This window comes from Artemia sp. Qi Xiang Cuo, chromosome 15 (assembly GCF_049724085.1).
Source record: "Artemia sp. Qi Xiang Cuo chromosome 15, ASM4972408v1, whole genome shotgun sequence".
NCBI lineage: Eukaryota > Metazoa > Arthropoda > Branchiopoda > Anostraca > Artemiidae > Artemia > Artemia sp. Qi Xiang Cuo.
The window spans coordinates 52,302,264-52,446,442 of NC_142808.1; the positions used below are offsets into that span (position 1 = coordinate 52,302,264).

The 144,179-nt window shown below is 35.2% G+C and overlaps 1 protein-coding gene across 4 annotated transcripts; it reads left to right on the top strand.

Annotated features, from left to right (window-relative positions):
• Positions 1–31,948: 31,948 nt before the first annotated feature.
• LOC148943842 (TBC1 domain family member 15-like) lies at positions 31,949–116,401 on the top strand. Of its 4 annotated transcripts, none has more exons than XM_089101388.1 (13): positions 31,949–32,061; positions 44,487–44,556; positions 53,144–53,239; positions 60,629–60,779; positions 64,603–64,858; positions 76,337–76,578; positions 81,060–81,201; positions 82,850–83,003; positions 92,300–92,498; positions 96,214–96,431; positions 102,862–103,194; positions 110,419–110,555; positions 114,367–116,401. In XM_089101388.1, exons 2-13 carry the CDS (start codon positions 44,530–44,532, stop codon positions 114,473–114,475), a joined length of 2,064 nt encoding a protein of 687 aa, XP_088957514.1. In that variant the 5' UTR covers positions 31,949–32,061; positions 44,487–44,529; the 3' UTR covers positions 114,476–116,401. The 4 variants fall into 4 exon arrangements, with proteins under 4 accessions (XP_088957514.1, XP_088957516.1, XP_088957517.1 ...); XM_089101390.1 differs by having other exon boundaries at positions 114,376–116,401; XM_089101391.1 differs by having other exon boundaries at positions 60,629–60,740.
• The last annotated feature ends 27,778 nt before the right edge of the window (positions 116,402–144,179 follow it).

Genomic DNA, 144,179 nt, shown 5'->3' on the forward strand with positions numbered 1-144,179 from the left:
CAGAAAAGGTAGGAGTTTTCATTTTGGGGTCCAAAGTCGCATTATCACCGTTTAGAATAGCAAAACTCAGTTTTTCGGCCACTTGTTTGTCTTTCAGGTTTATACGCCATTCAGTTTGGGTTTGCTTCAGCTCACCAACATGATCTGTTATGCTTGAATCGTTGTTACATAGTTTGTCAATAAAAGCTTTTCTCCCAGCAGCGGAAGGTGGCGGGTTGGCTGGCTTCTTAAGAATGACAGCATAGGTGGAACTTGTCGGTGCCTGTGTTGGCAGGCTATGCGTTGTTGAGTCCTTATTTCGGGCAATCAGTGAATCTAACTTCGTATTCATCTTTTTAATATTTCTGGTAACAAATGCGCTGATTTGGCTACCGCAAGAGGGGACTTCTTGGGGCACGGCAATAACAAAAGTCGGTAGCTCCACACTTTTCAGATCACATTCTTTTAAGATTTTCATTATGTCGAGAACGTTTTCACTTTCAATATGTTTTATGGAGGGGCGTACGTTTGGATGAACAATAGAGTAGATGAGGATTTTAGCCTCCTTGATCGATTCTTTCCCAAAGAAGTCAGTGTACGTCTTAGCTATCTCATCTTTCGGTACACCACTGAGCATTAATCTTACCACATAGTTCAGTATAGTATTCCAGCCTTTTTTTTTTGGTGTGGTCATCTTGGCCAAGGACTAAGTCACTCGTAAAATACTCACTGGCAACATCACTCGGCCAAAATTACAAAATTGTCACCGGCAACCCTGCGCACGGGAGAAATTCTTTGGAGCTTTTACGTCAAGGAAAACGAGGGAAGCGTCGAGCCCCGCTACCTATTCCCCGCACTTTAAGAGTCAAAGGACCCGGCAGGTACCTGTACGGCCATATGCAAATACATTTCCTAAATTTTGGAAATAAACTATTTATATGTTTTAAAATTCTGCTCAAATAACTAAAATTGCATTTTCAGAGCTAAAGCCAGAGAAAAAGAAACTGATGACTGAAAATTAAGGTAAAATGTTGTTTTGTCAATATACCCTGAATTGGTATATATAGGGGAGGGGGGGGGGTAAAATTCATTTCCATCTAAAACAATTATTAGCCCATATTTGGAAAGAGCATAAAAAAGGCATCAAGTGGTATGTTTACTTTATTTGTAAGTCAATAATATGAATAATGAAAAATTTACCACATCCTGAATTCCAATATAGCATTCATTTACACTAGAAATTTTATTCACCCCCTCTTCTCATCTCTTTATGGTCAAATATTGGTAAATTTTTGCAGTTCATATTATTAACTTATGAATAAAGTAAACATAGGCTACCACTTAATGCCTTTTTATGCTCTTTCCATATGTAAAAATTATTATGTTGCAAATGAATTTTACCCCCCACCTCTATAGGCTATAGCTTATAGCCAATTCAGGGTATATATTTGCAAATTAGGGGTGTGGGGTAAAGTTTAAACATACCTCTCATTTGCATTGAAATAAACTTTACCATCACCCCCCCCTAATTTTAAAATATATACTCTGAATTGGTATTTATATTGGGGAGGTAACATTCATTTGCCACAAAAATAGGTCCATATCTATCAAATCATATTATTGAGTTAGGACTAAAGTGAATACACCATTTGATGCCTTTTTCTATGCTGATTACGAATATAATAAGCATTTCTATTAGAAATAAATTTCAGCCCCCCCCCCATATATCTGCCAATTCAGGGTTAGGTTAGGTAAGGTATAGCCTATATAGGGGGGGGGACTGAAATTCATTTCCGATAGAAATGCTTATTATATTCGTAATCAGCATAAAAAAAGGCATCAAATGGTGTATTCACTTTATTCCTAACTCAATAATATGATTTGGTAGATATTGACCTTCAAAAATGATTATTGTATCTGGAAAGAGCATAAAAAAGGCATCAAGTGGTATGCTTACTTTATTTCTAAGTCAATATTATGAACTGCCAAAAATTTACACAAATATATACACTACCCTGAGTTACATATAGCCTATAGCTACAATGAATTTTCAAAGCAAAAAAAATATTTACCATTTAAGCAGTTAAAAGAAAAGAGGATATCTTTAGGGCAAATTGTTTTATCATTCTACAAATAAGGTGAATATACCACTTGAAGCCTTTTTTTTATGCTCTTTCTGAATATAGACTTCCCTAAATTGCAGATTGGAGCAATCTAAGGATTTCTCCTTGTAGATCTCCAGAGTTGACAATTTGAGTTGTATTCAGGATTCTTTAATGGATTCACTATACTGATCCATAGCTTCCCAGTTTGGTTGATTGTTTCAGGATTCACTATTCTGATCCATAGCTTCCCAGTTGAGTTTACACTCCCTAGAGGACCACTCAGCATCCAGTCTTTGTTTGAAGATGTCTACAGATTCAGCAGTAACAGTTTTTTCAGAGTCTATTCCAACTGTTGACGATTCTTTAGGAAAATAATTGAGTTTACACTCTGGATAGGGTAGGCTACTTAACAGGTTTCAACTGATGACCTCTAGTTGTAGAGGTAGGACCAACAGTGGGAAATAATGCTGGGAGCATATTGGCCCTCAGTAACTTATAGGATTAAAAGTGGCGTCACCCCTTTTTCTCATGTATATAAGTGTTCGGAACTTCAGTTTTGCTATACTTTCAAGGTAAGAAAGTTCCTGAATGCTTGACTTTACTTTGTTGGTATGTCTGTGCACAACTTCCAACACTTTATGTCTTTTTTATAATCAGTGGAGGCTAGAGACATTCCAACTTCAGGCTTAGGGCACACAAGTCCCTTATACAGAAGACTTATGACTTTAGGGAACAAGTACAAAGAGTATGCTTCATGGTTGAACTAACACAAGCAGCTGACTTCTTAGCATGATTGCTGAATTTTAATTCATTATCAATAGTAATTCCAAGATCTTGCTCAGTATTTACAGAGAAAAGTGAGAAGAAATAAGAGCAACAAGGGTTCATTTTGCCAAAGTGAATGACATGGCACTTGACAACATTAAATTTAAGAATTCAAGCCTTAGCCTATTGATCAAGCAGTCCAAGATTATTTTGTAGATGGGCTCAATCTTCACAGGAAAAGGCTGGTTCAATGAGCTTCAGGTAGTTCGCATAGAGCATTAGTTTACTGCTGATAGTGAAAGAAGCATCATTGATGAAGATATTAAAAAGTTTAGGACCCAAAGCGCTTCACTGAGAAACTCCACTCAAAGCATGCTTAGACAAAGAAAGAATACAGCTGCCAGAGTCATCAAATAACTGAACTCATTGAGAATGCATATAAGGTAAATCAAGGATTCAGAGCAGGGACTTCTTTTTAAGCCTGACAACATGTAATTTGATTGCCAGTCACTTGTGACAAACTTTGTCAAAAGTTTTAGAAAAATAAAACAGAATCATGTCAACAGACACCCATGTATCAAGTAACTTAGTGATATGGTCATATGATTCACTGGTGGGAGGGAGAACTTTAGACTCAACATACGAAGCAGATGCTATAACTTTCTCGATGAATTTGAGATGACGCAACTGATTGAGGGTTGAAATTGAGCCTGGCCACTTAAACAAAAGCATCATTGCTTTCTCCCCAGCTGCCAAAATGTCGTGCTTGGTGGATAGTGGGTCCATAAAAACTTTAGCGGATTCGTAAAACTTGTTGTTTTTTTATCAGAAGTTGTAGTCCCGCTGACTTCCCAATGCCATGGACACGAGAAGTTGAATCGTACCCAAGGAAGGCGTGGACATACAGGATTGTGCTGCGTATACGAGATCATAGTTTGAGTTTCGTTGCATTTATATCCCAAATTCTATTCTTTGAGATTTCAGCTCGAGGTTCGGAGTAAAAGTAGATCGCTTGGCTATCTGTCTGTGCGTGATAACAGAGGAGTATAAGCAGATCTGTGTCGTCTCCAACCAGGACAGTAGGCATAAGAGAAGCAGATCGAACTGCGGTTAGAACAATGAGAAGATCAGCGTCCCCTTCTGCTTGGTATACCTGACACCCAGGTTTGGTCAGGTACTCACTGGTCATGGTTATGATTGCTTGCTTATTCTTGAAGTTGCCTAGGAACACTTCTTTCTTTGTAGAACAGACCATATTCCTGCTAAAATTGATCTGCGGGCATGATCGTTTCCCTTTCCGTCTCAAATGGGTGATGTCTTTGATTGAAGGTGCTTGGTCGTATCCGTCGAAAACCACTGACGTCCTTTGCGCCCCGTATTTCCGTGAAACGTAGTCAACGTACTTCTGGCAGATACTGTCATAAGTTGAGTTTTTTTTTCCCAAGGAATTCGCTGAAGCAGTGCTCCACCATCAAGAACTATATGCTTGTCACTGAAATCTTTGACGAAGTCGTCAGTTTTCAGCTGCTCCTCTGCAACTAGATACCACCTCACATTGGCGAGGACAGGCTTATCAGCTGTCCGTATAAGTCCGTTTGCTTCAAAAAGTGAAAGAGGTGATGAACACAATTCAGGTTCAAAGTGTAACTCCAAATCATGTTTGCTATTTCTAGCAACTGTCACCAGCCGCTGAAACATGAATGCTGGATCAACGGTAACTGACTGTCCGTCAATAACTGGTGCAGCTTTATTAGCAAGCGTTACGGCCACAGACTTTTTCTTGAATGTGTACATGTTGATGTTTTCCCCTGTCATGCTATCCAGGATTTCTTGTCCGACGGATCTAGCTGTGTCGACGCTGACTTTTTCATCAGCCGTAACTCCAGAGGTAATGTTTCGCAATCTCGGGTCTTCTGCGAAAGGGATATTCTCAGCAAGAAGGCAAAGGAGCTTGCTAGTTTCATGGTTGTCGCGTTCAATCCTCGACTCTCTAACTTCTTTGTGCTGTTCGCTCGTCTCGTATTGGACCTTAGCAAAAGTTTGCATCAGCAAATTAACTGCACTACAAGTTGGTGCTGAGAGTAACCAAGTCAGCCTCTCCCACTCACTCATGCCCCTTCCTCTTGTAAGACCACCGTTAGTTTTCAACGAGCGCATGAGGACCTGCTCAATGACCAGATCTGACGACAGGCCCGCCCAAAATTTTTCGGATCTGCTAATAACTTGGCTCCTGTTCTGAAAATTGTCAAACACGTCGGGATTGGTAGTTTCCAGCTGTTTCATATTTTGCAGGTACACCCTGGCAGACTTCGCATATAGGAAGTGGTTGGACGCTGCGAAATACGGCAACATAGCTTCAACTGCCTAAAGGTGAAGATCCCAGTCCCCCGTACGTTCTTCTTGGATTAACTTCTTCAGTATGTCTCTCATTTCAATATATTGTCTCCACAGTTTCGCCGTACGTGACTTTTCCAAAAGTGACTTTAAGAGAAGAAAAGTTCCTGGTGGATTCTACCAAGGACAGGTTTTCTTCTATACTTCGTATGTCTTTGTGACCTTCCAATGCACCAAGAAAAACAGTGAAGAACTCCATAAGCTCGTCGGAGGCACTGAATATTTTTTCCGTGTCTGCTGAATCAGCGCCATCTTCAGTGCCGTTAAGTTCAGTGAAGAGAAGTGTGTTCAGTGCCCAGTCAGTGAGTATGTGTCCTCGTATAGCTCTCGAATAAGCTTTCCCAGAAATGATTTGTCAAACAGTATTTGGCGCATATATTATTTCCAACGTGTCTTGAAGTCCAGAGCCTTCCATAATCTGTCCAACAGCCCCAATGTAATTCATGAGTGTGTGGAAGCCACCAGCCGCAGGACGATTTTTTTTTATAGGACTTGCATCCGTCTCGGCAGCAATTTTGGTAAGAGCTTTCCAGTAAAGTGGCTGATCGAAGGCCAGTACGGGAATCGCACCGATCTGGAACACTGTTCGCAAACGAAGCTGAGTGTGGAGTAGATGCAAATGGGATCACTTGGGCTCATATCTATCATGGATATGAAGAGAATGGAGGCTTTCCCTGTGTAAGAGCCTGACTGCGTATTGACATACAGCTCGCTCATAGCTCTCTGCCAGCTAGGCAAGGGTGCAGGAAAAAGTCTTGACATCTTCCATAGCAAGTCGCAATATTTTGAGGGATCCAGAATAGAAGCTCGTGGTAGCGAATCGTACAGAAGGTTAGGTTGTCCTAGAGTCTGTCTGAGATACATAATGGGAATTCGGTTCGGTTCAGTTATCTGCCTTGACGTAACAAACGTTCTCCTCTCAAGTACTGTTGAAGACCTCAACAGTAGCGTCACAGAAACAATTATGCCCTTGCCGTGAAAAGTGCCGTTTTCATCAAGGGCTCGGACGTTGTGGTCGACGTTATCAGCTATGTGCTGCATGCAAAAAGTTCCTTCCAGTCCTTCTATGTTTATGCTGTTAGAAACTGCAGCGTTACGCTCAAAGAGCTTCGTTTCGTAATATGATGAGCTGAAACCCATAGCACTGAGCTTACCAATTAGAAAGCGGCTGCCAAACTGATGATGCAGTTGGACAGCTAATCCAATCTGAAGAGTTGGTTTGATTGCCTTTGGCCGACAGGCTTGTAACATGCACTGACCTATTGACGCAACCTTCCTGTCTGTTTTGTCTCCTACGAACAGAATGTTGAGAAAAGGCCGCAAAGATGAGGGTAGGTATTCGAGGTTGTCTGTTATCTCCTCGAGGTTTTCAGAATAGGGATACACATTCATTTGTTGTTTAAAACCTTTGGCATCACTTTTGATTATAGAAGCTGCAGCTCAGAAGATAGCTTTCTTCTCCAGTTCCACGTCGACATTTCTTGGCTTTAAGTAATACTCGTGGAGAATGGATTCAAAAGAGACAATCGGATTTGAAGTTGAAGTTTCCAGATAAACGGGAAGATTCTCACCTCTGACTTCATTTCACCTGTGACAATGATGACAAGAAGTGTTCAATAGATTTCTCGTTTGTCAAGCTAGACATGCATGACTTATTGACAAGATCCCCAATAAATGCTGTGACAGCTTCACGCTTCCTTGATCGACTAGCTTCATTTGCCGAGACTGCCCTTTTCCTTCCCAAAACGACCTATCCTGAATCTTACTCTTTCACTATTTCTTCTTTGCTGCAATTCATATCAACAATTCAAAGTTTAAAAGTAGTTATCCATACATTCATCGTTCAACCTAAAAAGATATAGCTAAATTTAAACTGGTTTAATATTTCTAAGGTTGAGAGAGAGAGAGCGAGAGAGAGAGAGAGAGAGAGAGAGAGAGAGAGAGAGAGAGAGAGAGAGAGAGAGAGAGAGAGAAAGAAAGAGAGAGAGAGAGAGAGCGAGAGAGAGAGAGAGACAGAGAGAGAGAAAGAGAGAGAGAGAGACATAGAGAGAGAGAGAGAGAGGGTGGAAGAGAGGGAGAGAGAGCGTGTTTGATCAGCGGGGTCAGCCAAACTAAAACGCCATAAACCATAGGAAACGAAAATAAACCAGAACAACAATTCCAAGATTATTGCAGCTTTAGAAACTTATTATCATCAAGCATTTTCAAAAACGCCGTTTTACCAACTTCGACGAACGGGAATTAAAAGGCAACGCCGGGCATGGGTCTTGCCCACTGGGACTGCAAGGTCTCTAAAATAGAATCCATCACAGCGGGCATCTCAAAGGGCTTTATCATATTTTTTTCTATGCCAAAATGTTTTATTACAAATCAGCAAAAACTCTTGCAGTTTTTACTCTGACCTTATTATTCTGTAATCTGCTATCATAAATAAAAAACCCGATTTCTTACCTTTTTTGAAACAAAAATGAAACAGCAGAACTTCACCATCAGCTAAACAACTCTCACTGACTGAACGCAACTTTGACCTGTTATCCATTAATCGACTGGCCAGATAAGGAAAAACACGATGGAAAAAGTTTTATCACTGTAATGATAGATTTAGAATTACCCGAAGGATTTTTACATTCTGGGATTGTTAGGTCCCGTCAGTCGTAAAAGGGTTATGAAACTGATGGAATATTTAGATGAAAGTTCTAATTTTACATTCAAATAAAGGTGATATTCATAATCACGATGATCTAGTACCCTGTTTTAGACATTGATTTCGTTGTTGTACGCCTTTATATGAAAACATGAATTTTACATCCTCAAAATCAACATCAACCTCAAAAACATAATTTTTAGTAGTTTGCTATATATTCATCGTTCAACCTAAAAAGATAAATGAAAGTTTTAATTTTACGTTCAAATAAAGATGATTTTCATACTCACCGTGATCTAGTACCCAATTCTGGACATCACTTCTGTTGTTGTATACCTTTATATGAAAACACGAATTTCACCTCCTCAAAATCAACCTCAATCTAAAAAAAACATATTTGTGAAACAGCTAGATGAGCAAACTTTGCATATTTGGAATCAGCGCATTTTTCTGAGTCGGGTAGTGAAAGAATCATTTCTATTACAATTTGTTCCCGGTCAAACTGTTCCCTTCCTGGACTATTGATAAAAAGTATCCCTTTTTTTTTTTTTACTTTAGCGAAAGTTTTAATGCTAAAGTTTATCATTTCTGAAGATGCTTAAATCTGAAGTATATTTTTAATGTAGACAAAAAATTCCTGATTACTTTAACTGACAAATAAATCATGGATGCAATAAATTTTTGTCTGTTTTTTTTTTAATGTAAAAATAAACAAGCTAATAAATTTATTAGTACAGTATACCTTAGACCTTACATCTTCCTGTGCCTCCAGAGGCACTTAGGGCATCCAAGAAGAGTTGCCAGTCAACTCTCATCGCTGCAGCCACCCAGACATCTTCTCATTCAGGTGGGATTGAGATATTGAGGTTTACTACCGGTCAGCCCGGTAGTTGTAGGGTATTTTAGGGGTGTACTCTTCTTCTGGTACCACGTGGCTGTCACTGAAGGACGACATTCGGTAGTCAAGTTTCGGACATGCGGATCACATGGCCGAGGTATCTCCACTTTCTATATTTGATAACTTTGGTTACCAGTGGCTGAGATGTCTTCTGTTGTATAGTAGCGTCTGTTATTTTTTGGGACCAGTGGATATTTAGAATGAACCTTAAGCACATGTTTGGAACGCGAGGAGTTTCTTTTCAAGTATTGGATCTATGCGCCAAGTTTCAGAACCATAGCAAACGGTCGAGAGGACGTTGCTGATGGAGAGCCTCAGCTTGATTCGGAGAGAGTACCTCTGGCTGTGCCAAATTTGAGACAGTTTTCTGAAAGATGCATTAGCCTGGCCGATTCTTAACTTGACTTCTCACTGACACGATCCTGAATTGTGGATGGTACTTCCTAAGTGCTTGAATTCTATGACTTGCTCTGTTGTCTGGTTATTGCATTGTAAGTTGAGTGGAGGTCCAGTGTTTGCCATACATTTTGTTTTGTTGGTATTTATCTTAAGGCCAAAAGGTTCGGCAGCATCCCTGACTTGGTTAAGTTAATGCTGGAGCTTTTGTTTGCAGAACTCGATGAGGCTGATATCGTCAGCAAAATCAACATCTCCGAGTCTCTTATTATCAAACTGGATCCCATGTTCATCGCAGGTCCGGAGAATATAATCAATGATAAGAATAAATAACTGTGGTGATAACACACAGCCTTGTTTCACCCCTGTAATGATACGAAAATAACGGATACTCCCGTCACTTGTCTTCATGCAGCATTCTGTGTCTTTGAAGAAGGCTTCAATGATTCGAATGAGCTTATCAGGAATACCATAGTATTGGAGAACCTTCCAAAGCGTTTGGCGATCTATCGAGTCGAAAGCTTTCTCGAAGACTGTGAAGACCAAGTAAAGCTTACTACGCCATTTATTCGCTTCTTCTAGCAGCATTCTATGAGTAAATACAAGCTCAGCCCATGATTGGTTTGACCGGAATCCATTCTGCTCCTCTCGGAGATGTTTGTTCAACGCTGGTTGGATTCTGTTAAGGATTATAGTCGTCAATATTTTGCTAGGTATAGATACAAGGCTGATACCTCTCCAATTTTCGCACTTTGCAGCATAGCATGTTTTGAATATTTTGACGGGAGTACTGTTATGCAATTCTCTGGAATTTTTTCTGTTCTCCAAACTATAGAGAAAAACGTGGTCCACACAGCTATGCCTGCAGCTACTGATCATTTAATCATTTCAGCCGCAGTTTGGTCTTCCCCAGGGGACTTTCTAGACTTCCGCTTCTTAGCCGCCTTTAGTATCTCCCCACCAGAGGGGGGCCATAGATATTCTAATATCAATTATCAAAAATAAGAGTGAATTGAATGGTTTAGACAAGCAATTTAGAATAGTTACTAGATTTGTAAATACTAAATTTTACCTTCAATTATGCTAAAATATTTTCTAAGATTGTTCTATACCCAAAATCATTGAAATTTTTTTTACAAAGATACACTAATTCGATTTTTGAATATATTTTCCAGTATTCATTTCGAAAAGATATGTTATGAGCCAAATTTTCCATTAGTATTTTTTTTTTTACCATATGGTGATGAGTTATGACCGCTAAGATAACAGGCTTCAAAAAATACTAACTACCAGCTACCATAATCACAATGCAAGCTGAAGAATTCAAACTACTTTTTCATGATTGCAGCAATGCAACAACTTACAAAAGAACGCAAAAAAAAATTATCATTTAAGGCTGATTTAGGAAAGCTAACAAGTATTTTCGGTAGTTATAACAGTAATAGTTGACTACAAAAACAAATTTAGGGCAATTTGAAAAAAGAGCCTGAACTCCATCAAAATGGCGTCCGATTGAAATGAAAAGTGGACCATTAGAGTCACCCTGGTCAAAACCCTATACATATAATTACAGTCTTCCGCCTTGAACAACAAGGGAAAGCACCTACTTCTTTTTTTATTCTAGTGGAGACCTGGATCATCATAGAAAGTTGTTTAAGGGCTCCTTTTAAAGCTACTTTTTAGATGTTTTGGAGAGGTAGGAAGTAAAGTCTGTATTTAATGCCCTATTTAATAAAAACTTAGGTTTACTCTCTTAGTCTCATCACCTAAGTTGGACAAATACCTTGTTGTAAGATTTATTGTCTATATCTTAAAAAAAATGAAAAAAAAATTAATTAAATCAAAAACAAAAGTTTTTCTCATGGAAGTAAAGAGCGAACTTGAAGCTTACGGTTAACAAAAACTATTGCTTCGTAGATTATGCAATATACATTTTAAAACTAGCTCGAATAAACTGACTGTTTCCTATGATTATAGTATTTCAGAACTAGCACTTTACTGAAAACCAACACAAAAATAGTGTGTTGCCTTAGGAGCAGAAAAGTCCATAAGCAGCCTGCAGAAAATAAAAAACTAATTTATAAAGCTCTGAATATTCTTTCACATCACGGGCCCCCGTATGGGGGGGGGGGCAGAGGAGGGATTCAGGCCATCCTAGCTGAAGGATGTTGCCTTATATTTTATATTTTTGCTTTGAGATTTCTATTATACAGCATTGGAAGTGGCGATTAGATCAGGTAAGCCCCCCCCCCCTAAAATTCAGTTCATGAGCACCCATGTTTCGCATGTCATGATGCTGACAACTTTTAATATACAATTATAATTCTCTATAAAACTAAAGCAAGCTCAGTCTTCAGCAAAGTGCTAGTTTCTACAATTCTGAAAATATAGGGAAATATCACCAGTAAGTTAATTGAGCTAGTTTTGAAATATATCTTGCATAATCTGATAACAAATAATTTTTTCTGTTTTAAGTTTAAACTTCACTCTTTTACTTTTTTTTAAATAATCAAGGATGTAATTAGAGGAATTGTACCTGGAACTCCTGTGACGGTTTAATAACAGCAGTTTGTCTAAACCATGTAATCTGCTGTCGAGGACTGCCTCAGCGTTTCCACTTCATATTTTTTTAAATCCCTAAAAGGCCGGTGGAAAATCCCTAGAAATCCCTCATTTTCAATACCTAAATCCATACAGGCTCCCCCATTTTCTGACTTCTTTCCAAATCACTAGTAAAGCCTCGTTATGACGACTGCTAATAGTATTTCTTCAAGACGACTTTTTTTGCAACTTAGAACCATTTGCTTGTACCAAAATATGTTCCTTTGACATTTGAAACAATGCTTCTTAATTATCGACTAGTTATGTTTGGTTTTATTTGATAGATTCCGGTGCCAGATTCCGGACCATATGAAGACATGTTATTTATTTATTTTTCTTTGCCATTATTTTTTTCTTCTTTATTACTACTTTTGCAACCCCACCCCCACCCCATTGGATGGATTCGCATGAATTATTTCCAAATGGTAGCTTTTTCAAACATAAATTTTGATTTGACTTGTTTTCATATTGACTTGTGTTTATGTTAATAAACATTTTTCAAAAAAAAGAAAAAGATACCAGTCAACAGATCTGTCAAAATATGACGAAAATATGAACTTTAAGGATAGAAAGTCGCTTGATATGTACTTTGATTAATACAGAAAAGGTAAAAAATAAAACAATACTTAGGAATTGTTTACATTCGTGTAGTAAGGTGCAATAAGGCGCCGTAAGGCGTATAGGGTGTAGTAAGACGAGTAAGAGAAATAGATTTGAATTCTATTTTCTGTTACAGATGACCAATCAGTGCTTATTTGGTTGAGTCAGCACGTGGATATGGTGGTCAAAACAAAACGATATTTATTTTATAGGGTTATTTTTGGTAATTTGGGCTGTAAGGTCACACTGGTTATTACACCAATATGAACAATCCATTAGTTCTCAGAATCCAGTTATATTGATTAAAAAAAAAAATAAAAAAATCTATTTCTAGTCAGAATCAGATTCAACACCTTCATCCTTTTTTCCGATGGTAGCTGAAGCCTTGACTCTTTCAAGTCCAGCAGTAGCTGCTCGTCTCCACGAATACATGTGGCACTTTCTTGGGCCCGCTTCATACCGTATTTTGTTTTCAGAATTCCACGTAACGGTCCCGTTTTAAGCAAGTTCCGTCTGTCTGTCTTTATGATTTTTACTGCACTAAAAAAACCTTTCGACGACAACGTTGGAGAAAAGAAGAGTAAACACAAATATCACTGCTAATTTCGGATTTGCGTATACCTCGATCCCGGGGGAGTTTTTCTTCGAAAAAACAAAACGCCAGTAGGTAACCGCATCCATATTTTTGATATTTTCAACATTGGTGAGACTTTGCTTCCTCCACTCTTGTTTGATTTTGTTTCCGCCCCATGATACTTTCCCATACCTATGAACAAAGGGTTGGAGAGAACCAGGCCGTAGTGACTGAACTGATGCAGGGTCAACCATTTCTGCATATTTGTAAATGTCACCATTGAAACGAAATCGAGTTTAGATCTGCTGTACAGCTTCTGTGTAAAAAGATTGTGCAGCTCTGAGGATCTTTTCAACTGCATCATGGGGCACACCAGGATCTGACTTTAGTGTCAAGAGAGAGTCCTGCCCATTTGGACCCAAATAAATATTTTCGAGGGGAAGGTAAACACTGGGTCATTCACATTAATTTGGAATGCATTTGTTGACTTCACATAGTCCTTCTTCATGAAGCTCAAAAACAATTCCTTGATAAGAGATTCAGTCTCTAGTTTCAGGCAATAAAATACTGGTTTGTCAGCTTGAAAAGCTACATTGAATTCAGTAAGCAATCCCAATGCAAAGACAACAAATTCAAACATACACTTCATGAGTGGGTTCAGATTTGTGTATCCGAGCTCATTAAGCTTTGTTGGATCCTCAACTAGTAGAAGTCCGTAGTAGGCACTAAGAGCATCCTAATGTTCTAAATTTCTGTCCACAGCAGCTTTGACTGAAAGCCATCGAGTCTGCCCTGCCTGCAGAATCTTATGCATGTCGACTTGGTAGAACTTTTGAAATTCAAGGAAAGCATGTTGCCTCTTGTGACTATGTGTGAAGTGACTATATGGAGCGACAGATGTCTTCCGTGGATTTTGGCAGTTTCTTGCATGTATATCGAGAAACAGCGATTCCGTAAGATTTCAATCAAACGATCTTCATAAAAACCACTTTGTCCTGTTGGTATAATATTGGTAGCTTTCTGTTTCTGAGTTTCACATTCTCCACTACTTGCTTTGACAGCAATTATTTTTTAAAAGGCTATAAAAGGCTGGACCATAGAAATAGCCAAGTCATTTTCAACTAGAAAAGTGCGGATTCTGGCCTCAAGAAGCTTTGTCTGGTCAGTGAATCCCCCTTGCAAAAAGTTATCAAGAGTATTTGAAGTGGACCCTTCTGCTTCAATGTTTGACTTATGATTCTTTGTGTTGGAGTGCTTTATAAGCTCTAATTTTCAGCTTTTTCCCAGCTTGAGATAAGTATTGCATACTCCACAATATCCAAGATATGAGTTCTTTTTTTTTAACCATCCCTTCAATTGCGGATCACTCATCCATGAGTTAACAAACTTTTGGGAGTAGTGAATCTGAGTGGTAAAATTTTGTGCAGGTTCACGTTTCTTCTGTTTTTTCTTTGGAGGAGTTATATAATTTGAGGAGGGTAAAACAATAGAGTTGAATTCTTCACTAATGCTATCTCACATACTAATCTGAAAAATATCAGGCGTCAGGGATACAATCTGGGAAACTAAATAAAACATACCTTTCATCCACTGTTAACGTTGGTATAATTAGCAGTGTGACCCTACTATAACTGAATACGCTAATACAGCCATATAAATTTTATATTTTGTTTATTTTGACCACCATATCCTAGAAGAGCAACCCCCCTTGCTCCATAGCAAATCATACTCCTTTTACTATCCTTTCAGTAAAAGTTGAGTAGGAATGAAAAAAGTCACCATAAATAGAACACATGCTTATGTTTTTGCAGCAGATCATTGGTTTGCTCATTTATGTTCATCAAGAATGGGAGAAACATATTGAAATGTGTTTCCAACATAATGGTAATAGTGCATATCATGTTATGAATTATTTCCGATACAAACATAACAGTTTTTTCTATTTATGGTGACTTATGATTATTGGCCACCCTGTTAAATTAAGCTAAGTTTATTTCCAATGACAAATAAACTATGCTATGTCAACATTGCATAGTATCTCAGCCTTTTACTTGGGAGGCAGGCAGGCTAAACAAGCAAGGCTGTCTCCTTATAAAAATAGCTATATACAACAAAACAGGCCTTTATTCCCTTGGTGCTGTAGGAACATCTATAAAAAAAAAAGAACCTCTAAGGAACAAAAGAGACTGACATTTTCGGTAGATTTTTACATATAGTAGCTGTTCCCTTCTGTCTTTTCTGACGTTAATTTTTTTAAGCAAAGTAATTTAACCTAGTTTCATATGACAACTTTACAGTTATATAGTACAACAGGCAGGGGGCAATCAGTAAGCATAAATTGGCTTTCAATCACCTTAAAATAATCATCTTGTAAATGAAAATATCCTTTATTGACAAGAAAGTCATGATCCTATGAAAAGAACAAAATGTTTGAAATTAATAGTAAACCAGGTGATCTGTCACCTGGTATCCCAAACTTTTTTACAATTTTTGGTGTCATTAGTGGACGCTATTGATGGCAGTTCAATGATCAAGAAGCAGAGGTAGGGAGGCTAACCAAGTTTTCAGTAAAGGTGCATAAAAGGGACTCCTGATAAAAATATCTTATTGCTTACTATATATTATTCGGTCTATTGGGCTCTAACAGGGCTCTAAAGGTGCAGAAGGCTGACAAGTAGAAGCAGGATATAAACAATTAATTTCTTACTGCAATTCCTGGTTAAATTGAACAGTACCTCTGCACCTTTGACTGCAGGGGTCTCTAGTCTGCACCATTACCAGGTTTTTTTCAAATGATTAGTAGTGTTAAAAGAATTTCGGAAGTCTCCAGAAAAGAAGTCTCCATTGAAATAAAATTTGCAGATTGGCAGTACAGATTTTCATAATCTGCCAAATGGAGGCTGGCTTTTACCAAAATTCAAATATAAAGATATTCAATACATTATTATCAAAATGTCAGCTGGTTCATTTTGTCAAGGTTACAAAATCAAGTTGTTTGAGGCTGCAGTTAAATTTTTGCACAAGGCTGATGAAAGTACTGATTTTTTCAGGTGCATTTTTTTTATTTCTTTGTTAATTGCTAAGTTAGAATGATTCAATTAATTATGATAATTATAAAAAATAATTATGCTAATTATATATATATATATATTATTATAAAAGAGTGAATATACCACTCCATGCCTTTTTTGAAGAATTTCAATCCCTCTTCTCTTGACTTCTAGGTCAACTAAGTTGTTGTCGTCGTCGGATTAAGATCTCTTAGAAGGCTCTATCCAGAATAGGCAAGCATTTAAACATAACACCATAACGCGCTTCCGATTCGACTGTGCAAAAGATCCTTAAATCCCTTTATAGCGCGTCCAGAATTTCTGGAAAAATGGGACGGAAAACTACTTCCTCCCCATTTTTCCTTTTTTGGGTCGGAAGAGGATTTTCTAGGGCTGAAACCCTAGAAATTCCCTAAAAAATCCTGAAGACTTGTAAAAATCCCTAAAAATCCCCAAATCCCTAAATGAAAAAGACCTCAAAAATCCCCATTTTAGGGGGGAAATCCCTAGGATGGAAACACTGACTGCCTTCAACTTTGGCTTCAGAGGTCACACATTTTCCGTCCGATTCTTTAATATATTGAATCCGTTGAACAAATGTAGGAGCGATTGGCTTACCGACTGGTTCTGTAAGTAAAAGAGACTTACTACTATTTAAATTCAGCCTTTTTACTTCTGCATTTGTTTGCTTCATTTTTGACTTCGTAAGGTTTATATTCCCTGTGTAATTTTGTGCATTATTTCTGCTCTCCTACAGTTTTAATGAAGCTTACCAGAGGCAAAGAGTGGACAAAACAGTCTTCCAGAATCGATAGTTTTCTATCGAGCCTAGAACCTCCCTGGAAAATTTCTAAGTTTCGGAGACAAATTTAGGGTAGGCTATGTCGTCAAGACACTTTTTAGTTTTGTTTCCTACAATTTTTTGTGAGCCGTGATCTTATTATTATTAGCTGTTTTATGAAGGTCTTCGTCAAATTGAACTGCAAACTAGAATTTGTAGAAAACTGTATTGCCATTGGCTGAAAATTTAAATTTATATTTTTCAACACATATGGCGTCTATGTCACTTGACCATCAAACAGCACAATTCTTGCGGTTGTGAGACCGTTCTATCCCTGTACTATCTCTAAGAAAATTTAGTGTACTTGTTTTAAACTTGAAAATTTGCCAGCACGCGGTTACGTCTTTCATAGTAACTACTAATGTCTACCCAAAATTTGTAAAAAAAAAACTTACAAGCTTCTAACCTTTCAATTTGTAGCTAGAAAAATTTACACAGCTTTTCGATTCTAGCCTGGAAAGGTGAACCAAAATTTGTCAAGTTTAAATGTAAAGCTACCATAAACATTACATTCAAGTTGTAGTTTGTTACGTCAATTACGGTCTTTTACGTCGCAATAAAAATTCTCGATCGGAAAAGTTGGAACAGCCCCTGTTTTAACGAATTATGGTTCAAACTATGTTAATTTACGAAATTTCAGAGGTTATGGACCTTTGTGGCCAAGAATTTCGATTTAGTTAGATGACTTCCCCCCCCCTTGCCAAGAATGTTAATTTATAAGATTATAATCGACTTACTATCAAAAAAAGGCAGTTTGGCAATCTTTTCTTCTAACTTTTGTTTGACATAATGAGTGTAGGACACCTCATCTTTGAGATACTGGGATGGCACCCAGCCAGTTTCTTCTGTCAAATGCTTACGAACGAACCACCAGTCGCTATTGTGCCATTCTATAAGAGATAGAAAGAGATTAATTGGATTTTAGTACTAATTCAGTGTGCAGAGTTCCCCCTGAACATTTAACAAAAATCATAAAATAGACCACGAATGTAAACAGGTAAGTAGGAGCTGAAATTATTACGTACTCAAATCCATAAAAATATAGAATTTCTACTCATTTAACCATCTTTTCTATTAAAGTTTCTACATTGAACATACTGTATATGTTTTCTAGAAGTTTTTTAAACTTAATCTTTACAATTTGAAGTGTAAACGATGAATATTGCACTCTTAAGCTTAATTATTGCCGATAATACTGACGATCTACGGTTGTTTAATTTTGTATCAGTCAATTTTGCATTGTTGTCACTTTATTTTAAATGGTCCAAACTTAAAGATTACCACAACAATTGCGTAAAAAGAAGACATTATAGAAGTTGTTTACAGTTAAGTAACCGTTTTTTTTTAAATCATTTGTATATCATTTCCCTCGAATCGAGGAGACATCCCAGCTACTATATATAAGAATATAAAAGCCATTCTTTTATCTAAAAAAATAATATAAATTCTTCTTTTATTCAAAGATGTATACCCCAACGTGGAAAAAAAGATTCCCTACACAAAGCTAGGATTTCTACCCTAATGTGAAAAATACTTCATTTTCTTAGGTTAAAATATTTATAACCTAACTTACTAAGTACATATACCCGTTCTCCTTCAATAAGATGCATTGCATTTCCACTCTCAGCCACGTAAATTTGGATGGCGTGATATACATCTCCTTCGTTTATGTTTAATAGTGCAGCCTCCTCAACTAAAAAGACACAAACAATTAGATAAGACAAAATTATGAAGATCATAGAACACTATTGAGTTATGATTCAGGTTGTTAATCTGACCTAACGGTTTAAGTTTACTTGTTTCAACATAGATGGCGGTCATATCACTTGACCATCAAACAGCACAATTCTAGCGGTTTATAGGCCACTCCACCCCTGTATTATTCCTACAAATATTTACTTCTGTTAATATAAGGTGTTTATTGCATAAGGTGTGTCAGCAAAATGAATGAATTTTAAGAGGTTTTGTGAGTTCAGGGTGCTAGAATAGGTTTGAAAATTAATGTTAAGAAGACTAATTCACTAAGGCTAGGAATAAGTGAAGATGAAAAGATGACGTTGAGTAATGAAAACATTGATCAGGTGGGCAGCTTCGCTTACCTTGGTGGTATTATTAGTAAAGATGGTTAGAGCAGTGAAGATGTTAAAAGTAGAATAGCCAAGGCTCAGGGTGTTTTTTCACAGTTAAAAAAAGTTTGGAAGAATAGAAAAGTAAGTCTGCAAACCAAGAATAGAGTATTAGAAGCTACAGTGATGACAGTGGTCAAATATGGCTCTAAAGCATGGGTGCTCCAAAAAGTGGATGAAGATTTGCGAGATGTTTTCCAGAGAAATTGCTGAAGGATTGTTCTGGGTACCCGGCTGACTGACCGTATTTAAAAAAAAAAGGCTGTACGAAAAATGTGGTTCAATACCGCTCTCTAGGGCTATAATGAAGGAAAGGTTGAAATGGCTAGGGCACGTTGTGCGGATGAAGGATGACAGATTGCCAAAGATTGTTCTTTTCGGAAAACCGTCTAGGGCTAAACGGAAAGCAGGTCATCCTCGTCTGGGGTGGGAGGGCGTCATAAAGAAAGATTCAAAGGAAATTGGAACTTCGTTAAAGGGTTTAAGAAGAGAGGCTTTGAAAAGATTGGGATGGAAGAGGAGCGTTCGTGGCTCTGTTGGCCTCAGGCGGCTTGGTGCTGCGGTGAGTTGTTGTAGTAGTAGTAGTAGTTTAGTGACATTGAAGAGTACAAAAATTCCAAAGAAGGTTTTTAAATATTTTGATGATCTTTTCTACTTTGAATTGGAAATATACAGAATTTCTGAGATTTTCCTGTTTCTCGGAATAATTGTATATGCTTTTAAGGGGTCTCTTAGAAAAATTTCCAAGAGGTAGGTATAACTTAAATTTTCAGAAGTATATCTGCTAAAAAAAAAAAAAAAAAAAAAAAAAATATTTCCAGCACGCAAAAACAGCAAAAAATTATTTTGACACAGAACAGCAAAACCAAACTTTTCCTAAAACCTAAGAAAAAAAAATATTTCCAGCACGCAAAAACAGCAAAAAATTATTTTGACACAGAACAGCAAAAACAAATTTTAGATGCATATTTAACCAAGTCAGTTATGACATTTACATTAAACAAACTCGACTTTCAGGGACATAAGAAACTATAATACATTCTAGGCATCATTTCTGCCAGAACGCTGGTAAATTAAAATAGAAAACAGCAATCCATTTGCAACAGCTATATGCATAAGGCTAAAAATTTTAAGTCGAGGGGATTTTATTTGAATTATAGGGACTTAGAATTGTAGTAAGATATAACTAATCAGGATGGACCTTCTATTTCAGTTTTGAAAAACAAAGGGTAGGTTTTAGGAAAAGATTTTTTTTTTAATGAAACAATTTCAGGTCATGACCTTTCATTTGGTTCTCTTTAGAAAGTTTTTTATCCCACTTGGTATTTCATAGATAACAAGGAAGTAATAATTGAGCTTTGTGGGACACTAAAAATTGCTTACCTCGAGTTTGTGATTCCGAGACAATGGCAAAATCTTGTTCTCTTATAACACTCAGCGAAGCTTCCTCTGAAAAACAGAAAAAAATATATTATATGTGATGGGGAGAGTGGTGAGTCATTCTTAAAGCCCTTCTTTTTAAAATAGCATCTTTGTTTGGAAGTTATAATAAGTGCAGCTGTTAATGGTTAGCAGAAGTAGATACTACCTTAAAACTGATCACTAATACACTCAGTCAAGTCAATTCACGAAAATTAGGGGGAGGGGAGGCTGTCAAAAATATATTTTTTTTAAATATAGGGGAGGGGGAATTTAGTTGTTTCCTTTTTTTTAATAAAATACCAAAAAAGCTATTTTTCAATGGAAATATAAATATTTTTCGGATTATACAGACGAGTAAAGAGGGAGGAGGGAATTCTTAGGCGTCAATGAACAAGCTCCTCCCCTCCGCCCCTCAACTGACGCCACTGTATTTACTTATCCTTAAACAAACATTTTTGAACTGCGAAAAACACCCTGCGCCTTAGCTATTCTACTTTTTACGTCTTTACTGTACTCCCATCTTACGATCAGGGGTGTTCGTAGAGAATTCGTGGTAGTAGAATATCGCAAAGGGTTTAATTTGTGGAAACCAAAAATGCTACTAATCCTTTTAAGTAACAAAATAGATCGTACCATAGCAAAGTGCTGACTTCTACCATTTCCTGTACAAATCAGGAATTGTGTCCCAAATTACGCCAAAAATCTATTGAGCAAAAATTCTGAGATTAAAATCTTAAAATTTTGTCTGTTAGTTTTTTGGTCATTAGGAATAACGACTAATAGTTACTAATGGTTGCAGGACCGTCAACGATCTATTTATATACCCCCAGTTCCAGAGGCCTTAGTGCTGGGCAGTTGCACATTCATCCCTAAACATATATACAATCTCTGCCGCGTGAACAGTTATCGCAGACTGTTTATTTGATAATACTAACAGTCAAAGAGTAATGCATAGTTCCGCGGCAACAATTATGCGGGAGATCATCAAATATGTGCTTTGGTGGTGATGATGGAAGAGAGGAGAACTGAAGCCAAAAAGTATATATTTTTGGGCAAGAATTTTCCAACTTCCAATTGGAAGTCACTTCATTGATATGACGGAGGAATTCGCACATAGCCACCTTCCATTTTGAGAGATACATTTGAACCGAGTGAGTCATATTGGTACTGAGGATTAACATCAATTACATTTTGGAAAAGGTAATTCTAAGGAAAAGTGATAATTTAAAAAAGCTGGAGCGTAAAGAATGGAGGGGGGAGGTGACTTGACTTACTTACTTACTTTGACTTATGTCTCCTGCCGGGCGCTGCTCGGCGTAGAGAGTGACGTCTGCCTCCTCCATCCACTTCGGTCCATGGCAAGCGTTTGCACATCGCTCAACCTGATATTTGCCATCGCCAGGAACTCGGACAGGCTGTCAGACCATCGTTTCTTCGGTCGGCCGCGAGGTCGCTTCCAAATGGCTTTGACAGGGTCTAAGTCATGGATCGTTTTCGCAGGTATGTGTGGAGGCATTCGAAGTAGGTGTCTGAACCATCGTAGTGTTCGCTCGGCTGCTTGGGTCGAAAACCGAGACTGCTTGGTGAGCTGCAGCAGCTTCTCATTGCTGACAAAGTCAAACCATCGTAGACCTTTGATCCTCCTCAGGCTCTTCGACTGAAAGACATCAATTGCCTTGAGGGTTGCGGCTGAAGCTTGCCACGTCTCAGCTCCATAGAGCATCACAGAGCCGACGAGGGTGTTGAAAATCCGCAGCTTCGTTGTGCGACTGATGTTCGGTTTTCGCCAGAGGTGACGGTTCAGTCTGCCCATGGCAGAATGCCCATGGCATTCCGAAATTTTTCTTAATTTTTTTTTCAAGGCTTTCCCCTACGGACATCAGTAGAAGAGAGAAACGATCCCCTCTCCCCCGAAACAAGAACATATAAAAAAATTTATATAATCAGAGAAAGAGAAGTATTTCTATTCAGATATCAGACAAAAAAGCTCATTACAGCACTTGCTCCCCACCTCTGTAAAATTTCTTGGCCGCATTCATGCTGCCCCCAACCTCTTCATCGTTGTTCCAGTAAGCATGTGGATGTAACTTTCTATGATACACTTTGTTTCTGCAATAGAAGATATGATCCCCCCAGCCCCCTACAGGGTCAGTTCAAAAATACGTGAAATTATACACCCCGGTATATAATTTTATCAAACTTCAAAACAAACAAATTAGCCAAATGAAGCTTAAAATAAGTCGCAATATTGACCTTTTTTTATGGAACGAATTTAGAATGAAGTCTATAAGAACCAATGCGTTACTGCACGGATAAACTGTCTCTAAAACTGGAAAGCTCAACAAAACAGTATTACGATAATTTTGAATCGATTGGAATTCTCACAATTTTTGCTTGGTAGCCTTTTCGCCCCATTGGGTGACAATTGTCGTTTTGCTCCCACAAAACGGCAGAAAATAACCCTTTTGATGTGCCACAATCTTTTTCACTACTTAAAACGGGCACAAGAACTGTCAATTTCTGGTCAAATGAGCCTTCTCCCATTATTCTTGAACCATAAGCTCAATACGGTCAACCATGACGAAAGGAAGTTAAAAACACACATTCGTGATCATCTTCCTCGAAAAACCTGCAAAATTTCACATTTTCATAGATACCTGAAAACGAATAAATTACACTGTCAATCATCACCGTAACTAGTTTTATGAACGTATATATTGTTATCAGAACAGCTTGTTTTAGAGTTTCGATAACTATTCGCATTAGTTACTCTTTAGTAACACTTCATAATCATAAAATGTTTGACAGATTAATCATATTCAGTTAAACAGACCAGATAGTTCATATAAAAATAGATGATCATTGTTATGAGTTCCAGTAGCAAAAGGATTTTGTATACTTCAATCTTTAATTAAAACATTTTGATTTTTATCAAAAGTAAATATTGTTAATTTTACATATATCACTGTCTGCCAAACTATAAATAAAGTGAAGGAAAACAGACTAGAATGTAAACTAGTAACCGGATAAGTATTTCAGCACCCAATTCGCTTAAGGTTCAATATTTAATTTAAGATAATTTGCTATTTTATTTAATGTCAGATAGTCGTTAACCCCTAAAACTCCTGTATAGGCTTATATGGTCCAATGCGGGTCCATTCCTTCAATGGTCCTTAATGAAATGGTAGCACAAAAAGTAAAACAATCTCTTTATGTTTAATGAATTCAAAAGAATTATCTAAACCATATTTTTTTTGAAATATAGCAAAAATCAGCAGTTTGTTTTTACAAAATTGTATATTGTTTTTCGATTGATAGTATTTCAAAATTTTACTGTTCATCAATAGTTTGATAGAGGGAAATTAAATTTTACGGAATATTACCTCTTTTCCACAGAACATGTTTGAGCTAAATAAAAGAATATCGTATCATAGGCATATACAACAAAATTAAGGGGGATTTGGGCGCAGTGCCAGCAAATTCTGTAGAGTTTTGCAATTTTACATTAGATATTCAATGTTCACCGTCCTTGAGATTTAGATATTTACCGCAATAGCCCTTCCTCTTCCATTACAACCATAATCAACTTAAATGTACCTACCTCATACATTTGAACTAAAACTTCAATAATTGATTTAAAGCATTATAACAGATATGGCCAAGATTGAAACATTGGAGTAAAAATAAGCATAAAATAAAAAGACAAAAAATGACTTAGACGTAAATTTATTTAGATTGTAGTCTAATTCATCTTGTAAAACAAAGCTTTGGATGCAATCTCCCAGTTTAAATTATCTTAACGTGAGCAAGCTCCCAGTTTAAATTATCTTAACATATGCCATCCCATTTAAAATTGAAGCTCAAACGAAAAACCAAAGGTATAAATTTTTTTCCATTGCAGGAAACAAAAACTCTACATAAAGATCATCTCAAATTATTATCATCATATATTCTCCTCCTCAATTTCAACCTATTCGGGATTCAAATTTTAGCCTAAGTAATGATAACCTACTCCAGAAGTCGTTATTAGCCGGGATTTAGATAGAAAGGCAAAAACTTTATTAATTAAGATAAAATGTTCTATTGATAATTATTAATTTTTTGCTATTATACTTCTAATGGGATTATTTCTTTTTATCGCCATTTCTTTTCCTGTAGAAAATTTGTTAAATATCAAACTTATTTTTGACACGATTTTTCTCTTTTTAATAAAATAATTTGTTCATTGATTACCTCTTCTTGAAGATTACTGTCAAATTCTATTCCTAACTCGAATTTGGAGAAGGGTGTGTGTTGACGTAAGGAGAAACTTTTTAATAAAAAGTTCGCGACAAAAAAGTTCGACACAATTTATTTATCGTTACTGCAGATTTAATTAAATGATAAGCATAAAGGTACAAAAAAACATAAGTATTTCATCCTCTATATAAAAAACAAACCAGTTTACAAGACTATCCACTCGCCAAAAGGAAATGTAATTTCCATCCGAGCGTCAGAACTGATCTCCTTCGGAGTAATCAGCAAACTGTCAAAACTTAAAGTATAAAATAGTTAATAATAGTCATTAATTATTAAAGTAATAAGCATTAAAATGTTTTGTTAGACATACACTGCACGCAGTTTAGTGATGAAACAAGTGGTAGTTCTACTACAAAAAATTGCAAAAAAGAAAAGAGAAGAGTAAAGGTGTTTAATAGATGGAGTTGTTAACTAAGATTGCAGATTTTAGTAGAGTTATTTTTCCTTTTTTTTCTAACTTTGCAATAAGTTGAAGAATCATCATAAACCTACAAAAAAGATAGTATCATTCCCAAATATTCCTATTAATCAAACCAATTTATGTAAAAATCTGACTTAATAAAAATAGCATCTGAAATGCTCATTTTTAGACCGCAAAAGCTAGGTAACAACAAAAACAACTTTGAATCCATTTTTCTCTATTTGTGGATTTTAATCAGACGAACATTTTCAGTTCGAAAGAAACAACATGATAGTATCTTAGTAGTGGTAATTTAAAAAGCGTTACGTTACATTTTTAGCCAACAATTTAATACTGAATTTGGCTTCACCTTTTTTTTAGTAGTGTATAGCAACATCCTTTGTTCAAATGAAAGGTAATTGATAACAGTAAAATAAAAGAAGATATTATTTGAGATATTATACAGCATAGCAGTTTCTGAAATTATTATGCCAATTTGAAACGCATATTTAATATTTCTATATTTCATGATGGTCGATGAAACAGTATTTTTAAAGGTAAGAAAAGAAGAAAGAGAAAACGTCATACATAAATACTGATAAGTGAAAGAGAAGAAAATGGTAGTGAAAATGTGAGAACAATGCAAAGTGGTGAAATCACGGCACTCATATGTACCTTCATGTCGTTTTGGTGCTGGAATCTTTGGTTTTGCGGGTATCATAAACATCAGGGACTCTTTTGCCTCTTCGGATATATCAAGCAAATCCTTTTTGTGCAATTGTAGGCTAAACATTACCCCAACACTTTCCGGGTTCTCGGCTCCCTCCCGAATAGTACCCTCCAATCACTTTCGACTATTAAAAAGGGCACTAGCCCTTTGAACTTCCAATCAAATGAGCCTGTTTTGAAGTTTCTACGACAACGCCTTCTAAAAAAACCTTATATTCCCCCAGGGCATAACTTAAAACCCTTGCCCTGAGGGTTGTGGGGAAGAGTCCTCCTCAAAAACATATTTTCTATCTGGAAATCAACTACGCTGAACAAAATGGCTATCTCAAAATTTTGATTGGATGTGTTTGAGGGAATGATGGGCGGGGGGGGGGGGCGGCTAGTTGCTCTCCAATCACTTTCAACTATTAAAAAGGGCACTAGCCCTTTGAATTTCCAATCGAATGCGCCTGTTTTGAAGTTTCTACGGCAATGCCTTCTATAGAAACCTTATATGGCCCCAGAGCATAACTTAAAACCCTTGCCCCAAGGGTTGTGGGGAGTGTCCTCCTCAAAAAGATATTTTCTATCTGGAAATCAGCTACGTTGAAAAAATGCCTATCTCAAAATTTGATTGGATGTGTTTTGGGAATGATAGGCGTGAAGGGGGGGGGGGGCTAGTTGCCCTCCAATCACTTTCGACTATTAAAAGGGGCACTATCCATTTGAATTTCTCAACAAATGAGCCTCTTTTGAAGTTTCTACGACAACGCCTTCTATAAAAACCTTACATGCCCCCAGGGCATAATATAAAACCCGTGACCCGAGGGTTGTGGGGGAGTGTCCTCCTCAAAAAGATATTTTCTATCTGGAAATCAGCTACGCTGAAGAAATGCTTATCTTAAAATTTTGATTGGATGTGTTTGGGGGAAAGATGGGCGTGAAGGGGGGGGGGCTAGTTTCCCTCTAATCACTTTCGACTATTAAAAAGGGCACTAGCCCCTTGAATTTCCAATCAAATGAGCCTGTTTTGAAGTTTCTACAAAGCCTTCTATAAAAGCCTTATATGTCCCCAGGGCATAACTTAAAACCCTTGCCCTGAGGGTTGTGGGGGAGTGTCGTCGTCAAAAACCTATTTTCTATCTGGAAATCAACTACGTTGAACAAAATGGCTATCTCACAATTTTGATTGCATGTGTTTGGGGGAAAGATGGGCGTGGGGGGGCTAGTTGCCCTCCAATCATTTTCGACTGTTAAAATGGGCGCTAGCCCTTTGAATTTCCAATCAAATGAGCCTGTTGTGAAGTTTCTACGACAACGCCTTCTATAAAATCCTGATATGCCCCCAGGGCATAACTTAAAACCCTTGCCCTGAGGGTTGTGGGGGAGTGTCCTCCTCAAAAACCTATTTTCTATCTGGAAATCAACTACGTTGAACAAAATGGCTATCTCACAATTTTGATTGCATGTGTTTGGGAGAAATATGGTCGTGGGGGGGCTAGTTGCCCTCCAATCCTTTTTGACTATTAAAAAGGGCGCTAGCCCTTTGAATTTCCAATCGAATGAGCCTGTTTTGAAGTTTCCACGACAACGCCTTCTATAAAAACCTTATATGCCCCAAGGGCATAGCTTAAAACCCTTGCCCTGAGGGTTGTGGGGGAGTTTCCTCCTCAAAAACACATTTTCTATCTGGAAATCAACTACGCTGAACAAAATGGTTGTGTCAAAATTTCGATTGTTTGTGCTTGGGGGAATGATTGGCGTGAGGGGGGGGGGCTAGTTGTCCTCCAAACCCATTCGATTATTAAAAAGGGCACTAGAAATCGCGATTAGCAATTGAATGAGCCCCTTTTGAAGTCTCTACGACGACCTCTTCTATATGAAGTGCCCTGCTTTAAAGAAAAAAAAAATAATAAACTGTACATTGGGTCAAAATTGATCTTGTATGCCCTCAGAGCATAACTTAAAACCCTTGCTCCGAGGGTTGTGGGGGAGTGTCCTCCTCAAAAAGATATTTTCTATCTAGAAATCAACTACGTTGAACAAAATGGCTATCTCAAAACTTTGATTGGATGTGTTTGGGGGAATGATGGGCGTGGGGGGGCTAGTTGCCCACCAATCACTTTAGACTATTAAAAAAGGCACTAGCCAAACCAATTTCCAATTGAATGAGCCCTTTTTGAAGTTTCTACGACAACTCCTTCGGAGAAAAAAAACAAACAAAAACACTTTGTGCCCACATTTTTTAATTAATCACAGGTTAAAAGCGATTGGCTACAGGTTTTAAAAACGCAGCTACAGGTTATTTGGCTTTTTTTTATGTAATCAATTGCATTTGACTTTAGATTTCATGTGGCTTTTCCTCTTACACGGAACATTCTTTCTTGATAAGGCACGTCAATGTCTGTGGAACATAGTGAAGAAAGCGTAGCTGTAGTCACAACTGCAACCACGCCAAAGCCCTGTCTGACCACGCCAAAGCCCTGAGAAAAACACTAGATCAGTGAAAGATCTACTGGAAAAACTGCTTTTAGAACGAAACAAAGACATTCTTAATCCTGGTCATGCATTTGACATGTATGTCTACAATAACGTGAAGGAATTTGACAAAAAAAGCCAGGGCAAAACTAAAAATTCAACAGATTTTATATGACTTTATTTTCTTTTTTTTCTCGATTAAATGGTTGATATGCTAAAATAAAGAGACAAGTTTTTACTTTTTTTTTTTTTTTGACAAAGCAATAGTCAGTACGAGATTCACTGAAAAAAAATGTCTTAGACCAAACCAAAGACACTGAAAATATGTTTGTTTCTTAGCAAACACATAAAAATCTTCCTATTAGTAAATTTTAATAATATAATAATAAAATAAAAGAATCTTCGACTTCTATGCTGGGATGGAGGAGAAGCGTGCGAAGCTGTGTTGGCCTCAGGTGGATTGGTGCTGTGATGAGTTGTTAGGGGTAGTAGTAGTAGTACATAGAAAATTTACTCTTTCCGTGCCTTTTTATTAATCCCTCGTCCAATTACTAAGGTCTATGTCATCCACAAAAGAAATTTCAAAGAGCCAGGGGAAGATCCCAGGGACTTGAAATTTAAAGGGCCTATAGGCTTTTGAATATAGATAACTCTTGGGTGAAAACCAATATATATATATATATATATATATATATATATATATATATATATATATATATATATATATATATATATATATATATATATATATATATATATATATATATATATATATATATATATATATATATATATATATATATATATATATATATATATATATATATATATATATATATATATATATATATATATATATATATATATATATATATATATATATATATATATAGGTCTATGTCACCCACAAAAGAAATTTCAAAGAGCCAGGGAAGGTCCCAGGGACCTGAAATTTAAAGGGCTTATAGGCTTTTGAACATAGATAACTCTTGGGTGAAAACCAATATATATATATATATATATATATATATATATATATATATATATATATATATATATATATATATATATATATATATATATATATATATATATATATATATATATATATATATATATATATATATATATATATATATATATATATATATATATATATATATATATATATATATATATATATATATATATATATATATATATAAATGTTTTTTATAAAACATATATATATATATGTTTTTTTAGACGTAAAATTCAAATTCGGCGATGATGCTATGATAGTAAATTTTAAAATAAAATTCTATTCTATCGAACACATCCAATCAAAATTTTGAGATAGTCATTTTGTTCGACGTAGCTGAAAGTTATTAAAATGATGTCTTTGAGGATGACAAACCCCCAACAGGGCTAAGGTTGTAAGTTGTGCCCTGGGGGCATTTAAGGTTTTTATAGATAGCGGTGTCGTAGAAACTTCAAGAAGGGCTCATTCAATTGGAAATTGAAAGGGCTTGTGGCCCTTTTGATAGTTGAAAGAGATGGGACGTAACTAACCCCTCTCTCACGACCACCATTTCCCCAAATACATCCAATAAAAATTGGGAGATAACCATTTTTTTTAACATAGTTGAAGGGCCTGGAAATTATGTCTTTGAGTATGATACCCCACAGCCCTCAGGGCTAATGCTGTAAGTTTTGCCCTGGGGGTATATAAGTTTTTTTTTGTATAAATCGATGTCGTAAAAACTTCAAAAATGACCCATTCGGTTTGAAATTGAGAGGGCTATTGTCCTTTTTAACAGTCAAAAATAATCAGACGAGAAACACCCCCCCCCCCGCCCCTCATCTCTCCAAATGCTTCCGATTAACATTTTAAAATGGCTCCTTTGTTCAATGTAGTTGAAACGTCTGGAAATTATATCTTTGAGGATGACAAACCTCCCCCTATAGCCCTTAGGACAAGAGTTGTAAGTCGTACCCTTTGGACAATTTAGGTTTTTATAGAATTTTTTTTGTAGAAGCTTCAAAAGGGGCTCATTCGATTGAAAATTGAGAGGAGTAATGCCTCTTGCAATAGTCGAAAGTGATCAGAGGGCAAATGCCCCTCCCCCCACGCCCATGATTTTCCCAAATCAAAATTTTGAGATAGCCATTTTTTCAACGTATTTGAAATGTCTGGAAATTAGGATTTACAAAATCACCCCATTTTTTCAACGTATTTGAAATGTCTGGAAAAAGGTCTTGGAGGATAATAAATCACCCCAGCCCTTAGGGCAAGGTTTGGAAATTATTTCCTAGGATGTATAAGATTTTTATAGAAAGTATGATCATATTAACTTTGGAGAGGGGCTCTTTGGATCGGTAATCAGACGCTCTAGTGCTATTTTTAAAAGTCAAAGTGATCGGAGGGCAGCCAGCCCTCCCCCACACACACATACGTCGTATTGTCCCCAAATGTATCTAATAAAAATTTTGAGATAGCAACTCTATTCAAGATAGTCTAAATATCATATAAACAGGCTTTTGGGGTTAAAACAAACCCCGGAGATTAGGGGAAAGGGTTGTAAGTTATGCCCAGGGCGTATTTAAGGTTTTTTGGGATGGATTTGTTGTTTAACTTTAAAAGAGGCTCAGTCTTTTTCCCTGAAAAAGACTATGTCAATATAAAACGAACAGAAATTAATTAAAATTTTTTTTACACAAAATATTGTTTTTCAAGAAAAATTAAAGGAGTCCATTAAACCAAAAATAGAATCAAATAATCTACCAAGCATATAACTACCACAAATCAGTATGAATGAATAAATGACCCCCCCCCCAAAAAAAAAAATTAAAATGAATAACAGAGTCAAACTCAAAACGAGCAAAAATTAATATAAGTAGGGTTCTAAACCCTTATGCTTTTTAAAAACCAGAATACAATTTGTACTTTACTGAAAAAAATTCTTTTAAATGTTTTCATTTTTATAATTTTAAGAAATCAAAATTAACTAAGATTTTAAGGGATGAATATAAGCATATGTATATTAAACTGACAATGCAAATTTTATTTCAGTAAATTCATTTGAATTTATTCAATAAAGTACAAATTATGTTCTGACTTTTAGAAAGCATAAGGGTTTAGAACCCAACACATATTAATTTCTGCTCGTTTTGAATTTAGCTCTGTTATTTGTTTTAATTTCCGTCTGTTCCGAGTTTCATTTATTTAATGATACTGATTTGTTGAAGTTGTATGCTTGGTAGATTATTTGATTCTGATTTTGTTCAATTTTGGTTTAATGGGGTTCTTCACTTTTTTTTGGAAAACTTATTTTGTGGAAATTTTTTTTTAATTAACTTCAGAAAAAGTCTAGTACAGAAATAAAAAAGCTGTCTTTGCTGAAATTGTGCTCAGCCAACTTTGTCTGAAAAGCCACAATGAGGGCAGGGCTAAAATAAAGGAAATATTCGAAGTAAAAAGACCAACTGAGTGCACCACCACCTTCATCTAACTTGTGCGCTATATCAATGGCCAATTTGACCTATAATGTCGTTTATATAAGATCTAAGAGAATACAGTTTTTTCTTATTGGTGAATTATTTTAAGATGACATTTTATTTTAAGATGACACAAGTCTTATGTCGAAGAATGGTAATGTTTTATTTTTTCATTACAACTTTTCTTGAAGAAGTAACCGAAAATGTTGAAAGCTGATTCATTACCTATATTTTAGAAATTTATTGCGTAGGTATCTCCTCTGGAACAAAAATATTGCAGTTTTAACACATATAAGTGAATTCTGTAAGTTGCTTTTTCTTAAAAGTAATATTCTAGATGAAAGGCTTTTTGCTATCCTGTACACTAGTAATATCTTAAGTAATAGGGCCTAGGCCTAACCTAGTATATCCTGTATGAGGAATAAATTCAGGGTCTAATTTATGGTATCAGCTTAGTACTCCTGCTCTCCTGAAAGACAAACTACAAAATTATGAGGTAACTGTAGGTAAGGGCTCTCCTGAAAAAAAATCATTGTAGGCCTAATAAAAGATAAGTTGGCTAACACCAATAGATTTCTTGTTTAATTTTTTGTTTCCAATTATCATGGTTGCCTCTAGTAAATTTGTAGTTTGCAACATAATTTAGTTTGGATGAAAGTGAATATAGGCATATTGGTAAATTTCTTGTGGATCATATAATTTAGCTAAGATGAAAGTGAAAACATCATTTGCTGCCTTTTTTAGGTCAATATATACCAAATCATATTATTGAGTTAGGACAAAAGTGAATACACCATTTGATGCCTTTTTTGGTAAAATTCTACTTTAGCTACTTTTGACTATCTTGGAAAGGGGTTAGGTTAGGAAAATGAAACTTTCAGGTATGGGTCTACAGGCTAAAGTATGTCCCGGGAAGGTATTTTGAAGTACCTACCTCCACTCCTTCTCCCTCTAGAGGGTCATGAAATTTGCCTACATGACAGGTCTATACCCATTGAAATTTTGACAAAACAACATTTTACCTTAATTTTTAGTTATCAGTTTCTTTTTCTCTGGCTTTAGCTCTGAAAATGCAATTTCAAATATTTGATCAGAATTTTAAGAGATATAAATAGTTTATTTCCAAAATTTAGGAAATTTATTTGCATATCTTTAAAGCCTTATAAATTGGGATTGAGCAAAGTTGTGAAGCTGAAAACAATTTTGTTGTACTTCATTTAAGCAGAAGATCTATTTTGCTAGGTTTCACTTCTATAACTCACATATTTTTAAAGGTCATCAAAGGTCAGGACCGTCTAGAGGGAGAAGGAGTGGAGGTGGGTACTTCAAAATATCTTCCCATGACATACTTTAGCCTGTAGACCCATCCCTGAAAGTTTCATTTTCTTAACCTAACCCCTTTCCAAGATAGTCAAAAGTAGTTAAAGTAGAATTTTACCCCTTTTTTTTATACTGATTGCAAATATAATAAGCATTTCTATCAGAAATGAACTTCAACCCCCCTCCTATATAGGCTATACCTAACCTATCCCAACCTAACCTATCCTAACCCTGAATTGGCATACATAGGGGGGAGGGCTGAAATTCATTTCTGATAGAAATGCTTATTAGGCTATATTTGTAATCAGCATAAAAAAAAGGCATCAAATGGTGTATTCACTTTAGTCCTAACTCAATAATATGATTTTGTATATATTGACCCTTTTTTATGCTCTTTCATAATTCAATAAGTGTTTCTGGGGCTAATTACATCTTCAGCCCTTAAAGGATTCCCAAAGGTATTTTATTTGAATTATGGAAGAGCATAAAAAAACCTTCAGGTAAAATTCTACTTTAGCTACTTTTGGCTATCATGGAAAGAGGTTAGGTTAGAAAAATGAAACTTTCAGGGGTTGGTCTACAGGCTAAATTATGGGTCAGTATCTACCAAATCATATTATTGAGTTAGGAATAAAGTGAATACATCATTAGATGCCTTTTTTATGCTGATTACAAATATAATAAGCATTTCTATCAGAAATGAATTTCAGCCCCCCCCCTATATAGGCTAAACCTACCCTAACCCTGAATGGGCAGATATAAGGGGGGGGGGGCTGAAATTAATTTCCAGTAGAAATCCTTACTATATTCGTAATGAGCATAAAAAAAGGCATTGAATGGTGTATTAAATTTATTCCTAACTCAATAATATGATTTTGTATATATTTACCAAATTATGTCCCAGGAAAGTATTTTGAAGTACCTACCTCCACTCCTCCCTGTAGAGGGCCATGATCTTTAAAAATCTTTGTGTTGTAAAACTGAAACCTTGCAAAATAGATCTTCTGCTTAAATGAAGTACAACAAAATTGTTTTCAGCTCCACAACTTTGCTCAATCCTAATTTATAAGGTTTTAAAGATATGCAAATACATTTCCTAAATTTTGAAAAAAAAACATTGATATGGCTTAAAATTCTATCAAAATAACAGGAATTGCATTTTCAGAAATAAAACCAGAGAGGAAGCAACTGATAACTGAAAATTAAGTTAAAATGTTGTTTTGTCAAAATCTCAATAGGCATAGACCTGTCATTTAGGCAAATTTCAGCACCCACTAGAGAGAGAGAAGGAGTAGAGATAGGTATTTCAAAATAACTTTTCCAGACATATTCTAGCCTGTAGACCCATCACTGAAAGTTTTATTTTCCTAACCTAACCCCTTTCCAAGATAGCCAAAGTAGCTAAAGTAGAATTTTACCAACCATCAAATTCATCCTACTTAAATTATATGGTATCTGTTCTATTAGCTAGGTAACATGCAAGAATTGGGTCATGACTGTTATGCAAAAAACTATTCAAGCAGCATTTTCAAAGAGAGAACTCCTTTGAGTTGACAGTTAAACAGGGGTTCTCACTCTGGGATCAATATTTATAGTTTAGTTTTTTTGGGGTTTAGGTGCAAAAAAAGGTACCTAGGTTAGGTCATGTATTTACTATATGCTATGCTTTAACCCCACCCCCTAATTTGAAAATATATAGCCCAAATTTGTTTCTAAGCTATTATATTTTCATCACATTTTGTTTTATTTCATTAGCATTAACCAAACTTCACTTCTTGTGTGTTACCTAGGTAATAGAACAGTACCAATTATATGGCCCACTTCAAATTGACCATGAACTTTCCCCCCCCACCCTCCTAATGTGCAAATATATACCCAGATTGGAATATACCCTGAATTGTTGATGGCAAAGTTTTTAATTGCACAATTCTGCCTATTTTGGTTGACAGCATTTGAAAAACTTGAAATGGCAGGAAAACAGTTTATATTTGAATTGCCTAATAAATAAGGTTTGAATTGTTATGAATAAGTATTTTTGGAATATATTACTCTTGAACAACTTATTTATAAACTAGTGATATGTTTTGGTTCTTGTCAATTAGCTGGAACCCATGCAAGATAGATGATAAAAGAAGCTAGGCAAACATGTTTCTTTCAATAGGAAATTAGATTGCAAACCATGGGTTGTCATTGTGTTTACTATATTTAAACTTTTGTTTTTGGGGTTAAGAGGGAAAAAAGGTTAGGCTCTGTATTTAACATATGCTATGTTTTGCCTCCCAGCCTCCTAGTGTGCAAATATATAGCCCAAATTTCTTTCTAAACTATTATATTTTCATCCTATTTTGTTTTTTTTTCATTAGCATTAACCAAACTTCATTTCTTGTGTGGGTTCCAGCTAATTGACAAGTATCTATGTTTTTAATCACTTTTCAATAACTTAACTAGTGTTGATAACTTGTTTGTTGGTTTCAAAAATGAGATATCTTTGGGCTTTAAGGGCTCAAGAATACAATTAGCCCCAGAAGCAATTATTAAATTATGAAAAAGCATAAAAATTATCAAATGACGTTTTAGCTTTCATCTTAGCTAAATTATATGACCCACTAGAAATTTATCAACACCTAATGAATTTATTTTATCTTATTTAATAGCATAATTAAATAATTGCTTCCAGGGGAAATTACATTCTGAGGCCTTAAAAGGCTAAAAGAGCTCAAAACAACTCATAATAACCAAATGTTTAAAAATATGTAAAAAAAGTAAGGTTTATATTAATGGACTATTCAGGTAGCTAAGAAATAAACCTACTTCTATAGTCAGAATTGCATCCTGAATTCACATTTAATTTGCATTGGAAATGAACTATATCCCCATCCCTATAAACCAATTCAGGGTATATATTTGCACATAAGGGGGGGGGGGAGTAAAGTTCAAACTTACCTCTATTGTCCAAATTGCATTGTAAACCTAAATTTAACATTTATTTGCATCAGAAAGGAACTTTACCCTCCTTCCTCTCTGAAAGCCCAGCCACCATAACCTTATAAAATAATAAACATGGAGATAGTAATTAATTAAAAAGTCTCTTAATTACTAATTGGATCTGTTGGGGGTAAATTTTTGATGTAACACCTTAAATTAGGTATGATTTTTCAGACCACACTGCCTTTCTATGACAAATTAATGTTCAAATGGGAATAAATCCATTTATTTAGACAGTGAAAACAGGCACAAAAGTCTAGATATTTTGATTACACATTCAAAGAATTAACTTTGTCATTGAACTGTCTCTGAAAAAATCTAGTGACCCAAAAGTTAATTATTTTGCTTTTTATAAATATGTTAGTTTCAAATTTTATACTTTAGCATTTCTTCTGATGATGATTGTTGTATTTGTGATCAAAATATCTGGACTTTTGTGCCTGTTTTCATTGTTTAAATAAGTGGATTTATCCCTGTTTGAACTTTTATTTGGGGTAAAGTATAGTGGAAGTGCCTTCAAAATGCAAGATCTAAAATTTTTCTGCATATTATGAAATAAGACTTATTTTCTTCTCAATAATCCCAATTTTTGGCTAATATTATGCACCCTGCCCCTTAAAAGTCCTAGAAACTGTTCTGTAGATAGTTGTGTCTAGGTAATTGTCTGTATCTATAAATGATATTAGTAAGTGTTTTAGAATGTTTTAAAGTAGTTGTCAGAACTGGCAACACTGGAGGAGTAGAGCTTTTTTTCTTATTAATTTAATGGTAAACAAGCAGCAGAAAGGAAAGACTTTGGAAGATTTGTTGAGTATAAACAATTTGGGCTATATATTTGCTCTTCAGGGGGGGGGGGGAGGTATTTGTCCTAGATAATTTGGGGGATTGAATAGTTTCCAGTCAAATTTTAGTCTTTGTAGGTAAGTTTTAATCTCTACTTTAAAATGGAATCAAGACAAGCCAGTGATGGTGGCCTTTAATGGTACACATGAATTTAAAATTTGTTTTCTGTAATGGATAGTTTTGTAATTGGTAAATTTAATCATGGTAAAACTGGGTATTATATGTATTATAGGTTATAAAAATAACTTATATATGATATGAGGCATGTGGCTGAATGCATCTATTTAAATATGGAAGGCTGTTAGGGTAATATTTCTTAGGTATGTAGAAAAAATGACTAATATCATTTTACTCCCAAATAATGGCAAATTTTATTTTTTTTTAATTTTTTTTTTATTAATTTTTTCTTAAAAATGGATGCCTGAAATCAGGCTCTGTCCAATTGCTGAGGTATTACCATAGGCACAAGATTACTAAAGGGATAAACTAGACAGTTAATTAAATCGATGAAACCTTCTAGATAAAGGGGCATTACCTTTCTTATTCCCAGGAAAATCAGAATTATTAAAAAATTTCATTAAAAGTTGTAACTGATGCTTAAAAAGAAATGCTCAACTGGTTTTTGTAATGCAGGGCAACTCTAAAACATCAATTTTTCCCTGTGTTTCCAAGGGAGTACCTTATTTAACTTATTTTACCAATTTTACTTACCAAGTTTTTATTTTATGGTAATTTTACAGCAATAGTAATGGAGCAAGTCAGAGGTTCTAAAACTTCTCAGCCCCCCCCCCACTTTGGTTAACTTCAGATGTGTCCTTCCTCATAAAATAATTTTAATAGTCATATTTAGAGTACCAAAAAGTTAAAAACAAATAACAAATAATTGCTGGCTAATATTGATATTCACATTACACATTTATTATAAAATGAAAAGTATTTATTGTAATCATTTGGCTTCTAATAATGTGATGGGTGGACTTACTGTGTTTTTTCATCACAAAGCTTGGTGAAATGAGGAAAAAGCCAAAGTGGCTTCTTTTATGAAGCCACTCTCAATTCTTTGCTGACATTTAGTCATCCATGGTGTTGTGTTCAATGAGAGACATTTGTTTAAATCAGTTTATTGAAGCCAACCAACCTGCAACACAAAACAACAAGCGTAAGCACATAGCAAGCAATACAATGAGAGCATTACAGGCGGCACAAGCATATCATAACAAAGATAAGCATACAACATCTTCCTTCACATACAAAATATAAAAAAAACAAATAACAAAACAAAAAAAAACAAAACTCTTCTGAAGCATCATAATCACTATCGTAAATAACCCTAGTTACATTTACTTATTCACAGATCAAAAATCTGTCTTGGTTTTATGTGCCTTCCATATCTTGACATGCTTGGCCCAAATAGAGCCCCGTTTGTATTAGAATTCCTATTATTGCTCACTGGAACTGGATTTGGAGTTGCAAATGGTGTGGCTGCAACATCAGCATCTTCATCAACTCTAAACCTTGGTGGAGTAGCAATAGTCGGACTGGTAGCGTCTAGTTTTTCAGGGGACTCAGTACCCTCAAGTAATGGACCCGGCGCAATGGACTGGCTCTCATCTGAGTCTACAAGTTCGTGTGGAATGTTAATTTCGGTTTCCCCCGGCGCAGTGAATCTAGGCTTCAAATGCACGCGATTTCGTCTGTAAGTATTTCCATTGTCCGTTTGTACTAGGTAAGATCTTGGATCTGGCATTGACAGAACTATCCCTTTCTTCCAATGCTTATCTTCTTTTGACAGTTTCATCCAAACTGTTTTGTTTGGACTCAGCATAGCTAAGTCTTTCGCATGCCGGTCATAGTAGGTTTTCTGCCTACACTGGTTTCTTTCATGAACCCTAATGATCTCTTTTCTAGGTATTACCTTGGGACGCGACTGGATAGTTGTTAGGATCAACCTTGGAGTCCTGCTCATGAGCAGTTGAGCTGGTGATGCAGATCCACTGATTGAAGTACTCCTGGACTCAAGAAGACCAAGATGAGGATCCGAATCGGAGTCGACTGCTTTCTGCATGATTCTTTTCGCAATGTCTACTGCCTTTTCTTTATGTCCATTCGATTTTGGGAAGTTCGGGCTTGATGTACAGAGCTGGATGTCGTACAGTTGCAGAAAACTAAGGAACTCACTGGATGAGAACTGCGGCCCATTTTTTGACCGAATCTTCAACGGTATGCCATATCTAGCAAAATGTGACTTGAGTTTGGTGATGATTTCCGACGAAGTTGTGCAGTTCAACTTGTCAATCTCGATGAACCGGCTATAGTAGTCACTGGTATTGAGGTAGTTTCTGCCCTCCAATTGACAAAGGTCTACACCAATAGCTTCCCATGGGCCTTGGGGTAGTGGAGTAGAAAGCAAAGACTCTCTGGGGTTGTTTGGTGTATATTTCCCACACGATTTGCAGCTCTTTACAAACTCTTCTACTCCATGGTTCCTTCCAGGCCAGAAAACGTTTGTGCTCTCTGTTTGGTTTTTTCCCTGCCCATGTGGGATGCATGCAGTTGCTGGAGAATGTTTGGCTGGATGGCTAAAGGAATGACAATTCGGTCAGACTTCAAGATGATGCCATCAACAACTGCTAGCTCTTCTCTGAAATTCCAGTATGAGATAACAGGTCTTGGACAAGACTTTCTGAAAACAGGTCACCCTTCCTGGATCAATTTGATGAGGGTTTGCATGACTGGATCTCGCTGATTTTCTTTTCGGGTTTGCTCCATTTTTGTATCACTAACAGGTATGTGCTTAACAAACGAGTTTACATGAAAATCAATCTCATTTTGAAAATCGTTGATTTCTTCAGATGTATGCAGTCTTGACAGGGCATCAGCTACTGGGATATCTTTGCCTCTAATGTAGTGAACCTTCAAATCGTACGGCTGTATCTGAAGCGTGATCCTTTGCAGCCTTGGTGGTGCCTGAGACAAAGGCTTTGACAGAATGGTTTCCAATGGCTTGTGATCTGTGTACAGCTTGACTTTTCGGCCATAAATGTATTGGTGAAATTTCCGACCGCCTAACATGACTTCGTACAGCTCCTTCTCGATCTGTGAGTAGCGCTATTCTGTCTCATTCAATGCTTTTGAGGCAAATGCCACAATCTGTCCATGAGTTAAAAGCTCTGCCCCGAGGCCATGTTTTGATGCATCTGTTTTCAACTCTACTTCCTTACTTTGAGCATCGAATGCAGCTAGGTTCTGACAAATAGAAACCTTGATCTTCTCAATCTCTGATTTGTGAGCATCTGTCCACTGGAATGTATCATGCTTTCCTAACTCTCTTAATGAGTGGTTCAAAGTCGAAAGATTTGGAATGTAACGAGATAGGAAATTGACCATTCCTAAAAACGTCATGAGCTCCTCCTTGCTTGTAGGACATGGCATTTCCTTTATAGCCTGAACCTTCCTTGGATCCGGCTTTATGCCTTCAGCTGTGATGACGTGGCCAAAATAAGGGATACTGTGAGCATCAAATATACATTTCTCTGGGTTGAATTTCACTCCTTCCTTTCTGGCCCTCTCTAGCACGCATAAAAGGTTTTTATCATGCTCGTCATCTTTACCAGATACTATTATGTCATCCACAATCACACTCAGACCTTCTAGATTGTTGAACGTTTCCTCCATTTTCTGTTGGAATATGTCCTGAGCACACACAATCCCAAAAGGCATTCTCATGTATTAATATCTTCCAAACGGTGTATTGAAAGTTGTCATCAATGACAATGGTTCTGACAGTTTGAGCATCCAATACCCAGACTTTGCATCTAGCTTAGTAAGCCTGTTGTGACCATGAAGCCGCGCAGCTATGTCTTCAAAAGTTCGCATGGGGTAAAAGGGTCGTTGTATAGCATTATTTAGATCCCTTGGATCTAAACACAAACGCAGAGACCCATCTTGTTTTTCAACGGTGACAATTGAGTTTACCCACTCAGTACGAGTTGTAACTTTCTGTATAATACCCTGTTTTTCCAGCTGTTCTAACTCTCTTTTTAGCTTGTCATGAAGGGCAAATGGTATACGTCTTACTGGATGTAAAGTTGGCACAGCATCTGGCTTCAGATGTATGACCCACTCACCTTGCAATTTGCCTATGCCAGTGAATACGTCAGCAAAGTCTGTTTTTACCTTCTGGATGAACAGCATTTCATGATTTTGCTCAACAATTCCTGCCACTTTCACAAGACGCATGTTGATGCATGCTTCATAGCCAAGTATTTGCATGGCTTTGGTTTTTACAACAAAGAATTCATATCTACCTGTGGTAGCCTTGTTGTATGTGCATGACAGCATACATATCCCGATTACTGGGATTCTTGTACCTCCGTATGCAACGAGAATATGCTTGGTCTCTTTCAATTCAGGTCTAGGGACAATTTTCTGAAACAGATCAACTGGAATGACAATGGTTTCTGCTCCCGTATCCATTTTGAACTTAATGTTCGATTCCTGTTTGTTCACGATGATTTCTGCAGTCAGTAGGCTTCCTTTTATATTTTCAACGTATGCCACAAAGAGTGTATTGATGAATACTTGGTCGATCTGAGATGCATTTCCACTTTCAACAGCATGCACTGGTTTGCTTCTGCAGACTCTGGCAAAGTGATTTGAGCGTCCACAACTTGAACAAATTTTTCCTTTTGCTGGGCACCTGTGATTTGGATCATATTGCCCTCCACAGAAGTAGTACTGCTTAGGCTGCGAAGCATATTCTGACTGGTGTTGCTTCCTTTTATGTAGACTATCAATCTCCTGTTTGATATTCACATTTTTTGAAACATCTGCCATTGTTGAGAGCTGTGCCTGGGTTGTCTCATGGGCTCTAGCAATTTCTATGGCTTTTGAAAGTACTAATGTACCACCTTCTGACAAAAGTTTCTCCCGAATTTTTGGTGATAAGATTCCACACACAATTCTGTCTCTCACCATATCATTAATCGTTGTTACTGGGTAATCACAGTCCTTAACCAACACGCGTATGGCTGTTATATACTGTTCCACTGATTCATGCACACTTTGGTCTCGTTTGTGAAACTTGTACCGAGCAAAGACTGGGTTGACAGATGGTGAAATATGTTCCTTGAACTTTTCTAGGTAGCAAGCAATTTTATTTGTCTCTTCTGCCTGGAATATCCAAGTACTGTATACGTCTTGACCTTTTTCACCGAGCCACAGAAGTAGATATGCACACTGTTGCTTTTCAGTTTTTCCACTTAAAGGGCCTGTGAACATTAGCTGCACATGTTGTTCAAATTTTTTCCATGATTCATGACTGGCTGCTTCCCAGTCAAAATGTGGTGAAGGCGTAGAGTTGTCCATCTTGACTATTTTTCTGACACCATGTTGTGTTCAATGAGAGACATTTGTTTAAATCAGTTTATTGAAGCCAACCAACCTCCAACACAAAACAACAAGCGTAAGCACATAGCAAGCAATACAATGAGAGCATTACAGGCGGCACAAGCATATCATAACAAAGGTAAGCATACAACACATGGTACTTAGACTTCATTGATGCTTGGGCAGAAAATGCTGCTTCACATAAATATGGAGTTGCAAATGTGACATGTATTCATATGTCTTTTTCAAACAAATCTTTTCCAAATTCACCCACATATTTGTCATATAAAAATCTGTGGCTTGTGTTTGATGATGTAGTTGCATTTGGAAATCAATTGATAGCTAATGGTTGAATGTTTAAAAATCAAAAGTATTTTTAAATTAACTGATCAGTTTTGCTTAGTTCTTTTTACAGTTTAACATAGTAACATTGATGATATTGTAATACTGTCCTGAAAACCTTATAATTTTGAAATATCTTGAAAAAAAAAGTTTTAGAAAACTGTGGCTTTACGGTATGAATAGAGGGTTCAGGGGGGGGGGCAAGAAATTGGTATTTCAAGATTTTGGAAGGGTACTGTTCTTTTATGCTTACCCTGAATCTTGTTAACAAGTTGTCTTGTCCAAATGTAGTTTTCAAAATTCTCTACATTAAAGATCAGTGTGGTGTTTGTTTCTGCCAAACTCAACAACCTATTTTCCTTCAGTGGTTGAAATGGTTGTTTCTCCCAAAGGAGTGGGTAAAATTATTATTCTGCAAATTTTACAAATCTTCTGTCCTACCAGTACAATGTGGATTTCTATAAGTTTTCTTGCCCCCCCCCCCCGGGGGGATTTGCGATCTACACTTTGAGAGCCTCTGGAGTAAGTTACTGATTTTTAATTGTTTGCTGTTTTCTTGTCCTGTTTTTGTTATTCTTTTCTTCTCTTGTATTCTATTTTAGAAGGCACTAAATTAAAATCTTTGTAATAATACTACATTAAGTTATATGTCTGGAGTGATTTTGGACAGAAGTGCAAATTGGGAAACTGTCTAATATCACACCAAATCCAGTGTCCAATTAGGTGTGTGTTCCTCCCATGGATTTCAGAAGATGGTGTCTAGTGCTAATACCAAAAACACAAGATAAATGAAACTTGTCACAAATACAAAAATTAACATTATTAATAAATTGCATTAATTATTTATATTGCTATTGTTTTAGTGATGAAACCTGAGCACAGCTAAATATCTGGTTGGTATAAAAAGCCTGAATACCGCCTATTCGTGCAGCCATCACAGTTTTCAAATTCAGACTTCTTGCTACAATATATCAACACAATTACCAACATGTTTGTTTAAATAAGTATCAATATCTTAATGTAAGTGTAATTAAAACTTAAATTTCTGCTTTGATGAAATTTCTGGATTAAATGATGGATTAAATTTCTGCTTTGATGAAAAACATAGTAAATACATACTCAACATTCAATTTCACTCATTTCTTGCCTGTATTACTTGACTCAAAATGTGGGTGTAGAACACCAAAACAAATTAAATTTCTGATAAAATCTCAGCAAATTGCTGATATTATCAGAAATTTGAATAAAGATGCATAAAGATTGCTTAGAATAGACCTTTCCACAGATTCTTGATCTAACCATATCTTTCTACAATGATCATGAAATGTTGTGAAATTGAGCTCAGAATACCTGAAAATTCCAACAAACATTCAATCTTATTTAATTTGATGCCATTGAAATGTTTTCGTCGTTTTTTGAAGAATAGTTGTCACATTTTTAAATGGCATTATTAAATTTTTAATATTAAATTAATCAAAGATTAAATTAAAATTAAAAGAAAAATTAAATTAATATTAAATAAAAAAATTAAACTAATATTATTTTCTAATTGTAGAGCTTAACACATTTTGCCTAATAACTGAACAGTCAGCCCTTGCTTTTTGAAGAAAAAACATGTATTTATTTTGCCAATTACTTAAAATTTTTGAGAATTTCACAAATAAAGCTTTTTTTTTCTACTGTTCGCTTTTTTAAGAAGGAGTAGCGTTTTCTTGCCAAGTATTTAAGATTGTTGAGCCAAAAAGTCTAGTCTTGAGCCATTATCAAAATTTATATAGTGGATGTGTTCTGACATTTTCATGTAGTCGGTTTTTGATTTGCTCTTTTCTAATTGAGTATTGATAATTTTAGATCTTTTCAACTCAAACAAGCCATATCCAAATATTGCATTTACATGGGTGAACCTAGCAACAGCTCAAAGGTAAGATATCAATACAAAACTTAAGCTGATATTTTTATTTTGTCATTAGCCTTTAATCATTTAAATATCAGGCCAATTCACAGAATATACCCACAAAATTATTTTGGGCGGGGGGGGGGGGGGTCTTAATAATTTTGTTTCTGAAAATTTGTTGTTGAATCTTTTGATAAAATTCACAATTTCAGCACAACAATAGAGTCAGTACTATTGTCTTAACATTTCACTTTTCTATTAGGCACTCTAGGAATTCTGCTTACAGTTTTTACAGGACAAAATCTCTCTGAAGTAGTGTCAATTGAAACAAAATACTTTGTCTCCAGGCACAGAAGCCAGTGTATCTTTAAGATATAGCCTGTATTAATGTTTTGGGGTACCGGTACTTATCTAGCTTTGGCTGGCTAGGGCCTTCAGCTGGGAATTTGTTGGAGATCTAAACTAATGTATGCAGTAAAAACTTCTACAGGAAAACTTCTATAGTTGTCAAGACAAGAAAATATCTCCAGCAGTTGTCCACAATTATCTAGCAAAACTGTTTATTTTCATGAACAAATATATTCAGGCACCGGTTAGGCCATTCATCTAGAAAATTCAGGTCTAATTGTAAGTTATGTAAGTTATGTAATATGTAAGTTATCTTTCACGTACCCTGTACTCCATCTATATAAAATCTTCTTATTGTTTGCCAAAACAAATTTCAGTGTCAAATCCATCTGAAATCAACATACGGTGAGAATAGGGCAACATTTATAGATTACATTCACTTCTCCCAAAAAATGAAATGAAAGCAGAAAGAGCTGTAAGCTCACATGAAAATCCTATTACATTTAATCTTGAAGTTTGAATTGCTGATTTCTCTTGTATAAAATACTGTATGTTTAAAATTATGTTCATCTGTTTTTACTACTGCAATAATTCAACAGCATTTTCTGTCTTTTAAGTGACTAAAACTGAATATCAGTATCCCATTAAGCAGTGGTGGACTATGGCTAAATTGGGCCCTAGGCAGCGTTGTAAGTCTGGGCCTATTTTCCGGTCATGACATATACTTTGCAGTTGGTAGTTTGGTTTTAAAGCATGTAGTATTTAGTTCCATTTAAATATCAGATTAAAAAAGAAAGAAAAAAATGATTTACATTTACAAAAATTAAATAAAATTAATTTAGCAAAACAAACACACCTAAACTTTAATGAATACTTAGACAAATATACCCAAATTGATTACTTATATTGCTTTTTTCTCACTTGTAGTTCTGCAATCTGGTCAAGTAGTTTGTCCTAATTAATAGCTCATTAATAATATTACACTAATTAACAATATTAATTGATTAACTAATAATATAATAACTCTTCATCTATTTAGTGCAATAATACACTACTTAAATTCTGTTTATATAATGAGGATCTTAATTTTTTTTTTGCTCTGGCCATTAATGAGAATGAATTTCCTCCACTTGCATTGCTTGTTGAAAGGGTTAAATAAATTCCCAGGATTATGTTTAAATGATGGAAAGTTGCAATGATATTGTTTTCCTGAATAAACAACTCCATATGGATGAAATAATATTTTATTTACTTATAAAAGTCTTAAATTTTAATACTTCATTTTTCTGATCTGCTAGGTTCAATTCTTGTCCATAACACCTTAATCCTTCTATTGAAGGTTCAATAACATCTTTATAATGAAAAATAGTTTTGGATTTAATGCTGCTAATTAAAGAATTCTATAGAAAAAAAAATAAGAACTTTAAAATATTCTTTGTGAATTTCATTTTTATTTCGTGCATTGGAGTTCATAATGAAATAGTTCATAATGAAATAGTTTTTGTGTTTTGGTTGTTTTTAACCAGCATTATTTTAATCATTATTATATATCTAACTTTTTGTATGAACAGTTTTTATGGAATCTATCAATGAATCTAACGTATTTGAAGCATCTATTTTCTCTAAAATCTTTCCTACATAATAAGTAGGGGTAAGTGGTATATGCAGGGATGGGGTATAAGGTGGGCACGGTACCTATTTGCCGTCTAGCATTCTTTAAAGAAAGTGAGAAAGAGGAAGAGATCTTTGACAGTGTCTCTACAGGAGATTTTGTTGAAGTTGTTTACAAAGGAGAGTATTTTCCTGGGTTTGTACGAGAGAAAAACGAGAATGGTGTCAGAGTGAATGTCATGTGCATGGCTGGTCTAAGAAAGTGGAAGCGGTCAGACCGAGTTACTCAATAGGCCCGTTTTTTAGCACTAAGATCTTACATCTAAGATCTTACATCTTTCTGTAAAGATTATCGTTTTTTAACTCATCTTTGTTCTAAGATCTTACAGCTCACTGATGTTAGCAAAAAGATTGAAGACCGCCACTGTTTTGCCATATAGAACAATGATGAGAGAACTTTGATAATCTACTCATCATTGTTCTCAGACTGCTGATCAGAGCAGAATGATGAAAGACGTTTGCACAAAAAGGACCAAAGATGTGAGATCTTTATCCAAAGATTTCACTTTTAAGCTTTTTCTTACAAAAGATGTAAGATCTTAGCACATTGACGAGTGAAAAAACGGCCCTAATCTCTTATCCAAGAGAAGGCATTTTGAAAAAGTTGTCGCCTCCTACCCGAGCACCCCGTACTATGTCCCAGAGTATACCACTTCGTGTCCCGAGATATACCACCCCTGGTACTTAGTGGGACAAATGGTATAAGCAGGGACAACCCCCTTTTTTCTTCTAGATATACAAGAAAAATCTGGAAAAATCACAGTTTATGCAGCAGTTCCGGGGCTTCCATTTGAGCCATAAACCATTTTTTTACTTCAATGTTAACCATACATTTTGGAGATTTTCCAAAATCCGTCCCTGCATATACCACATCCCTTAATAGTACATTGAACAGTTCGTGGTAACGAAACGTAAGTAAGGAGCGATGCAGCTCGATAGTAACCGAAACCAAAAAAAGGAAAACTCTAAAGTTTGACTTTGTGTCCGAATTTCTTAACAACAACTCCTGAAACACAAGGGTGGTTTAATTAGAATAAAACGTTTTTTTAAGTGATATAAAATTGTAGCGCGAAGAGCAAGGTACTGAAGAGGAGGTAAACCCCTCCATATGCGGAATATTTGTTTTTTTTTTGAGTTTTAATGTTGCTGCTTACTTTCAATCGAAAAAACTAGTTTTTTTTATTCAATACTCTAGTGAATCAAAATTTTTATGTAATTTAGCAACTTGGACCTCGTTAAAGGTCTTTTATGTGTGTTTGTGGAAAAATAACGTAAACATGATTAACTTCTTCATAATTTTCCTTTAAGGATTTTATTACGAAAAGAGCTCCTTTAAGGATTTCCTTTAAGGAGCTCTTACGAAATATTTGGTCCATTGTTCTTCCCACACGTGAAGAATCATCATTACTCTTTGCTTTTGAGCCATATACTATATGGGTATACCATGGGATATTAGTAGAGCTTGGAGAAATTTGAAGGACATTAAAAGAATTCTGCATGTATAGAAACATGCTATTGTAACAAGAAACAAGTTTCTTGTGATTATTGTTTATGTTATTATTGTTATTATTATTCTGTTATTATTATTATTATGTTATATTGTTTATGTTATTATTATTTCTTGTTATTATTGTTTATGTTTTTTCTAGAATATTGCAAACAAATTTGAACTTATTATAGTACAGTAAATTTTTGTTGGTTTCGCTATTTGGATTTAAACATTTACGTAGAACCAGGGACAGAAGTTATGCTGTGACTGAGAATAAAAAGTGAAAGAAATCACTAACATCCCCCCTCCGCAATGATAGGCTTATTTTTAATTTCACATTATATATTAAAAAAGACAAACTCATGAATTTCTATAGCAGTCTAATATAGTTTATTCTGTTATGAAATTATTCCAGATTTTTTCTGATCATAAAAAAGTTTTGATGTTGTAATCAAAATTGCTCTTCTTTTGTGCCACTCATATAATAAACATTACAAAAAAAAACTGTTTGACTAACATTGCTGCCCTAATGCCAACTCCTGCAGCAGTCTCTACAAATTCTGGTTAATCTCTGGGAGCTTAAGTACTAAATCAGTGACATATTTTCTATTCTAGACCTTTGATGATCCTAAAGATAGTATTTTTTAGTATGGCCCTTTTGCTGTTCTTGTCTTATTTTCAATCCTAGGTCCATCTAGTTTACTTAGATTATAAATACCAAGAGGGTTTTTGGGGTAGACTCTGAGGGTGTGTCAACTTTAGAATGCTTGGATCATTAGGATGCTAGCTAAATTTATAGATTTGGAATCATGCTTGTTCCTAGCTGGCAAATATGGCTTCACAGGTTATCCGTCATGCAACACTTTAATTCACCCCTTTCGTTTTAACCTTCTCTGAAAGTGTATTATTTTCAATATTATAAGTAACAATGATGTGCTCTTTATAAAATCACTAAACTTAATGAGCATAGAATCATATCAATATAGATCCAAAGCATGCAAGGGGAGGGGGTTGAAAACACAAGAAATCTTTATAGACCGTTAAACATTTAAGGGATAATTTTTCCTTTCCTCAGAAAAATTCTGTCAAATTCTATAAATTTTTGCGCAGTTTTATTTTGAGGATACTGGTATACCTCATTGATATTAATTGCTTTGGGGCACTAAAAAATTAAATGATAATTTTGGTTGCATAAAAGTTGTAAATTTTCTAAGTCTGCAATTTGTGCACTTTTTCCTATCGTTGCTGATGCAGTATTTTAGTACATTTGGTGGAGCATAGGCGGCATTCGAATAAGAAGACTTCTGTGCACTTATAAGCATAAAAAGGTCTTTGGTACAATATGTCTCATGTATACTTATATTGCCATGTTCGGTGGGTAAGGGTTCGAATCCTGGCGTGGTTGGTTATTTAGTTTGGGACAGGGGTCAGTGGCTTGACTCTGTAAGCTCAGCCAGAGTTGACCCAGCTCTAATGGGTCCCTGGAGAAAACAGGAGACGGTAAGCAGGAAGGGTGTGCATAAGCACAGGATGGCTGGCCCCCCAATTCCCCCATTACCTCTCCTGGCTGAAGGACCACGAAACGGAGGTCAACCCTGCCGGTTTGAACCTTAACTGTCTAGTCTTGCCACACTTACTTACTTACTTATATCCCCATTGTGACCTTGAATGGTCGCAAAACCTCGCTAGAAGAGAGTTCTCCTTTATTTAGAGGTAGTGTAGCATACTGACTGAGTCTGCCATTTATCAAACCCTTCATTTTAACGAACTATAAGTAATTAGCTAATCGGCTCAATAGTAACCAAAACTAAAAACAAACTGTAATGTAATAACCATAGATGCAATAAAAGAGTTTGCTAGATATATTAAAAAAATATTTTTTATTCTGATTTCAAATATATAAAATTCATTGAGTTTAATTTTACCCATCACAAGCTCCGAGCCTGAGAAAATTTGCCTGATTTTCACAAAAGCAAGGAAACACCCCCCCCCCTTCCCCAAAAAAAAAAGAAACAGACCAGAAATCTTAATGAAAATCACAACATCAGATCTAGCACAAGATAAAACCATAGGCTACTGCAGAGATTTCAAACTCCTATATACATAAATGTGTAATTTTGCTTTTTTTTCAGAATAAAAATCATGGATGTATATTTATTTGTTTTTTTGGGTTCCCTGGGGGGTGATTGTATTGAACCAGTGATTTTTAGAAAATCAAGAGAAGGCTCATTTGATTGGAAATCAAAGGTTCTAGTGCCATTTTGAAGCGAGCAAAAAGATTAGAGACCAACTAGCTAGCCCCCTTCCCACGCCCCTTTTCTTTCAAAGACATTTGTTAAAAATTTTGGGATAGCCATTTGATTCATTATACTTGAAAGGTGCAATAACCAAGCCTTTGGGAAGACATGAACCCCCCTAGTCCCTGGAATTAAGGGCTATAAAATATGCAATTTTCCCATTGTTCACATTTTATATTTATTAGCAAATATAAGAATTTTTTTTTTTTTGGGGGGGGGGTGATTTTCCAATTGGAGCATTTATAGCTGAAGAAACGTTTCCAGCGGCAATTTGATATGGAGCTTGGGAGGAAAGTGGATTTTCTGACAGGATTTGAAAACGGTAAGAAATTAAATATAACAAATGAGAGAAAGTTTTTCAACTGAAAGTAAGTAGTGTCATCAAAAAACAGAAATTATTCTGTGTGAGGGGAGGGGGGGCTGCCCCTTCCTCAAACCTTACTCTTAATGCTAAACTTTTACTTTTTGCAAAGAACGAAGTCTGAGGCAGGACTAGCCCCCCTTATATACAGAATAATTTCTGTTCGTTTTAAGTTTTAACGTTGCTCCTTACCTTCAGTTCAAAACACCTGTTTTTTAAATATTAATTTATGTAGAGGTTAATTGATAACTCTGAAGCATGGACGCTCCAAAAAGCAGATGAAGATTTGCTAGATGTTTTCCAGAGAAATTGCTTAAGGATTGTTCTGGGTACCCGGCTGACTGACCGTATTTCAAACAATAGGCTATACGAAAAATGTAGTTCAATACCGCTCTCTAGGGCTGTAATGAAAGAAAGGTTGAGGTGGCTAGGGCACGTTGTGCGGATGAAGGATGACAGATTGCCGAAGATTGTTCTTTTCGGCCAACCGTCTAGGGCTAAACGAAAAGCAGGCCGTCCTCGTCTGGGGTGGGAGGACGTCATGAAGAAATATTTAAAGGAAATGGGAACTTCGCGGGAGGGTGTAAAAAGGGAGGCTTTGAATAGATTGGGGTGGAGGAGGAGCGTGCGTAGCTGTGTTGGCCTCAGGCGGCTTGGTGCTACGGGGGTTGTTAGTAGTAGTAGTAGTAATTGATAACTTGAAGTTCCTGTTACCATCAGGCTATCGCTTTATCAGGACTCTTATTGGCATGCTGTCTATCACCAATGCAATTTTTCGTAAATATTGTGTAGTCTAATTACAAAGTTTTTAGTTCTTTTGGGGTTGCTGGTAGATGGCGCCCTGATGTTTATTTATCATATCCACAACGAAAATAGATTTTGATTGTCGCGCATGAATACAAATATATAACAAAGCGCTTGGGTTAACTAATATAATTAAGTGCTAATACAACAAACAAAAATCAACACTTCGTATTTCAGAACTAAATTGAGGATCCTTATATTCATGTATGTGACTGGTACTGGGTAATGAGCTCTCAGATTGTGTGAAGCTTTTAGCACTTATGACATTCTCTGGAAGATGGCTCCAGGGCTACAGACTTGAGAATCAAAACTGTTTCAGTTGATTCTTTTAGTTACTTCTGGGAGATAAAACTTGTAAGGATGTTGCTTATAGATCTGTTATGCGGAAATCTGAGGAACTTGTTGTCCATATCTTCTTCTTTGACGTCCATGAACACCAAAAGCAGACTTTCTCACCATTGTCGGTTTTTGACAATGTCATTTCCACTGCTGGCACATTTTGTGGATATTTTGTCTGATAATTATTTTCATCATTCATATCATACTATCAATGCCGATAAGCTAGGAAATGAAATGGGGAAATACAATGAGGTCAGCCCTTGTGTTACGTCACAAGTGTTGCTCTCTGGAATCGTCTCCCGGACAGCATCAAGTGCTCTGAATGAGTTATCATTTTAAAGCCAGGTTAACTGGTTTCTCCTCAGTCAAGATGGAAATTAAGAACAGGTTTCTTGTTGGTATTGTGTACGGGACGATTATATTTTTATTTATTTCATTCGTGAATTGTTGAAAAATAAAGGTATCAATCAATCAGTTCAATTGATTATCTTGGACATATTGATCAATCCGCTCTATCCCTACAAAACTGTAAACTTGAAAAGTGTGATCTTTCACCCAATGTAAAGTAATTGCTCCAGATGGTTAACTAACTGTGTGTGTGTGTGTGTGTTCGTGACAGGGGGGGGGGCTCGAAAATGTTTTTTTCGGAGGGGGTTACAAAAAAAACTTAAAAACACATAAATAATTTGTTTTTATTCATTTTTGTTACGTTTTTACGAGTCGAAAATACCTTTTTTGGGGGTGGGGGGCAAATCCCCTAACCCCCACCCCCTGGATACGGCCTTGCTCTTCGCACACGTCTGTTGGGATTATAGTTGCAGACTGTCAAAAGTGTTTAACGGATTTTTTATGCTAGGGTTATGCTCAAATAGGCCGCACTAATGCTTAGTAGGGTATAATATTGTAAAGGTGTGCAAAACGAACTTGCAAAACCTACGCTTCAGAATATTGAGACGAGATTTACCCTTTTTGGCATAAACAAGACTGAAGGGTAATTCAAAATTTGATGATGTTATTGGTTATATGGAGGTAATAGATTGTCAGATTCTCAAGTATTTTTTTGAATTTCACAATAAACACTTCATGGATTTAAAAAGACCTAGTCAAACTCTGTTTTCTTAGAGTTGAATTCATGTTTTTACCAGCAAGTGGTTAACAATATTAGAAATATCAACTACTTTGGATTATTCAGTCTTTAGAAAGTTTTGTTTTACCAAATTCACATTGCCCTACTTTTGTTTTTGTGTTTTATTACATTCTAGCTCATGCAAGATCTATGCATTTTAATAAATCGTTAAATTTTAGATCATTTGGGAGCAAGATGGTGTTTTGCTGGAGTCACTTGGAGTTGCTGCTAATGGAAAGGAGCTTTGTTATGGGTCCATTCGAGTTATCCAAAAGGTATATTGTTTTTAGAAACTGATATTGCATTATATCAAGATTTTTTATTAGCCTACTTAAATCAGATATTGCCATTCTAAACAATGAGAATGCATCTATTCTTCATGGATGGCAATGGGAATGCCATCTATTATGGATTCAAGCTTCTATAAAAAACCATAGCATGTGCTTAATTTGTCCAGCTCGAATATGGATGTCTACCTTAAGCTTTTAATGATAAAATCTATGCGCGAACCTGTTGTTTTCTTTGTGCATTCATACCGAGATCCACAGGCCATGAATGATAATGATAGCTAATTATATCCTTACCGTCCACAGAATCTCACATTGTCTCGTATTTTGTAATATAATTCCATTGTATTTGGTGGCTAGTGATTGAAGGTCTCTGGACGGCGCAGATGCTTTGGTATTTTGGTGCAGATTTTTCCGCTTTGTACTGACTCGTCATTCCAGCACTAAGCCATTTTATGCCAAAATTGCTACTCACGCTCCTCCCCTACTCCACTGTGTTCTGGTGTCATTTACTCATTTACAACTAGACTTTGTGTAAACTTTTGTTGCAGATTTGTCCGCTTTGTACAGACTCGTCATTCCAGCACTAACCCATTTTATGTCCAAATTGGTTCTCGCGCTCCTCCCCTACTCCACTGTGTTGTGGTGTCATTTGCTCATTTACAACTAGACTTTGTGTAAACTTTCGTTGCAGATGTGTCCGCTTTGTACAGACTCGTCATTCAAGCACTAAGCCATTTTATGTCCAAATTGCTTCTCACGCTCCTCCCCTACTCCACTGTGTTGTGGTGTCATTTGCTCATTTACAACTAGACTTTGTGTAAACTTTTGTTGCAGAGGTGTCCGCTTTGTACTGACTCGTCATTCCAGCACTAAGCCATTTTATGTCCAAATTGCTTCTCACGCTCCTCCCCTACTCCACTGTGTTGTGGTGTCATTTGCTCATTTACAACTAGACTTTGTGTAAACTTTCGTTGCAGATGTGTCCGCTTTGTACAGACTCGTCATTCCAGCACTAAGCCATTTTATGCCAAAATTGCTACTCACGCTCTTCCCCTTCTCCACTTTGTTCTGGTGTCATTCGCTCATATGAAGATATACTCACTCATCATACTATCAGTGGCTGCACCCCCCCCCCCTAAGTCCTTAGTAAATGAGTTTTCTTTAGATCCAAATTATTAAAATGTCTCCCTTGTTTGTTAATAATTTCATACAACTTTTTTTGCTATAATAGGAGTTTCAAAACAGGTGTGCCTGTAACAGGTGCCCCTCTCTCCTTAATAACACTGTTTATCATCAATTGAGGCATTATTTCTATATTTAATTGGGACTAATACAGACTGACTACTTTCCTTCAGCTCTTTAACATTCTATTACTATATCTTACTATTATGTTTTTTCCTTGTGTCTTCTAGATACTCCACAGCTTTATCTATAGTATCTTCACTTTTCTTTCACATACTACTACTACTACTACTAACAACAACTCACCGCAGCACCAAGCCGCCTGAGGCCAACACAGTTACGCACGCTCCTCCTCCATCCCAATCTATTCAAAACCTGCCTTTTTACAGCCACCCAGGAAATTCTCATTTCCCTTAAATCTTTCTTTATGAGGTCCTCCCACCCCAGATCAAGACGACCTGCTTGCCGTTCAACCCTGGAGACGATTGGCCAAAAAGAATAATCTTTGGCAGTCTGTCATCCTTCATCCGCACAACGTGACCTAGCCGCCGCAATCTTTCTTTCATTATATCCCTAGAGAGCGGTATTGAACCACATTTCTCGTATAGTCTAGTCTTTGAAATACGATCGGTCAGCCGGGTACCCTGAAAAATCCGTAAGCAATTTCTCTGGAAAACATCTAGAAAATCTTCATCCGATTTTCGAAGCGCCCATGCTTCAGAGCCATATTTGACCACTGTCATCACTGTAGCTTCTAACATTCTAATCTTGGTTTGCACACTTATCTTCCTATTCTTCCTAACCTTTTTTAACTGCGAAAAAAACCCCTGAGCCTTGGCTACTCTACTTTTGACATCTTCACTGCTCCCACCATCTTTACTAATAATACTACCGAGGTAAGTGAAGCTGTCCACCTGATCAATCAATTCACTACCCAACTTCACCTTTTCATTTTCGCTTATTCCTGGCCTTAGTGATTTAGGCTTCTTAACATTACTTTTCAACCCTATTCTAGCACCCTGAACTCGCCAAATGTCTTCACCAAATGTCATCACCAAATGTCTTCTTTCATCATCACTTACTCTTAGGGTTACTCTTGTTCTTCTTAAAATTAGTTTTCAAACCTATTCTAGCACCTGGACCACGCAAAACCTATAAAAGTTCATCCATTTTGCTCACGCTTTCATCTAGGTTGCTTAAATCATCAGGATAATCTAAGTCCAGGAGACTTTTTCCTTCCCATTTGGTTCCGTGGTCTCCCATTGCCTTTCCTGTGCTCTTTAAGACAAAGTCCATCAAAATAGGCTAGGATACCATCTATCCCTATTTCTACCAACCTGGGCGTTAAAATCTCCCTGTAAAACATCATATTTCTACCTGGGACCTTGTCTATTTGTTCCTGTAACTGTAAGTAAAATTCATCTGAGTCACTAGTATCTCCGTCAGTCGGTTCTACAGGGGCATATACTACTGTAACTGATTCCCTTAACTTTTTAGTCATAAAATGAGCAATTAGTATTCTATTATTAATACCTTCCCAGCCTAAACAAGACTTGGCAGCTTCCTTATTCATCATGAGCCCTACTCCTTGTCTATGTACCCCTTACCTCCTGTCTGAGTAAACAAATTCTATGTCACCTAATTTCATACTTCCTGTCCTACCCCTTGGATATGAGTTTCTGAAACTCCTAAATAAGTCCAGTTTTAATCGTCTGAATTCGTCAGTCATAATGTCGATGCGATAGTTATTTTTTAACGTCGCTATATTCCAAGTTCCAATTTTTATATTATCTAAATCATTGAAATTATTTTCGCCTCAGGAAAAGCAATGATCCCGGATACTAGTGCAGGATGGGGATCACATAGCTTCTCAAGTCTACACCGAAGTGCATAAGCCGGCTTAGAACCGGACAGCAAGAAGTCCCTGGGACCTCCATGAATGGGGGCTTTGTGCAATCCTGAGCCCATCTTGGTCACAACATGGTTTTCAGCACTTGGCGATGCTCTTCTATCAACAAGAGTCGAAAACCTGCACAGACAATCTCGAAACTATCACCTCCGACTCATTATGTATTCATGCCTACAAATATTATGCTACTACGGGGAGGCCGCCCATAATAGATAAATTAGCTAGGAAGAGGTTTTTCAGCCCGAAGACGCCCGTCAAAACATACCAAGCCCAGAAAATTATCCATTAGTCAGAATCCCGTGCGAATGCTGCACATCTATCACTCAGGGACATCTCATTCAAAAATTTCTCTCCTTTACCAAGCTTAAAGCTTTTTTCTATTATTCCTGCCTTTTTTCTGACATTTTTATTAAAATGATGCCTGTTGTTTCGCACATAATTTGCCAAAGATCATTCCATCCATCTTATGCTCCATCAAATTCCATGCTCTGGAATTTCATATTCAACTGTTCTTGGAACTTTTCTCTCGAATTCTCATATGAACTCTTCAATGTCAACGTCAAATTCTCATAGCTGTCTGGTAACTAGTTGGTCTTCTTTATCATCAGGTTTAAATTTTTCGATCAGTTAGATGGTAGTTTTTTGCTATTACCATAAAAAAACACAATAAAAACAGTAAAGAAAGCAACAGAAAAGAGTAAAATTAAAAGTTAAAATGTCCAGAAGCTCTCCTATCAAGGAGGCCCCAAGCACACGTTGTTTGTGTTGTTAAATAAAAAAATCTAATGAAAGTAATGAGCAATATTAAAGCTCAAAACGAACAGAAATTATCCTGTATAATATGTGAATGTCCTGTATATCTGGGGGACTGCCACTCGCTGTTCCACACTTTTAAGCTAAATGTTAACTGCTGCTTACATGAAAGCATTATACACTGCAAAAAACACAGCTAATTGGAGATTAAACCTTGGCGGAAAGCCGGATTAGGGGAACGGAGGTGGTGGCCCTTCCTCATGTTGAGGATAACTTGAGTTTTAATGTTGGTTTTCACTATAAATTGATACGAACAATATTCTTTTTTAATATCTATGAATGTATTTTTAACCTGATTTTTTTTTTTTTGCGTCAAATTTTAGGTGATGTTAGGTATAGGGGGTTACCCCGATACCCGCAGTTTATGCTAAAATTAAAAGTTGTTCTTTAACAATACTTAGATAATAAGAGTTGATTCAAGTGGAGTTGCTTTACGCAGTTATATAGCATTTGTGCAGTAACATGGTAATATAAGGAGGGATGTTCCCCCTTTCAAAACCAACCTCTTAACACTCAAGATCGACTTGTTATCACAATTTTCTGTTATTGAACATAAAAACGTTTCCCATTAAGAATATTCTGTAATAAGAGGGGAGCTCCTCTCACCCCCTAAGTACCCAAATTGCAAGCTTAGCCTTCCTTCGAATGGGTGGAAGTCAACCCTTAAATCCACAGTGACATATTTTTCTCGAAGACTCGTTTTGGTTTTAAGTACCCCCCCCCCTTCCCTTCCCTTTTATAAAGTGACCTGCGGAATCCTCTTAAAATACCTGGTGCATATATAATTTTTATAATACGATAGGGATCAGCTTACTTTCTCCAATTACAATTTTTACACATAAAAATGAAGGCTAGTTATTTAGCTTCATACTAATGTAAGTATCACTATTAGACCACAGAAATTAAAAGTATGGCCGTGAAAGGGCCGAAAATGTATTGTGTCGCCTGTAAATTTATGAAACTGTAAGATACGTCCTTTGAATTTTTATACAAGGGGGCCTAAGACCAGAATTATAGTTATTATATTTGTAATGTGGTTTTATCAGTTGAAAGGTTTTTCTAAGCTTCAAAATCAGATGAATAAATGCATAAAGAACCAGTCAAAATCTTGTCAAATATTATGTTCTTGTGTTGAAAACTAAAAGAAAAAACTACATAATGATTTCTTTTTTCAGGTAACAGTTAAATAAAAAGTCATGACCGGGTAGCATATCGGCTCTTTGTGGGGGGGGGGGGTACAGGGAAGTACGAAGGGTAGGGGGTTCAGTGTCCATGGCTTCTCCTGGAAATTCTATTTTTTTTCTGAATTTTGGACTCTTCTTAAAAAAGTATCAATCTTTTATTATCCCCCCTTCGTCATTCAACCCTGCTTTCTTGCCTGATAGTATATACAAAATTAACAGGAGGCCTCCTTGTATCATAAGACACGAATAGAAATAGATGATTTGGATGTCTCTTGCTGCTAATAAGTCAGATAAATTTGGAAGAAGAAATTTAATTTTGGAAATCGTAATTTTTTTTTTTTATTGTGACAATATAGCATTAATGTTTTGTACAATTAAAATGCCACAGCTTTGTATAATCATTTTATTTTTCTATGGTATACTGGTTGGAATAGGTTTTGTAACCTTTTTTTTTTTTTTTTTTTTTTTTTTTTTTTTTTTTTTTTTTAGAATTTGAATTGGTTAGTTTTTAGTAGTTTTGCAGCTTACTCTGGACATAGCTTACATTTTTGACTATGTATAAATTGTAATGTGAAGCATAGTAAATGTATTATATAATTCCTAAGACCGCACTGGCTATGCATGACAGAATGAAGAAAATCGCGTAGAAGAAAAACGAGGATATTTCCAGCCAGTAAAAAAAAAGCGATAGATACGCAGATATTTCGATTGAGATTTCCACTCGACATTCCTCAGTGTACACGAGTAAATAACAAATAATAAAAAAATACAGTTAAAAGTCCTTAGCAAAGGTGTGAAGCTAACTAAACAAGAGTATCAAACGTGGAATTTCTATTCAAACATGGGAAACCATTTTATATAAGCTAAAGCTTTTTGATCGCTAGTCACTTACCAGATAAGCCTATTATATTATCAGAAATCGGACTTCGCTGTCGAAATATCTGAGCCGCGTTTTCAGACATCGCGGGTCTCAACACGGGATGGACGCGTGTAGCACAACATGCGTTTATAAAATGTGGGTTTTACCGTCAAAGAATAGGGTTGGAACCCGCTTTGCTGAAAACGGCATATGGTGGGATTGAAGGGAAGAATTCAAAAATTGCATAATGTGAACTTTTAAACTGATGTGGACTCCAATAGCCTTGAGGTTTAAGAAGAAAAAGAATTAGATCAAGAAGTACAAAGATATTTGTTCGTTTGTTATGCTTCAGTTTCTTATTGATTTTTACTGTTTTCCATTAAGATAATTCAAATCTTATAAGCCGTTTTATTATTACATTTCAACGGTATTATAAAGAGATGTATAACTTGGTCTTATTGTCAAAGATCTAATTTATGGATAGTTTTCAGCACAATGACAAAGGCCACAAAAATGGAACAACAGATCCTAAAGAACAAATTTCATTCACTGTAAACTCGGGTTTGTAGTTCATTTTTAAATTTTTAACGCCAATTACTGTGAACATCGTGTTTGAACTTGGTATTACAGAAGGTTCCAGATTTAAGAAACCCGGGTTTAAGCACGGTGGGTGAAAATGGTTGATAGCAGACTCGTGTTGAACCCAGACTTTTGAAAACGAAGGGTACAGAGCAGGCACTGTATATAAATGTAATACAGCATGATCATTCCCTACCTCAACCATTATACAAAGCCGGACCGAGTTGCAAGTGCCCCGGAGAACATTTAAACAAGCATAAACATAAGCGATATTCGTTTTTTTACGGGTAGACAAGTCACATTTCTCTTGAATGTCAAACTTGGCTTCACCTTTGTAACACTAAATTTTAAAGATTCTAATTTTAAATTAATTGATTCCCAATACATATTTAAAAATCAGTAATTAGTAGTGCAATGTTATTATTAGATGTTTTTAGGAATTACAAGTTGGTTGCGAAGTCTCGAGTTGGTTTCAAAGGCATTTTGAGAAAGTTTCCGCGAAAATATGCGTTTCAGGGTAATATGCACTGGACCGCTGATGCCAGATAAAATGAGAGGAGCTGTTTATACGCACCGAGGATGTAGTAGCCAAAAATCATTGAACTGTGATCTTACTGTTATAATTTTTATATACAGTGAGAGCAGGGTATTAACCCGTGTTGAAACCTGGTATCTGAAAACGCAGCTCTGCATTTTCACTTTCCTTTTTTTTACAGGTTGTTTTTTTCCTGCCAGTTTTTCTTCATCTTATTTTCTTTTCTTCAATAAATGTTTTCATCTAAATTCTCCCCAAGGGGCTATTCACAGCAGGTTCTTTAAAATAAAACTGATTTGTTTTGTTCTTTTAGAAACTTGGCACTTTTATCTACTGGCTTCCAGATCCAGAGTTGAGTTCTCCTCCGTCACAACAAGCAGCTTCGCCGGTTAGTGACAGTGAATGGATGGTTGTTACTCCCACAGGTTCGTCGCTGCCTCTTAAGATTTGCGTAGATGAGACAGGTTGGTATGACCAACAGATAGGTTATCCTTGTATTCCCTCAAACACATGTGCTGAGGAAAACACAATGTGGTTCAGTTTTTGATCCCCGTCGGCACAGCAATGAAACTGCGGTCAGGTTGCATCTAAGGAGGGTAAAAAAAGTTGAATTTGCGATATACTGGTAATTCTTTCTAAAAATTATAGTTCGTCCTTCTTTTGATGTTACGAAAAATATCACAGTATATATAACAGTAGCGAACAGGTTCTTCTTAAATCACATACATCAAACCGAACGGAAACGGGAAAACCGCCTGCGTCAGAGCAATAGATCTCCCATAATTCAAATGTAATGAGCTAAAAATTTGTCATTGCACGTGCGCGAAAGGCGGAGTCATGAAGAGAGGTTTGCGTTTGATGTGTCCCAAAAATATTTAATGGGGAGAATAGGACTTTTCGCTACTGTTTATGTATATTTATACTGTGGAAAAAGATGGAGACTTTAAAATTGGATGTGACTGATTAAGTAAAACTAATAGATTGTCTGCTGTAAAAATAGGAAATGCCACTGATTGCACCATATCCTTAGCCAGGGGTATCAGTGGAGGGTGGGGGCAGAACAATACCCCTTTTTGGTATTTTTGTTAAAAAAATTTACTTGGTAAATAACGTATCTGCCCCCCCCCCCACTTTCTTTTAATGTGATATGACGCACAAAATTCAGAATAGTATCTTAGTCTTTCGTTGTTTGACTATTTTGTTGCGGAACGACTAACCTTTTGTTTGAACGATCTCCTATTTGTTTGCGAAATTCCTTTTCAGATTTAATACCACTTGGTTCTAAAATCAATACGACCTCTAAAAATTTAAACCTTCTTTTATGGGATATGCTTGTGAATATAAACAGGTAAGAGTCTCTCAGGTCAGGCACTTAGGCATGTTTTTTTTTTGGGGGGGGGGGATAATTACAAAAACAAATTATTTTCTGATCTGAGTAAAGAGTGTCCTGGAATTCGGGAAAATTTGGTATTTTAGTGGTGGGTGGTGAGTGTTATGGTCCCCTCTGGATGCATTCCTGCTGTAAGTGCTTATATTTTAAATCTTGTATACTATAGACTTGACATTCAGAGGTTGTTTTATAGTTTTAATTTTGGCGTAATATAATATTCGATCAGAAACTAGATGTGTCAGTAGGATTTTCGCCTCGTTTTATTTGACATTTAATGAATGGGCCAACTGTCCATTTAAAAAGTAATTTTATGCTCCTTTTTATGGTTGATGTCGCGTTTGGGACAAGTCATATCTAGCCACGCCTACCTTATGTAGCCTTAGCTTTATTTGAAACTATCATAAAATAAAAATGACATCATTAGATTCCTTATTTTGTGCTTCTTTTCAGCATAATTGTCATTACAATGACAATACACCCTATCCCCCTGCCCTGAAGGACACATGTAGCCCTAATTATATATTTACTTTTATTTCTTTCTATTTATCGACCAGTTATGCTGTATAAACTCGATATATCCCTTTTGGCCTATCTGATTATTTTATAAGAACTTAATTGTTTTTTTGTTTTTTTTAATTTGATCGCCTGTATATGCTAAGGCTAAATAGGGACCATAAGGGGGCTGGGGACGAATTGTCACAAACCGGACTGTCACAAACAAAAAAAGACAGCATGAAATTAGTAATCTGAAAATACCTCTCTTTTTGTTTTTGTATGTCTCCTTCTGTAGAGGTTTTATTCTGAAAATTTGCCAATGAATGTTCTATTGTTTGCTTGACTGTTGATTTGTTTGCTTCACAGTTTATAGAATTAGCAGTATGATCATGCCCTATCTCACCCATTATAAAAACCCGGACCAAGGTGCGAGTGCTCCAGAGACCGTTTTTGCAGATACAAATATAAGCGGCATTAGATCTTTTCACGGGTAGACAAGTCAGATTTCTCTTGGACACGAAACAAGTGGAAACCCGCTATTACGAATAATGCACTTTGTAACCATTTCTCATTGATTGACGGAAACAGACTAACCCGCTAATGCAGAAATAAGTGGGAGGAGCTTTTTGTTTGTACCGAGAATGAAGACCAGAAATGATCTGCGATAAACTTACTGGATAATTCTATAAACTGTGGTTTGCATGTTTGCATCTTGTTGCTCATGATTTTTCGTTTTTATTTGTGAAAAGTCCTTTTTAGTTTTATTAATGTAATTATTTTTAATTGATTGCATTGACGAAATTATTAATGTGAAATTAGCTGAAACTAGTCTGAATAAAGCTAATTTCTAACTAAAGTCAAATTTAACTTTGGGGTCGAATTTAAATTTGCCTGATTTTCGAAAAAAACTAGGGACACCCTCTAAAAGTCAAAGAAATCTTAATGAAAATCACACCATCAGGTTCAGTTTATCAGAGAACCCTACTGCAGAGGTTTCAAGCGCCTATCAGCAAAATTGTGGAATTTTCTATTTTATGTCAGAAGAAAGGTCAGGGATGAGTGTTAATTTGTTTTTCTTTGTTTTGTTTTTCCCATGGGTGATCATAACGAACCAATGGTCCTAGAATACCAGGAGAGGGCTCGTTTGAACAGAAATTAAAAGTTCTAGTGCCCATTTTAAGTGACCAAAAAGATTGGAGGGCAACTAGCACCCCTCCCACACCCCTTTTTCCCCCAAAAACGTCCGATCAAAATTTTGAGATAGCCATTTTGTTTAGCATAGTTGAAAAATCTGAAAAATTATGCTGCCTTGGAGATAACATGACCCATATCCCAGCCACTGAGGATAGGTCTTTAAGTTATGAAATTTGCCCAGTTTTTACGTATAGTATTTGTCATTGGGCAGTATGCAGATAATTTTTTGGGGAAGGGAGGATTTAGTGCTTGAGATGGGTTTACTTGGGCATAATTTTCCATGTGGAGGGAAATCTCCAAGAGTAAACTTTCCAGGGGAAATTTTAAACTGGGGAGATTTGACAAAATACCTATAGGAAATAATTTTTATTTGCATTACTTGGTCTTTGCTTATTCACTTTTACATGTGTAGATGTTCCGGGAGAATTGTCCGAGGGAAATTTTCTGAAAACTTTCTGAAGTGCTGAAAACTTTAGCGTGAAGAGCAAGGTATTGAGGAGGGAGCAATCTCTTCATATACGAAACGATTTCTGTTCGTTCTGAGTTTTAATGTTGCTGCTTATTTTTAGTTGAAAAAACTTTTTCTTATTGCGCTGCAAATCAGCGGGAGGTCGGCAACAGCGTTAATCCGTGTTTTATTTTCTTAGCTAGACCTCTCTAGATTTCCACTCTTTCAGCGCCTGGACACAGACAGGCTTGGGAAGTAGTTGACAGAGTTTTCATGCAGCTCTTCCACTGCACTGTCATAAGTCAAATGGTGTGTGGGGAGGGTCTTTCTCCTCCTTTATTCTAATGAGATAAGCCCTGAGCCTGTTGATCACAGTTCTAAGTGATCAATAAGCTTAAAAAAATTTTTGAACATCACCTTTTAATTTGAAAAATAGGAAATAATTTTTTTTATACACGAAATAAATAATAATTGGATAAATAGAAAAATAAAGAATAATTAGAAAACTAGTTACGAAGTCAGGATGGTGTAGGAAGCTTCTTGTACTTGAGCAATTTTTTTTTAACGACAAAACAAGTACTACTATCCGCATTTAATCCAAATTTAATATGCCAACTTTGGCCCTGTGCCACACTATTACTACTATGTGGAACCCCTCTGACATCACATCCTTATTCCTAAGACATTTTAACTATCGTAGTGGATTATTGTCAAAGGCCTTTAAAAATAATAGCAATATCAAAGAAAAACGATTTTGTAGAACCAGCTCCGTATTCGATTGAAGCACCATCAATTCGTCCTCTTCGGGTTGATATTGCTGATCTTCAATGCATTAGAATTAGTTCTGCTGACGATGAATACACTGAGATGAAACCACGTAAATCGTTTGACTTGGGTAAGACTTGTAAACTGACATTGACGCAGAAAGATGGAACAACTTTACCGGGTCTCGTATTTCCAAGTGGAAGTGGTGAAAAGTTCATGGAGATCCTCAATCCTTTCCTGAATTTGAGAAGGTATGTCATAAAATTTAAGTTTGGCCTCTTGTTTTGGTCAGTAATGACAGTTTTGTGTGTATTTGTTTTTTTTTTATTTTATCTCCTGTCTTCTTAAACGAATTTTGATTTCAAACATTAGACATCACCTACATTTTTTTTATTAAATACCAGACGATCGTACTCTGCCATATACCTTAAAAAAACTAATCAATAAACTATTGCCTTCCCCGTAATAAAAGGTGTTCACTCACTACCTGACGCCCTTCTTCCGGTGACCTTTTCTCACCTTTTTCGTTTTTTTATGAGAAAATATGTCTGATAATTTATTGAATAGACCCATATCTACGTTGAAATTTCTGAAGTTATACTTAAGTTTCCTCATTTATTGAAGTTTATTTCTGAATAATTATTAAAGTTTACAGTTTCTAATGATCCATGCATGGTGTTAATTCATGGAAACTAAGTTAGAAGTGTGGGGGGGGGGGGTATTTTTGTTGTTTTCAATTTTCCCATTAAAATACCCTGAAAATCTACCTTTCAATTTTATGCAAAAAAACAACAACATTTTTCTTTCGAATTGGGGGAGGGGGAGGGGTAATGCTCACTCCCCACTGCCGCCAGTAGACACGCTCAATTAGTTTCAATAATCTCAATGGTGAGCAATCGAATATTTTCAATAGAATTGTAATTGAATTGTAATTTACTTTCTCAGGTGAAAACAATTGTAACGCAATCGTAATTCTCTTTTTCTTGCAATTAGTTTGTCAGTTACTCCTGTTGTAAACAACTAAGTTTTTAACTTAGTTTTTGTTGACTGGTGTGATAGTGGGGGGCAGCTCACGGCGGGAGGAGGGGGATAGGCAAAATTTGTTTTCGAAATCTGGGAAGGGGGGGGGGGTGTAGTTTCGTTGTATTTCAATTTTTGAAATTACAATACGAAAACAAAAGGTTTAATTGAAACCACAAAAGATTTTTTTTTAACAGGGGGGGGGGGCACTAGACACGCTCAATCAATCCAATAATCATATAATTGCAAGTAATTAAGTGTTTTCAGTATAAATGTTATTGAATCGTAATTGAATTTCTCAGATAAGAAACTATCGTAATAGAATCATAATTATTATTTTCTTGCAATTAATTTATCAATTAAAATTTATCAATTATTAATTTATCAAAACAGTTGAATTTTAATTCACAATTGATTCAAGTTGTACTTTGAAATTAAGTTCCCCGTAACCTCATTTAAACTCAATGTGATGTACATGTTTCACTATTAAAAGATCAGCAGGGTATTCCAGAATTCAAACTATGAGTTTGCAAAAAGATTAATATCCCGTTGCTAATATTAAAACTATCAGTAGACTGACCAAATTCAGTCGAGGCTCAAGCATCAAAGGCCTTATTGGCCACTCAAAGGCCTTATCAAAGGCCACTGGTTAACCTGCTCGTCGTCTGGACCACAAAAGGAGTTCAGTCTAATGCGTATAAACAGCTTGCTCTTACTTCCAGTATTAAATAGCCTATTAAATGAATTTAAAACAGTAAAAGGATACTAAAAAGTGGTTAAGTAAAATTATTGATCAAAAAGTAAGATAATACCAGAAAGTTGTTATTAAGTAAAAAGCATGACAAAACTTGGAAAATAGAAGAAGTTAATTAAGCAAAAAGTATAACAAAAAGTAAAAAGAAAGAAAGTGATGGAGTAAAAAGCATACTAAAAAGTAAGAGAATACCAGAAAATGCTTGAATGAAAAAGTGAGAGTAGTCTGAATCACTAAAGCTGATCAAGTAAAAAGTTTGATAAAAGAAAGTAAGAGAATATCAGAAAGTGATTAAGTAATCAAAAGTAAGAGAATATGAAAAGTTGATCAAATATAAAGTATAATTGAAAAGTAGGTAAATGGTGGTCTTTAACAGCATTAGATAAAAGAAAGACAATCGTTTTCAATACAAATGGAGAGATGATAATTTCTTAAACTGAATTGGCCTGCCTAAAGAAAAAACGATCAAATATGAGATTTTTTTAAGGTCAACGAAAATACTGGAAAACAAAAGAAATTTTTCGGGAGGACAACCGCCTCTCTTCTTCAGCGCGAACAGGAATTTTCATGGAATATGCCAACAAATGTGAAAGACAGAGAAGGCCAAATAATGCGGAGGGTCAACGTGAAAAGTAAACCAGTTAAAGTTCAATAAAAACCAAATTCAATAGAAACCAGTTAAAATTCAATAAAAACCAAAAATAGAAGAAATAAAACCTAAAACTAAACACCAAATCTGAGTCACTCATCAATACCCACGACTAGTAAAAAATCCATAAATCTTTGACTGCTCTCGTTGGATATTAGTGAATGACTGCCTGGGGAACAATTCATTTTCCAAGCAAATTACCAACAATTATTACATGAAGGAGCTGTGTCATGATTTCTGATTTTAATAACCGCCTCTCGAGTACTAGCTCTTTTAGATCGGGGGTGGGGGGGGGGGTGAGGACGCCTTTCATTTTGTGAATGCGAAAGTGTTTCAAGGTTTATCTCAGAGATAACTAAAGTGTTAGCTTCTCGTTAAAAAAAAAAAAATATTAGTCACTTATTCTTAAGTCACTGGTGTCTCTGTTCAAAGCTACACCCTAATTTTTTGTATTTTTAATCTCAAGAGTCTCTCTGTAGTGCTGGACGATACCTTTCTCATGTGGAATTATACTAGCTTTGTTAAAATAAAACTAGTATTGTCCGGGAGGTCATAAATGTGTTCTGCAAGGGCTGAGTCAAAAATTTTTCTTTTCTTTTGCTTTAAAGGTCTTGCTCAATTGAAGTAAAGTTCTGTTTTATTCGATTTCTAAGACATTGTATCCCTAACCATAGACCTCAAGAGCAAGGGTTTCTGTAGACACCGCAGTTTTCAACTGTCGGGGTAGGGTCTCTACCTTGATAAAGTTAGAAACTGTTTTTTTTATAAAGTATATACTTAACTTTCTTGGTCTTAAATTGTGAAAATTATGCCTACTTAGTTCTCCAATACATATTATATTTAGTAAGTATTGAATATCTGGACACACTGCTCCTGCTTGAAAATAGCTCAAAGACAAGAATGCTTGTTCAATGAATGCTTGAGAGTGTTGACTATTAGAAACACCCACATCCGTAGTGGTGAAGGTACGCTTGGGCTACAATTTTCACAAAGAGGGTCTATAATAAGTGCAGATGTTATTTTTACTTATATCTTCCGCGATGTGATATGAAACTCTTTTTATGAAAGGGAGACCAAGATAAACTGATTTTTTATTTTGATCTTTGTTTTCTGTGTCAGTCTTTGGTAACTTTTTAATACGTTTTTCAAGCAGAGAATTTATTAAACTAATCGAATAACTATTCCCAAATAAAATATATCTAAGGTGTTCGAGCTCTGAACCAAAGAAACGTGGTGAACAAACTTGTATTGCTCTATCGACCCCTCCTCTTTTCACCATAGGAGAATGATTAAAAGAATAATTTAAGTATAGGTCACAGTGAGTAGGTTTTCTATACACCCCAAACTCAAAACACGTGTCATTACGGTGTACCAGGATATCCAAAAGCGGAAGACGTCTTTCTACCTCTTATTCAAGATTAAATTTAAGTTTTGGATCCAAGGAATTATGCAAGGAAAAGAAAGACTCCAGAGATTCTTCACTATGCTCCCACAAATAAAAACTGCCATATTTAAATCGGCCCCAAAATTCAGGCTTATGAAGACTTTGCAAAATAGCCCTTTCTTTAAGATTTTCCATGACGAGATCAGCTTCTGTTGGCGAATGCGGGACGCCCATTTAAAGCCCGTATTTCCGTCTGTAAAAATTGCCTCTATAGTGAAAATAACAAGAATTTTTTTCACAGAGAGTTGTAAGGGAAAGAAGTTTCTGATCCGAAAGTGTTGATTTTTCTAATATATGTGGGTTAGAGTTAAGCTTATACTCCATAATGAGTTTGACCTTTTGGGATCACAGTTTGTATACATAGATTCTGCATCAAAGCTACCTATACACGAGTTAAAGCTGATATTTTTTCTGGCAAAAAAAAAAAATGCAAGTTTCCACATTTTTGTACACAGGAGCTTGAAACCTCTACGGCAGGTTTCTCTAGTATGCTGAATCTGATGGTGGGATTTTCATTAGTATCACCTGATGTTTTTGGGAGTTGTCCCCTCTTTTTCAAAAATCGGGCAAATTGGCCATTAAATTTGAAGAATTCTACATATTTTCAATAAGCATCAAAATTCAATTCTTTTGATGTATCTATTGTTATCAAGACTATGCTTCTTAGAGTTTCGGTTACTATTGAGCCGCATCGCTCCTTACTTATAGTTCTGCTACCACAATCTGTTTGATTGGCTAAAAGTTTAACAACTTGTAACTTAGTGATTTAAAAAAAAAGAAAAAAAAAGAAACTGCTAATCTATTCACCCATGGGCACTTTTAAGAAATATGGAAGATGGAAGACGCTTGAAGCTCTACAGAGGAATTTATTATAGATAAGATTAGATCTTATAGTCCAATTTATTATTTAGGGCAAGACATGTCTGTAAATTCTGACTTTTGCTCAGGTTACAAAGGCTGACCGCTCCATCTGATTGAATCCTTGGGAGGGGCTAAGCCTGTTTGTTGTAATCATCAGCAGTGGCCCTTGTGAAGTGACCAAAACATTAGCTTTGAACTAGGGGAATGGAGGAAGAACGTTTGCTAGTTATTTTTGGCCTCAAGTGTCATATTGCTGTACTAGATATCTGCAGTATGCATAACTGCGCTATGTATATTGCATAATATTTCGGTCCAATGTTCGTAGCTGGATGTAATGTTCATGAATACTCAACCAGAACAGTCTCCCAGATAAGACGACCTCAGGCTTCAACTCGAAGATAATTCTTCTCTATCCGTCATGTGGGACCAGGGTTTTATAATAGTTTACCAAATGAATTATTAGTTGATGAAAATATTGCTAGTTTTAGGAGTAGGTTAAAATCTCTGTGTTTTGGTGAGTATATTATTTCTTAGCGATTTTCTCTTGAGTGGTCTCTCAGTTGTATTTTGGTTCTTTTTTATTGTGGTTGTGTGAGGGTGGTAGTGACGGAAAGGTGATAATTAGTTATGGTTTGGCTTTTTATTTTAGGAGTTGCACTAATTTGGAGGAGGTTGTGCCGTGCTTTTTTTTTCTCTCTCTTTTCTTTTTTTATTTATTGTTTTACGTTATTGATAGCGATGTATATATCAGGTTTTTTTCTTGAAGGGTGTATAGACTAAACAAGCTTACTTCTGGTAGTTGATTTATTTATTTGTTTGATTTAATTAAAATTTTATTTTAATAAATAAAAAAAATTATTTATTTGTTTGATTTAACTATCATTTAAATAAGTTTGTTGTAATAGCTGTAATCATAGCGTTTCGTTGGATCTAATAATTCCAAGTTTTTACCTCCTAGATGCTTCTTGTCTCTAGCTTGAAGATGACCCGTTCACACCTTTTCAGAACTAAAATCGATAAGTTGATTTTGTTTTAATATTCATAGTCTTTATTCATTTTAACAATCCTCAGTAGCATTCAAATATAGTTTTTAATCCAAAAATAAGTATCAATATTCTTCAAATAAATTTTAATGCTCATTTTTCTTCTGCCTTTGCGCCTTCTTCCTTTCTCTTTTCTGGTTTCCATATATATATGTGTTTTTCATGCATTTATCACCAACGCTGAAGATGGCATTGCAAGAGCATAATATTTAAATTAATGTCAAATTTAAAGATGACAGTTTATGTATTGTTTCTGCGGGGAGACTAGTTTACTTTTATGGTAAATGTATAAATACAGAGTTGAAGCACCAAGGAAATCGAAATAAACACTTTTTGCTCCTTGGACTCATCATCTGTCTACTCACAGGTTAAAGCCATGATTTTTGAAGATTTTTTTTTGGTGTTCCAAAATTATGAAGTTATTAGGGTGGTATCACGTTTTTGCCAGTGTTGCCACGTTGAACCGTGAGAATAAATAAGTAAAACTGAGTAGTTAAATTTGGCAACGCTATTTTTCCGTGAAGATACAATAATTAAAAATCTGTTGCTTCCAAAAGACAACTAAACCTTAAAGGGGAAGCTACACCTTTTTAAAGTGTTGTGTCTAATATATTTTTAGTTTGTTTTTTTGATGACTTGACACATTTTTATTTAGTGCCGGCTATTACCGAAAATTTTATAACTGCATGTGAAGGATTTTTTTGTTAAAAATTTGATTTCTGAATTTTCCCAATTATGGGTGTGCAAGTTTCAACTTGATTGATTCTATTAGTGAGATTTTGTTTTTTACTGTCGTTGAAGAATAATAATCCTAACCAGATTTATTATTAAGAATTTATTGTATTTTTAAAAATATCTTATATAAAATTATTTATTATATTGTGTTTAATTATGTTATATTTAATGCAAAATTTATTTATATTATACTTAATTACGTTCAAGTAATACTGTATTATTTCTTTAATCATGTTTAAGTATTATTATATTATTTATTTAATTATACCTAATATTTATTCCTGATTCGCTGAAATAATCTCGAAAACTTAAACAAAGGCATTAATATGTTGGGTATATTCCCAGATTTTTGCTTTTTTTTGTGATTTTTATCGCATTTTTTTTTTGTATTTAGTTGCGGCTATTACCAAAAATTGCAGAACTGCATGTGATGATCTTTTTCATTAAAAATTAAATGAAATTCTGCTTGAAGGCCTTTTTTGTTTAAAATTTGATTTGTGTATTTAGTTGCGGCTATTACCAAAAATTGCAGAACTGCATGTGATGATCTTTTTCATTAAAAATTAAATGAAATTCTGCTTGAAGGCCTTTTTCGTTTAAAATTTGATTTGTGTATTTAGTTGCGGCTATTACCAAAAATTGCAGAACTGCATGTGATGATCTTTTTCATTAAAAATTAAATGAAATTCTGCTTGAAGGCCTTTTTCGTTTAAAATTTGATTTGTGTATTTAGTTGCGGCTATTACCAAAAATTGCATAACTGCATGTGATGATCTTTTTCATTAAAAATTAAATGAAATTCTGCTTGAAGGCCTTTTTCGTTTAAAATTTGATTTGTGTATTTAGTTGCGGCTATTACCAAAAATTGCAGAAGTGCATGTGATGATCTTTTTCATTAAAAATTAAATGAAATTCTGCTTGAAGGCCTTTTTCGTTTAAAATTTGATTTGTGTGTTTAGTTGCGGCTATTACAAAAAATTGCATAACTGCATGTGATGACCTTTTTTATTAAAAATTAAATGAAATTCTGCTTGAAGGCCTTTTTCGTTTAAAATTTGATTTGTGTATTTAGTTGCGGCTATTACCAAAAATTGCAGAACTGCATGTGATGATCTTTTTCATTAAAAATTAAATGAAATTCTGCTTGAAGGCCTTTTTCGTTTAAAATTTGATTTGTGTATTTAGTTGCGGCTATTACCAAAAATTACAGAACTGCATGTGATGATCTTTTTCATTAAAAATTAAATGAAATTCTGCTTGAAGGACTTTTTCGTTTAAAATTTGATTTGTGTATTTAGTTGCGGCTATTACCAAAAATTACATAACTGCATGTGATGATCTTTTTCATTAAAAATTAAATGAAATTCTGCTTGAAGGCCTTTTTTGTTTAAAATTTGATTTGTGTATTTAGTTGCGGATATTACCAAAAATTGCAGAAGTGCATGTGATGATCTTTTTCATTAAAAATTAAATGAAATTCTGCTTGAAGGCCTTTTTCGTTTAAAATTTGATTTGTGTATTTAGTTGCGGCTATTACCAAAAGTTGCATAACTGCATGTGATGATCTTTTTTTATTAAAAATTAAATGAAATACTATTTGAAGGCCTTTTTCATTTAAAATTTGATTTCCAATTTTTTCTATTTATGGTCGTGTAAGTTTCAACCTGATTAAATCGAGTAGAGTGTTGCTGCAAAAATTTTGCTACGTCTTGCAACTCGGAGGAAAAACAACCCCAAGGCCGGATTCGACATTGGTAAGCTCCAAGACAAAGAAGTTCGGCAGGCCCTCAATTTGGAACTGACTAACCGATTTGACGCCCTCAGTTCTGATTAAAACCCAACCCCCGAGACGAGAGGGGAGACCTTTAAAACTGTTATGACAGAGAATGCTTATGAGATCATTGGCCGAGCAAAAATAAAACGACAGCACTGGATTACCGCTAGGACCCTTTCAATAGTCGGTGTGCTAAGACAAAAGATGAGCGGCCCTAAAGAAGAAACAAAAGAGCTGCGCAGACAGGTAAAACGCTCTGTTCGTCTGGACCGCCGCCAAATGTGGGAAGATGCTACCGTGTCGTTAGAGAAAACAGCCCGCTAACATGATACCCGCAAGCTTTACCAGATCCTGAAAGAGTCCGTTGGTAAGAAAGCTGCTGTCTCAGAAATAGTCAAAGACAGATCAGGAACAATCATCAGTTGTCAGAAGGAGCGCTTAGCAAGATGGAAGGATCACTTTCAGATCCTCCTAAACCCATCCCCATCATCCACTCCTGATGCTTTCCCACCTGCCGTTTCTCAAGAACCCTACGACGTCGATCAGGACACACCGACCAGAGCCAAAATACTAAAAGCGATCAAGACCCTGAAGAACCACAAAGCCCCAGGTGAAGACGGCCTCCACCCGGAAGTGTACAAAGAATGCCCTGAGGTCTCTGCTGAACAGCTCCAAGGCATTCTCGAAGAAGTTTGGAGGACCAATTCTTTCCCAAAAGATTGGAAGACATCAGTCATTCTCCCTTTCTATAAGAAAGGAGATAAAACCGAATGCAAAAATTACCGCGGAATAAGTCTTATAGACATTGCGGTCAAAATATTCGGGATCTTACTCTTGAACCGCTTCAAAGGGGCAAGGGAGGAAAGAACCCGAGAAAATCAAGCCGGCTTTCGGCCAGGTAGAGGCTGTACTGATAATATCTTCGTTTTTCGCCTCATTATCCAGCAGTTTGAAAGGTACAATCTACCCCTGATCTTGATGTTTCTGGACTTCATTGCCGCCTTCGACTCTGTCACTCGCCAGAAACTTTGGAAGATCCTAGAGAATGACGGAATGCCGCTGAAGTTTGTTGAACTCATGAAGGCATACTATGACGCGTCAGTGAGCCAAGTTCGAGTCTATGGCGAAGAAACTTAAGAACTCCTTGTTGAGTTTAGAGTAAAATATGGATGTGTCCTCTCTCTGAATCTGTTCAATTATTGTGTCGAGTGGATGCTTGAAAACGCCCTGTCGTTCTATCCAGGAGTTCAGATCAGACAGAATCTTTCACTGACTGACCTCGATTATGCGGATGATGTTGGCCTCCTGTCAGACCCCGTAGAAGCTCAAAACATGCTTGACAACGTGGTGGCCTGGGCAGACCTGATCGGCTTGAAAGTCAGCACAGAGAAAACGAAATTCATGGCTATAAACCACGACACAGGACCATTCACACTAACTGTCAATCAAGTTCAGCTGGAAAAAGTCAGCTGTTTTACATACTTAGGCTCCCAAATATGTATTGACGGATCTTCCGACGCTGATATCCAACAGAGAATACAGAAAGCGCTGACAGTCTTTGCCTCCCTTCGGAAACCCTTATGGAATCTTCGCGAATTCAGTGTCCGAACGAAAGTTCAAATCTACATGGCACTAGTCCGCACCGTTATCCTTTACGGATGCGAAACATGGTCGGTAAAACTACAGCATGAGAATACGCTGAAGGTGTTTGAGCATACCTGTCTGCGAAGAATTCTCAGAATACAGCTGCGTGACCGTATCTCCAGCGCGGATCTACGTCGAATGTGCAATATTCAGAGAGATGTTGCGCTCACTATTAAAGAACGCCGTTTGAAATGGTTGGGCCATGTTTTACGGAAGCCGCCAGAATGCTTGCCTCGCCAAATACTTCTAGTCGAGCCTATTAGCTCCTGGAAGAGGACGCCAAGGAGGACAGAGGAAAAACTGGTGGAACCTGGCCAAATCAGACCTTGAACCTATCGGGGGATTCAGAAAGTTCGGACACAGATGGTCAACTCAGTGGCTTACTTTTGCAGAGCAGCTGGCAGAAGACCGCTCAACATGGTCCAAGAAGGTCTCCAAGATCATCGATGCCGGGCGAGGTGGAAACGCCTGATTCCCGCCACAAGTACAAGTAAGTAAGTAAGTATATTCCCAGATTTTTGCTTAATTTTCGGTGATTTTTAACCCATGTTTTTTTCGATGTATTTAGTTGCGGCTGTTACCAAAAATTGTATAACTACACGTGAAAGTCTTTTTCATTAAAAATTAAATGAAGTTCTGTTTGAAGGCCTTTTTAATTTAAAATTTAATATCCGATTTTTTTTTCTATTTATGGTCGTGTAAGTTTCAACCTGATTAATTCAAGTAGAGAGATTTTATTTTTCACTATCGTTGTCTATTTAAAAACATAGAGGGTCGCCGAAGCAATCTCAAAAACTACATTGAAAAAAAGTCATTAATATGCAGGGTATATTCCCAGCTTTTTGCTTAGATAATTTTGGAGATCCCACTGCCTTTTCATGACGATAAAATAAAAGTTCAAGATAGGGTTAAAATCCTTTTTAATGGACAGTGTATAGAAATTCACAAAAATACCAGATAATTCTGTCACACATACAGTGACCATCATCAGTAGTAAAGTCATCAGTAATTTTACTACTGATGACGGTCACTGTATATGGGACCGAAATATCTGGTATTTTTCTGAATTTCTATACACTGTCTATTAAAAAGGATTTTACCCCTATTTTGAACTTTTATTTTATAGCTTTTTGCTTTATTTTTGGTGAATTTTAACCCATGTTTTTTTTGTGTATTTAGTTGATGCTATTACCAAAAATTGCATAACTATATGTGAAGGTCTTTTTTCATTAAAAATTAAATGCAATTTCTGTTTGAAGGCCTTTTTGATTTAAATCAGATTTCCGATTTTTTAATTATAGTCGTGTAAGTTTCAACCTGGTTAATTCAAGTTGTGGGATTTCATTTTTCACCATCGCTAGTTATGTAGGAAAATTGAGGCTCGCTGCAGCAATCTAAAAAACTTCTTTAAAAAAAAGGTATTAAAATGCAGTGTTGGGCTATAAATTTGTACGGTCAAAACGAGGCACTTTCTGTAGTTCTTACAATATATAAACATAATCTTGAACTCCATGTAATCGGAGGATGTGCTTCTTTTCCTGATAAATATTATTGTTTTATAATATTTATAATATATTCTTTTAAAACATAAGAAAATGTTCTTTAGAGGCAAATTTTGCTGGAAGATAATTGTATTGTTCAACGTTGTATAACTGTCCGAGCTCCTGACGATGGCAAACATCGGAATGAGGGAAGCAGAAACACTCTCGATTGACCAAAGTGGATGGAAGAGTCAGAAGTCATCTTACATCCTCTCCAGCCCTTAATTTTAATTGCTTATACTTACTAAATCTTCAATTTTTAAGGTCTCGTCGTGATGATTCTCTTATACTCTGTCTGAATCCAAAAGAGGACTTGAATGGTCAGAGTCGTGGGCGTAATAGACGCCGTGATGAAGAAACCAACATTTATATACCCTTTCTGGGGAGCATCCCGAATGACAAAGTCCAACAAGGCGCTGACTCTGTATTAAAGTTTATGTCGTCCATGAGAAAAGATCCATATTCTACTACTTTGACTACTTTCTCCAAATTGTATGACTATATGCGTAAGTCTCTTTGACTTATAATTCGCTTTAAGTCTCTTTAAGTTTATGACCTCCTTGAGAAAAGATCCATATTCTACTACTTTGACTACTTTCTCCAAATTGTATGACTATATGCGTAAGTCTCTTTAACTTATAATTCGTTTTAAGTCTCTTTAAGTTTATGACGTCCTTTAGAAAAAATCCATATTCTACTACACTGACTACTTTCTCCAAATTGTATGACTATATGAAGTCTCTTTAAGATAAAATTCGCTTTAAGTGTCTTTAAGTTTATGTCCTTGAGAAAAGATCCATATTCTACTACACTGACTACCAGTCTCTTTAAGATAAAATTTGTTTTAAGTCTCTTTAAGTTTATGACATCCTTGAGAGAAGATCTATGTTCCACTACTTTGACTACTTTCTCCAAATTGTATGACTATATGCGTAAGTCTCTTTGACTTATAATTCGCTTTAAGTCTCTTTAAGTTTATGACCTCCTTGAGAAAAGATCCATATTCTACTACTTTGACTACTTTCTCCAAATTGTATGACTATATGCGTAAGTCTCTTTAACTTATAATTCGTTTTAAGTCTCTTTAAGTTTATGACGTCCTTTAGAAAAAATCCATATTCTACTACACTGACTACTTTCTCCAAATTGTATGACTATATGAAGTCTCTTTAAGATAAAATTCGCTTTAAGTGTCTTTAAGTTTATGTCCTTGAGAAAAGATCCATATTCTACTAGACTGACTACCAGTCTCTTTAAGATAAAATTTGTTTTAAGTCTCTTTAAGTTTATGACGTCCTTGAGAGAAGATCTATATTCCACTACTTTGACTACTTTCTCCAAATTGTATGACTATATGCGTAAGTCTCTTTAACTTATAATTCGCTTTATGTCTCTTTAAGTTTATGACCTCCTTGAGAAAAGATCCATATTCCACTACTTTGACTACTTTCTCCAAATTGTATGACTATATGCGTAAATCTCTTTAAGATAAAATTCGCCTTAATTGTCTTTAAGTTTATGTCCTCCTTGAGAAAAGATCCATATTTTACTACACTGACTACTTTCTCCAAATTGTATGACGATATACGTAAGTCTCTTTAAGTTAAGATTCGCTGTCTTTGTCTATGAAATTTATCAGTCCGAGTAAAGCCAAGCTCAAATAGGCATCGGATTTTGTTATCTATTTTTATGTTTCACTTCGCCTAGTTGCCTTGGTTGACTTTAACTTAAAATTCGTTAGCTTTGGCTGTAAAATATTTTCAGTCCGAAAGAAGCTGGGTAATTTTTGCTTCCGGTAACAATGGTCATGTGCCTGGCCACAATATTTCACTTTTGCTTTGACTTTGCTATCGTTTTCTGTAAAATTTGTCAGTCCAAATGGAGCTAAGATCAAACAGGAGTCAAACTTTCTTCTGGTTGCCTTATTTCGCTCACCGGATTGTCATATTTCCCTTTAACATGAAACTAATATAGAACTAAGTTTTAACTTAGTTCTATGGCTATCTACCGAGGCCGAAGACCTCGACTGATTCCGATGACTTTTAAATTAAAATCAAGTTTCCATCAAACCATTGGCCAATCGGAAACAAAGCCAAGACAGGTAGTCTGAGTGAGAGGCAAAGTTGGCGTAAGCATTTTTCAGGATTGTATAAAAAAATTATGTCATTTTCACTTGTTGTTAGATGTTTATTTTCGAATTAAAGTCAAGTTGTCATCAAACCATTGGCCAATTGGAGACAATGCCAAGATAGGTAGTCTGAGTGAGAGGCAAAGCTGATGTAAGCCTTTTTCAGGATTGTATAAAAAAGGATGTCTTTTTTACTTGTTGTTAGATATTGTCTATCATAAAGTAGATAGCCATAGAACTAAGGGATGATCAAGATTTTTGTTTTGACTCATGCCGGACAATGTCGACTGGACTTGTATCAAAAGGGGGGACTGAATTTGATTGGACTCACAGGTGAACAAGTGACCTAAGCCTAATGGTCTTTCCCGCTTAGAGTCTCAAGCGGACTACCATGTCACTGGCTAAAGACACCGCTGCTCTGGCTGAAAAAAAAAAGATTCTTGAAATGTAAAATTAAAATTCTACTTAAGTTTATTCTTATTTAACTTTTTAGATTATTTAATTTATTATTATTGCACATTTGTTTTGTCTATTAATCTTAGTTTGGTATTCAAATTTTTTAGCAAAAAAATCACAGAGAAACCTCAGAAAATGCTTGCTTCTTAGAGTTTTTGGAGCTTTACAATTGTTTTCTTATGTTGGTTTTTTATTTCATAACAGGAGGGGATTAAATATTGGAGAAGTAAGTAATTGTTGGAGGGGTGGTTGGTACCTATCTAGGCCATGCATAAGTATGTATCTTAAGGGCAATTGAATTTGAATGGAAAGACTTTAGCGTAAAGAGTGAGGGATGAAGAAGGGGCCCTTTTATGTACGGAATATTTGTTTTGGTTTTTATTTGTAATGTTGTTTTCCGCTTGTAGTTGAAAGTCTTGTTCTTTTCCCTTAATTTCTAGCTGATTTCGAATTTTGCCAGGAAATTCCCCTCTCCCCGTTTATATTTTCCCTCCAAAAATTCTAATTGGTAAATTTTCTTCTTCCTATGACCCCCCCTCCCCAACAATTCCTACCCCCCATCAATCCTCCCCCTAAATTGTTTGTACCTATCCTAGTAATAACTACTATATATAAATAAGAGGCTTATTGCATAACTTCCCGCTTTTTCCCAGAAGCTGTGATGGGTCATTTCGTCCCCCGGGTCTTAGATATTGGACTTTAACAACTGCTGAATCAAATGGATATGCCAAAGTTGGGATCCGATGTCTTTGGGGACAAAAGGAGCGTGGGAGGAAAGCTAATTGCCCTCCAGTCTTTTTCGTCACCAAAAAAGGCACTAGAGCTTTTGATTTCCATCCGATTGAGCCCTCTCTCGATCTTCTAGGACCATAGGTTTGATACGATTACTTCTGGCAAAAAAAAAAAAAAAAAAAAAAACACGACCCGGGATCTTTCTTTTGGCAGAAAATAGAAAATTCCACATTTTTGCAGACTTGCTGAATAGACTTGCTCTTAGATATGCTGAATCCAAGGTCGTACATAGGATTTTTTTTTGGGGGGGGGCACAAAAAAAAACTAAAAAACGCACACAAAATTTGCTTTTATCCATTTTTGTTACGTTTTTACGAGTCAGACAAAAAATTTTTTTTTTTGGGGGGGGGGCTCAAGTCTATCTACCCCCCCCCCCTTGGTACGGCCTTGGCTGAATCTGATGATATGGTTTTCATTTAGCAAAATTCTAGATATCTGCAGAAAATTCGGCATAAATCAGGTAGTGATTCAGTAAATTTTACGAAGATCCCCCCCCCAATAAAATGAGTTTTGGGACGCCCCTGACCACGCCTCCTCTCGTTCTAAAAAAAAAACGATCAGAGAGTCCGTAAATTCGTTTGGTGCGGAATTTCTGGCTAGCAAAAGGTATTAGATTTTTTTTTTTTTTGATAGATCACTTTTCACTCATACAAAGAGTACTAGAACTTTCAATTTCTAATGGAATGAGCCCTAACCCTGAGTCAAATGGAGCGGTAAAAACACTTGGGCCTACAAACGTCAAAGCCTTAAATCCAGCCATGACCACTCATATTCTAGAATTCAAATGGGTTAATCACTTCGCAAATTCTTTTTTCAGCCTTAAATGCACTTTTAAAGTAACATCCAGCCCCTTATTATCTACTAGTAGATAATTATCTGCCAGAAATAGAAGTTCTACCACTAGATCAACTATTTTAGGCTAATTCCAAATTTGATGGTAGATTTTCTGACAATGAAATCCCCACCCCTTCTCCTTTGAAGATCCTAGATTGTTTAGGATGTTTAGAAAACTAAAAGAAAACACTAAAATAATGAAGTTCTTACTTTATAATATATTAGGTGTTTTTATTATTCAGATTTTTATGTTTTTTTCCTTTGTTATCCACATTTTTAAATAATGTCAAATAAAAATTTAGTAGAAAAAGTAAAAAAAGACATAGAGTAAAAAAAAAGCTATTGTAAATGTTCTACTTACAAGATGAGACATAACATATCACCATAAACAAAATCAAGCAAAATTACAATATAGCCTACTCATCCCCATAGCCTACTGATAGGCAATAATATAGCCTATTGAGTCGGTTATATTATAGTATAGCCTACTGATCACAAGGCTTCAGGGCCTGTAGAGGAGGAAATTTCTGTAAATGAGAAAAAAAAATTTTAAATTGAATTTTCTAAGTCTCTACGACAAATTATACCAAAGTGTCTTCCCTTAAAACCCAAGTCTCTACGATAAATTTTTCTACACAGAGTGGGCGATGAAAGAAAAAAATACATAGAAGCCACATCGTTATCTAATAAGTACCCCTAAATGGACGGGTTTTACAATATTAAAATATAATTTATTTCTGTATACTATTGTAGAATAATAATAATATAAATTTTTAGTCCATGATGAAGATGATATTCAGTATCAACAGAGACATGATGATGAATTGGCAGAACTGATTCAAAGTTTTGATTTCAAGTCCAAGTCAGGTTATAAGTATGATGACAACAGGGAAGAAGGTGCTGCAAATGGAGAAGATGGGTGAGTGCTAAGAGTATAAAGGGCTTGGTGCTGCAATGTGCTTTCTGTTGTTTTATCTCACCAAGTACAGGGGACAGCAGGGAAAAAAGAGCTCTACGTGAAAAAGAGGGATGGGTGCTAAGAATAGGGAAGTATGATGACAATAGGGAAGAAGAGACTGTAAATACACACGATTGGTGGGTTCGAAGAATATAAAGGGCTTAGCTCTGCAATAATCTGTCTGTTGTAGTATTTCGTAAAGCACAGAGGGCAACTGGGGAAAGGGGCTCCAAATGATTAAGATGGGTAAGTACTAACAATATAAAGGGGTTGTTGCTAAAATGTGCATGTTTACTAAACCCTACTAATCTTACTAAACCCTACCAAACTTACTAAACCCTATATGTATGCGAAAATTAGGAAAGATTAAATTCGGTTTCTAATGTAAAGTACCCTCCATATGACGTCGCGTACTCGCTTGTAGCTGATACAAAATGAAAAGCCAAAGAAAATTAACTGACTTACTTAAACTTAGGACTTTCCACGCCGGTCGGCGCATAAGGCAGCGAAAATGCCTCTCCGCGATAATGTCTCCTGCGTTTTCAGCCAAAGATCATCGGGGAATGTTTTTGAGAGCGCTGCGTCCTTTTCAAAACATCGTCTAGGTGTGGCCTTCTGTCCTCCGCGCCGTCGGACTCTTGGAGGAGCCCACCATCAAACATCATGGGGTAGGTGATTGTTGCCCATTCTAACCATGTGTGCCCAATATAGCCACCGACTGCTTAGGACTTCATGAATAACGAGCGGTTGATTGGTCTTCTCACTAATGAATAAGTTAGTAATTTTGTCCGTCCAATTGATTCTGAGAATTCCTCGAAGATAGTTAGTTTCAAAACTTTGGATTCTTTTCTCTAGCTGTTTTCTCAGTGCCCAGCTTTTAGAACCATACATTAGCATTAAAAGGACAATATGATTAAAGAGCTTCAATTCCAGCTTCAAAGAGAAAGTGTACTTCTCCACACATTTGTTAACTTATTGAAGGCGCTTCCTGCGCACGCGATAAGTGTGGCAATTTCAAGCTCAGGACTTCTATTGGCGCTCACTAAACTTTTGAAAGAAAATTTACTAAAAATAAGCTAAAACAGCTTGAAATTTAGTTTTTCTCTGAAGGTGCAGTTATAAACGGTCTATTAGTCTTTCATTTTTTTTATGGACGAACAGCGTTGTTAAATTATAACTAATGATTTCCGTTTATTTATTTCACGGTTCAACATGGCAACACTGACAAAAATGTTATGTAGCCCTAAAATATCGCACCTATCAGGTATTAAGAGATACAAAGTGATTTCATGGGATGGTGGGCGAAAATAATTTTATTTAGAAGTCCTTGAAATTTTAGGTTCGGTTTTAGCGGCCGATTAGATATTTTAGAGTCAACAAAACATTTAAGGGTAAAATTATTTTGTTTTATTACTTTTTAATTTGATACTTGATAGTTCAGGTATGAAGTAGTGGTTGCTATCCAGCCAGAGTTGGCTTAGCGATTTTGTTTTATTACTTTTTAATTTTATATTTGATATTTCAGTTATGAAGTAGTGGTTGCTATCCAGCCAGAGTTGGCTTAGTGATTTTGTTTTATTACTTTTTAATTTTATATTCGATATTTCAGGTATGAAGTAGTGGTTGCTATCCAGCCAGATTTGGTTTTGCGGCCAAATGTTGACAGGGGTATTCCACTTTCTCTTGAAGCATTTAAGGGTTTCTTTGACGAATCAGGAATTGTTAGAAATGTGTCTACACTCAAAAAGCTTGTCTTTAAAGGTGTAAGTAATTTATCTTATTGAATTTTAACTGTACATTCAGAATTAGTTCTAACTGACCTAGAATTTAATAAAATCAAAACTATTTAGGGAGATGGGCTATTTTAATGTCGTTTTGCGAGCCTCAGTGTCAGTTGTCTATCTCAAATACAAAGATTATTTTCCATTAGTGAATTTTCCCTGGGGACTGGCTATCATCGAAACCATCGAGAGTTCGTGGTTTGACTGTGAAATTTGAATGGAAAGACTGTGAAATTTACTTCCTTCTGATTGATGAGTTTGTCATCAATACCCAAAATTACCAGTGATTTTTTGCACCGATGCCTAAAATTTGGCTGATTTGGAACAAAAATTTGATGATTCCTTTGAATTGATTTTTAAGCATTTTTTGAGCTGGTATGCTAGAATACTTTTAAGCTTATCTGAAACCGAAGTTTTCAGTAATTTATCACCCCGACACCCTTTCCCGAAGTTTAAAATAGAAAATTCTGCTCCGTTTATCGAAAAGACAAGATTCATAGTTTCTAACGATCCAAATTTCATTAAGCCTGAATATCTCCGTCTCCAACACAAAACGGGAGAAGTTAAAGGGTTTTTTGCAGATATACGGTAAAGTAGCTTACGGCTTTTAGTTTTCCTTCGTTTATTCGCTTCTGTTATCAAAGCTCTACAGGTTATGGTAATCATCTAAATAGTTTTCTCAATCACAGTCACAAGCCCACACAATTCACAAGCCCACAATCACAAGCCCAAATCACAAGCCTAATCAATTGTAAATAGTTTGACCACACAAACTAAAAACATTTTAATGACCGAGTTAGTGTGATTCTTTGCCGTAAATCATTTAGTTTCTTTGTCCAAGGGGCACGGGTTCGATCCCTGGCGTGGCCAGTTACTTGGTTTGGGACGCGGGTCAGTGGTGTGACTCCGTAAGCTTAGCCAGAGTTGACCCAGCTCTAAATGGGTACCCGAACAAATCTGGGGAAGGTAAGCAGGAAGAGTATGCAAAAGCACAGTATGACTCGCCCCCAGCACCCCATTGCCCTTCCTGACTGAAGGACCACGAAACGGAGCACCGCCGGTTGGGACCTTAAGGGCCCAGCCTGTCATACTTACTTTTTTTTTATTTAGTTTAAGATTAAAACCAGTTTAGAACTTTTAAAACTAATAAATGTAGGAAATTCGTAGTTTAATCTGTTCGTCTGTTCTATTCTAATACTTTGATAACCAAATTTCGACTGAAACGCTGCCCCTTTAATGCCCTTCAATTTCCTTTACATTCTAGAAAGTAGACTAGTTTTTTTTTAAATATTTTAATTTGAATTTAGGATGATCATTGTATTCCGATACAGAATAAAAGAAGAAAACTTGCTACCAAATTGAACCCATTGAAAGATATTATAATACTAAATTCTAGCCTTTAAGGAATAGAACCACACTTGAAGGTGTACGTAATTATTTGGCTAATAATTCTAATAGAAATTAATAGGTTCTAAAATGAGTTCCATATAATTCATAATTTTCATTTAACTAATCATCTAATCATCAATTAACTAATGACTAATTAGGATAAATGGCTGCAACACAAAGGTAGAATAAATGAATGTCAGGCTGGGTTTAGTGAGTTTTTTTTTGGGGGGGGGTCTTGATATTGGGCTTTTTGTTTTACTGGAAAGTGGTTCTGGGACCTTGCCATGAAGGTTCAAAAACAATCGAGAAACAATCTAAGACTTAGAACGAATCATTGTTTACCTATTAAACAATATTTACTGATTGTAAACATTATTGGTTTTGCAGGAATAACTGGAGTAGAGCTAATTTTTCACTTTTATATTACTACGTTGTCCGCGTTATTGGGTTCTATAAAAGTTCCCTACCATTTGCTTCAAGTTACTGACCGTTTCTCATATGATAAGCAGTCTCTAAATGAATATTATGATTATATAATTTGGTGCTTAAAACAAGCAGAGGCGACTGCTGTTCCTGTAGAAAAGGTTAAAGTTAAAACAAGAAAACCTGAATAGGTCTTGGACCCAGAATTAAAAGTTGTAAAGAATAAAGCTAAGTTTTGGCTACGAATATGGTGTCTTGCGGTCGGCCAAATCGAGGAGTTGTCTTCGATCTGAACCAAAGTACCAAGCGAGCTTTTAAAAAACGTTTACGGCAGTCTAGGGTATCTGGTTTTGATTTTCCTGGGTCGAGAAAAGAGTGGTCTCATGTTCTGAATTCGGATAAGCTTAGTAGTGATTTTTCTGAAAGTCCTATAATTTTCATTTAACTAATCATCTAATCATCAATTAACTAATGACTAATTAGGATGAAAGTCCTATAATTTTCATTTAACTAATCATCTAATCATCAATTAACTAATGACTAATTAGGATAAATGGCTGCAACACAAAGGTAGAATAAATGAATGTCAGGCTGGGTTTAGTGAGTTTTTTTTTGGGGGGGGGGGTCTTGATATTGGGCTTTTTGTTTTACTGGAAAGTGGTTCTGGGACCTTGCCATGAAGGTTCAAACTTGGGTGTCGTATTATAATGATATTTTCGGCAAGGTGAACCGGGAAGTTGAAAAGCTTTTTAGTAACCTTCTTGAGTCGTGTTTGCCTAATCGTATTTCTCAGAGTAATGCATTACCAGTTTCTACTGTTGATATTGGTCAAGCTATTAAGAACATGCAATGTAGCTCTGTTGATCAAGACGGAATTTCTTCTTATCATCTAAAAGTAGTTTGCCCAACTTTGATAGATCACCTTCATCTACTGTTTCAGATGTGTTTATCTACTTCTATGGTTCCCGACAGTTTCCTCTGTGGCGCAGTCACCTCGGTTTTGAACCGTGGAAAAACTTCGTCAGAGTATAGTTCTTATCGACCAATTAATGTTTCGTGCAATCTTAGCAACATTTTTGAATATATTCTTCTCCCTTTCATCTCAGAAAATGTTAATTTTGGTGAAAGCCAATTTGGTTTTCAAAAAAGGCTGGGATGTCAGCGCGCCCATCGTGTTCTAGCTTCCCTCCTGTTGCAATCTGTTAATAGTAAATCTACGCTTCATATCTGTGCTCATGGTCTTTCGAAAGCTTTCGATAATAAAGCTTTCTAGAATTTGGGTAAAATGTAATGGAGTAGTTTCTGATTCAAAGGTGTTTCTTCAGCGTGGGGTCCATCAAGGTGGTGTACTTTCTCCAACTATTTTTAAGTTATGTATTGCTCCTATCCTTTCATCCTTTCCTTGTCAGTTGTTCTAGGGCTGGGCTCTCACATTCTGTCAGCTGGATCTCAGACCAGTTCAGACTGATTGGGCTTATGTTGAACGTTGATAAGTGCGAATATACTTCATTTAATTCGAGTGCGAGTCTCCCTTTTAACTGTGTTTTTTTTCTCTATTCCCTGTGTCTCTTCTTTTCGATGGTTGGTCTTCACATTACTAATAATCTCAAAACACTTTGGGCTCTGACAGTGTCTAATGCAAAAAATAAAAATAAAGATAGGATATTCAAAACTTGTTGCAAATAGGTGGAGGTACAATAGAAAAGTGCCTGGGAAATCATATTCTTCATTTTGCGATCATTTTATTCTTTTTTATATGTTCTTTTTCCAATTCTGAAGCCTAAAGATCTGAAATCTGTCCGGACTTATTATTTTAAATTTTCTCGGTACCTTTTGTGCCTCCCTCCATGGTTCCGGAACCGGCATCTAATATCGTCATTCGGCCTCCCTGATTTACGGGAAAAAGTGACTGTGCTTGCTGAAAAACTGTCGTTATCTGCAGGTCTTACTGCGCACCATAATTTACGTCGTTTTATGTAAATAATTGTTAAGTGTGCGAGTTTTCTTTTTTTTTCTTTTTTTTTGTTCTTGATGTATTCCACTTCTTTTTTATAGTGTGTAATAAATAAATTATTATTATTTTTATTATTGTTTTAAATAAACATTCTTTTGCCATTTTCCATTGTGTCCATTTTGCTGACCTTTCTAAACTATCCATCTCATCCCTCTTCCTCCTCTATGGTACATATCTCTGGTACATACATACATATGTACCTCTTTGGTACATACATATGTACCCCTCTTTGGTACATATGTATTTTTGTTCTAATACTAAATTAAACTCATTCAAACACCATATAATCAAGGCTGTATCAATTTTATCAAGCCGTAAATATTTGTTTATTTATTTATTACTTTCTTTTGTGAGTTAGACAAAACTTTTGGGGGATGGAATCAAGCCTGGTAAACCCCCAACCCCTTATAATGCTAAATTTTAGTCCTTTCAAGATGAGAGTCGTCTTTAAACATGTAAGTAATTTATCTGCTCATAATTCCCTTGAAATTAGTTATAACCGATTTAAATAGAACAAATAATGACAGACCGCACTGCCTTTCCATAATACAAATTAAAAGAAGATGACGAGGGAAATTTCTTTTATTTGGTCTAACTAATTTAGAATTTTTAGTTACAACTGACAAACTCATTTAATTTGGGATTAAGAACAATTTAGAAATTTCACAATCGATCAATGTAAACAATTTTAATAAAAATAATTTAGCAATTATAATAATTTTAGTAATTTGTCAATTATAATTCATTGTTTAACAGATTGTGACTCTTAAACGCTGCTTTTGTAAGACTTTTTTCTACTCTTCTATGCCTTTTTATCTTAGATGACTTTTTTTGTCGACCATGTATGACAATTTTTTGTTACTCATACCCATTTTATTACCCAATACCTATACCCAATACCCATGTATCCAAAAAATAGGACTCGATCCTATCGGAAAAATGATTGTCACATTCTTAATAAAATAAAGTAAAATTGATATCGTATTTTCAAATTGAGTCCGGTCAAAGACCTTATTTATTAAACTCCAAATGTAGGTAAAGTTAAGTTAAGGAATCTGAAATGATTTAAATTACCCATGAACATGAACACAATTTGTTGTGTGGGTATTTTGTGATATTTTCTAATTTTCTTGTTTCACGGTCCGTATGTAATCAGTGTATTCTGCCCGTAAAGAAAAGATAGTGCCAAAAATTTTGCTGTCGAATTGGTGCCGAACAAATGTCTTAACTAAGGCCGTCAAAGGGGTAAAACCCCATTTGTCTTAAGTAAATCTTAAAATGCCTTAAATTGAAAAGCCTGAAAGTTCTGTTAAATAAAGGCGAAGAAAAGCTAGCCAGTTTTTTCTTAAATAAATCTTAAAGTATCGAGGATATTAAAAATTAAGCTGATTTTTTAATGTCGTGAAGTGGGAACTTGCGCTACCATTCTGTTTAAAAAAAAATTTCGAAACACTCAGGGACTCAAGTTTTAACTAAAAAGGACATCAGTATGCAGTTATTTAGTTTTAAAACCTAGCGGCCCCCTAGTTTGAAAATAAGGAACGTGTGTGAAGAAACAGTAAAAAAATGAGTGAAAAATATAACCATGAGGGAGCTATGGAAAGTGTATTTTTCCTGATTGCTATAAAAAAAAATACAAAACACTGCCATTAACTTGCAGTAATTAGTAAGTGTTAAAAAATATAAATGTAAAAAATATAATGTAAAAGTAATTGAATAATTAAGGAATATAACCTAAGATCTCACCACCAATTTGGCATTGAAAAGAAACGTATACATTATTAAAGGGCTGAAAATCGGAGCTGTGCAGTAAAAGGTTATTGTTAAAACTATTCAAGATGCTTCAAATTATATTTAATTGACTTACCTACAAGAATGTTGTTTTAGACAGACCAGCTATCCGGTTTTGTGTTATTTATCCTATTAGTGTTTCAACTTTATTCACATATTGAAAGAATTCCCATTTTCTTCTGATTAATTAAAAAACCTTTTCCACATAATAAGTTTTTCAAAGAAAAGTAAAAAAACTCCATTAAACAAAAAACGAGCAAAAATAAAATCAAATAATCTACCAAGCGTGAAACTACCACAAATCAACATCGATAAATAAATGAGACCCAAAACGAACAGAAATTACAATAAATAACCGAGTCAAAGTCAAAACGAGCAGAAATTAACATAAGTTGGGTGCAAAACCCCTATGCCTTCCCAAGGCCAGAACAAAATTTGCGCTTTACTGAAAAAAATATAAATGTTTTTACTTGTATAACTTTAATAAATCAAATAATATTAACATTTTTATCGCTAAATATCAGTATATGTATATTAAACTGACAATGCACATTCATTTGTCCTAAAACCCTTGCCCTGAGGGCTGTGGGGGAGCACTCTCCTCAAAAACATATTTTCTATCTGGAAATCAACTACGCTGAACAAAATTGCAATCTCAAAATTTTGATTGGATGTGTGTGGGGGAATGATGGGCGTGGGGGGGGGGGCTAGTTGCCCTCCAATCATTTTTGACTATCAAAAAGGGCTCTACTCCTTTGAAGTTCCAATCGAATGAACCTTTTTTGAAGTTTCTACGACAACGCCTTCTACAAAAATCTTATATGCCCAAAGGGCAAAACTTAAAACCCTTGCCCTGATGGTTTTGGGGGAGTGTCCTCCTCAAAAATATATTTTCTAGCTGGAAATCAACTACGCTGAATAAAATGGCTATCTCAAAATTTTGATTGGATGTGTTTGGGGGAACGATAGACGTGGGGGGGGGCTTTTGCCCTCAATCACTTTCGACTATTAAAAAGGACACTAGCCACTCCAATTTCCAATCTAATGAGCCCTCTTCGAAGTTTCTATGACGACTCCTTCGATACGAAGTGCCCGGGTATGGAGAAAAAAACAAAAAACAACAACAGATTGTGCCCACATCGTTCTTTGCTTAGGCAGCGCTAGGGCGCTGCCTATGATACCGAAGCTATCACTTACGTTGCCCAATTTTTAATATGTAAAACAAAAGATATTAAATTAATTTTTTTGTCTATCGAATGATACTTATCGAGAAGAATGAGCACTAATCGGAAGATAAAAATTATCATAAACCCAGGGATAAATTTTGTACTGTTTTACTTTTTTGTTTTTATAAGGTTTGTTAGGCGTAATTAGGTGTTGCTAGGTGTAAAAAACATCTTACTTACTGTCTCGCTTTCTTACTTACTTTTTACTGAACAGCATTCACTATTAATAACGTAGATGTTCTGTAGCGGTTCTTTGATTTCCTTTTTTATGGTCTGTTTGCATAAGGTATGTTAAAGATCATAGAATTATTAGTGATTTTCAACACTACTTTCGACAAGTAAGAGCATGTACTTCTCCGAAAATGAAATTGAAGAATTAGTATTTTAGAGCAAGTGACTGATAAATCAGGGACTGTAGAATTGTCTTTAAATCTGTGTTATCATTGTGGCTTTTTCAGAAGCCGCCTGTGTGGGTATTCAGTCATGATTCTCTTAGTTTTTCTTTTCATGATCTGTTTGTAAAAGCTGTATTCTAAATTAATTAGCATCGCAAAAAAACATGCACCTATGCATGAATTTTCAGAGTATCTATGCAAATCATGGAAACTAGGAGGAAAGATCCCATGCTTATTTACTTGACATAATGCATATAATACTTGACATAATGCGTTAATACTTGACATAATGCGTTAATACTTTACATAATGCGTTCTCGGTGGCCTGCTTTCCGTAATTCTCTGTGGCAGTTTCCATAATTTTGTTTCTAAAGTATTATATTTTCATCATATTTCATTATCAATAACCCAACTTCACTTATTAAGTGTGGTCGAGATAACTGACAAGTACCCTAAGTTGAATCTTGCTTTTCTTTGGGCGATTATTTGACTGCTTACGTACATAAAATTGAAAATCAAATCCTTCAAATATTTGCTTCAAATATTTCAAATGCATGAATTAGAAATGCAAGACTTGAGACAAAATTTAAAATATGTAAATTACCTTTAGAAAATCTCATAGTTTTTCAAGGAAAAAACAGTCCCGGAAAACAAAAAAGTACAGCATCTATTCACTAGAAATTTTGGATGTACTAATTAAAGCATCTTCCGATTTGCTTCCTAAGACTTTGTCTTTAATTTTTAGTTAAATTACATCTACTTGTAAGTTCTAAAATTCTTGGACATTAGGTTTTATTACTCATGTAAAAACAATAATACGCAATAAGAAACATTGTTGTGCTGTTGGACCCTTTAAGTCCGCATAGCTCTGTTGGTCTCAGGCAGCTGTGTGTTTCGGTGAGTTGTTAGTAGTAGTAGTATTTTAAAATAAATAGTTTTGAAAAAAAAGTGACTTAGTTCCTGATTAATCGACATCTAAAGCCCAAGTGTCTAAAAACAATGAGGTAAAGTGTCGTTTCTTGATCTTGTTAAAATTTCATGGTATCTATTTAAACCATGGGTACTAGGAGGAAAGATTTACAGGTGAATTTTATCAGTGAGCAAATTTAATTTCTATTATGCTCACACAGAATTGTCTCTTATATATAGCTGTTTCTTTTGTACAGAGAAAATTACCTAGTTGCCAGATAAAACTGGGAATTAGTGACATGATGAACAGGGCCGTATCCAGGATTTTTGTTCGAGAGAGGGGGAGGTGTTTTTTTTCGGGGGGGGGGGGGTTACAAAAAAAAACCTTTAAAAACACGCATCAAAATTTGTTTATATATCAATAAAACTTGTATATTTGTTATTTTAAAAAAAATTGAGTTTGTTTTTATATGTTTATATTTGTTTTTATTTTTATATAGGGGGTGTCAAACACCGAACCGGGGATATTCCCGGGGGGATATTTTACAAAAGAGAAACTCTCCACGGAGGAGTTCCCGTGAGGGAAGGTAAATTTACTTGGCAACACGTGGGTGGTGAACAACACCAATTTTTAATTAGGTTCAAACAGCAAGTGAGTAATAACGTTTTTCCTATTTTGTATTCTGTCATTTTTGGGAGTAATTGGTATATTTTATCTACTTCAACCGTAAAAACATTCGCTCCGATTGTAATACTGTCGAAGATATCCACATCGCGATCCGTGATGTGGATACTTTAATTTTCTTTTTTAATGGTTTTTCATAGTCTGTTTGGATGAGATGTATTCTATTATGAACATCTCATTTATTTTCTATTGATTTGAATGTTGTTGAACACTAGACGTTTGGAAATATTTGATTAACTGTTATCAGTTAGCACTAACTATTATCACTTAATCACAATATATACTATCACTTAAATAAAATCCGCATTTACTTTCTAGGGATTTGAAGATAGATATGGACGAGACGTGTGGAAGTATTTAATCAACTATTATTACTTAGCACTAACTATTATGAATTTATCACAATAAATATTATCACTTTAATTAACACCATATTTGCTTTCTAGGGGTTGGAAGATTGTTGTAGACGAGATGCATGGAAATACTTGGTCAACTACTATCCTTGGAAAATGACGAATATTGACAGAGAAGAGTTGAATAAGAAGCTGTCAGATGATTATTACAGAATGAAACTCCAGTGGAGAACGATTACTCTAGAACAAGAAATCAACTTTACTGCCTTTAAGCTTAGAAAAGATTTAATAGGTATTTTTTTTTGTATCAATGTTCATTTTTAGGGATATATACGAATATCAGATACTAATATTCGTAGCTCACTAGATTCTCTGGCTGGTTTTAAAAATGATGCCAGCCGTGAAAATATACATTGCCTTATTGCAAATCTTTTGGTTAATTTTCATGAATTGAATAAAAAAACTATATTTTACGGGTCATGATGTGTGACGAGCGTTTCACTTGGTTATTTACACACAAATTCTATTTTGTGCTTCTAAGCATGGGATTAACCGTTCTATTATTTCTGTTTTTGGAAAAATGTGTACAAATCTGAAAGTGAAAAGTTAGGTACCGCAATCTGAAAGTCTTCTGCTGAAGTGATTCCTGTACGTAAGGGTATATGACAGGGAACAATTACATCGTTCCGCTGGATAATAACAGTACTATTGAATCACATTAGTCGTCTTTAATGTCTTGCATCTACGATGGTATGGACATCACGATCCTACATTACACTGATGCCATCTTTAGTGTTTGCAGGTCTGTGTCACAGATTTAAGATAATTATCATAGTTTGAGCGTTGAATATGAGAAGATTGGCTTAGTGTTCAACCCATCGAAAACTTATTTTATACCATTTAGCCGTATAGCTAAACATCCTGGTTTGGTGATGCTCTTGTTCTGGTGATACAGGATTTGCTTCTTCGGAACAGAAAGAGCAACCTCTTCTGGCATATCTCGGTCTAAAGACTGTATCTGATATTAAGTTTATTACTCACAATAAACGCACAATTCACAACACATCGTAAAATACTCGTCTCCAATTTCTCTGAGAAAGTTCGCAGTGTTCGTTATGCTGGTTTGTTGTAAGCGGTTGTAGAATGGTCTTGTTCTTGCTAGGCTTTATTGCGCTTTTTTAATGCCAAATCTTCAGGTTGATTGTCGTTTATGGATTATTCTGATAGAAAAGAGGAAACATACTTTTCGTTCACGTTCTTCAAGTATGGAAAATACCTTTCTTGGGGATGAAGAACCCGGAAGTCTCAGAAAAATATAAAACAGCCAAGCCTTTTGTATTGGTTAACGATAGATCCATTCGAGTTTACATTAGATCTATACAGTGCTACGCAACATGCTATAGTATTCGTCTAATGGTGCACTGAGTCTTGCAACTCACTGCACCTGTATAGCAACTGAGGTTGCGTGAGTTGATGAGTCTGTATATGTGAGTCTGATGAGTCTTTATAGCAACTGAGGTTGCTATACAGAGGTTGTTCTGGTGATACAGAGGTCTAGTGGTACTCGTCTAGTGGTGCACTGAGTCTTGTTCTGTGTTGTTTCGAAGTACCTCTTATTAACCGGAAGCATTAGTTAACATGATTTTGGAGATTAGTGAAAATATGTCACAAAAATAAACCAACGGAATTGAAGCACCCTTTTAACGCTTAAATTTGAGACGGCAATTTCACTTTCTCTCTTTGTTTCATTTGATATTTTCCTTAGGTGTAGATGGATAGAAATCATCTAATGGGATACATGATAGATATCTATCCTTAATGAATACACATGAACAATTTGCTGTGACAACTCTTATGCTCCACGCAATGTGGGTCAAGCATTTATTCAAATTTTGAAATGAAGATTTGAAAGGTAGTTTACATCTTTTCTCTTGTTTCTAGTGTTGCATGTGTACTTAAAAAAAATTTTAATCTCTTTTGCACAACAACTTTTTTTTCACTGAAAACAAGTGAACAATTTTTGTGAAAACATCTATGTCCACACAGTGGTGGTAACTAACGAAATAAAAGGGTGGGGGTTAAGCATTTATTCAAATTTGTGAAATGAAGATGTAAAAGGTAATTTTGAAAATCTACAAGGGACATCATTTTCATAGGCATTCCCTTCCTACCCCAGGAAAAGACTCACAGGGTGCCTTTTCATAAACACCCTTTCAACAAGGCCGTATCCGGGGGGGGGGTGATTAGGGGTTAAACCCACCCCCCTCCCCCCGAAATGTTTTTCCTACTGGTAAAAACGTAACAAAAATGAATATAGACAAATTTGTTATGCTTTTTTGACGTTTTTGTGTGCACCCCCCCCCCCCCGAAAAAAAATCCTTTTGTAAATCCCGAAAATTCCATAAAGTGTGTGATTTGCCTTATTATTTATGCCAGTCAAAACAGTGGGTCTTGCTTTTTTGTAGATTTTGGCAGATTTTTGACCTATTCTGTGGCGTTAGGGATTTAGGTGTATCTTTTGGCATCGATGGCCTGATTGAACAAAAAAAGGACAAGTGCAAACATCATTCGAGAAAGACAGCACAATTCCTTCACTTTATAGGGCCACATTCTATTTTCTAATTTTTTTTTTTTTTGTAGCATTAGTAGTCAGCTTTCGAAACGTTTAAAAAGACGCTAAAACAAATTTGAATCACCCATAAAAAGTGTTACTCACCTTATGATTCATGCTTGGGGGTCTTGCTATTTTAGAGGTTCTACCAGATTAGTGACTTATTCTGCGGTATTTAGCATTTAACTGAAGTGTTTGGCATCGATGGCGTGATTTTGCAAAAACGGACAAGTGTTATCGTCAGTCGAGAAAGACACCAAAATCCTTTCAATCCACAGGGTTGATTTTTTTTTCTTTTTTTAGCTTTAGTAGTTACTTTTTAAAACGCGCAAAAAGACACTGAAATAAAATCTGAATCACCCATAAACATTCCGACTTATTTTATAATTCATGACACACAAGCATATCTTGCTCTTTTATGGCAGCTGGCAGCTTTTTCAGTCATTCTACAGCATAAAATGGTAACTTTTGTAAATTACTGCCATTTTGTAGGTGTAGCAATCTAGTTATAACCAATACAGTATTTGGTAATGTAACATTCCATAAGTTAACATGGTAATAAACATGATGGTAGCCTTATTGATTGTTGTTGTAAACCGAAGACTGACAGAATCGATACAAGATACTGAGTTATTATAAGAGTGCTGTTCTTGACCTTTAAGATCAACATTTAGTAGTGCCTTGGGTTAAAGCTAAGGCTGAAATCTCAGAAGGTTAACCACCTTCTGGTTAAATATAGGAACGGGGCACAACTATTGATCTAAATTTGTAATTTTTTCTTAAAAAAAAGAATATAATAATCCACTGTGTGGTTATGATAAAAGCAAATTTTATTTTTGATTAAATTCGTCCTTTCAAGGTGGGGAAATATTGCAACATAAGATGAGTTTATTTGACGGAATAAGCCTGCTCAGAAGAATTTGGTGAACATATCACTCAAAATATTTCCAATAATTTCCACTCTTTTGATGGAATTTGCTTATCCTGTGGGTGATGTTGTTTCCTCAAAAACAGTTTTTTGCTTTAGTCCTGTTTTAAAAAAAAAGAATGATCAAGGACTGATAGTTAAAGTATGCACCCCCCCCCCCATCAAGAATATTAGATGTTGCTACCATCGCATTAGGCTGTTTCTCCATCCTGGTGGTATTGCGTTAAATTAGCTGTTAATTTGTTTCTATTAAAACATAAAAATAATTAGTTAGTAATAATTTTCCCCACCTCCCCCCTTCTAAAATAAATACTTGGCTACAAGATTGGTGCCAGAATGTGAAGTTATTTATTACGTTTATTATTACTAGTTTGTGTCTGGGGCTCTCCGAGTAAAATAGCATTCGTATAAAACAGTGAATGTTGACAAGTCTTGCCTCTGTGAATAATTCTTGAACTTTTCTACTAGAAAAAGATGTCAATCGAACCGATCGAAACATTACCTACTATGGTGGAGATCGCAATCCAAATTTGGAACTGCTGCATGATGTTCTAATGACCTATGTTATGTACAATTTTGATCTGGGATATGTTCAAGGGATGAGTGATATTTTAGCTCCAATCCTTTATGTGATGGATAATGAAGTGGATGCGTTTTGGTGTTTTGTCAAGGTTCTTGAGCAAGTGGTGAGTTATTTTTATTTATTCATATTTAGTTGTCATATCTGTTTTAGGGCTATTTGCCAAACTATGTCTATGGATGGCCCATTTGTTTCAAAATTGCTTGTTAGCGTGCCTTTCTACGCTTGTTATCATATCGTCACTTTTTTGGTTTCTATCGATTTTGTTTTTCTTCTTATTTTTTTTTCAGTTCACAGTTGGAATGTTTTTAGCTTCTTAAAATCCTTATAGGTCTAAAATTACTCTGTATAAAGTATCTGGTTACCAGTTTGATTTATTTAACTTATTTTGAATTTATACGCAAAGAATTTTATTTTTTTCCAAAAGAGAACGTCTGAGCGTAAAATTTTGGGAGGACGGCTTCGTTTCAAAAGAATGCCAGGTTTTAGCCGGAGCACCCCAAGGAAGTATTCTTGGGCCAAATTTTTTCCTGTGTTCATAAACGATGTAGGGGATAGCCATGTGAAAAAACCTCACCACTTTGCTGATGACACGACGTCAATGATCTCCATCACGAAAGACGAAGATCCCAGAAATCTCCAGAAGGAGCCTGAAGTCCACCTGAAAATAATTGAGGGGTGGGCAAGTAAGTGGCTTGTCAGTTTTAATGCCTCAAAAGTAGCTCTGAATTTTAAAGGCGTGGAATGTTAAAGGTCACCCAGCTTTCATTTTCAAAGGATAGGCAATAACAAGAGTTGACATGCAACGCCTTCTTGGAGTTCATCTCTCGTCAGATCTCATGTGGGCTGCACACCTAAGCAAAGTGGGATCCTCCTGCTCCCGAAAACTAAGAGCCATTCTAAGATGCGGAAGCCTCCTCCCTGAGGAGTCCATTTCGATACTATTGCGTCATGTATCAAACCAGGCATGGAATATACATGTCCTCTTTTTGCTGGCGCTCCAACTAGCCATGTCGCTCCTTTTTAACTTGTCCAAAACCGACCAGTTCGCCCAACAATTTATATCAACTTTGATGCCAAACGCCTGCAGTCGATCCAGGATTGATTTGACACGACTTCAATGTCAATGTTCTACAAATATATGCATCGTCCTCCATCTGAGGATGTATCAAGACTTTTTTCAGATAGAATAAAGGCTTTACGATAAACTCGACAAAGTACAGCTCGACAGGACTGCCTTGTGTAGCGCACATCATGCCAAGAATACTTGAAGACAAGTCTCACTCGATGATCCGTGGCCATGCAGAATAGCCTTCCAATTGGTGTAATCCCGGAAAATGCTTCTCCTTAGGTGTTCAAGAGAAGGCATAATAAACACTATAAAAGTAATTAGTGTGATTACCAGAACAAGCAGCTTGTCATCACTTTTGGCCAAGCCGTGAATCCTGTATGTAAAGAAAAAATGTGAATACTAATGAATTAAAAACTTAAAATGAGTTTTCATACCTAGGGTGTATGGTTTCATCAAATGTTAGAGAGGTAGCAATGTTGATTTACTGGTAAATAGAGGACTAAGGGCAATATGGGGTGTATTAAGAAGTATTTTAAGAATTATATTTGTTTAAAAAATTGGTTTGATAATAAAAACGTAGAAAATTTCGAATCAGCCTTTGCAGAACATTTGTTTGACCTTCTGTGCAATAGTATACTTCTTGATCAAACAAAAATAATTTAAATCTTTGTTGGACTTGTAAAAATTTTCCAAGAAACTATAGAAATTAAAAAAAATTATGCATGTGGGTCAAATCCAAAATCCAATATAGATTAAATTCTTTTTACAAAAACTTGATTTGGGGCCAGGTCAAAATTTCAAACATTTGTGTGTTGCATAATAGTCCCCAAACAAGTGTCAACCTTATAAGCAAAACTCAGGATGAAATTAATGCTTCAGAGAGGTAACGGGCCGCAGCTGAATTAGCAAGTAAAAAATCTATTCAGTGTATATTGTTTTGGGGTGGAATACAAGGGAGGAATGGGTGGATGTAAGTTAAGTAATAGAAGTTTTATGTGGATTAAGCTGGTTAAGTTTTGTGGGTACAGGTAAAAGAGGCATAGGTACAGTTTCGTGTAATTTATTTATATTTTAATTTGGATTTAAGAAGATTAATTTGTTTGTGATTTATACAATATTATATTTATTGTATTATTTATGGCCCAGGAAAGCTTTTAGTGTTTCTTGGTCTCTTTTTATCAGCATTGTTGATATACAGGTAAAGTAGGGGTAATATACGGGTAAAGTACGAGCTCAGTGACATTTTAAATGGTTCAGACACTGTTTTTCTCCTATGGCCACGTCACAAGTAATTATGGCTTTCCCTACTGTCTCTAGGAGCAACATGGGGAGAGTCAATCTTCGTCCTCTCTTTAAGCAAGTGTTATTACTATACAAGGATCTACAGTTGATTGCGCACAGGATTTGACCCTGAATTGATCTGCTGAATTAAAACCTTGGGTTGGAATTACGTTCTTAAAACCCTTCAGTTGAATCAGCTTACTTTATATCATTGCAGATTTGGTCCTGTCGGGGTGTTCCCCTAAATGCATGAAAAATATGCTGTGAATTGGTCCAAGACGGCGCTTCGATCTCCAAGACCCAAATGGTGTCGATCGGCCCTCTGAGCAATTTTTATTTTTGGAGCCTGAAGATTCCTATACAGGGGTTTTCTATGCCATTTTGTTCTTGAATCCAAATGGAAGTTTTCACGATATTACCTTACGTTGATCCGCCTGTGCCATGAGAGGCACCGGAGGCATCAAGAAAAAACCACCAATCTTTCTTCAAATTTACTGCTGCCAGTATATCCTCCTACTGACGTTGGACTGAGGTGTTTAGGTTTTGCAGATCTGTTTGGTACAATCAGTACATGGTGTTTCTGGGTTTGCCTGTGCGGCGTGTACCAGTGGTTGCCAGTGGAGCGGTGCATTTTGTTGCCGGGAATTGTCCGTACGTAGTACATGGCCAAGCTATTTCCATCGACGAACTCTTATTACATCTGTCACAAGAGGCTGGCCTGTTTGATCACGAATGAATTGTTTGATTTTCCTCCCCTTCTAGTGGATCTTGAGAATTCTTCTGAGACATTAGTTCTCAAAAATTAACAACTCTCCTCTCTTTTCCTGCTTAGGTTTCGATTTAGATTTAGTGTTTCGGCTTTGTCAAGCAGAACTGGCATGACGTTGCTATTAAAGATTCGTAATTTTAGCCGTAGAGAGAATCTTTGACACCGCGAAGCTTTACTTAGTCTATTGAAGGCTCCATTGACCTGACCAATTCATCCGAGCACTTCTTTTGTGATAGATTTCACGACATTTATCTGAGAAAAAGAAGGGGGCGGTGGCTTTTGTCTCTAATTGCCTCTACCGAAGTTTGATTGATGTTACCACAATTTTTAAGACTGATGATTTGAATAAAATCTGGATAAATGATTTTAAATTTAGTAAATTTTTTGTGAATAGTAAATCTTCCATTGAACCAACTGATTTATGGGGAATACTATTGGTTTTTCTGACACAATTTAGAGATTAGAATTAAGGCATAGAAAACTCTGAGGTATGGCTTACATGCACTTGTCCTCTAACCTTTGTGTATATGAAAATTATTTTTTATAGTATGTTCTTCTATTGTGTATTTTATTGTTATTCGATCTTTATACATATTGGTTATTTTAAAAACACAAATGATAAATAAATACATTTTAAAAACGTATAAATAAATATAAATACATGCTTTAAAAATAACAAATAAATGTTTATAATAAATAAATGAAATGACCTCAAGTAAAAATGGTTTAAGCCGGAATTTATATTCCTTGGCATTTTGTCAAAACTATTTTAGAATCTCTAAAGGTTATCGTAGTATCACAACGTAAAATGACAATATAACACAAAAGGGAGAATATGGATTTTGAGTCCAATAGCCTCAAGCAAACCACGCCTGCTTGACATAGCAAAAAACGAAAGCAAGTGTAAACTGGAAACCTTTAAAAACCCATAAAACAAATAAAAACTTTTAGAAATGGTAAAACTACTATTTAACAGCTTGGTATTTTGATAATGAATGAAATTAAACAAAATGAAAAGGATGAAAAAAGAGAACTTTGAGCCTAATTTGAATCATTTAAACAAAATCAGATCTCAAAGTAGGCTACTTTCATAGCAACATGAAATGGGAGTAAACAACGTAAGAATTCTGTTCTTTTAGTAGTTGCCTTGGAATGGGAATGAATTTCCTTTTGATTACCTTCAATGAGATAATTTTAATTGGCATACCCCCAAGAAAAAACGTCCTAGCAGAGTGGTTGGTGGGTTAGGTTTGGAATCCTTTGTTCGAGGGGCGGAGATTCGATTTCTGGTGTGGCCAGTTATTTGGTTTGTGGCGGGGGTCAGTAGCGTGACTCTGTAAGCTCAGCCAGAGTTGGCCCAGCCCTAAATGGGTACCTGGAAAAATCTGGAGAAGGTAAGCAGGAAGCAGTGTGGCCAGATCGTGAACAAAAAAATAAGCCGCAGCCTTTGAAAAACACGCCAAAAATAAGCCAGACAATTTTTTGCCCAAAATTTAACTTTACTTTTAATGGTGTCCAAGTTTTGACGGCCGTTTTATAGAAATATTGAAAAAAACTACGTTTTCTAAAGAGTTAAAGAGGCTGAGTTACAAGGTCGAACCTTAAAACGTACAGGGATTACGAGGCAAAGTTGGGGGCTACCGCCCCCCAAACCCCCCGCTTTCGCAGCCTTTAAATATAAAAAAAATTTCTTTAAACTGAAAGTAAGGAGCGACATTAAAACCTAAAACGAACATAAATTATTCCGTATATGAAAGGGGCTGTGCCCTCCTCAAGCCTCGCTCTTTACGCTAAAGTTTTTATTGTTTAAAAAAAAGAGTTGTGAGAAAGTCAAACTTTAGCGTAAAGAGCGAGGAGTTAAGGAGGGCACAGCCCCTTTCATATACTGAATAATTTCTGTTCGTTTTAAGTTCGATTAACTCTTTAGAAAACGTAGTTTTTTTCAAATAATTTCTGCACGTTTTTGTACAGTTTATTACTTATCAAGATAAAATCGGAAGAGGATGAAATTTTGCAAGTTACTTAGTTTGAGCTTGGGCTACAAAATGCGATTACCGCTGTCTCTCTGCGACATCTAGGACCTGAAATCGCTTAACATTGTGGTGGGTCACCTCTTTATAGAGGCACAAGTGTGCCTCCTTGACTCACCACTATTCAGGTCCTTTGATCCTACTGGCATTATCCACCTTTCAATTCGTTCCCTGGTTTGCGGAAATTCAGTTCCAGTGTAGAGATTATTTTGAGGCTGCATTTAGTAGAATTGCGATAAGGCTAGGCTGGCTAGGCTGTGTACCCAATCTGTTTGTACAGAAATACAAACCACAGAAAATAGCTAGAGTGTACATGATGACAGCATGACACCTCCTGGACGACTCACACGAACTAAACAGTTAAACAGGATCTGTAGATGTGACAGACATGCCTGTTATGAGTTTGATTACTGGCGTTATTCTATACTAATAAGTAACAGCTAATATACTGTACCTTCAGCTGTAGTTCAACCCCATGACTTAATGGCTAATGCTTTTATGCTGTTGTTACGAAGCCACGTGTCTCTTAGGATTTGAAAACTTCACCGCAGTGCCGCGGTTAGATTCGCATTTTGACCATAGAGTTAAAACGTGATTTTGACCTTTCGTGAGCATTCGTTCGTTCGTTCGTTCGAAAATCGGATGAATTGCCAAAAAATATAAATTCTTCCCGAAAAAGTAAATCACGCCAAGAAATAAGCCAGTTCAAAATAAAAATAGCCAAGTTTTAAGCCACAAGCCAGTTCCAAAAATTTTCACGCCAGTCACCGTCAAAATAAGCCAGTTTGGCGTAAAATAAGCCAATCTGGCCACACTGGCAGGAAGGGTGTGTGAGAACACAGGATGGCCGGCCCTCAACTCCTCATTGCACTTCCTAGCTAAAGGGCCTTAAAATGAAGACCAGTACCGTGGGTTTGGACTTAAGGGTCTAGTACCGTATTCTTACCTTTACCTGAGCCTAAGAAAAACATCGATCCCAAAATTGAAATTCTTGATCGTTGTCCCAAAATATAATGGTATCTGCTAAATGGTAGTGGTATATGGTAATTTTTGGTTGTTGTCCTAAAATTAAATGGCATCCGGTAAAACTAAGGTATCTGGTAAATGGTAACTCCTTTAATTTTCTATAGCTTAACTATATTTCCAAGATTTACTACTTGATTTTACAAGATCAGATTGCAGAAATTTGAAGCTGATTTCAACTTCAATCGCATTTGAGGGAAGTTAAAACATGTTTTCTCATTTAATCTGATTTCAGTGTTTTAAAACCATTATTCAGGTTTAATCAGATTTCAGGAATTTAAGCTTGATTTAGTTTTAATCAGAATTCAGTTATTTGTAATTCATCAAAGTTCCATCTTTTTACTTTTTTTCTATTTTTCAGAAAGACAATTTCAGTTTAGACCAATTAGGGATGAAGTCACAACTACAGCAGCTCAGCCAATTACTACAAATTGTTGATCCTCACCTTTGGTCTTATTTGGAGTCGAGGGAGTCTGGCAATCTTTTCTTCTGCTTTCGATGGCTCCTTGTTCTGTTTAAAAGGGAGTTCACATATCCCCAGCTGCTGAAGCTTTGGGATATCTTCTGGGCATGTCGTGAAGGGGATAGTGAGGAAGTACCGAGGAATTTTCATCTGCTATTGGCTCTTGCTATCTTAGACTCCCAGAGGTCGATGATTCTTGAAAATCGATTTGGCTTTACGGAAATATTGAAGGTATGTCTTCAACGATAACGTTAAGAGTCAATTCGATTGGGTCCATCCAAATTATTCCGTTATGGTGGCGCGTTTTCAAACTCTGTCATTTCCTATATGATTCAATCAGCGTCGTTTATTGGTCAAAAGCAAAACATAGGGCGGACCAAAGCCAACCAATATAATTCATTCTTGTTTAGTATGTAAGTTTTGACAACTACGGTATACTGAGATTTTACTGCGATTTGTTGTGCCGACGGCTTTCTGATAATGTTTTGAAGTGAGATTGAAAAAAGAAAGAAATAACAGCTGAGGAGTTTTTGCCACCTGATATATTTTTTTTTTCAGGTTTAGCTGTAAATCTGAAAGGCTTGTTTTATAGTGAAATTACCATTTTTTTTCCCTTCAAGGATGCTTGCACAATATAGTTGACTCTGGTTAGCTAGCCATCTTTAGGGTGATCGAAAAACGTTAACAAAAGAAAATAATTTCTATAATTTCACACTGCTTTTCCATTTAAAAAAAATTAAGAGAGAAAAGACGGGTTTAAACTGAATTAAGCTTCTTCCATTGCTTTATTTAAATTTAACTCATTTTTCTCTCTTATGCCTCTTTTACAGTCAATAATCTCTAGGTTGAAATCCCCGTCGGTTAAGTTAGTAGCACATTGTTGACTAGCTTTTTGTGAGGTGATAGCTTTTTTATTGCAAAACAAAATATTTGTGTTAAAATAAAAGATTTCATTTATATTCGTACCAGACCTCAAACAATGTGGTAAAGAGAGATTGACCGCAGGCACTTACGATGTGTATTTTCTTTTAAAGAAGGCGTTGTTGTAGAAACTTCAAAAAAGCTCATTCGATTGTAAATTCAAAGGTCTAGTGCCCTTTTTAATAGTCGAAAGTGATTGGAGGGCAACGAGCCCTTCCCCCCCCCCCGATAATTAACCGAGTCAAACTCAAAACGAGCAGAAATTAACATAAGTTGGGCGCAAAACCCCTCTGCCTTCCCAAGGTCAGAACAGAATTTGCACTTTACTGAAAAAATACAAATGAATGTGCATTGTGAGTTTAATATACATATACTGATATTTAGTAATCAAAATGTTAATATTATTTGATTTATTATATAAAATAAAAACATTTATATTTTTTCAGTAAACTGCAAATTTTGTTCTGACCTTGGGAAGGCATAGGGGTATTGCGCCCAACTTATTTTAATTTCTGCTCGTTTTGAGTTTGACTCGGTCAATTATTGTAATTTCTGTTCGTTTTGGGTTTCATTTATCTATCGATGCTGAATTGTGGTTGTTTCACGCTTGGTAGATTATTTGATTTTGTTTTTGCTCATTTTTTGTTTAATGGAGTTCTTTACTTTTCCTTGAAAAAATTATTTTGTGGAAAAAGTTTTTTTAATTAATGACAATAAAGAGCCATAATTCAATAAACTTTTTCTTTGTAAAATAATTAAATTACCTATTAATATTACCTCTTACAAAAAAAATCAGAATAAATATTCTTAGAGTTCAATAAAAAAGGACATCAATTATGAATTGAATCTCAGGGAAGAGGAAATAATCGGAAAAAGACCTAAAAAAGTTCAGCTAAAAATCACAGAATCCTCAGTTTTGACTTAAACTTTACACAAACTTTGTTTTGGTTGTGATCCCACCATGGTGAATCTTAGAGCCATGCAAGACCAAAAACTGCCGGATTCTTAACTTTTAACAAATTAATTTTTATCTTAATTCGCCATTCTTACTAATTATTTTGTAAACTTATAAGTTCCACTAACTTAGTTCAATTGGTGGTATTAAAAAAAATACTTACTAGTGATCATTTTTCTTGAGCAATTCCGTAGCGAAGTGATATATGCTAACGATATAATTTTCGTTTAGTAGATCGTTAAAGTTTTTGTCTTTACTCAGCTTTCCCGGTCCTTGAAAAATTTTCAAACCGTGAATAGCGGCCTTTTCTTGCTCTTTTTGTATTTCATCCAACTTCTTCCGGCCATATGCATCTAATTACCCATATAAACCTCAGTCAGAAGAAGATGTAGGTTCTAGGATGGGGTCAGACCATGTTGTAGCCAAGTTTGCATATTAAATCAACGTTTGCATATATGTTTAAATCAACCTCTATGCAACTCAAACTCAATTTAATACAACCTCTGCAACAGGCTAGGTTAGATTAAAAGAACATCCGTTCTTAAGGGTGGGGCAACAGGGTCAGCTGCCCCCGGCGCTACATCAAGGAAGAAGGTGCCCGGAGGATTGCCTACTTTGATTAATTAATTTTGGTACTTGTTAAATATCCAGCACACAATCGCGAAGTGAGTGAGTTATGGATATTTAACAAGTACCTTAATTTTTCCTGGGGCACCACCAACCTCAGGGATAGCTCTGTAATAGAGGGAGGGGGGAATTGCGGCCAAAGTTGTTGATAACATTTCAAGGAAACGTCCTAATAAAATAACAGTAGTACTATATAATTTATTTTTCCATATATCATGAGCGCATTTATAACAATACAGTGTCGCTTAAGAGTATAATTTTAGCGGATCTAGGCATTTAACCCCACGTAAAATACCCCCCCCCCCCGCTGAAAAAGATATGAAAGGAGTTGTCCTTCCACAAGACCTTGCACTTTACGCTAAAGTTTTGACTTTTTGTCCTAATTCTTTAAGAACGATTCTTGAAACACAATGGCTGTTTAATTAGTACGATAAGCTTTGTTTTAAAATTCCATAAAAAAAAACTTTAGCGCAAAGAGCGAGGTCTTGAGGAGGAGGCAACCCCTTTCATATACGTAATACTTTCAGTTCTTTTTAAATTTTGATATTGCTCCTTACTTTCAGTTGAAAAAACTATTATTTTTTTTATTTAATTTCTGATCATTTTTAAATAATACCGGACAATCTGGCTCTCTCTTTGAAAAATTCCGGTACTTGTGTTTTATACGCCACTCAAGTTTCCGATGTGTAATACTCGGGAAGAGACCGGTTTCTTTGCTAGTTTCTTCGTTATTTTAGCAACAAATTTGGGCTATATATTTTCACATTGGGGGGGGGGGAGTAAAGTATAGCGGATTTGCATGCAAAATAAGTTAGGTACGATAATTCTTCATATTATGAAGTAAGAATTGTTTTCTGACTTCGAACTGTCCAAATACTTTACCCCCTCCCCCTTATGTGCAAATATGTAGCCCAAATTAATTTCCCATCTATTACGTCACTTGCCCTTGTCTTGTCTCGCGCTAAGCTGAAAGAAACTAACGAAGAAACTGATTTGTTCTCAGGTTTTACACAGCGTAAACTTGAGTGAGTGGCGCATAATACACAAGTACCATTTCTCCCCCCTACGGAAAAAACTCAAATAAAATTCTCAAATTTGGAGAGCTTTATTTTCCACGGTGGTATTTTCCGGGGGGGAGTATTTTCCGCGGGGGTAAACGCTGGCCACCAATTCTAACATATATAAACAACTAGAAAAAAGAAATTGTCACTTAATAATTGTGGTTTGTTTCTATTAATCAGAGTATGATGTTTCCTAACATTATTACCCATATTTTTAGTGTCTGTTCAAACAACATTTTATCTAGTAATTGTATTGAAATCTTAGCGAAAAAATTTTCATGGGGTCAAGAATGTGACGATAAGGTCATAGATATTACTTTTTCTTTCGTTGGTTTGACATTACGAACCAAGTGTTGATGAAAAATAAGGGGGAAAACGATACCTACAAATTAGTTTTTCAATTATAGCTGTAACCAGTCTAGCCATTAGTTCCATTGTAACAGTAGTGAATATCAGTTGGAAGAAACGCGAATGGCAAATTTATGAGTATATTTATTTTTTTGCAAGCTAACTTTCAAAAGTTTACCCGTAATTCGGTAAAATGAATGAATATGAAGAGAATTTTACCTTTTTCAGGCTACATATTCATTTACCTACATAGTGTGGATTGGAAATATATGTACATGGAATAATGAAACGTACATAAATAAATTATATTGAGATTTGTTAAGCAACTTTGATCATAATAATACCAAAAGAAATAACTCTTTTTGTTCTATAAGGAAAATGCATCGAATTGGATATCCAAGATTAGATAAAAACAGAACAAATGCAAATAAAAAATATTACTTACTTTTTGAATTGTCTTGAGTTTCCCTTCAGCTTCTTTCCTCCATTTTTATTTCCCATAATCAATCACACAGTCCGATACACAGAGAAGAATATTCAAATCGCCCTAGCCGAGAACTTTTTTGTCTTGTCTGATTGTAAAACAGGTATTTCTTGACAGGTAGACAAAACGGTAACCGCATACTCTAGAGGCATTACAAACATCCTTTCGAAAGGATCCGCCCATATTCTTTGAATGAGAAATAGCGAAGCGAAGTCCATCTATTTTTGTAACAATTTAACAATTTTGCATTTTCTTGCAAGTTTACGTTATTTTCTACAAAAAAGTCTAAGTAATATAACAAATCTGACATGGTGACTACATAGATCTGAAGCTAATGAACAATATGATACAAATACATTGTCTATTCGGTCAAAATAGTAGCTTCAGACTAGTCGCAAAATTCTCTGTTTTTAAAAAGCATTTTACTGTCTTAAAAAAAATTTGAATCATATTTCAAAAATATAATTCGGTGAATTCATAAATCTAAGTCTCAGCTATTGAATAATGCCAAAATTGTCATTCTTTAGTCGAAAACTGAAGACAGTACGCGGTTTATTTAAAAACGGTCAAAAACATGCATAGTGAGCATAAACCTAAAGTCGAATCTTGATAATATTTTAGTCGATTATACGATCGACAGATCGAATAAACATAGGAGTATAGAAACCTCTGATCTACATTTAAACCCTAAAATGTTTTCAGACAGTAAATCTACAATTTGTATCTCCCCCCAAACACCCAACAGTCATCATGTTGTAAAAATAAAATGCAATAGCCATCATTTTGAAAAAATACGACTTATTAGTATTTTCCGACTATTGGCAATGCTGTGAAATGATTTTTATTACAAAAATATTACAAAGCTACCCAGTTTTGCCCTCCCCCTCCCCAGATACAAAACTAACCTCAAATATATTACTGTTAAACTACCCAATTATTGACATTTTAACAACTATTAAACTATTTAGTATTAAGCACCTATACTAAAAACTATTAAACCACTAATACTAAACTAACCCCCCCCCTCTCAAAGACAGATACAAAAGTGCTTTTGATAGGGTGGTTACGCACACCTAAGTAATTAATTATCTACGACAAAAAAAGGATAATCACTAAAAAGAAGATTTATGTTCGTTTTATTTATCTTCTTAGAAGAATAACCGAATTGCCTTACTTTTGCTTCTAATTCCACTCCTGATTCTTCTTATCATTTTGTCTTGAAGTTCGTTTTACATTGACACATCTCATTGGCAGTGATGAATTCGTCAATTTATTTAAGATAAATTTATTATTTAGTAAAATAAAATTTAAATTGTAAATTAGTTTTTAGAATAAATTATCTTTTTAGGCTTGAATTGATTAATTAAAACAATCTTTATTTATAGCTATGTGTTTTATTTCTCATTAAAATCAGAAAAAAGGAAAAAAAAATCTGAACTGAACAGATGAATGTGGATTGACAGTTTAAATATGCTGATTAAGACATTCCTGTAAGTCTTAATTATTTTGATTCTATTATAGTTAGAAAAGAGAAAACTTTTCAATGTATTGTATTTTCAGTAAAGTGCAAATTAAATTTTGGTCTTTAGAAGGCACAGGGGGCGTTAGACCTACTCCTCTTGGTCGTAGTTACTACTCGTGTTGATTTTGGCTTGGCTACTTACAGTAATTTGTGTTTGTTTTGGGTTTCACGTGTTTATTGACAGATATTTCGATTGTAAAATTATTTGACTTTATTTATGCTCAGCTCTGGTTTAATGTGGCTCTTTACTCCTCTGAAAAATCTTTTTTTTCGAAAAAGTTTTTTAAAATATAACATCGAATTTCCTGAAACATTGTATGTATGCAATTTTGACTACCTGTTTGCACTTAAATCCTCTTGAATTAGTTTAATAGCAGTAGCAGTACTAACATTACTAGCCCAAAGAGTTGGAACTTATAACCCTCAGCTGTTCCTGACATATTGCTAATGTAATCTTTTGGCGACATGCATGTGTATAGTATGTTTTGATTTGTTAATCGAATATCAAACCTCCTCCTAAACATTTCCTAATAGTTTTGCCTAAATACTATTACTCTCAATATTAGCAGTAGTTGTAGTAGTAAGCACTAAGCACTGTTTTGGTTATTTTAGCATTCTCCTCAACATACTGTACAAGTCTCAACTTAATATTCAAACCTTTTCATGTTATTTTGCTGATACACTCTTTTGGTAACCTACGCGTATATTTATTTAGTTTAATGCCCCCCGGAAACATTCGCTGAAGTTTGATCTTAATACCCTTAGCCTCAGTAGTAGTTGTAGTCGTATTTGCAGCATTAGTACGAGCAGTATGCAGTATGCTTCCTGTTTTTTTTTTCAGTATGCCCTGGAAGTTTCAACTTAAAACCTTAAACAGTCCATGGGACATTGATATGTTCTTTTTACTACCAATATCACCATAGTATTTTTTTTTGATTTAGTTCATCATTTGGTTAGCCTTATTAGCAGTATGAGGAATAGTAGTAGACGTAGTAGCAGTAGAAATAGCAGCAGTAGCGAAAGTAATATGCACATATGTTCTTTTGTTCAGATGAAATCCCCTTTATTTTTTTTCAGCTTTTCTTAAGATAATGGTGGTATGCTCTTTTGAAACCCTGTATGAACACAACGCTCCTCTTTAATATTCCCTGAAAGCTTCACCTTAATATCCTTAGCCTTTTTGAACACAAATAGTTAAGCATTTCCCCCTCTCCTAATGACAAATACTACTTGTAAAAAATGGGCAAATTGCAGCCCTTGCCCCGAGAGTATTGCGGGGGGTCGCATCCCCAGTGGTATGATTAGCAGATCTTTCAGCTATGCTGAACAAAACAACTATCTAAATTGTTTTATATCAGATATTTTTAGGGGAGTAGGGGTCGTAGGGGACAGCTGCTTACCCTCTTATTACTTTTTACTCTTGAACACTGATTTGAGTTGCTATTTTTATCGATATACCCTGTCTTTGAAGTGTTTTTACTCATGGTTTAATGAAAATAAAATATATAAAAAATAAAATAAGTATTTTTTTTTGCAGCATGCCAATGACTTAGCTTTACGTTTGGACCTTGAAGAACTGCTAGCAAGAGCAGAAGCAATTTATGAACAAGTGAAAGCCTCCCCTAACGTACCAAACGATGTCAGAGCAATTGTTGGACTTGAACCACTTGACAGGTTAGTATTTGCTTATTTTTGGAGAACGTTATTGAATTTGATGGTATATTTTTTAGGTGAGGTGCTAGGTTTAGTTTCCCACTTATATTTTAATCCATATGTATGTCCTGGATCGCATATTGTTTATTTTAGGGGGGGGGGGAATTGGAAAAAAATGGCGAATGGCATAGAAAATAAAAGACATTATCAGCAGACTGTGTCTGATGAGAAGCATAAAAAAACTTTGTTGGGTGAGAGTCAAAAAAGAAGGAGAAAAAAAGAATTGTGTTTCGGAATGTACCAGGACCTTATAATTTAGTTACTACAAATAAAACAGAGCTTGAAATAAATTTCTTTCAATAGTGCGTAAGTGACATTTTGATTATTAAAATACATAGGGAACGTTAGCCAGACTCCAGTTTGTGGTAAATTTCTATTCTTTTAAGTTTGAATGAATTTTTTATTGTGGTTTCTGTTTGTTTTGGGTTTCATTTATTTATTAAATATGATTTATGTTTGTTTTATATTTCTATATCTATTTAACTTTTTTTAATTTAATTTTTACCCTTTGATATTATCAGATTTGAATAATATATACTAATTGCAGATTTATCCAGTTTTCTCTTAAATGCCAATGAGGGCTACTGCTCGTTCCTTTAAATTCCTTTTTTAATATTCTTAAAACAATACTTCAAGAATGATGTTCATCCCTGAAAAAAAAAAAATAAAACAACGCAAAACATATTTATTAAGTAGAGATTGGAATATAAACATTATTTACGGGATCATCTTTTCCACTGTTTTAAAGGCTACTTCTCCAATCAAAACTTTTTCGTATAAAGCTTATTAATGGACGCCATTAGGGAGATGAAAAACCCTCCGGGAAACATGATGACAGTTGACATTGCATATAAAAAAAGAGAGAAATGTGGCACTCGCCACACCTCGCCCAATTATTTTTCTGGTGTGGCGTATAAGGCCCTGCCCTCAATTTTGCATCTCAGTACTTTGACATGTTAGTGCAATTGAAAGAGTTTCACAATGGAGGAGGCGTTATCATCCTCTGGCAACAATAATATAGGCGTTGAACAAAATTGTTTAAGGGAATCAGGACAGATTAGAAACTAAAGTCCACTCAACCCACATCCTCCTATAAAAAAAAATTGGTTATATCTCGATCTGAAGGCTCAATAAGAGTTTGCATGGTAAAAGGCACTCATTGAGATATCCCCCCCCCCCTGCCTCCATGACTTGTACATAAAAAAATGGAAAATTATATTTCAAAACTTAAGGAATACGAGGTTGTTTCTACCCATCGGGAGTGGAAGGGGGGTGCACTTGGCCCACATTCTCCCAAAGATCTCAAGATTCTTGCAATTTTTTTATGCTTTAAGTCACCACCAAAAGGTCACACCCTCCTTCAAAATAAAAGCTGCCTATCGCAGGATGAATAGCCTTCTGAGAAAAATTTTAGAACGTAAACCTGAAGTTGCATGGAAGTTAAGGAAGTTCCGAGGTTATTATCACTTGTTCTAAGCTTTACTCGATTCTTTTGGCTTGTGTAACTGCACTATAATGCTACTAAAAACAGGAAAAATCATGGTTTTAGCAATTTCTGCAGCCTAGTAGAGCCCATAGTAACCGAAAATATTAATACAAACAAAAACATTGCTATCCACTGAGTTAAATTGTGTTCATCACAATCAGACGTTTGTGACTTCCCAGTGAAGATGAAAAGGTGACGTCTGGTAACGAAACGATCGATCAAGTGGATACGTTCACTTACTTAGGTAGTCAAGGAGGCACACTTGTGCCTCTTTAAAGAGGCGACCCAACACAATGTTAAGCGATTTCCGGTCCTAGCGGTCGCAGAGAGACGGCGGTGATCGCATTTTGTAGCCTAAGCTCAAACTAAGAAAAATACAAAATTTCACCCCCCCCTTCCACGGTCTCTTCATGGGGGAAATTGGGCTGGCAGTTTCGACCCTCCCACCACAGCCCCCCTTTAACGTTGTCCGATCGGACTGAAATTTAGAGGATAAGCTTTCCTAGGGCCTGGGAGCTTATCCTCAAAATTTCAGCTCCTTCCCTGTTTTCCAAAAACCAAATATACCCACTTAATGTTCATCAAATTATTTTTTTTTGTTAGCCACGCCTACAGGCCACAGTTGGCAACGGATCTGGGTGAATGAGGATTCATTCGAAGCGGAATTCGACCTGTTAGGGCCTTTTGATATTTTCAGACCGAAAAAATTATCCTCCGAATTTACATTTACGAAAAACCTCGTTTTCCTATAAGAGCCGATGTTAATTTTTGAAATTCCTAAAAGCATAGTATTTCATTATTAAATTAGATCAAAATAGTCCTCTTAACCTGACAAGACCGACTGCAAGCTTCCAAAAATTCCAGCTCTTTCCCAGAAATTTTTTTTGTCGAAAAACGAAAATCTTACTTTCTATTTGCTTGCGTCGAAAATAGATTGCAGAGACTAAAAATAAATTATCAACAGTCTCTGATGGTACAGTCGTCACTATTGTTGCCTGTCATGCGGAAGACCCGGGTTCGATTCCCCGTAGGAGTAAATTTTTTATATATAGAATTTAAAGTAGTATCTCTTAAATTTAAAGTTTGAAAAAGAAACTCAGTTTTTTTTTTAAATCCAATCTATTAAATACATCGGCTCAACAGCCGTCTCCAGAAAAATATCGCAGTCGGCTTTTAGCTTACAGGTAAGTCTCCACTGCTTTGATAACATGCAGTATACCCGCATGCTCGAAGAAAAGTTGAAAAAAGAAAATCTTACTGTGCATTTGATTTGAGTATTCAGGAATTAAAAGCCTTAACAAAAGAATCTTCAAAAGCGGGGGTTTGGGGGGGGGGCGCGACAGCCCCCCTCCCACTTTAACGTCCTGACACGATCAGCTAACAGTTAGTCAAGCAATAATAAGTAATAAACTGTTCAAAAACGTGCAGAAATTATTTGAAAAAAACTACGTTTTCTAAAGAGTTAAAGAGGCTTAGTCACAAGTTCGAACCTTAAAACGTACAGGGATTAGGGATTACAGTTGGGGGGCTACCGCCCCCCCAAACCCCCCGCTTTTGCAGCCGATTTTGTTAAGGTTTTTATTTTGGGGGTCTTCCGCCCCCTCAACTCCCGCTTTTTCCCTTGCAAAGAAATGCTTTGCAACACAAACGAAGTCTGCTTGAATTTTTTACCGTAAGAACAACCTATTGCATCTCTTTGTTTAGAAACAGTTCTGAGCCTGTTTGCTGGATTTTTTACTGGAGATTTTTCCCTAACCGATAACAAGCTATAATGTGATGAACTTGGTACGACCAACTGATTGCAGGCTACAGGACTTAAAAAACCTTAACAAAAGAGGCTGCAAACGCGGGGGTTTGGGGGGGCGTAAGCCCCCCAACTGTACCTCCTAATCCCTGTACGTTTTAAGGTTCGAACTTGTGACTCAGCCTCTTTAACTCTTTAGAAAATGTAGTTTTTTCAAATAATTTTTTTATTAGTAAAGGCGGTAGGTGCAGTGAAGACGTCCGGCTGTTTTTTTTTTTTTTTTTACTGTTGAAAAAAGTTTGGAAGAATTCTTAAAGTTTTTGCAATTTAAATAATTGGTTGTAATCTGTTTATTTAAAAAAAATTGTCCGCTTAAAAATTTCAGAAATGCAAAATATCCTCTTTTTCTTTGAAAACATGTCTTTTTTTTTAGATATTTCCTGATGGTAACCCTGTGTGCCTCATATTAATAAAACATGGTTTTGGTAACTTGGTTATATTTGATGTTATTCTGATCATACCTTCTCATTCCTATTTCGAAGTTATTTCAGGTCAACAACTCCATTGCTTGATGTAACGTCTCCAAGAGCTCAGTTGGATAAAATGATAGAAGAGAATATTGACGTGTCATTGGATTTAAACTACGTGTAATCAATAGATGATTTAAGATTTTCGATATGCTGGAGTTTTTTTTTATCAGTTTTTTAATGTTTGAAAACAAAAATTATAAATTGCTCAAACGAAGAAGCACTTGTTTCATGCTAAATTTTAAATATCAGTATATAAAATGAATAGAAAAAGAGTTAAATTTGTAGTTGATTTGTCTATTGTATTGATAAGTAATGGGGTGAAAAAATTGGAAAAAGAACTTGTTAGGGTTTTTTTAGTACAGAGTGCATGCACTGGAAATTTTAATGAATTATGGTTTTTGAATAAAATATGCTGCCATCTATTAAAACGCAGATGTTCTAAACGAACCGTTTGCTGACAACCAGTAAAATCCTAGAAATAGCTGTCAGTAATAATCGACAGTTGAAGATAAAAAAACGGGAGTAAATAATACCGATGAAGTTGTGGCCGGTCGGTAACAGGTGCACCAACTTACATTCAGGGGCAACTGCCCCTCCCAGAACTCGGTTTGGGAGGTTAAATTTTAACAAGGCACATTTACTGGTGAATTTTAAATTTTGTAAACTGTCTGAGATAAGACAATATTTCTACAGGGATATAAATAGGCGTAATGCTTTTTGCCATTGGGGACACACAAAAGTTAAAGAATGTAGCTTTAAGTCTTGATAAAAACGACATTTGTTTATAATGCAGCGGCAAATTTTTAATTATTCCTCTCGTTTCAAATTTCAAGCGATTATCTTGCAAACCTGAAAGACCTCTACAATAAATTTTGACCTAGAAAAAATCCTCGTTTTTTTTATTTTCTTGAATTTGTTAAAAAAAAATGTAGACTTTTGACTTTTTCTGGTGTCAAAAGAATTGATCATATTTATATTTACCTCTTTATATTCATTACACACTTTTACTTTGAGCCTTTATAGAAGTTAAGGTATTTGCGTTGAAATTCAAAGAAGAAAAATTTTTAATTGGTAAGATCCTGATTTGTTTTAGCGTAACAAACTCTCATAATAGAATATGCCCTGTTGTTTAGATTTCAATATTTATAAATTATATATCGATAGAGATTAATATACGTTTTCGCTACTTAGTTCAGGTCATTTATGCTATTGTCTCAGTTAGAAAATCCAAAAAATCATCCAAAACAGTTTGTGGCTTTATAAGTTTTGGCTGGGGAGTCTCTCGTCTTCCAAAATATAACAGCTTTATGTGTGAATGATTTTTTTTTTTGAATTCTAACCTCTATATTCTTGTTTCTATTTCCTTCTTAAGGTATATGTTCTTTGCCCAAGTTGCTTGTATGTTACTTTTCTGTAATCTGACATTTTTCCTGTTCCGAGAATAAGACAAAAATTTTCTATCATTTAATTGCTGAAATCTAACTTCATCCACCTGCCAAACCGATTTCGATTTAAAAATACTTTCAAAAGCCAATGACAAGCGCGGAAAAATGAAGAACGTTTCAGGCTCTAGATTAAACAAGAACAATCGTATACATAAACACTAGGAAGCCATTATTGTCATAGCTAAGGAAGAGTTGCTTTTGGAATTTGTTTTTGCTTTTGTAAAATCACCATTTTTAATGCATAAATATTATGTGTATGTATTTTCTTTGAAGTTTGGGCAATTTATATGCTAGTTTAAGCTGTTTATCTTGTAGATTATATTTATATACTTTAACGCGGGGATGCCAATTTACAAAAATACGGGGGGGGGGTCTATTTTTAATGAAGGCACGATAAGGTATTTAAAAAAAATTATTGCAGAGAAACTACGTAAAAAAAAAAACGGCGGACAATTCCCCCCTCCATCACCTTTTAATTGGCACCCCCACTTTTGCGTCTTGAAAATCTATTTTTAAAAAGTCAACCCAAGTGTTATGCTCCTTGTCCAATTTTTATAAGATGCTTTCATAAAGTTTCATTACATTTTTTTTTTTTTTTTTTTTTTTTTTTTTTTTTTTTTTTTTTTTTTTAGTGTAGGAGAAAAAGAAAATGAAATACTGAGAATCGTTACAAAATCTTCAGATTGATAGGAAAATCCCTTTAGATGTAAAATAATATAATTTAAATGTATATATTAGAGAATCAAAAAATATTGGAAATTTTGAGGGAATATTACTAGAGGATTTAAAAATTAGGAATTCTAGGTCTTGAGGGTCTATTTATGAAAGTGTTGATATAATCATAATCAATTTACATGATCAGTCTCCCCTTCAGAGTGTTCTTTCTTAGGAACTTTATTTAGAAGACAAGTAAATTTTAGATTTTGCATGAAAAATGGGAGGGAAGTGAAACAAAAACACTAAGATTTGTTTGACAAACTTCCTGGCTTACAGAAAAAGATTGGGAATTGTAAATGGTTCGAAATTTTCATAGGCAAAGACCAAAAAGAGAGACCCAGGTCTTAAGGGTTCACAACAGTACTAAGCTAGGACATAATTGGTAACAAGAAAGGATAAAACTAAATCAAATATTGTTACAGACAATCTTTTGAACTTGTATGGCATATGTGTTGAAAGTTAAAAAAGACTTTGACTTATCTTTAGATTTATAGGGCACCATTTTATATTTTGAAACGTAAAAGCATCTAGAAAATTTTAAATAAAAAGAAACAAAATCAAAAAAAGACACTAAAACATGAGCGTGGTTCAGGTTACCACTAGTCTACCTTCTATTACATTTATTACTCACTTTAAAAGGAGCCACAATGTATCGGATTTTCTCTCGCCAACTATTTTTGCAGCTGTTTAAAAATTCACTCTCCGAATCACAGTTTCGATCATCATATATATGATATAGATTAATCCATTGTATAGTCATGATTATATTCAATATTTGAGTGTGCACTTTTGATATGGCAAAGTTATAATTCGGTCAGGGATTTTAAGAGCTTGCAGTTTATTTTTGTACAGTTGTTGTTCTTTTTTATAATTACAAGAATTAAAAATTTTTCACCATAGTTGCTTTCATCCTTTTGTTTAAATCTGTTGCTTCCGGGGTAGATTTAATTGGTACGAAATACATCGTAGATTCAGCGGCCTAGTCCGGTATTGGGTAATAAACAGTATTTCGAAAATTAAGGTCATTCAGAAGATTAGAAGTAAAGTAATACTAATGAATTTTAATCCAAAGGACAGCGAAGACGCAGACGAAGCAAATTAGACTGAGGACATGAAATTTGGCTAACATGAATATGTCATTGGGTACTTGCACAACAGAATTCATTTCGAAAAAAGAAGAAAAAGCAGGAATTCAGTTTTTGTAAATAAGACCTCCATACGTAGTTATAAAGTCTTTTTGTAGGAATTTCTTTCCTTCACTTTCAAAGGGTCCTGTTAAACTATTGATAATTAGAGCCTAGAGTCTCTTCTAAGCTCAATAGAAATCAAAACATTCATGGTTGTCCTCTGTGGGGCAACCAAGTTAAAAACAGAGCTTAGGCTATAGAGACCAAAAAGTTAAGTAAGCATTTAAAGTCTCTGGCTGTTCTCTGAACCCTTACTAAAACAGGCACGGAAAAATTTAAAAATCAAATGTACTTTTGCGTGCTCTGTGTTGTGGTGTTATGTATAAATTCAGATTATTCCATTTTATTCAAAATGAAAAAAATGAGAAGGACAACCAATTTTTTTATTAGTCAGAAACAATTAGAATAGTATCTACTACTACTACTAACAACTCACCGCAGCACCAAGCCGCCTGAGGCCAACACAGCTACGCACGCTCCTCCTCCACCCCAATTTATTCAAAGCCTCCCTTTTTACACTCGCTCACGAAGTTCCCATTTCCTTTAAATCTTCTTTATGACGTCCTCCCACCCCAGACGGGGACGACCTGCTTTCCTTTTAGCCCTAGATGGTTGACCGAAAAGAACAATTGTATCCAGCTCAGAATTTTTTAGTCATGAATGTTATTTTCATTTCTTGTCATGGAAATAGTAGCATTGGATAAAATTATGATGGTGCCTTCCAACTAGGAAGGTACTAGGATACATACAATTTAAGCTCACTTGGCAACGGTGACCACAAATGAATATAATGAAGGGGACCATTCTTCTGTGGTATAAAAAACGGGACAACATCAATTTCTGAGAGAGCATTTGAATTGGTTGGGTATGACAAGCAGCATCCTAGCCTAACTTCTTTGTATATAAACATACATATTAATCATTATTTGTGAGACAAAGATAATGGGTAGCTCTAGTCATATCTTGGAGGCTTGGCTTCCCATTCTTTGTCTAATCTATTTTTGAAAACTTCAGCTGATGCTGAAAACGCGGTCTCCTCACTTAAACGTTCCAATCATTAGTGATCCTTTGGCTAAAAAGTCTTGTCTGATTCTGCGGTTAACTTTGGGCTTATGAAGTTTCTTAGAGTGACTTCTTGTTTGTCTTTCTTTGAGTAAATGATTAAAGAGCTCATTTTGGGGTTGGTCAACATATTAATATGTGAGTAGCATGTCACTGTGCTTGCCTTGGAAGGTCAAATGTGGGAGTTTTAGGGGGAATAATCTTTAACTATGTGGTTTCTCGCCAAGTCCAGAGATGCCCTTGGTGGCTCTCCTTTGCTTCCATTAGCTGTAAATCACTTTTTGTGAAAAGAACCAGCAAGGCAGGTTCCGAAATCAAGAACTGGTCTCACAACTGCCTTATATAGCTTTAAGAAAATTCCACGTGATCGGCTGGTAATTCTTCTTTTAACTCTTTCAGCCCTGAATATGGTTCCTGTACAGGAAAATTCTGATTTTCTATAATAGGGCTCATTTCGACCCTAGAAACTTATGGCTATGTTAGAAAACCGTTGGGGCACATATTCTTAGAAATCTCAATCCCTGTCAAATGACAGTAATGGGACTAGAAGGGTACACCAGTAAGACAACTTCGTTTATATGAAAAATATAAAAAAGACACAAAACATATGCACAAAGTCAAGTGTAAAACTCAGTGAACATCGTACATCTTGAAGCAGTTCCTGTCTTTGTTCAGACACAGCACAACCTCACATTTCTCACAACGAATCCGTGAAACCCCTTTTTTTCCTTTTGGGCACTTTTCATAGCGGCACTGAGCTTCCCGACCTTCTAAATGCCCTAGGAAGTGATTTACTCGGTCATCCCAGACGCTTTCGATCGTGTAAGTTGATCGCGCAGCAGGTCGGAACGGCGAAGAAGCCGGAAAATTCTTGGCATCTTGCTGCTGGTGAGGATGACCAGCTCTTCCTTTAGAGATTTGCTCCTCATATTCACACCTCAGCAGCGCTTCTGCAATTTCGTTCCGGAACTCAAAAAGTGACACTGGCTTATATGTGGGATCACGTTGCTCTTATACAATAGTATCAGTAGTATAATCAAACTGTTCTCTCTCTGAATTATATTCTCATACTAATATGAACTGTACTGAAAATCCTTCCTTATATTAGATCTCGTTGCTATGAGTGGTTGTTAGGGCCTCTTGGTTATTTTTAGTTCTCCATTTTTGGTGTCCCGTTCACCTGTAAATATATATTCATAGTCAGAGTATAAGGTGATGCTCTGGTTGGAGTCGAATTGACTTCCATATATTGTGTGACATTGAAATGTAAAGATAGCACACTACTTACGCACTAAATCTTCAAAATTAGATAAGCTCAACTTAATAAGTTTCATATCGTTAAGCCGTTTAAGGCCGTAACAACTACTTATAAGACCTTCGCAAATAATAAAGTTCGGCTTTATAGTCTTAAATAAAGACTAAATAAATATATAGTAATTAATATATAGTAAATTAAACAGAAAAAAACAAGTTTATTTAACTGAAAGTAGGAAGCAACATTAAAACTAACAGAATGTATTACGTATATGAAGGGGGTTGCTTCTCCTCAACACCTAATTCTTTACGCTAAAGTTTTTTAGTACTTAAATAAATCTTCTTATTGATCTAATTAAACGACCCTTATGTTTCAGGATTTGTTCTCAAGGAATTGGGACATAATTCAAACTTCAGGGTTAATTACGAGGTGTTGTGGGGGAGTAACCGCCTCATATACGTAATAATTTCTGTTTGTTTTAAGTTTTAATCTTGCTCCTTACTTTCAGTTGAAACAAAACTTGTTTTTAAATTTAATTTCCGATAGTTTTCTAAATAGTGCAAGGAAATCTGGCTCCACCTTCACGGAAAAATCCCTCGTCCTCACGGATATAACTCAGTAAAAGGTGAAAAGGTAATTAGTAATTGCAAGGTTACCCTTTCACCGTCACTGAGAAAGGGTAATCAAATTTTAGTTTTGTGTTTTGTTTTAAGGTTTGGTCTTTTATATTTTTATCAGTTTTATTCTGCACTGAGGACGGTCAAGCGGAGGTCTTGACGGAAATATTTACATAATTTTTCAATTTCTTCACTGGATGTTGATTGTCCTCGTTTTTTTCCTTTCCTCACGATTTTATGTTTTATAAATACTATCAAAACATGCTTCTTTTGTTTCTGTCGTTATAGAACCGAAAAGGCTAAAAACATTTTATTAGAAAAAATTAGAAAATATTAAACTGGTCCTCAAATAAAACCCCCTCCGGACCCTTATAGTCTCGACTGAAATGACAAAAACTTCCTTTTATAAAAAAAGACAACTTTTTCTACTGAAAGTAAAGAGCAACATTAAAACTTAAAACGCACAGTAATTAATGCGTGTGTAGTGGGAAATACTTCTTCTTCAATCCTCACTCCTTAGGGTTAAGTCTTAACTTTGTTTACAACACATCTCACTAAAATTCAACGGGACTTGTGTTTCAGAAATCTTTCTTGAAGAATTTTGACTAAAAGTCAAAATGTAGCGTGAAAAGCGAGCAGTGAAAAAAATAAATTCCCTCACATACGGAAAGTTTTTTATGTTGATCCTTACTTTCAGTTGACAAAATTGTTTTGTTTTTTAATTTAATTATCGACTATATTTCAAATCACGCCAGGAAATGCCCTCGAGTTTTGGAATTTCTCAGAGAAACATTCATCTCCATTGATAACCACCCCTGGCCCACCCTCCGAAAATAATTCTTTACATTTCACAGTGGGAAAACTGCATCAATTAAATTCCTTTTCCCTGGGGATTCGTGGGTTATTGCCATCCTTAAAGATGAAGCTCTGGAAATTTTTAAGCCACACTTAATCACATAGGTTTCTAAATATTTGTATTTTAGGGGGAATGGTGCGGGATTAGGTCTTATCACCTCCAGTCTTTTGATCACTTAAAAGTGGCTCCAATTGTTGATTTATTAGAATGAGCCATATCCCGATATTCTAGGACTATTGGTTCGATCCAATCATCCCTGAGAAGAAAAAAAATAATAACAAACACTCATCCGTGATCCTTCTTCTGGCTGAAAAGTACAAATTCCACATTTGTGTAAATAGGAGCTTTAAACCTCCACAATAGGATTTTCAGATTTGCTGAATCTAATGGCCCGATTTTCATAAGAAAAAATTAGACTTTTGGTAGATGTTAGTAGTACCGATATACACAGTCCGGAACCTACAAGAAAACCCCCGCCTGAGGCACTACAGTTACACGTGGACATTGCAAAAAAAAGCTAGCAAGGTATAAAGTGGGCAAGCATGTTTAAAAATTATAGTCAAGGCTTTATAAGATAATCAGACTGGTTTTTGAGCCACCATCCGTTTTTTAGAATTGTACAAGAAATTAAACAAGAATCGGGTCAAGAAAACCCACGCCTGAGGCACTACAGTTACACGTGGACATTGCAAAAAAAAGCTGGTAAGGTATAAAGTGGCCAAGCATGTTTTGAAACTATAGTCAAGGTTTTATAAGATAATCAGACTGGTTTTTTGAGTCAGCATCCGTTTTTTAGAATTGCACAAGGAATTACACAAGGAATTGCACAAGAATATGCGGTGTCATTTGACGTATGCATTGTAAAAAGCGACCAATCCTGTACCTACAAAGTGGCCAAGCATAGTTTGAAACTAAGGGAATCCTAATAGTACATGGAATTGCATAAGAATATGCTCAAAAGTGTAATAGATTGAAAAGGGACACGAAAAGCGACAAGAAAACCCACGTCTGAGACACTACAGTTACACATGGACATTGCAAAAAAAAACAGCTGGCAAGGTATAAAGTGGCCAAGCATGTTTTGAAACTAAGGGAATCCTAATAGTACATGGAATTGCATAAGAATATGCTCAAAAGTGTAATAGATTGAAAAGGGACACGAAAAGGGACAAGAAAACCCACGCCTGAGACACTACAGTTACACATGGACATTGCAAAAAAAAGCTGGTAAGGTATAAAGTGGCCAAGCATGTTTTGAAACTATAGTCAAGGCTTTATAAGATAATTAGAGTGGTTTTTAGGCAACATCCGTTTTTTAGGCGACTGGTTTTTCTGATTTTTTGGAAGATTGCCTTAACTCGAGAGTAGTTTGTTATTAAAAAATTGGATGATACAATAAGAATTGTTTGATTGACATTTGCAAAAAGGGGTAAGGGATTTTCGAATTGGAGTGTAACTAGAGAGTAGTTTGTTATTAAAAAATTGTATTATAAAATCAGAATTGTTTGATTGACATTTGCAAAAAAGGGGTAAGGGATTTGCGAATTGGAGTGTAACTCGAGAGTAGTTTGTTATTAAAAAATTGGATGATACAATCAGAATTGTTTGATTGACATTTGCAAAAAAGGGGTAAGGGATTTGCGAATTGGAGTGTAACTTGAGAGTAGTTTGTTATTAAAAAATTGGATGATACAATCAGAATTGTTTGACAGACATTTGCAAAAAGGGGTAAGGGATTTGCGAATTGGAGTGTAACTCGAGAGTAGTTTGTTTTTGCAGTAAACTCTTAGTTTTTTGTAAGAAAATTATGGAAAATACAATTCTCTTGTGCAAATCTGAAACTTTAGTCTATTTTTGGATCGAAAAATAAACTATTTCTGTAAAATCTGAGCTAATAAGGGTTTTTGGCCGCAAACTCTAGTTTTCGTAAGAAAATTATGGAAAATACAATTCGTTGGCTCATAGGTGAAAATTAAGTCCAGTTATGGATCAAAAAATAAACTATATCTATAAAATCTGAGCTAATAAGGGTTTTTTTGCCGTAAACTCTAGTTTTTTGTAAGAAAATTATGGAAAATACAATTGTCTGGTTCAAATCTGAAACTTTAGTCTATTTTTGGATCGAAAAATAAACTATTTCTGTAAAATCTGAGCTAATAAGGGTTTTTTACAGTAAACTCGTTTTTTGTAAGAAAATTATGGAAAATGCAATTTCCTGGTGCAAATCTGAAACTTTAGTCTATTTTTGGATCGAAAAATAAAACTATTTCTATAAAATCTGAGCTAATAAGGGTTTTTGGCCGTAAACTCTAGTTTTTTTTTGTAAGAAAATTATGGAAAATACAATTCGTTGGCTCATAGGTGGAAATTAAGTCCAGTTATGGATCGAAAAATAAACTATTTCTATAAAATCTGAGCTAATAAGGGTTTTTTGCAGTAAACTCTAGTTTTTTGTAAGAAAATTATGGAAAATACAATTCTCTGGTGCAGATCTGAAACTTTAGTCTATTTTTGGATCGAAATATAAACTATTTCTGTAAAATCTGAGCTAATAAGAGTTTTTGGCCGAAAACTCTAGTTTTTTGTAAGAAAATTATGGAAAATACAATTCGTTGGCTCATAGGTGAAAAGTAAGTCCAGTTATGGATTTAAAAATAAACTATTTCTATAAAATCTGAGCTAATAAGGGTTTTTTGCCGTAAACTCTAGTTTTTTGAAAGAAAATTATGGAAAATACAATTGTCTGGTTCAAATCTGAAACTTTAGTCTATTTTTGGATCGAAAAATAAATTTTTTCTGTAAAATCTGAGCTAATAAGGGTTTTTTGTAGTAAACTCTAGTTTTTTGTAAGAAAATTACGGAAAATACAATTCTCTGGTGCAAATCTGAAACTTTAGTCTATTTTTGGATCGAAAAATAAACTATTTCTGTAAAATCTGAGCTAATAAGGGTTTTTGGTTGCAAACTCTAGTTTTTTGTAAGAAAATTAAGGAAAATACAATTCGTTAGCTCATAGGGGAAAATTAAGTCCAGTTATGGATCGGAAAATCAACTATTTCTATAAAATCTGAGCTAATAAGGGTTTTTTGCCGTAAAATCTAGTTTTTTGTAAGAAAATTATGCAAAATACAATTTTCTGGTTCAAATCTGAAACTTTAGTCTATTTTTGGATAGAGAAATAAACTATTTCTGTAAAATCTGAGCTAATAAGGGTTTTTTGAGGTAAACTCTAGTTTTTTGTAAGAAAATTATGGAAAATACAATTTTCTGGTTCAAATCTGAAACTTTAGTCTATTTTTGGATCGAAAAATAAAACTATTTCTGTAAAATCTGAGCTAATAAGGGTTTTTTGGGCCGTAAACTCTAGTTTTTTGTAAGAAAATTATGGAAAATGCAATTATCTGGTGTAAATCTGAAACTTTAGTCTATTTTTGGATCGAAAAATAAACTATTTCTGTAAAATCTGTGCTAATAAGGCTTTTTTGTCGTAAACTCTAGTTTTTTGTAAGAAAATTATGGAAAATACAATTCGTTGGCTCATAGGTGAAAATTAAGTCCATTCATGGATTGAAAAATAAACTATGTCTATAAAATCCGAACTAATTAGGGTTTTTTGCAATAAACTCGAGATTTTTGAATGAAAATTATTGAAAATGCAATTGCCTGGTTCAAATATGAAACTTTCGTCTATTTTTGGATCGTAAAATAAACGATTTCTGTAAAATTTGAGCTAAGGAGGGTTTTTGGCCGTAAACTCTAGTTTTTTGGTAAGAAAATTATGGAAAATACAATTGTCTGGTTCAAATCTGAAACTTTAGTATATTTTTGGATCGAAAAATAAAACTATTTCTGGAAAATCTGAGCTAAAAAAGGGTTTTTGGCCGTAAACTCTAGTTTTTTTTTAAAGAAAATTATGGAAAATACAATTTTCTGGTTCAAATCTGAAACTTTAGTCTATTTTTGGATTGAAAAATAAAACTATTTCTATAAAATCTGAGCTAAAACAGGGTTTTTGACCGTAAACTCTATTTTTTTTTTGTAAGAAAATTATGGAAAATACAATTCGTTGGCTCATAGGTGAAAATTACGTCCAGTTATGGATCGAAAAACAAACTATTTCTATAAAATCTGAGCTAATAAGGGTTTTTGCAGTAAACTCTAGTTTTTTGTAAGAAAATTATGGAAAATATAATTGTCTGGTGCAAATCTGAAACTGTAGTCTATTTTTGGATCGAAAAATAAACTATTCCTGTAAAATCTGAGCTAATAAAGGTTTTTGGCCGCAAACTCTAGTTTTTGTAAGAAAATTATGGAAAATACAATTCGTTGGCTCATAGGTGAAAATTAAGTCCAGTTATGAATCGAAAAATAAACTATTTCTATAAAATCTGAGCTAATAAGGGTTTTTTGCACTAAACTCTAGTTTTTTGTAAGAAAATTATGGAAAATACAATTGTCTGGTTCAAATCTGAAACTTTAGTCTATTTTTGGATCGAAAAATAAACTATTTCTGTAAAATCTGAGCTAATAAGGGTTTTTGGCCGTAAACTCTAGTTTTTTGTAAGAAATTTATGGAAAATACAATTTTCTGGTTCAAATCTGAAACTTTAGTCTATTTTTGGATAGAAAAATAAAACCATTTCTATAAAATCTAAGCTAATAAGGGTTTTTGACCGTAAACTCTAGTTGTTCGTAAGAAAATTAAAGAAAATACAATTTATTGGTTCATAGGTGAGACTGAAGTCCAGGAAGTGATCAAAAAATAAACTATTTCTTTAAAATCTGACCTAATAAGGGTTTTTTACCATAAACTCTAGTTTCCAGTAAGAAAATTATGGAAAATTCAATTCTCTCGTTCAAATGTGAAACTTAGGTCCATTTTCTGGTTCAGATGTGAAACTTAAGTCCAGTTTTGGATACTCATAATAATGAGGACTGATGGTTCTAATTCAATATTTTTTTTTCATAAAAACAAACTTTTTTTTTTAAACTTTAAAATTATTCAACTTTATTTATTTTTTTATTTTTTGTATGTATTTTAAAATGAGAAAATATGCTTACGGCTCTAACAATTGTACTCTGTGATTGGTCAGAGACACGATGTGGCTTTCTCACTGGTATTCTTTGTCCGGATATTGACACTACCTAGTCTATTGCATGTATTTAATCAGTATTTTGTACGCAGTGGAACGATAAACACATAAGTCATATCTTTAAAAAAAGTGAAGATGGAGCATTTTAATAAAGTGTGTTTTCGTGTCCCTTTTCAATCTATTACACTTTTGAGCATATTCTTATGCAATTCCATGTACTATTAGGATTCCCTTAGTTTTAAAACATGCTTGGCCACTTTGTAGGTAAAGGATTGGTCGCTTTTTACAATGCATACTGTCAAATGACACCACATATTCTTGTGCAATTCCTTGTGTAATTCCTTGTGCAATTCTAAAAAACGGATGTTGGCTCAAAAAACCAGTCTGATTATCTTATACAACCTTGACTATAGTTTTAAATTATGCTTGGCCACTTTATACCTTGCCAGCTTTTTTTTGGCAATGTCCATGTGTAACTGTAGTGCCTCAGGCGTGGGTTTTCTTGACCCAGTTCTTGTGTAATTCCTTGTACAATTCTAAAAAACGGATGTTGGCTCAAAAACCAGTCTGATTATCTTATAAAGCCTTGACTATAGTTTCAAAACATGCTTGCCCACTTTATACCTTGCCAGCTTTTTTTGCAATGTCCACGTGTAACTGTAGTGCCTCAGGCGTGGGTTTTCTTGTAGGTTCCGGACTGTTTATATCGATACTACTGATGTTTCCCCCTCTTTGAAAATTGGATAATGTTCTCAGGCTCGGAACTTTTGATGGTTAATATTTGTTTATATAAATAACTATTGTAGCTCTCGAAAATGGACGCTAAATTATGCTATTTTTAAAATCAAAAATCAAATAGAAAACGAGAGAAAAGGTCACTTGTTAAACAGGCTTACAAAATATGACAAGAAGGAGTTTAAAAATCTACGGAACTTAACGGGTTGCAGTTTAAAACATTTTAGTATAAATATTAAAAACATTGAATTTAATGAATTTTACATGTCTGAAATCAGCATGAAAACTCAGTTTCTGTGATGTATTGACAGTTATCCAAATCTTGTTTTTCATAGACGACTCCCCACAGTGTCAATCAAACAGTTCGTGGTAACGAACTGTAAGTAAGGAGGGACCTGGCTCAATAGTAACCGAAACTCTAAAAAACGGAATTTTTGTACCAAAAGATAAATCAAAAGAATTAGATTCTTATGCGGATTTTAAATATATAAGTTTTACCCATCCTTAGTTTATGGAAAGCCAATAGTTTAGTTTTACCCATGAAAAGTTACGAGCCTGAGAAAATTTGCCTAACTTTTTGAAAAAGGGGGAAACACCCTCTAAAAGTCATTGGATCTTAATGAAAATCTTAACATCAGATTCAGCGTATCAGAGAATCCTACTGTAGAGGTTTCAAGCTCCTATCTACAAAAATGTGGAATTTTGTGTATTTTGCCAGATGAAAGATTACGGATGCGTGTTTATTTATTTTTTTTTCTAGGGGTGATTGTATCGATCCAGTGGTCCTAGAATGTTACGAAAGGGCTCATTCGAACGAAAGTAAAAAGTTCTATTGCCCTTTTTAAGTAAAAAGGTATAAATATTAAAAACATTGAATTTAATAAATTTTACATGTCTGAAATCAGCATGAAAACTTTTGGACATTAATTTTCATAACTATTCTAGCAACCTGAACTTGCAAAACCTCTAAAAGTTGATTCATTTTTCTCTCATTTTCATCTAGGATGCTTAAACCATCAGCAAAATCTAAGTCCAGGGAAGTTTTTTTCCTCCCATTTGATCCCATGTTCTCCCATTGTCTTTCCTGTACTTCTTAAGACAAAGTCCATCAAAATAATCCATATAAATGGGGATAGAACCCAATCCTTCTTAAACCAGATATAACACAAAAGCAACTGCTGACCTTATTTCCTACATTAACCATAGCGGTGTGATCCTCGCAAATAGTACTTATCACTTTAATAAGTATGTTTGGTATACCATACAAAGACCTTCACTAAATCTCTTTAATCGGCTGAATCAAACGCTGGTTAATAATCTACGGACCTGAGGATTAAAAGGGTTTTATGACTCAGGTACTTTTCAATTATTAACCTATGAGTAAAAATTTGGCCGACACATCCTTTACCCTTTCTATAACCAAACTGTTTTTCTCTTAAAACTTCTTCTACGGCATCTCTGTCTTAAGAGTACCATCATACCAAGTAATTTGCTACCGACAGAAAACAGGCTAATATCTCAATAATAATGTCACTCATTCTTATCACCTTTCTTATAGAGGTTTAATTAAGGTATTGCTAAAACTGCTAGGCACCTCCCCTTTTTCAAAATCATATTCATAATATTTAATAACTTTTTTCTAACCTCATAGCCACCATATTTAAAAAAACAATTTACCAAACTATCAGCATATTAGCCTTATTATCTTTTAACTCTTTTGGCATTGTCACTGATTCTATCTCACCAAATAAATCTTCCTATACATCTAAAGTGTCACAAAGTTTTTCATTTTCTTCTATATCTTTTCCAGTAGCTCTATCCTAAATTAACACATTCTCAAATGTTTTACCCATCTGTCTTTAGCTCTTTCCTCATAACTAATTATGTTGTTATCTTTAACTGGGACAAGCCCCGATTGGACCAAGTACAATGCTTTGTTATTTCCTTTAAAATGAGCTTTAAAATGAGCTATTGAACAACCCTCTACGATGTTCCAGTGCCAAGCTATCTCTGGATACAAAGAAAAAAGAAAAAAAGAAAAAAATATCCCGTTTGTGGAGAATAACGTGGTTAAAGTCAATTTTCTTGATTTTCAAGCCAATATATTTCCCTTGCTGTTCAAGCCAAGGGACAGAAAGTTTCCTATATAGGGGTTTCGGACAAGGCGGTTCTAATGGTGTACTTTTTGTTTTGATCTGACTCTTTTGTTAGGAACTATGGGTTTTTATATTTCTTAACATTGGACGTCATCGTCTCTTACTAGGTTGCTAGCTACCGCTGCAACCCAGATTTATTATAACAACCCGAATACCGCTGTAACCCTGATAACAAACAGGAAAATATTACAAACAGGAAAAAACCTACGGCTTTTTCTTCTTTGAAATAGTAAGAGACGAACCTCAAACGATCAAGTAGCTAACTAAGTCAAATGCATGCAATAACTTTTTATTCCAAAGATCGTCTTTTAATGTATTATTCTTTACTGTAAAGTTTGTAAGAAAAATGATTCTATTTAAAAAAAATTTGTTTTATAATAACAAAATATTTTTAACCCCATTAATTTCCTTTAAAATGAGCCATTAAACAACTCTCTACGATGTTGCAGTGCCAAGCTATCTATGAAATTACAAACCTATACTTTAATTAAATGGCGTATAAATTTAGCATAGGCAAGCGGTCGTGCTTTATTATATTTTTAGGAGTTAGGGGTTTTTATATTTAGTAACATTGGACGTGATAATCTCTTACTATGTCGCTAGCTACCGCTGGAACCCGTATTACGAAACATTTCTAAACCCATGAATTTCCTTTAAAATGAGCCATTTAACAACTCTCTACGATGTTCCAGCACGAAGCCATCTGTCGAATTACTAACCTATACTATAATTAAGTGGCGTATAAAATTTAGTACAGACAAGAGGTCATTCTTTATTTTACGTGTCTTACTAGGTTGCTAGCTAGCGCTGCAACCCGGATTTAAAATGAGCCATTGAACAACACTCTACGATGTTCCAGTGCCAAGCTATCTGTGGAATTACTAACCTATACTATAATTAAGTGGCGTATAAAATTTTTATAATTTCATGACGTCATCAGAAACAACAATATAATTTCGTGTTTTTCTATTCACGTCATAGCTCTAATATAAAGCTATGACGACATTAATTATTTATCTAGTAGGGTTTCAGACAAGGTAGTTCTAATGATGTACTTTGGTTTTGATCTTACTCTATTTTTAGGAGTTTTGTTATATTTCTTAGCATGGGACTGATCGTCTCTTACTAGGTTGCTAGCTACTGCTGCAACCCAAATTCACATATATATTTATTTATGAGAGGCAGCCTGGCCGAGTGGTCCAAGACACTGGTGTTAGCCACCAGTCTCTTCGGAGGCGTGGGTTCAAATCTTACCGCTGGTATACGATTATGTTTGAAAGACTGCAGTGTGAAAAGACATCAAAAATGCAGTTTTTGGTGGAAAAATTTATTCTCTTTTAGAAATAATTTATTTTAGTTACTATACATTTTTAACCCAATTAATTTTCTTTAAAATGAGCTATTGAACAACCCTCTAAGATGTTCCAGTGCCAAGCTATCTGTGGAAAAGAAAAAAAAAAGAAAAGAGAAAAAAATATCCCGTTTGGGGAGAATAACGTGGTTAAAGTCAAATTTCTTGATTTTCAAGCCAATATATTCCCCTTGCTGTTCAAGCCAAGGGACAGAAAGTTTCCTATACAGGGGTTTCGTACAAGGCGGTTCTAAAGGTGTACTTTTTGTTTTGATCTGACTCCTTTGTTAGGAACTATGGGTTTTTATATTTCTTAACATTGGACGTGATCGTCTCTTACTAGGTTGCTAGCTACCGCTGCAACCCGGAAAAAAAATATCCCGTTGAGGCAGAATGGACTTGAGTTCGTTTTTTAACTATAAATACAAACAGGGAAAAACCCTACGGCTTTTTCTTCTTTTAAGTAGTAAGAGACGAAACTCAAACAATCAAGTAGCTAACTAAGTCCAATGTATGGAATGGTTTGTTATTTCAGTGATCGTCTTTTAATGTAATTATTTAAAAAAATCAAATATCTTTGAAAAGACTGCAGCATGAAAAGATATCAAAAATACAGTTTTTGGTGGAAAAATTTATTCTATTTTAGAAATAATTTATTTTAGTTACTAAGGAATTTTAATCCAATTAATTTCCTTGAAAATGAGCTATTTAACAATTCTCTACGAAGTTCCAGTGCCAAGCTATCTGTGGAAAAGAAGAAAAAAGAAAAAAAAATATGCCGTTTGTGGAGAGTAACGTGGTTAAAGTCAATTTTCTTGATTTTCAAGCCAATATATTTCCCTTGCTGTTCAGGCCAAATGACTAGCATTTCCCTTGCATTCCCTTGCTGTTGCTGTTCGGACAAGGCGGTTCCAATGGTGTACTTTTTGTTTTGATCTGACTCCTTTGTTAGGAACTATGGGTTTTTATATTTCTTAACATTGGACGTGATCGTCTCTTACTAGGTTGCTACCTACCGCTGCAACCCGGATGCTATTCCAATGATCGTCTTTTAGTGTAATCTTTAACATGAAATTATAATCTAATTTTAGTTACTATGGGCTGGAAGTTTATTCTTTACTGTAAAATTAGCATTGGACTGATCGTCTCTTACTAGGTTGCTAGCTACCGCTGCAACCCGGATACCGCTGCAATCTGGATATCTTGCAGCTACCCCTGGAACCACCATATATCAGTTACTATGGGCGAGAGATCGGTCTTTACTGTAATTAATGTAACGTCTCTTACTAGGTTGCTAGCTACCGCTGCAACCCGGAATACTATAATTAAGTGGCGTATAAAATTTAGTATAGGCAAGAGGTCGTTCTTTATTATATTTATTATATCTGTTATTACAATGATCGTCTCTTAATTTAATAACCCCATTAATTTTCTTTAAAATGAGCCATTGAACAACTCTCTACGATGTTCCAGTGCCAAGCTATCTGTTGAATTACTAACCTATACTATAACTAAGTGGCGTATAAAATTTAGAATAAGCAAGAGGTCGTTCTTTATTATAAATTAAAATTAAAAAAAAAACTCTTTTTATATACATCGTAGCTAAAATAATCAAGATAATATGAATGAACCACAGGGTTCAGTTTCTTTGGGCTTGAGTTCGTTCTTTACTATATTACATAATCCCTATTTATGTTTCAGTTAACATGGGCTAGGTGTCGTTCTTTATTGTAATTATAAACAGGAAGAAGCCTACGGCTTTTTCTTCTTTGGAATAGTAAGAGACGAACCTTAAAGAATCAGGCAGCTAATTATGTCCAATGTATGCAAAGGTGTGTTATTTTAATGATCATCTTATAGTGTAACTTTAATATGAAATATAAAATTTTTCGTAGAATACTGATTATATTTTAAAAATAATTTGTCTTAATTACAAAAGGTTTTTAACCCCATTAATTTTCTTTGAAATGGGCCATTGCACAACTCTCTACGATGTTCCAGTGCCAAGATATCTGTGGAATTACTAACCAAACTATGATTAAGTGGCGTATAAAATTTGTAATAGGCAAGAGGTCGTTCTTTATTATACAACTCTCTACGATGTTCCAGTGCCAAGCTATCCGTGGAATTACTAACCTATACTATAATTAAGTGACGTATAAAATTTAGTATTGGCAAGAGGTCGCTCTTTATTATAACTAACCTATACTATAATTAAGTGGCTTATACAATTTAGTATAGGCAAGAGGTCGTTCTTTATTATAAATTCTTACCGCTGGTATACGATTATGTTTGAAAGACTGCAGTGTGAAAAGACATCAAAATGCAGTTTTTGGTGGAAAAATTTATTCTCTTTTAGAAATAATTTATTTTAGTTACTATAGATTTTTAACCCAATTAATTTCCTTTAAAATGAGCTATTGAACAACCCTCCACGATGTTCCAGTGCCAAGCTATCTCTGGATACAAAAAAGAAAAAAAAGAAAAAAAAAAAAGAAAAAAATATCCCGTTTAGGCAGAATGTTGTAGTAGCTGCCACTTTTCTTGATTTTCAAGATCGATCCTTTATGTAAATCTGGCAAAAAATACCAAATTCCACGTTTTTGCAGATAGGAGCTTGAAAACTCTACAATAAGGTTTTCTGATACAAAGACTAATGGTATGATTTTCATTTAGGCTCTATGAATTCTGAAGAGTGTTTCCTCCTTTTTTGAAAATAGGGCAAATTTTCCAAGGCTCCTGACTTTTGATGAGAAAGACTAAACTTGATGAAACTTAAGTATTTAAAACCAGCATAAAATTAAAATTCTTTTTATGTATCTATTGATATTAAAATTCCTTTTTTTTAGAGTTTCGGTTACTATTTAGACGAGTCGCTCTTACTACAATCTGTTACCATGAAAAGTTTTATACAGTTTGTTAATAAGAATCTAACAAAGTCCAATTTGTTGAATGGTTTTGATTACTATTATCGTCTTTTAATGTAATTTATCAATTAACAAAGATAAGCCTGCATTTTTGCCATCTTCTTGTATTTCTGAAAGTAATTTCTGACTTTTTCCTTATGCGTTCTTCGGTAAAACCTCGCAGAGAACTTAATTTTTTAATTATAGCTTTTGTCACCCCAGTATCTACCCATTATTCTGGTAGCAACTTTTTTCTTATGTTTGTTTCGGTAATCTATATCGTTATAATACCGTTCCTTGCTCTTTTGTTTGGCTGTCTCAATTTTCCCTTCTCGATACCCCTGATCCGTAACATACCTCTGTTTTCCTCTGTCATATTTCAATTTCTTAAATCCTGGATCACAAGACATCTTAGTAGCAATCCTTACGTGTGCTTGAGCTTTATTGCGTTCGGTGGCATTTTTATCTCTTTTAAAAAAACTTTTCTGATACTTCATGATGTTAGCTTTATTTCTTGTGTAGTGAAGTTTTTTATAAGTAGAAATTTTTATTGCTCAATTTTGATATTGTTTTTGGTTATTCTTTCTTTTTTTCCTTTCAAGTGGGACCATATTTTTTCAAGGTTTAAAATTATTAAGTACACAATACTCCGTGTCGAATATCTAAAACCTAGCATAAGAAAAAAACTAATTTTTAAATTTTCAGGTATTTATCTTGTTTGAATTACAAAACTAGTATTATTGGTTAGACACCATAAGTATTTTTGCAGTCTACATAATAAGTTTAGTGATTCTGGACTGAAAACTAAAATAATTGCAATTATAACACAATAATATGGAGATACGTACTTTACGGGTTACAAACCAAAAAAAGTTTGGTTCCAGAATACACTAACAACTTTGAATTGAGATGAAAAAAATTTTTCTTCCAGGAGACAAAAAGTAAAACTAATTATAAAATTTTCATGTATTTTTGTTGTTTAAATTAAGAACTTACTATTACTGATTAGGCATCATAAATATTTTTGCAATTTACATAATAATTTTAGCGATTAAGCCAAAAAAGAAAATTTTGGTTCCAGGAGTTTCGGTTACTATTGAGACAAGTAGCTATTTTTACTATAGAGTTCATTACCATGAACTGTTTGATTGCTTCAAAATTCAAATATCTTTGAAAAGACTGCAGTATGAAAATACATCAAAAATGCAATTTTTTTGACAAAATTGATTCTACTTTAAAAAGTATTTTATTTTTAATTACAAAAGGCACTAGATGTTGCAATTGCCTTTAAAATGAGCTATTATACAGCTCTGTATCATTTTCCAGTGCCCAGCTAGCTGAGCAGGAAAAAAAAGCGGAAAGAAAAAAATATACCGTTTGTGGAGAATAACGTGGTAAAAGTCAATTTTCTTGATTTTCAAGCCAATATATTTTCTTTGTTATTCAAGCCAAAGGGCGGTAAGTTTCCTTTATAGAGGATTCGGACAAGGCGGTTCTAATGGTGTACTTTTTGTTTTGATCTGACTCTTTTTTTAGGAGTTGAGGGGTTTTATATTTCTTAACATTGGAGGTGATCGTCTCTTACTAGGTTGCTAGCTACCGGTGCAACCCGGATATCTCCCCTTAAGAGCGTCAACAAGTTCTGTTCTAGGTCTCTTCAATGCAGTTAGTTGCCCTAATCTGACGATCGTAAGACGAGACATTACAAATCGAATCATTGCCATTTCAAAATTATTTAAACACTTTATACATTCCGGTGTACACTCTATATGAAGGTTATTTAATACGGATCGGACATTCTCCTGACTTTTCAACATTTTCCCAGCAGAGTAATCACAGACATAGAATTAATCTATGACATCCTATTTCCAACCTGTGCATTGAACTAGTTGTTCTCTGTCATCTTTGGGTATGTCCTGTTGTAGGTGTTCTAAAATCGTGGCCATCATTACATCAAAACCTTTCTTATTTGAAAGGGATCTTAGACTCTTCAATTGGTATTTTGTTTTTAACTGCTCACAACTGTCACAATGCATTGTGGGGTATACATCCCTGTTGTTAGCTACCTTATCAAGGCTCTCACCAAATAATTTTATTATTGTATTTTCATCCCCAGAAACTCTAATATTGCTATCACCGTAAATGAAGTCTTGAGTATTATTACGACAGAGTCTACTTGACACTTCTTCTATATAATGACTTAGTTCCTTGTACGAGCCCTCGACTTTTATTAGATTAATATGTTGTATAATCTTACATTTTGATACTGCCTTATATACGCTATTAATGAAACAGTTCAAGACAGGAAAATGTGGAGCTAGTGCCCTTAGAGAACGCAAATAGCTCTGACATGCCTCATTTGTGCTACAGTATAACAAATGCCCATGCTTTCTTGTGTCCCTGCAATTGATTTCACAATAATCCAAGCCGCCAAGGTAGAAATTAACCAATTTGTCAGTTGAAAATTTTAATGCTATATTATTTTCAAGGATATCAAAAAGAATTTGACATAATTCAATATCCGTCGGATAGAGCTTGCAGATATCAGGGTGACATTGCCAAGTAACCTGCTGCCCAATTTTTGGTTTTGAATGTTTACTCAGATTGTTATAGGTAACTTCAGCTATCATAATTTCCTTGTCAGATCTAGTTTTAGAGCATTTTTCAATAGTTGTCTCGTACTTTTCAGGAAAGTTTCTTCTACTACACAGAGCATTTTTTGCCAAATATTCAGTAGAACTAAAAGAACTGTTTAAAACTCAGTTAGAAATGTTTTTTTCTTGAGTCGGTGTTCCTGAAATTTGTTTTAAATCATTAGTCTTACAAGCATATTTACTAATAACCCTAGCAGGCTCGTTTTCGGCATAATTGAAAAACATTGCTTTTCCTTCGCTGTTGATAGGTATGCTTGTATATATATTTTTATTGCTGCTAAATAAACTGCAATTGCTCCTTCCAAAATTAATATACGAATTTTCTAAGAAGTACGCCTCCGTATATTCACTGTGTTGTCAAACATTTTCCATTGCATCTATAAACTGTTCCGCAGTTGCCAATCCATACCTTGGAAGCTTTTCGTTAAACTGACAACATTTCTTTTGGATATTACTATTAAGCTTTGCCAAAGCATTTCTAGCTGACTTTTCAACAGCATCCGCTCTTTCAAAGAGAATTTTAATCTGTAATTTTGAATACTTTTCGTGATCCCGATAAAACATGCGTAAAATGTTTCTCAATTTACAAAGATCAGCCTGCATTTTTGCCATCTTCTTGTATTTCTGAATGTAATTTTTCCCTTTGTCCTTATGCGTTCTTCGGTACAACTTCGCAGAGAATTTAATTTTTTCATTATAGCTTTTGTCACCCCAGTATCTACCCATTATTCTGGTAGCAACTTTTTTCTTATGTTTGTTTCGGTAATCTATATCGTTATCATACCGTTCCTTGCTCTTTTGTTTGGCTGTCTCAATTTTTCCTTCTCGATACCCCTGATCCGTAAGATACCTCTGTTTTACTCTGTCATATTTCATTTTCTTAAATCCTGGATCACAAGACATCTTAGTAGCAATCCTTACGCGTGCTCGAGCTTTATTGCGTTTGGTGGCATTTTTATCTCTTTTAAATAAACTTTTCTGATATTTCAGGATGTTAGCTTTATTTTTCGTGTAGTAAAGTTTTTTATTGGTAGAAATTTGGATTGCTCTATTTTTATATTGTTTTTGGTTATTCTTTCTTTTTTTCCACTTGCGTGAGACCATATTTTTTCAAGGTTTAAAATTATTAAGTACACAAAATCCCGTGTCGAGTATCTAAAACCTAGCATAAAACAAAACTAATTTTAAAATTTTCAGGTATTTATCTTGTTTGAATTACAAAATTAGTATTATTGGTTAGACACCATAAATATTTTTGCAGTTTACATAATAATTTTAGCGATTCTGGACTTAAAACTAAAATAATTGCAATGATGAGACAATAATATGGAGATATGTACTTTAAGGGTTACAAACCAAAAAAAGTTTGGTTCCAGGATACAATAATAAATTTGAACTGAATCGAAAAAAATTTTTCTTCCAGGAGACAAAAAGCAAAACTAATTTTAGAATTTTCATGTATTTTTGTTGTTTAAATTAAAAAATTACTATTACTGATTAGGCATCATAAATATTTTTGCAGTTTACATAATAATTTTAGCGATTAAGCCAAAAAAGAAAATTTTGGTTCCAGGAGTTTCGGTTACTATTGAGACAAGTAGCTATTATTACTATAGAGTTCATTACCATGGACTGTTTTATTGCTTCAAAATTCAAATATCTTTGAAAAGACTGCAGTATGAAATTACATCAAAAATGCAATTTTTTTGACAAAATTGATTCTACTTTAAAAAGTATTTGTATTTTTAAATACAAAAGTGACTAGATGTTGCAATTTCCTTTAAAATGAGCTATTATACAGCTCTCTATGATTTTCCAGTGCCCAGCTAGCTGAGCAGGAAAAAAAAGCGGAAAGAAAAAATATACCGTTTGTGGAGAATAACGTGGTAAAAGTCAATTTGCTTGATTTTCAAGCCAATATATTTTCTTTGTTATTCAAGCCAAAGGGCGGTAAGTTTCCTTTATAGAGGATTCGGAGAAGGCGGTTCTAATGGTGTACTTTTTGTTTTGATCTGACTCTTTTTTTAGGAGTTGGGGGGTTTTATATTTCTTAACATTGGAGGTGATCGTCTCTTACTAGGTTGCTAGCTACCGCTGCAACCCGGATTTGACAAAATTGATTCTACTTTAAAAATTATTTTATTTTTAAATACAAAAGTGACTAGATGTTGCAATCTCCTTTAAAATGAGCTACTATACAGCTCTCTATGATTTTCCAGTGCCCAGCTAGCTGAGGAGAAAAATCAAGCGGAAAGAAAAAAATATCCCGTTTGTGGAGAATAACGTGGTAAAAGTTTATTTTCTTGATTTTCAAGCCAATATATTTTCTTTGTTATTCAAGCCAAAGGGCGGTAAGTTTTCTTTATAGAGGATTCGGACAAGGCGGTTCTAATGGTGTACTTTTTGTTTTGATCTGACTCTTTTTTTAGGAGTTGGGGGGGTTTTATATTTCTTAACATTGGAGGTGATCGTCTCTTACTAGGTTGCTAGCTACCGCTGCAACCCAGATGATCGTCTCTTACTAGGTTGCTAGATACCACTGCAACCCGGATCTTTATTGTAACGAAGAGACTCCGGGTTACAGCTGCCACTGCAACCCGGATACTTTTGCAATCTGGATAGCTTGCAGCTACCCCTGGAACCACCATATATAAGTTACTATGGGTTAGAGATCTTTCTTTACTGTAAAACTTTTGATAAGTAAGACTAAACTTGATGCAACTTAAATATTTAAAATCAGCATACAAATCTGATTCTTTTGACGTATCTAATGATATTAAAATTCTGTTTTTTATTGTTACGGTTACTCTTGAGACGATTCGCTCCTACTACAACAGTTCGTTACAACGAACTGTTTGACTATTTCATTTTTACTATGGGGCGTGATCATCTCTTACTGGTTTGCTAGTTATCACCACAACCCCGATAGGTTGCAAGCTACTGCTGCAACCTGGATTCCAGTTACTATGGGCTATAGTTTTCCCTTTAATGTACCCCCCCCCAAAAAAATACTGCATTTTACATAATAATGGATAAAAAGATAAAAAAAAAACTTATTGACAAACAGCATTTACGATGAACTATATCAGTCCCTTATGTAATCATGCAGGAGAATGTGGTTCGATTCCCTGTCGGGGCGAAAACTTCTTATGTTGAATTTAAATCGTTTAGTTTAGAATTTAAATAGGCTAGAGGTTGGTCTTTACTTTACTATGCTGGCTACCGCTCCAACCTGGATTTAGTCACCTCTTAGCTAAAATAATGAAGATTATATGAATGATTTTTTAAATAAAATATTATTCACCAATCTCTGAAGTTACTATTTATTTTAAATTTTTCAGTTAGTATAGGCTAGAGCTCGTTATTTATTTTAGATATTTGAATTACGACTACATGAGATCCTATTGAGTAACACCATTTTTGATCGATCCTTATGTCCCGCTATACAAATTTGTATAGGCAAGAGTTCGTTCTTTATTGTAACCAAGCTATCTGTGGAAAAGAAAAAAAGAAAAAAAGAAAAAAATATCCCGTTTAGGCAGAATGTTGTAGTAGCTGCCACTTTTCTTGATTTTCAAGCCAATATATTTCCCTTGCTGCTCAAGCCAAGGGACAGAAAGTTTCCTATACAGGGGTTTCGGACAAGGTGGTTCTAATGGTGTACTTTTTGTTTTGATCTGACTCCTCTGTTAGAAACTATGGGTTTTTATATTTCTTTACATTGGACGTGATCTTAATAGGTTGCTAGCTACCGCTGCAACCCGGATTGGACGTGATCGTCTCTTACTAGGTTGCTAGCTACCGCTGCGACCCGGATTATATTTCTTAGCATTGGACTGATCGTCTCTTGCTAGGTTGCTAGCTACTGCTGCAACCCATATTCACATATATATTATTTATGAGAGGCAGCCTGGCCGAGTGGTCCAAGGCACTGGTGTTAGCCACCAGTCTCTTCGGAGGCGTGGGTTCAAATCTTACCGCTTGTATACGATTATGTTTGAAAGACTGCAGTGTGAAAAGACATCAAAAATGCAGTTCTTGGTGGAAAAATTTATTCTCTTTTAGAAATAATTTATTTTAGTTACTATTGATTTTTAACCCAATTAATTTTCTTTAAAATGAGCCATTGAACAACTCTCTACGATGTTCCAGTGCCAAGCTATCTCTGGATACAAAAGAAAAAAAGAAAAAAAAATATCCCGTTTAGGCAGAATGTTGTAGTAGCTGCCACTTTTCTTGATTTTCAAGCCAATATATTTCCCTTGCTGTTCAAGTCAAGGGACAGAAATTTTACTATACAGGGGTTTCGGACAAGACGGTTCTAATGGTGTACTTTTTGTTTTGATCTGACTCCTTTTTTAGGAACTATGGGTTTTTATATTTCTTAGCATTGGACGTGATCGTCTCTTACTAGGTTGCTAGCTACCGCTGCAACCCAGATCTAGATCTAAAAACTTTAATTTTAATTCATATTTTAGGCAAAAGGTCGTTCTTTATATATTTCTTTGATCTAACCATTATGTATTCATGAATGAAACCATTTACAGTTTTGACGTTTCTTATATAGTAATTATGACGTCACGACGTAATGATTTTATTTCATGACATCATGGCACAATGGTATTATTTAATGACGTCTTCAGAAACAATAATCTAATTTCGTGTTTTTCTATTCACGTCATAGCTCTAATATAAAACTATGATGACATTCATTATTTATCTAGTAGGGTTTCAGACAAGGTAGTTCTAATGATGTACTTTTGTTTTCATCTGACTCTATTTTTAGGAGTTTTGGGTTTTTATATTTCTTAGCATTGGACTGATCGTCTCTTACTAGGTTGCTAGCTACTGCTGCAACCCAAATTCACATATATATTTATTTATGAGAGGCAGCCTGGGCGAGTGGTCCAAGGCACTGGTATTAGCCACCAGTCTCTTCGAAGGCGTGGGTTCAAATATTACCGCTGGTATACGATTATGTTTGAAAGACTGCAGTGTGAAAAGACATCAAAAATGCAGTTTTTGGTGGAAAAATTTATTCTATTTTAGAAATAATTTATTTTAGTTACTATAGATTTTTAGCCCAATTTATTTCCTTTAAAATGAGCCATTGAACAACTATCTACGATGTTCCAGTGCCAAGCTATCTCTGGAAACAAAAGAAAAAAAATATCCCGTTTAGGGAGAATGTTGTAGTAGCTGCCACTTTTATTGATTTTCAAGCCAATATATTTCCCTTGCTGTTCAAGCCAATGGACAGAAAGTTCACTATATAGGGGTTTCGGATAAGGCGGTTCTAATGGTGTACTTTTTGTTTTGATCTGACTCCTTTTTAGGAGCTATGGGTTTTCATATTTCTTAACATTGGACGTGATCGTCTCTTACTAGGTTGCTAGCTACCGCTGCAACCCGGATACTAACTACATCCAACGACTATGACGTCATTGACCAATATTGTATATAAAATATTAAGTTTTTCGTAAAAAATAATCAATTAAAAAAAGTACAAAGAGCACTAGATCTAGAGATTTCCTTTAAAATGAGCCATTGAATAACTCTCTACGATGTTCCAGTGCCAAGCTATCTGTGGAAAAGAAGAAACAAAAAAAAAAATTTCCCGTTTGTGGAGAATAACGTGGTTGAAGTCAATTTTATTGATTTTCAAGCCAATATATTTTTTTTGTTATTCAAGCCAAAGGGCAGGAAGTTTCCTTTATAGGGGTTTCGGACAAGTCGGCTCTATTGGTGTACTTTTTGTTTTGATCTGGACTCTTTTTTTAGGAGTTAGGGGTTTTTATATTTCTTAACATTGGACGTGATCGTCTCTTACTAGGTTGCTAGCTACCGCTGCAACCCGGATTACTCAAACATTCTAAATATTTTTGCAGTTTACAGGGTTTTGCACTTTTTTTTCATACCTTTTGCATTGTCATAATATAAATACTGTAATCTTAACTATAGTGAAGTTGCCTACGCAAGTTAGTATAGGGAAGAGTTTGATCTTTATTACAATTCTTTACTAGGTTTCAGCCATCTCTGCAGCCATGATATTGATGGAAATTACATAATCCCTATTTACGTTTCAGTTAACATGGGCTAGGTGTCGATCTTTATTGTAAATTTTGTTTTGATCTGACTCTTTTTTAGGAGTTGGGGGCTTATATATTTCTTAACATTGGACGTAATCGTCTCTTACTAGGTTGCTAGCTACTGCTGCAACCCGGATAATGCAAGTTCTTATAGAGAAGAGTTCGATCTTTATTATTACTAATGTAAAAACTGGAAAAATACCTGAAAATTTTTTTAAATCAGTTTTATTGTTTGTTAGGTTTTTGTTTAATAACAAATCGACATATTTGATTTGTTGTTAAGCAAAGAGACTCCGGGTTACAGCTGCCACTGCAACCCGGATACCGCTACAATCTCGATAGCTTGTAGCTACCCCTGGAACCACCATATATCAGTTACTATGGGCGAGAGATCGTTCTTTACAGTACTGATAACAAACAGGAAAATATTACAAACAGGAAAAAGCTTACGGCTTTTTCTTCTTTGAAATAGTAAGAGACGAACCTCAAACGATCAAGTAGCTATCTAAGTCCAATGCATGCAATAACTTTTTATTCCAATGATCGTCTTTTAATGTAACATATCAGTTACTATGGGAGAGAGATAGTTCTTTACTGTAATAGCCATCAGTCTCTTTGGAGGCGTGGGTTCAAATCTTACCGCTGGTATACAATTATGATTTATGTACAAAAATCAAATATCTTTGAAAAGACTGCAGCATGAAAAGACATCAAAAATGCAGTTTTTGGTGGAACAATTCATTCTCTTTTGGAAATAGTTTATTTTAGTTACTAAAAATTTTTAATCCATTTAATTTCCTTTAAAATGAGCTATTGAACAACTCTCTACGATGTTCAAGTGCCAAGCTATCTGTGGAAAAGAAGAAGAAGAAAAAATAAATATGCCGTTTCTGGAGAATAACGTGGTTTAAGTCAATTTTCTTGATTTTCAAGCCAATATATTTCCCTTGCTGTTCATGCCAAATGACAGAAAGTTTCCTATACAGGGGTTTCAGACAAGGCAGTTCTAATGGTGTACTTTTTGTTTGGATCTTACTCTTTTCTTAGCAGTTAGGGTTTTTTAATTTCTTAACATTGGACGTCATCGTCTCTTACTAGGTTGCTAGCTACCGATGCAACCTGGATACTCCTGGAACCACCGTATATCAGTTACTATGGGCAAGAGATCGTTCTTTACTGTATATTACATTTTCAAAAATTTGAAAAAAATTTGAAAAAAATTTGTTTTATAATAACAAAATATTTTTAACCCCATTAATTTCCTTTAAAATGAGCCATTAAACAACTCTCTACGATGTTGCAGTGCCAAGCTATCTATGAAATTACAAACCTATACTTTAATTAAGTGCGTATAAATTTAGCATAGGCAAGCGGTCGTTATTTATTATATTTTTAGGAGTTAGGGGTTTTTATATTTCTTAAAAATGGACGTGATCATCTCTTACTAGGTTGCTAGCGACCGCTGGAACCCGTATTACAAAACATTTTTAACCCCATGAATTTCCTTTAAAATGAGCCATTGAACAACTCTCTACGATGTTCCAGCACGAAGCCATCTGTCGAATTACTAACCTATACTATAATTAAGTGGCGTATAAAATTTAGTACAGACAAGAGGTCATTCTTTATTTTACGTGTCTTACTAGGTTGCTAGCTAGCGCTGCAACCCGGATTTAAAATGAGCCATTGAACAACACTCTAC

Coding starts and splice junctions, on each gene's coding strand:
- LOC148943842 (XM_089101388.1), top strand. CDS start 44,530: ATGGGTGAACCTAGCAACAGCTCAAAG. Junction 64,859..76,336: donor CCTTTCCTGAATTTGAGAAG/GTATGTCATAAA, acceptor TCAATTTTTAAG/GTCTCGTCGTGATGATTCTC. Junction 92,499..96,213: donor GCTTAGAAAAGATTTAATAG/GTATTTTTTTTT, acceptor CTTTTCTACTAG/AAAAAGATGTCAATCGAACC.